This window comes from Raphanus sativus, chromosome 4, assembly GCF_000801105.2.
Source record: "Raphanus sativus cultivar WK10039 chromosome 4, ASM80110v3, whole genome shotgun sequence".
NCBI lineage: Eukaryota > Viridiplantae > Streptophyta > Magnoliopsida > Brassicales > Brassicaceae > Raphanus > Raphanus sativus.
The window spans coordinates 29,047,789-29,184,074 of record NC_079514.1 but is presented as its reverse complement, the minus strand read 5'-3'; the positions used below and the strand labels follow the sequence as shown (position 1 = coordinate 29,184,074).

The following is a 136,286-nucleotide window of genomic DNA, read 5'->3' as shown; positions in this document are numbered from 1 at the left end:
TTACTTATATTTATAACTTAATATTGTTCATCACATTATCTTCTAATATTTGTTGAAAAAATTAACATATAATTTGATAAATATTACCAAAATATATACACATTTAACTAAACGATAAATAAAATAAAATTTGACTTAATCATATAAAAAAATAATTATATTTCAGTTTTCATTTGAAAAAAAAAATGTTTAACTTAGTATACTCACAACATGAGTGGTTTGATTAATCCAACTTATATCTAAAATCATAGATTTAAATACAATAAGATTATATAACTTTATAATAACATTTTATTTATTTTATAAATATAAATTATAGGATAAATCAAAACATATTAACAAGTGAAAATAAAATATTAATCAACTGTCAAAATTTAGTTATTTTGTAGAATTTATATATATGCATGAGACTTCAGAATATTATTGTTATATTAATTTATGTAAGTAGGAATCAGACACTTTAGTTTATTTTTTATTATTTCATTCTAAGAATAATATATCTTAAGTTATACATAGTTTTACTAAAATATATTTAGATATCTAAGACAACAACCAATTTAAATGCATATAAGAAAATTAATCAAAATTTAAATATATTTTGAATAAAAATATTGTAGTTGAATTTATAGAAATATATGTAATCCAATATATCCAAATGATAACTAAATCGACCGTAAAAACAATTAAACTGATAGAAGATAACATATCTAAAATCATATGTCTAAACTAAATTAATGTGGTATTATTGATATAAATTTTACATAAAAATTACAAACTACTTTAAAACTAAAACTAAATATCAATCAATTATTGTAGTATATTCACTTTACAAATATTTATACCCGTGCATGAGCACGGGAAAATCACCTAGTCGTTAAATAAACAATGCTGATGCCCGGGATTTTACAGATAAAAGTATTTATTTATTATATGTTTACTAAAAAATTATTTTGTTATACTGTATTATTTTATTGTTTCATAAAAGGAGAATATGACTATTTTAACATATTTAATAATTTATTAAAAACACATTTAATAATATTATATATTGATAATTACACACATATGTATATTTCGTTTTCTTTTTTTAATGATTAAATTTATAAGCAATATAATATTGATATTTTTCGTTACTAAGAAAATTGTAGCTAAAACTGAGTTTTTGATAATTTTAGTTTAAAATTAAAACAATGTAAGTATTACTTAAAATCTTTTCAGTTCATCATCCTGAAATATTCTTACATATTTGCATACAAAAATACAAAACATACTATAATTTAAGAATGTTAACCTAAATAAAAAATTTAGATTTTATTAAACTTTTTAATTATCAGTTTAAGATAAGATTCTTAATTATACTAATATATATATGAGCATTATTAATTGAGGTAAAATATCTTTGTTTTTGTACTCCAGCAAGTCTTACAAATATTTTCAAAATATCGATAAAATGAGACAAGTGTAGTATTATTTATATGTTAAACTAACTTACTATATATATTGTGGATTAGAATGGTAATTGTTTTAATAAATAACTAAAGTTTGCATGGATGTTTGTTGGATTTGTAATATATAACATATATGGCAGATCAGCAGTTTTCAATTGTCTGTAGTTGATTTCTCATGTTGTGGTAGGATATAAAATCAATAAAAATGATATGTTATATAACATATTCGTCAATTAATTATTTTTTAAACTATAGTTACCATTTTTGATGAACTTATTTAAAAATAAAACACCAGTTATTATGTTTATGTATATTGGTAGATCTATATTTCCAAAATAAAATGTATTTTGTTTTGATAAGAAAAATAGATATGTTTCTAAAGTTCGTATATGCCAAATAAATTGTGCTTCCATGTTTATGTTGAGAAAAATATTAAAATGAAATTTATTTATGTAATCTTATAATTCAAATGTATATGTGAATTATACTAATCATAAAATTATTTAACATCTATTTATAAAATAATTTTATATGTTTTGATAAATTATTAATAGTTTATATTTTCTATGTGAAATAAATAAGAGTATAACATATAACATTTAAAGTTTGTAGCAGGGGGTATCCAATCTGAATATCGATTCCATTTTTGGTGTGTCATTTTATAGAAAATAGCAACCATATTAATACCATATCTACTTTTGTTTGGTTAAGTTTATATACCATCAGTTTTTGGTTTATTTGGTTTTAAACCAAAACCATAAATATATTTATCTTTTATAATATTTTGTAAATTTTACTTTATATGATTAATACTAGCTTAATATGAAGATATTTTGGTTTTTAAATAGAACAGCTTTTTCGTTTACTATTTAAAATAATTAATAAACATATTAAGCTAATACTATTGATAGTTTTTATAGAATAAAAATAATCTGTAATATTATTAAATAACTAAATATTAGCACACATATTTGTCAACAAAAAGGTAAAAGTTATGTTTTGTTTAATTTTATAAAAGTGAAAAAGTAACTTTTAACATAAAATAAAATATTAAATTACTAAATTCAACATTTAAGTATGAAGATCATATCAATAAAATAAATTATGTATATATTATTAATTATATTATATAATGTACATATAATTATACTAATATATTTAGATTGATCGGTTTATTCTGTTTATATACTAAACCATATTTATACATCGCAGTTTCTTAATAATAACATTCATTCGGTATATTCGATATTACCAAATCTAAACTATTTTTGTATTTTGGTTCAGTTTGGTTTTACTAGATTAAAAACCTCTAGTTTGTAGTCACATTTTAAATAAATTTATCGTAACTTATTGTAATTTTTTATTAATTAATAATCCAATTATAGAATCATTTTACAATATTAAAAGTTCTTAATACTCAAGGAGAGTAGGAGAGTATATTCTTAAAATCAACCGATCAGAATTCTCTTTTTTTTTTGACATGTCACTTCGTATTTGACGCACAAAACATTCATTTAGACTATATACAATAGTTTCAACACATAGGGTCTAACTGGTGACCATTAGAAGAATACTAGGAATAAGTAGGGAAAAAATGCAGAGGAATAAATTTATAGGAATAGAAAAGAATATTATTCCTCATTAATTATAGCAAGGAACAAATTTGTTCTATATTCCTCTATAATAAAAGGAATGACATCTATAATAAAAGGAATGACAAGGAATGAAAAAGAAAAATTATTCCTCATAAATGGTAAAAACAATTAGGAATAGCAAGGAATGCATTATTCCCTTCCATTCCTTGGTCACCAGTTAGACCCATAATATCATTCACATCATCTTCTCTTTCTTCTACATCACTTTCTCTCTCTTCCACTTAATAATTCAACATCCACTTATTTTTTATACTTTACAATGGTTTATTTAATAAATTCAACACTCTACCCTACCATTTTTATTTTCATATTTATATTTTTTCTATATCTTTTATTTTGTAATTATATATTAATAATAATTATTAATTAAATAAGAGCTATATAAAAGATTAAATAATTTATGTTTAATTTAATAAAAATATCAATTATTAAAGATGAGAAATGTAAAGAGTTATTATTTAAAAAATATAATTACGAAAACTTAAAATTTAATACAGTACATTAATAAACATACAATACAAATAATAAAACACACATAGCATAATCAGTACAATAAGCTCAACTAACAAACTTATAAATCTCTCATTATCCGTTGAAGTAGAAGAATAAGCGGGTGGTTGAGATGAATATGACATCGACGAACTATAATATGGATGATAGTTGGGAACAGCTGACGGTACGAAGAAACTTGGTGGAAAACTATAATTTAGAATATTTTGGGGTTGATTGGAAGGTTGATTTTGAAATGGATAGTTGTTAGAATTTGGATAGTTGAAAAGGTGGTTTGAAGAGTTTTTGTTGGGATCCATTTTTCAACGAAGATAAAAAAAATATAGGAATGGGAGAGGTTAAAAATGATTTTTCCAATCGGTAACAGCAGTTTCATTCCACCATTCTTTGAAGAGTAAACGATTAGACCAAATATTTTGCAGCGAATCGTTTGCAACTCTTACGTGTAAAATTCCAATCTCTTTCTAACCTTATGAACTTTGAAGTGATTTGCATGCTTGAATCCGATGCCTTCAACTTACAGTACAAAACGCTAGGGGGAAAATATCAAATGAAACATGTGCTTTAACCGTATCACATACCACACTCAAGTTTAGCTATTTTTTTTTTGATCAAAACTCAAGTTTAGCTATTATTCCCCCGAACGGCTGGGGAAAATTTAACAGAACATTCCAAACGTGTACTTTTTAACCATAACACATACCTCATTGCTCACGTTTAGCAATTGTTCCTCCAAGGAACCTAACTTCAACTTTCTCCAAAGTACCTAACAGACCCCATGCACACGTTCTGATTTTTTTATTTATATCAAAATGTGTCCACGTACCAAGACATTATTCTCAATTTCAATTAAAAAACACAGCCCTTTAGCAAAAAAAAATAAATAAATAAAAACACATAAATCATGCCTCGTTGGCAATCTTTTATGTCATTTGAACCACCAAGATGCAGACCACTGCATTCAAAAGAGAGACCACCACCGGGATGTAAGCCATCTTGTCTACCACCATCTGCGCACTGGCCCACAAGTCCACCACCTCTGGACAGTTGGCTGCCACACCCAACACACCCGGGGATCCGGCCACCAAGTCCACCACTCTCGGAGAATTGGCTTCCAGATGTACCACCTACATGGAGTTGGCCTCCAAGCCCACCATCTACGGAGATCTCGCTGCCACATTCACCATTCTCGAAGAGCTGGACACCAGGTCCACCACCCTTTGGGAACTGGCCGCCTTGTCCACCTCCACACCTTGGGAGATGTCCGCCTTGCCCACTACCACCACCCGGACACTGGCCCTCAGGTCCACCACCCTTAGGGATTTGGTCACAATGTCCACCACCCATGGGGAGCTGGCCGGCAGATCCATCATCTCTTGAGAGCTGGCCGCCACGTCCACCATATTCAGGAAGCTGGCAACTATGTCCACCAAGCATTGGGAGCACGCTACCAAGTTCACCAACACCTGGGAGCTGGTTGCCTTGTCCACCACCTCCAGAGAATTCGCTGCATGGTGCACCAACACCTAGTCCTATGCCATCAGGTAGTTCATCGGGTCCAGCATGTCATGATTTCATGCCATCGGGATGTTCACTTGGCTCTATTCCACTCATCAGGCCACCTGAAACTATACAACCAACACCAAAGTTGGATGAAAAATCAAAACCTTCGACTAAACCTGGTAGCAATGACAAAACAAAACTTTACGACTTAGAAAAAGTGAAATCTACCTCTAAATCGGGTGACTCGAGTAATTCTGGAAAGCAACCAGCCAATACAGATCCTCCAGAACTAACACTAAATCTAGATGACAAAGCAAAATCTTTAAAACATGGAAGCAACGACGGAACAAAACGTGATGCCTTTGATGAGGTGAAACCTCCAACTAAATCTAGGGACTACAGTAATTTAGGAACGCCACTAGCCAACACAAGTCCTCTAAATAATGTACAAAAGCCCGATGTCCAGGAAAATCTTTCAACTACACCCGATGAGAATGTCAAAACAGAATATCCATCTAAACATGGCGTCTCCTTTGAAGTGAAACCTCCAACTACACTTGGTGACTCTAGTTATTCTGGAACATCATCAGCCAGTACAAATCCTCTTGAACCAGAACCAAATCTAGAAGACAAAGGAAAAACTTCGATTAACCATGACGAAACAAAATATCCAGCAAAACGTGACGGTTTTGATGAAGTGAAGCCTATATCTAAACCTGGTAGCTCTAGTACTTCTGGAATGCCCGCAGCCAATATAGATATTTCAAAGCTTGCATCAAACCTGAATGACAAAGAAAAAATTGCGGTTGAACTTGGTGGAAATGACGAAACAAAGCTTGGTGGATCTGATGAAGTGAAACCTCCAACTATAACCGGTGGCTATGATAATTTTGGAATGCTACCAAACAATACAGATCCTTCAAAACTGGCACCAAAACCACATGATAAAGAGAATTCTTTGACTATTCTTGATGGCATTGACAAAACAAAATCTTCCACTATGCATGGGGGATCCAGTGAATTGAAATCTCCGACTAACATTGGTAGCAAGGATGAAACGAAACCTCCGCCTAGACTTGGTGGCAGTGACGAAAAGAAACCGTTACATTGGTTTTTGATCCGCAAGTCTACTCAGGGAAAGCAGTAATGGGATCAACGTTCATAAAGTTTAAAACAAAGATTGAAAATGCCGTTACATTGTTGGTTAACAAAAAAATGCTGTTACATTGTATTAAGTATCCTAATGGTTGGCCTTGTACAAAAAAAAAAGCTAATGTTTAATACTACTACAAGCTTGATTTACTTGAAAAACATTGTTTGTATGTGTATAAAATTACAGTGGGATAACTGAAAACGAGATAATTAACATTACGGGTTATAACATGATGAGTGTGGAAGACCATTCTCTAGACCATCAACAATGGTTTCAACACCTTCTTCACTTTCAACAACCTCATTTTCTCCTTTTAACATTTCATATCATCTTCTCTTTCTTCCACCTCATTTATTTAACACCTACTTTATTTTAAACCTCTACAATGGTTTGTTTAAAAAATTTCAACACTCTACCCCATAACTTTTAATTCATATTATTTATTTTTCTTACAATATAATAACTACATATTAATAATTAACTTAAAATTAAAATAACATAAATCTTAATAATATTTACTTTTAATTATTATAATTAACTTACTTTTTGAATAATACGATAAATAAATATTAATAAAACAATAAAAATTAAAAATATATTCATTTTTAAATTAGATATTTACTTAATTTAATTTTTAAAATACGAAAAATTAATATTATTAATACAACTAAAATTAGATAATTGTTGGGATTTTGGAAGTTAAACGGAATATTAGAAGATTTTTGAGTGTTAAAATAATTATTATTTGAATCCATTTAGCCAAAAACAAAGATTAAAACACTAAAATAGTTGATTATAATGAAAATGACATTTTTCTGTAACCAAACGAAATGAGAGTAGTCTCTATTAGATAAAAAAAAATCTTGAATTTTGATATAATTCTTATTTTTGTTAAAATAGTTTTATTATAAAATAAATGGGTTTGAATTATTGGGTGAGGATAAAATAAAAGGAAATATGCATCAGCCAATCAGAAGACATATCTTAAATCCATTAAAAAAAAGAATACAGCGTGTCATCCCATGCGCGTGTACTCACGCAGCCACCAATTCCAGCTACCAATTCCAGTCACTCATGTTGCGACATATGACCGTTCAGGCCCACAAATATTTTTTTCAACAGCTTAAACTTTCTAACACCCGTTGAATACACGTAGATAAACTTAAAAATTCAACACCCTCACTGCATGATATTCAACAGTTGAATGTGGGTTTCAACACCCTCATTGCTCATGGTCTTACGAGGAACTTTTGAGTACATTAAAGTCACTGACTATTTCTTGAAAACCACTAGCCGGAAAAGGAATTTCACCAAACATGATCCAAAGGTAAAAACATGTAATGTACTCAAACTTTACATTTAAGATACCGCCCTTGAATAACACGCATATATCGAGATTCAAACTTTCCATGTTAAGATAATGCAACGATATAACACCTTTTGGTCAAGGAGGTTCCAAGAACCTAAATCAAGAAATTCATGAATCAAATTCTAATTTTCTGTTATTTAAATATACGGATTTAAAAATTTATTTGATTTTCTGATGGATTTGAATGGATTTCTTTTAAAGGATTTGAATAGATTTGAAATGAGTGACTCAAATATCAAAGAAAATCTCATAATTTTTAATACTAATTAAAATGGACATTTTAGATTTTCAAATTATTAAATTTTATTTGTATGTATAAATTATACATATTTTCAATCTATTAAAATTCACCAACGAATAACAATTTTACAAAATCCATTTTATATATTTCATAGAGGCTTTGTTGGAGATTGGTTTATCACCATCCATAGCTCTTTTTACATTCAGATCTTCCCACTAAAGAAATGGGAAGTCAGCAAGGGAAAAAAATCTGACGGAATTCCTCGAGACAAACCATCACTCCCTCCTCGCGAGCCCTAACCAATAATGTCAAGAAGTGCCTGAAAAAACTTGGGCACAATTGAGAGAACACCAAACCCAGCTCTGTAAATATCTCGAGTACTGGTTCCGAAATCGGGAAGGAAAGACCACAATCCTCGAAATATTTGGTGTAGGTCCCGCATTATCATTTCCTAACATTTTCAGGAGCCTCGTTACCCGATACGAGATCGGTTTCAACAGCTCGATCAACCTTGCAGTTCTTGTAAAGGTTGTCAAGATCAGAACTCTAGGTGATAGGGACATGGAAGGAGACGAATCTTGCCATCAAGGATAGTCCTTCAAATAGGAAGATATATCAAGCAAGAGTTCCGAAAAGAAAGAAACGAGAAAGAAATCAAATGTACTCCCTCTGTTTCATTATAAGTGTCATTTTAGACTTGTGCACACGGATTAAGAAAACATTTAATTTTGCATATTTTCAATATAAAAACATCGTTACCGATACAATTCAACCAATAGAAAAATAGAATGGAGAATAAAGTTAATAAATTTTGCATTGAAACTCTAAAACGACACTTATTTTGCAACCAAAAAAATTCTCTAAAACGACACTTAATATGAAACGGAGGGAGTATATAATAAAGGAAGGACACCCCCCCCCCCCCCCCGGGTATTTATAATGAGAAACCGAGGCGGCGCCTCCGCAATTATCGAGAAAAGTAATGATAAACGCTATCCCCTAGAATCAATTTTAGCCGCACGATGAAGAAGTAATTGTTATAGTGAGTTAAGTCATGGACGGCAGATTTTGATACCTGTCAAAGAACCACAGCTGGCGGATTTTACCTCGATTGAAATAAACATGCCGAGTAGGAATCAAGACCGAGATGCTTGCACTTTTTTTCTTCTGGTCCTTCACTAAAAATGCTGGGGGGAAATTATTGGGCCTGATTAACACAACCATTGGCATGAGTAACTAAAGGTGAATATCGGCCTAGAACAACCACGAGAGCAAAGACTGAGCCCACCAGCATTTAGCAAAGAAGATAGACCCAATATCAAGAGAGGAGAGCTCGGCTTAGTCAAGAGATCTCCTCCGATATTTAGGGACTGTTAGATAGCCAATGAAGGAGATTATAAAAGAAGAGGGACACACAATCTTAACCCTAACACACTATACGCACGACCTCGACCACGATCTCACACACAATAATTTTTCTTAGATCTTAGTCATTGTCATTTCATTCATTCATTGTAATCCAATCAATCTTCATTAATAAAATCTATTTTTGTCAAGCGGAATCTGATTACATCGTCATGTTCTGAGAATATCGTCGTTTATGTTATTTTCTTCCCTAATCTTTACAAACAATCATTGGATTTCAGGATCTATATATTATCTAATATCTTTTCTTTGTTAAATAGTTTGTAGGAACCGACCACTCACCCTGTCGCCAGCAACCTATCCCCTATATATTATTTTAGAAGCACTAAAAAAAATAACCTTCACTTCATGTGCTATTTACACCAATGCTATTTCCTAGGTGGTATGCTCACATTCATTCTCACAACCATCTTAAAAAAAACCCTTACATTACTAGAAAAATTACATGTATATGCCATTGATAAATCAGTCCAAAGTTTAGTATTATTAAGAGTATACACATAATCAATCCCTTACTTATTATTTCAATCAATCATGATCGTAATTTTTTTTCCATATATAACATACCGATATAGTTTCCATAGTTAACATTTTCGTACAATATATAGTTAAGACCAAATTTTATTAAATATTCATTGAACTGCGGTTTTCATTCGGTAATAAAGAAAATAAAATCACAAATATAAGTTGATGAAACTTTATAGGTAAAGGAACTAATAGTTACCCGTTCTCACCTGGCAACACTTTATATGGTATTTTAGTAATACAAAATTTCTTTATAATGAATAAAAAGTTCTGAAAAATGATTTTAAATAAATAAGAATAGAAAAGAAAAGGTTTAATAAATTTTTTAAAAAGTATTAATGAATATAAAGTGTTGTGTCCTCCTTTAGCGTTTTTTCTGTATGATTGAAAATACATTATATACATTATTATGTATACCGTGAATGAATTACGTTTCCATATTCATTAGCATCCATAATTATCGTTTTCATTTTATTTCCATAATGAACATTCCGATAAATTTTACATACTTAACATTTCAATTGCGTTATTTGTTTTGTTAATGAATAACCCGTTTGATACTCAACCATTTCATATCCCATTATCAAATTCTGATACAATGAATAATGATCATAACTCATATATATTTGTTAACAATGTCTATAAAACTAATATGGACCAAATAATTAAGTTCATGTGTTTTAAAATCAGCCTAATTAAGTTCATGTTTTTTGGTTAGGCCAATATATTGTATAAACATATGTCTAAACATATATATAATATTAACATTAGTTGAATTTTTGGCCAAGATAATATTGTATATATATATATTTGTCTAAACATATATATACATAAGTTTTACGTTAGTTGGCTTATAACTGATTGTACAATACTTTCAAAAAGAAGTCCATAAATTTCATGCAATCACTTAAATTAAGCACATTGACTTTTTAATTAAGGAATCAACATAACTGTTGACACTGCAAAATAATATTGGATGGAGTGAAAGTATCATTAAATAATATCCTATATTTTATTCCCTTTCATATAATACTTTTCAAAATCATATATTAATTAATTTTGTCTCCATAAATATTCGATCAGGTTAACTATATAGTCAAATATAATAGTCAATGTTTTCTAAATTTTCCCCCCTGCATATAATACTTTTCAAAATAATATAAACTAAACTTTATGAATTTTTGGGGTTGTATTTTCGCGAATATTCGTTTGACACAAAACTTTATGAATTTTTGGGGTTGACACTAAACTTTATCCCTATGTGACTATATATATCATACTAAACTAATGTCTTTTGTTATTTTTCTTAATAGCATTCTGAACACACTATGTTTATATATATTTTTCTTAATAGCATTATGAAGACACTATGTTTTATATATATATATAGAATGAACATTCCGATAAATTTTGGAATTAATGGTTTGAATTTATTGTTACAAAAATATACATATGTTAATAAAAATCATATGATAATAAATATTTATCTTGAAATATACTATATATCTATATCAATGTCATTGAAATTTAATTATATACCATATAAAATAATATAATAATTATTTTGATTTATTTACCATAAAAATATTGTAAATAAACAAGAAGTATTGTTTGATTTATGTGATTACTCTAATCCCATACATATATATATATATATATATATATATAATTGAGAAACAATTGATTACTCTAGCATGTGTAAGATTTTATTAATTAATATTTTTAAAAAATCTTAAAAGAGATCGATACATTGAATATATATTTAGAAGCTATTAAATCATCTAGCGAGAATATGGAGCGAGAATATGGATTGCAGAAAAAGACTTATTTCCTAATCCTAATCCCTGTTTCTTCGTCACAACACCGATTGAGAGTAATTTGAACTTTAAAGTGTCGATTTTCATAATCTGAAATGGCAACGTTTTTATTTCAGCACACTGGTTTCCTTAAATGAGCGTAGAACATTTTTTAATGTTTAACCAAATGGGCTACATACATAGTAGAATGTGTTTTGGTTTAATAATTGTTGCATACCCAAAATCAGTGCAAACCATCATCACTTTAAATTAAAATTTTGTTACAATAAAAATATAGAATTGGGCAAAAAATCTGAATCCAAAATACGGAACCAAATGCAATCCGAAAAATTAGTACTTAACTTTAACTAAAATTGGTTAGATATCCGAATGAGTTTAAAATTTTGGTATCTGGAGAATCAAACCAAATTCGATTCGAACCAAAAAATTTCGGATATCGTGTATATTCGAAGAAGATTTATATACTTAAATATATTATTTATTTTTAAATTTAATATCTAGAAGAATATACAAAATATATAAGATATTTTTAAGTTGTCCACAATTCTTGGAAATATATAAAATTAGTTTAAAATACATATTTTAAAATAGCTAAACGGTACTCAAGACATCAGAAGTATTTAAAATATCTATTGATTTCCTATTCAAATATTTAAGCTAAACCAATTTTATGTTAATATTATGTATTTGGCATACATTATTGAAATTTATATGTTATATATTATTTTATTTTTATATTTTGAAAATTTAAAGTATGTATGAACTTTAATATTTTTAAATGATTTTAATGGGTTACCCAAACCAAATCTAAACCGAATCGGCAAAGATTTCAACCCAACAGAACAAAACCGAAGTAAATGGTACCCGAATGTCCATCACTAGTCAAATGTAAAAATGGTTATTGATAATAAAATATGTGTTATTTATAATATTTAAATACAACATTTTTGAGAAAACTCATCCCGCGCAGGGCGCGGGTTATCATCTAGTACATAGTAAAACCAGATAAATTATACTTCTTCTGTTTCTATATATATAAGTAGTTTTAGAGGTTTTTCTTTGTTTCACAATGTAAGTTTTTTTTCAAAGTCCAATGCAAAAAATAATTAATAAAATAATATTTAAATAAAAAGTTGAAAACAAAGTTAGAAATGTGATTTTTATTGGTTCTTTTTTTTTCTTTAATTAAATGATAGAGTTATAAATGGATTTTTCTAAATACTTGTGTTTTTAGGCAAAACTACTTAGAATAAAAAATAGAGGAAGTATATCTTTTTTTTTTCTATTCCTAGCGGGTAACACAAAATTACCAAATATTTATTTTCTTTTTTCTTTTTCCATTGTCTGTGGGTATTAATTCCAAAACCATTAGTAATTTTGGAATTAATTCCAAAACCATTAGTGGGTATTAATGTCTGTGGGTATTATTTCCAAAACCATTAGTAATTTTTATTTTTGCTTTATTTGTAAATTGTTTACTGAAAAAGTATATACTTTTCATGAACTTTTATAACCGTGAAATTTTGAAGTTGGTGAGAAATAAATTTTAAAACCTTTCAAAATATGTATCTAATTATAAATTGATAAAATCATAAATAATTAATATATAAAATTATAGCATTAGTATTCAGAAGGTTCCCTTCTGCAGGTTCTTCATTCCTCTCCTTAGGTTACTGCTTGGCAGGTTCCTCAGACTTTTCAGGTTCAACCACATTTATTCCTTCATCCAACTTATCATGATGTGTGTTTTTTTTTTGCAGATTGATAAGGCATTTGAAGGACTTGGATACAGATCAGTGTAGGGTACACTGAAAGCTACTGCTGTAAAGTGTAAATTATAGGAAGTTATGACTTTGGCAAGACTACACGTTGCTCATTTCTCGTCATTTGAAATTCGTTTGGACTTGATTTTTTTGCTCTGATTTCATATTTAGAATCTGTTCAAGAAACGGGAATTTGTAAACATAACTTTTCCAGATTTTCTAATGCGGAAGATATTCTCGTAATTTCACGTACACGATTTAGAACTTAGATTATGCATAATTTAATTGTAATATGTTCAGTCTGCTTGAACTGAGAGGTTTGGATTATGCGTTATTATAGTAATATTATGTTTTTTCTCTTAAAGTAGAAATAGGGAATTAGAAGATTCAATATTATTCGCTTCATGTGTTAAATGTAGGAGGATATATAATAAGAAACTAGATTTTGACCCGCGCTTTCAAAGCGCGGGATTATGTTTGGTGAAAATTTTATATAATCACATTTATATAATCCGTCTTGTATATGCATTTATATAACCCGTCTCATATATGTGTTTTATATCCGGGTTTATGTTCGGTTAAAACTATATTGTACATGTATTTTTAGGTTTTTAATTTTGAATCAGATATTTTAAATATAAATCAATATAACAGTTTTATAGTTTTGATCGGTGTTTTGAAACCCGACTCGGACCTGCGGTTGAACGAATTACCGGTTTGTAACCCGGTATTTTTAATATTGTGATTTTTTCTAATGATAAGACAAATTCGGTGATCATAAGTTGAAAATTTGTTTAAAATATATTTATATTTTTCAAAATCGTTCTAAATGATAATGATTGTTGTCAAAATTAATAATTTTAGAATTAGAAAACCGGTGGTTAATAACAGTATCAAACATGGAAATAATCGATGAAGTATCAAACAAAGAAATAATCGCAGGCCGAAATTAAATTAGGAAATCGGTGATTAATGACAAACCAAAAAATAATTAAGAAGAAACTGGCGCAGAATGTCCAGAATACCTTTAATAAATACAAATTTAAGATTCTTCGGTGGGGTAAAAAAAGTAAAAATTCAAAACATGCTTGTACTTTAATAGTATAGATGTAATTGGAAAATGAGACGAGTTTGATTGTTGGTCAGCTTAGTCGACCTGTTGAGCCATAGCAAATGTTGTCGATAAAGCATCTTCTAGTGGTGTGTGGGGGCACTAGTCCCATATGTGAATCTTACGTAGAGGATGACCTCTATTGGGGATGTGCGAGGACTAATTTCGTAACTAAGATCCTTGCTTATTCTTTGGGCGTTTTAGGAGATGTGTTTGTTTAATGTTAGGATTAAATTATTTAAATTCGGAATGCTATGTTCAGGTTTATCCAAAGCATCACATACTTCACTAACCGTGTGACTCTCTTGTTATTCACTTTTCTTTGTTTTTTTTTTTGCAGGTGAGACTGACGAATAATCTAATGATCATATAGATGAAGTATTTTAAGGATTTTATTTGGAATTCATTAATTAAAATAAACCGAAATTAAAATAAACGTAATAAAAATTAGATTACTTGTTGGAATGAAGTTATGTGGAATGATCAATTTTACTAATTTCATAATTTTTGTAAACTATTTAATATGAATAGAAAAGAATAATCATTATATCAACTCTACGGGAAAAAAACCTAAACAAAATACAAAGTAAAACATTTCATAATAAATGGAATAAATATATTCCACTTTTACTACATTCCATTCATCTTATTTCATTTGTCTTAATTTTATTTATTGATTTTAACCTTAGTAATTAATTTACTTGAGCTTCCGTTGAGCATTTTGCCTCTACATGAACATTGTTGTCCTCGTGAAAACTGGTCCTGAAGAGAGACGAAAGAGAAAAAAACAATCTGAAGAGCACTTACCAGTTTGAATTATGCAAAATAAGTTGATCAACAATCTATGCCGTCCAGTGGAGTTAACAAGATCATATCAGAGGTGGGGTTAACACATGGAGTGCTTCCAGTGAGGTATTTAGGAGTTCCCTTATGCACTAAGAAATTATCCTTGTCTAATTGTGATCCTCTGATCCAACAAGTGAAGAAAAAGGTCAATTCGTGGAGTGCAAGGTCACTTTCTTTTGCAGGGAGACTGCTACTGATCAATACAGTCATCTCTGGAATCTCTAATTTTTGGTGCTCTACGTTTACCATCCCAAAGAAATGTATTAAACTGATAAACTCGATCTGTGGGGCTTACCTGTGGAAAGGCACTACAGAGGGCCACCACTCTGCTCGGGTCTCTTGGGAAACAGTGACACTGGCGAAGAATGAGGGAGGACTTGGGATCAGAGATCTCCTGCAATGGAATGTAGCGTGCAACATCAAGCTAGTATGGCTCCTCTTCTTTCGCGCAGGGTCTATTTGGGTTGCTTGGATCACAAAGAGCATCCTACAAGATAACAAGAGCAATTTCTGGACTATTAAGGAAAAGCAATCCCATTCTTATGCGATCAAAAAACTCTTGAGAGTGAGACAACAAACTTACAATTTCATCAAGGTAAAGGTTGGTGATGGTAGATCAACAAGGTTTTGGACTGACAACTGGAGCCCTTTTGGGAACCTCAGAGAGTACCTAAATGCCTCAACCACTACGGCTCTGGGAATCAGACACGATGCTATCCTATCTACCATCTACCGTAATGGGAATTGGCAGCTCCCCTCTCCTCGATCAGAACCTCAACTAAACCTACAAGTCTATCTCACTACCATTGCTTTGACGCTAGAGGAGGACAAATTTGTATGGGCTCCAGACGGGAAAGAACTCTCCACTTACTCCACAGGTCAAGTGTACAACCTCATCAAGACTCATCAGCCGGTGGTTCCTTGGGCAGCCTGCGTTTGGTCGCCAAGAGGTATACCTAAGCACAATTTTCTCACTTGGTTAGTGGTATTAAATCGATGTCCTACAAAGGATCGTATTCTCGGATGGGGACTTACAACTAGCCCTCTTTGCCTTCTCTGCAACTCTGCAAATGAGTCAAGAGATCACCTCTACTTCACATGTTCCTTCTCGGCTTCAATATGGGGATCACTAGCCATGCGAGCTCGAAGCACTCCTATTACTTCCTGGCCCCAGGTTATCAACCATATGCAGCAGCTAACTGGACCGAAACACCTCCGTATCTTAGCATTATTGGCTTGGCAATCGGCAATTTACTTCATCTGGATGGAGCGAAACAGCCGCCTTCACCGTCAGCAATTCCGTTCCTCAGATTTGATTGTCTCTGCCGCTACATCACTGATCAAGAACAGGATCTCCAGCCTACGATTATCGTCTCCTTCATTATCTTCCAAGATGATGCAGGTGTGGTTAAGCCCATAGCATATCTCGCCACTGATACCATTTACTCTGCTCTAACTGAAGAAGACGCTTCGTGATCATCGATATTTTCCAATTGCCTTTTGGGCTTCTTTTTAAATTGGGTCTTCCCCTTTTTAATTGTAAGGTTATTATTTGGCTACTGCCAACCAAACTGCCCATTGGGCTTCCTGTAGTTTCATATATATATATATATATATATATATATATATAAAAAGCCCTTTCTCAAAAAAAAAAAAAAATCTATGCCGTCCATGTTGTCAAAAACAAAAAAAAAGCTTATCCGCTCCAAAATAACTAGCCTTACCTTTTTCATTGCATCTAATAGTCCCCACACGTTATGATGATCTTTATTTATAAAGAAATCTGTCCACAAACTGGAGCAACACATCGTTTCACTTTGAGTTCAGAGAATAAACCATGCCTCGCTGGCCGCCTTTTCCACCACCGCCACCAGGGTGCGGACCACCGCCACCAGGGTGCTGGCCGCCAGGCCCACCACCACCAGGCTCCATGCCACCTGGCTGGCCACCTGGTCTACCACCTTCTGGCTCTATTGTAAAAACTTTATTTTACTACAACGGGAGACAACTAATATTTATGAAAATAATAAAAACAAAAATCAAAATTATCATATCGCTCACCCCAACTATAAAAGTTTTTATACATATCATATATAAACCGGTCTTTACGTATCTTATTAGTGAAACTGAATACTTGAAATTCAACAGATCTCTTAATGAATAAAGAAAAAATTGCAGAGTCTAGATGATTAATCTCTTTTCTTAAATCTTTAAACGTTCTATAGTGTGACGATTTTATAGTGCTCAGATTCTCAGGATACAACTGCATCATTATTTTTATTTACCATCACCGAAAACAAAATCTATGAAATCTAATTTTTTTTTGTACTCGTAGACACAAAAATAAAATAAAAAATAAAAAAATAAAACATCACTATTCGACAAAGGAGAATTGTATTTTGTTGTTGGTTTTCACGTGTGTCTATACTCCTCCTTCCTAAATGACTCACAAGAATTTATATAGAAAATACAAACATCACATTATGCTTTTCAAAAGTCATAACATAAAAGAGAGCAATGGAGTCATTCAAGTCAAAAAAACCAATGATGTCATTAAGAAAAAAATAATTTCTTTCGATTCAATTTTAATGACTTAGCAATAAAAATATATTATATATTTGACCAAATCAAACATAAATAATATTTCTTTTAATTTGGGTTTGCATTTTATGTTTATACAAACATAAAGATAGTTATGAATAAAATTTATATGAATAAGTAATGGACATAGTATCCAATTAATAAAATTCAAATTCAAACCCAAATGTCTAATATCTGACATTTGCTAATATTTTTATATTCAGCCAAACTCATATTAGAATTCTATTTTTCATTCAAAACCAACTCCGATTTTGACATATGAGTACACTATTTTAAAGTGTCAAATATCCGGTTATTCCGACGAACTTTTTCGCCTGAAAAACTTGCCAAAAAATGGTCTTAAATCATTTCGTCAAAAACGAGTTCCAAAAATCCACCACATGAATAGAAATGACTCTAAACACTAGACGATTCGACAGACTTGAATTTCTAGACAAGATTCAACAAGACTCAACTAAGGACTTTTGAGAGTACAAACGAGAAATTCACTGCATGAAGAGTTGGTAGCAATTTTCAGCCTTGAACCAATCATTGTTAGTAGCTATCGGATTTACTCGGCCAGTAGGTGGCCATGATGTGTTGAACCTCGGTGTAAACTAGACAATAGCTATAACACAGTTTCATTCTCTCATAGAACTTCATTCTCTCACAGAACTATGTTCTCTATTGTGTTCGTTTTGGCTGTGAACAGTCCTGGTTAACCATGAGTTACAATATAATAGTTATATAAATAGAAATATGTACTACTTAAGCAAAACAATTTTTAATTACCCAGTTTCAAAATAAAATATTTCTTATTCTATGCGAATATAACTTTAAAATATGTAAATATACGATAAATAATTTGATATATATCTAAACTATTAAAACTGAAGTACAAATAAAATTTGAACCTGAGTTTTCCTAAATAATTACAATGGCATGCCACTGGAATAATTAATTAACTTACTTTAATTAATCTTTGTATTTAATTGATTTATAAATGTATTTCCTAATTCGAATTTTAACTAAAACATTTCCTATATTTGTGCTAACTAATTTATTCTATACACAGAATATATAGTGAATTAAATTTACGATATCTTATAGAATCAATATCTTACACATAAATCTATTTATATGACTATTGGATTAATATATGATATTTAGGTGGTACAATAAACGGGAAAACACAAAAAATAAAATTACTCTGTAATCTAAATTATAACAATTATGTAATACGACTAATATTTAGTACAAACAAAAATTAAAAATTAAAAATGAATTCTCACACGGTTGTAATGCCACTGAAGTCATTAGAAAGTCTATTTTAAATATTCTTTTTAAATATATATATAAGAAAAATACAAATAGCCCAGTTTCATATACCAATTTAAATTATGGTTTTATCACATGAAATTTTTAAAATATAATATATATGAAATTATATGATTACTTATATGATAGAACATATAAAATATGATTAATTATATGATGGCATATATGATATATAATAATGACCAGAGGTGAGTGTTCAGATACCCATTCGAGTTTCTTTCGGATCTTTTTGGGTTTCCGGGTTCAAAGATTTCAGTCTCATTCAGATATTTCTAAATTTTGGTTCAATTCAGATTTTTGCGGGTTCTGTTCTGGTTTGAATAACCCATTTAAATTATTTTAAAATTTTAAAAATTCATTATATACTTTAATTTTATCAAAATCTACAAACAAAATAATATATTACATATAAATTTGAATAACATATGTCAGAATATCTAAACTTAATATATAAATTGGTTTGATTTAAATATTTGGATAGAAAATTAATAAATATTTTAAGTATTTTTGATGTTTTGAGTATACTTTAACTATTTTAGATATTTACTTTTAACTATTGTATATATTTTCAAGTATTTAAACCAACTTAAAAGTATCATATATATTATAGATGTTTTCATATACATTAAATCTAAAAATAATTAATTTATATAAGTATATAAATCTATTTCAAATACATCCGGATACCCGAAACACTTTGGTTTGGAACAGTTTTGGTTATCTAAATACCAAAATTTTGAATAATTCAGATATTTAATCTATTTCTGTTTGAGTTTAATACTATTTTTTGCGTCGGGTTCGGTTCGATTCTTTGGATTCAGATTTTTCGCTCATCTCTAATACTGACATAAAAAATAAATAGCAATATTTTGGAAAATACACCCGCACGGGCGTGCGGGTCAAAATCTAGTACTTAATTACATAAATAGCGCGGATTATCATCTAGTATTCTGTTATTTTATATGAACTAATGATAAAAGTGTCCCAAGGATCATATGTTATATCTTCCACGAATTAAGAATCAGACCTACAATATGCCAAAACCATTTTCTTCCAATATTTTTGCTTTAAAATTGAAGTAAATCAGAACCATTTTTGAATTTGGTTATGTTTTATATTTTATAAAAAAGCTTACATGAACCCAGCATTAATTATTCGAACCGATCTGTTCAAAAAATAGTTGGTCCTAAAGGTGTACTAAACATCCCAATCCGAATAACATGATCCGATCCGAACCCTATACTATAAAAGTCCAACACTAATTTAATCAACAATGATGATCGATTTGATAAATTGATCTGCATTTGTTCTGTAAATTTACTTGATCTGCATTTATTCTATTTGATCTGCATATTTTGAAGTGTATCATACATTCGAAGTCTAAACAAGATGTAGAACTAAAAGTGCAGAACTATTCTAGTTATTTACAAATCACCAGAGGTGAAAAAGATTTTTCATGTGAGCTTCAAATCCGAAAAGAGAACGTCGTGTTGATCCCTAGAAGTTTATTGCAAGGTGAATTGTTGGAATTGAAAAATTTGGATTAATGAGTTGAGCTAAGTGAAATGAAAATGCTTTGTTGACTAATAGATGTTTACTTGGTCTGTTTATCTTTTTTTTTTGTTTCTTTTTCTAAGAATCTACATAGCTCCATCCACTCGCTGCAAGCCATCTTTGATCTTACCATTCATGTTTTGTGTCTCAGTTATATTCTGTTATTTTATACGAACTAGTGATAAAACTGTAAGGATCAAATGCCACGAGTCAAGAACTCAGACCTACAATATGCCCAAACCATTTTCTTCCAATATTTTTTCCTTCAAACAAAACACTAAAAACAAGCACCATCTTACAAATTCTTGAATAAAGAAGTAAGAGTAATAATAAAAAAAAAAAATTAGGAAACAATGATTTGAGGCTCTCAAATAATGTCTACACCCTTCTCACCGTTCTATCTTGGTAACCGATACAGCCATTGTGGGAGAACGAATGAGTGAAAAAAAGATCCTTGCGGCAAGTGAACAGAACTCAGAATGCGCCCACCGCTGGTACGTTCCAACTCACTGTGGAGCAAACACTCACCGTTTCGTAAGTTAATAGCTATCAAACATTGGTGCTTCTGGCTAAGAAAGTAGGCTGTTGTAGCATCAAAAGAGTTAATTCTCAACGGAATATAATCGAAGTTGGTCTCAGTCAAAGACGTAGAGACTTCAGATATGAGTTGCCATTCCCAGCTCTTGAGCCGCCATAGACATAACTTATGGTCTACACTCCGATCATCATTGACTTGGGAGACTATATTCATATACATGAGACTTCCTTGATAAGTTGTGCAAGCTCTTCTGAATTTGACATGTTTATCTAAATCAGGGAAAGCCGTGTAACGGAATGGACTAGATGCCTTGGTAGTGGCGTTGAAATCCATGGATAGAAGTTCATCATTATTGCGAGATAGCCAGTGAAGATTCCCGTTCAAGCTAATGGTATAGTGACACCTCTCAAACTTAGAAGGGAGAGGAAATATGCGGCTCCACAAACCTGTCTCAGATGAATATATCATCAAATCTAACTTCTCAGTGTAGCTCTTAGCTGAAGACGCAACAATTTTATAACTTACAACGACGCCGTTATCAGTTCGTGTGGCTATTCCAAAAGGCAAGAAAATTCCACTATTTTCAAACGCTTTAGGAGCATCAATTTCAATGCATTCCTGTGAAACTGGATTAGCCACCAACAAGGATAGCTTCTCGAAATTCCACCCACCATCGGTGTAAGATGATACATCAATCAAAATAAACCCTGCATCGCTGTAAGCCACGACGCTGCCTCGTCGGTAATTGTCTTTCTGGTTCTCGAACTTGCATGCAATGAAAGACGAGATGTACGAGTCTAGAGACCGCTGAAGTCCCCAAGTGTTGCATTTGTAGTGAGCCAAGAACTCTGTCCTATTAGCAGCACCCATGATGAGCGACCATGAAGAAGATTGAGTGTTTTGGTGTTGAGCTATGAAAAGATCGCGGAAAATCAGAGACTCAACAACTGAGTTCCATTGCTTGCAAACTAGTTTAAAACTTGTGAAGGTTTTTATGGGTAGTCTCGATAATATTGTTGCACAGAGATCATCTGGCAAGAAAACCATCTTCCTCTTTCTCTGTTTCAATGGGATTAGGGTTTCACTTTTTGAGTTTTTTCTCCCGGATATGTGGGTTTGCTCATTTATAACAGAACACAAAAGCCTTTAAACGACGTAGTCACAATCAATTTTTAAGGCAACTTATAATGGACGGGCCCAATTCAAATAAGTGAATTTCTTTCTAATAAATGTGAGATTGCTATTCTTCAAAAATTTACATAAGATAGATAAGACATGTGTTTTTCGCAGGATAAATTTATATGATAAAAATTAAAAATATATAATATTAAAAAATTAAATATGTATATGTGTTTGAATTTTTTTAATATACACACAATTATGTTTTCTTTATATAATCATATATATATTGGGCTGAGCGTTTGTAATTGTGGATAGAAATCTATTTTGAATTTATGATGAATTTCATCGATTTGAGCTTAAAATTTTTCACCCTATTTATACCTATAAAACTGTAATATGGTCATCAAGTGAATTTTTATTACAAAAACAGATTCTACAATTTTTTTAATACTTTACTTTAACATCACTGAGAACTATTTTTTGAGTAATTCTTGGGTTCACTCTCTATGGTGAACCCCACCAATAGGAGTTCACCATTTATATTAAATATCTTTTAAAAATGGAAACAAAATATTGTCATATTTTAAAAATTAAAAGATAAGAATAAATAAAAAATAATATTAGTTGGAAACAAAAAAAACTTAAAAAAAAATAATTTTAATGCCATCGACAAAACACTAAACCCTAAATACTAAACCCTAAACCTTAAATGCTATATCCTAAACCCTTGGGTAAATCTTAAACCCTTGGATAAATCTTAAATTCTAGGGTTTATGATTTATCCAAGGGTTTAAGATTTACCTAGGGGTTTAGGGTATAGTATTTAGGGTTTAGGGTTTAGCTTTTTGCTGATGGTATTAAAAGTTTTTTTTAATATTTTTTTCAACTACTATTATTTTTTATTTTTATTATTGAGTTTTTATCTTTTAATTTTTAAAAAACATAATATAACTTGACAATATTTTATTTCTTTTTTTAAAGATATTAAATATAAACTGGTTAAATAAAAATTCATATTGATACAATTTTATGATCATTTATATCTTGTTATAACAAGACAAATTAAGTCACTGATCAAAAAAAATTCAAAGTGGTATTTTAAAATTTACAATAATTTATAGTCGTTTAAAAAATTAAAAATATAAGAAAAAATCTAAATTTATAATTATATGATTAATGTGATTGTTTAATATATTTTAATAATATAAAATCAAACAAAAGAGCTAATAAGATACAAAAAATGTTATCAAATATTTATTATTCATAATCATTAATTTTCATATATACGTTAATCATATTAGGTAACTCCGTAGATTTTATTAAATTAAAATGCAATAATTATCTTTTGTACACCATTTATCAATTTGATAGTTAGTTTAATAAAAAGTATAATATAATTAAGATGTATTAACCTATATTTCTAAGAATTCTGAATTTTATTCTCATGGTGACACGTAGCTACAAAATAATGTTGTAATGTTTTTCAATTAATATATAAGGAACTAGGATAAGATCCGCGCCTTGCGCGGGATGAAGTTGTTATTTTTATTATGTTTTAGAGAATAAAATAATAGTTCGGTTTCATTTGGATTAGGGGTGTTCAATCCGAGTATCGGGTTGGTTTCAGTTTGGTTCAATTTTTTCGATATTTCGATTTGTAAAATATAACTAATATTCTAAATCCATATTTACTTAGGTTCGATTTGGTTTATATGCCGTCGGTTTTCAGTTTATTCGGTTTATACCAAAAACATAATTATTTAGTTTGAAATCATATTATATATTATACAAATTTTGGAATCGTGTTGTCAAAATTTCATTTATTAAAAAATATTATATATTTAAATAAAAGAATAAAAAACAAAAAATCTTATATCATCTAATAAAATAATTAAATCTAGAATTAATATCAAAGTTCCAAATTTTAAAAATAAAAATAAAAAACAAAACAGAAGCATGAAAGAAAAGTTTTTCTATTCTTCCATATTTAGTGTTCATCAAATTAATATGTCTTCGACTGAACACTACTTTGTTTGTTCAAAGATAAAAAAAGATTGTAAAGAATTTCAACTAATTGTGATCCATCAAATTTATAATTTTTACTTCAATTTAGTTACTGTTAAAATAAAGAAAAAAATCAAAAAAATAAAGATTATAAAAATAAGAAGCCTCAGTTGCGGGTAAATTGTTAATTAATTATAATTAGAGTGACTAAATTGATTTAATATATAGTGGATATGTTCAGCTGAACATTTATAATTGTAATTGTGGACTAAAATCTATTTTGAATTTATGATGAGCCAGATCGATTTGGGCTTAAAAAAGTTGTACAGAATTTTACCTAATTGTTATCCATCAAATTTGAATATTTATTAAATAAAAATTCATATTAATACAATTTATGACCATTTGTATCTTATTATAACAAAAAATTAAGTTATTGATCACAAAATTTTCAAAATGGTATCTTCAAATTTCTAATAATTTATAGACGTTTGTAAAATTAAAAATATAGCATATAAGAAAGAAAAATAAATGTTTTTATTATATAGTTAATGTGATTGTTTAATATCTTTTAATAATAGAAAAGAAATAAAAAAAAACTAAGATACAAAATTTGTGATCAAATATTTATTATTCATAATAATTAATTTTCATATATACGTTAATCATATTAGGTAATTTTGTAGCTTTTATTTAAGGAAAGTGGGAGATTGTTTTTTTGTACATTATTTATCAATTCGATAGTTAGTTTAATAAAAAGTGTAATATAAGTTAAGATGGACCAACCTATTTTTCTAAGAATAATATATTTTATATAGTTATTTATTAAATGAGACTTCATAATCATATCGTTTGATAACAATATATTTAAATCATTGATAACAAAATTTTCAATGTGAGAAATTAATAAGTTTATAATTTATAAATGTTCTTGAAAATTCATTGAAAGTTTTAATATTAAAATATTTATGTAATATTATATTGTATATATATATATGTATATATATTTGTTTTATTATTTTTATAACATATATTTGTTTTATTATTAAATAATAATTTTTACTCATATGATTTTAAAATTATGTGTATCTTTTTATAATAAAAATGTTAAACCTTTGATCATTAATTTTAACATAATAATTTTAATAGTTTAGTCATTTATTGTCATTTTTTAAATCCAAAATATAACATATTCGAAAAATCTATTGTAGCTAATTTGATTGTGTAATTTATTTTAATAATAAAAATTAAACAAAAAATGATGGAAGAGATAAAACTTTTTATCAAATCTTTATTATTAGAATCATTAATTGTCATATATATATTAGTCATTTAAGGTAATTCCATAGGTTTTATTTAAGTAAAGAAAAGGAATAAATTAAATTGGATCATTCACTTTTTCAATTTTAATCTAAGCATGACACATATGATAAATTAGCATTCTAATAGAGTGATACGTGGACAATAAGGCTTTTTTAAAATAATATAAAACTGAGGTAATTATTTTCAAAATACTTCTCCTTTAATATATAGGGGATAATTGTTAGAGTGAAAATTAAATAAATTATATTTTTATTTGGAAAATTAATATTGGAGAAAGGAAAGAAAAGAAATGAAAAGAAAAATAAAATATAATTGTAGGCAGAAAAATAAATGAATAAGCGAACGGTGATTAAAAATGTAGAAACAAATTAAAAAAACATAAACACTTTGGGGATTCGATAAACAGAGAGGGTGGAGAGCAACTTAACCTTTTGAACCATTAGAGCTAAACAATAATATACATTTGATAACATCACAAGAAACTTATAATCTTTAGTATGTGGCATGTGCCACATTCTTTCCACACCTGAGTCTACTCTTGGGTGTTACCTTGTTTAATAAATGGTGAAAAAGGAGAAAATGGTTTGAGTGTTTGATATCTCTATATTTTAGCTTATTATGATCATTTTAGGTTGCATTTATGTTTTTATGTTGCATTTTCATACTGATATGCATATCATAGGGGTTGGAGTGCACCATTGGAAGTTTGAGATAAATTTGATAGGTTATTTTTGTAAATTACAAAGTTGGGGGCAGAAATGAAAGACCACGAGAATTCAGGGACCAAGGCTGAATTTGGAATACTCGCTGGGGTTAGACGCATAATTGAAACTTTGGGTTTGATTTGCGGGGCATTTCTGCACATATAAAAGTATGGGTCAGAGTTGAAAAAAAATCCAAAGGTCAGGGACTGGTTTTGAAAATACGAAAAAACCCACCATTGGAGTTATTGGTTCTTCTCTCTCGACGTTATCTGGTTGATTCCAACGACAGCCACGGCTAGAGGCAACGACTTCAGAGCTTCTGAATTTGGCTTGCCATAATTGGGATAATTGCAGATTCACAAAGGAGGAAGCTTTCTTGCGATTTGGAGTTTGAAGGAGACGTTCATGGTGGTTCCAGTTTAGTCGACGGAATCATATAAAGTTAATACCATCGGTGTAGATATGTAAATACAAATTTGACTCAAGAACATCTTCGATGCCTGGAAACTTGTTTACTGTTATAAATAAAAACTTGTCTTCTGTCGATCGATTATAAACTTGGGTCACATGTTAACGATCATCTAAAGTTTACTGTAAATTCGAGATTTTGAGTTTTGAGGTTTCATTTTGTTTTTTGTTGAAAGCTTCGTACACATCCCCTTAGTATTAAAATGGAAGCAAAAAATAAGAGGAACCTTAAAAGAGTACTATATTAACGAGTATGTCATTTTGACGACGTGGCAGCACGAGGTTCCTTCTCAGACGCTTTATGAAGAAAGGCTTACTCACCTTAGGATATTACGGCTATTGCCATTGGACAGACTTACATATTCGTATATCCCTTATACATAGTTTCATGTCGCTCTATAAATCGCCATACCAATATTTGTATAAAAGGAAAGTAGTCAACTTCGGGATTTGACTAAATAAATCTTAAATTTTATACATGGTCCACGTGATTATTCTCTTCGTTTCCACTTTCTATATTTTGAAATGATCTTTACGAAGATTTTGCAAATTTGTTTTGCATATGGAAATCAAATTTTGACTCATATTAAGATTGATATGTTTATCCGACTCATATTAAGATTGGCTATATATGCATATATGCATAATTTTTCTTGATACGAGATCCGACTGGAAGAATAATGATTTATCAAATCAGTATAGTCTATGTTTTAGAAATTTATATATACCTTGAATATAATCTATTGTCTACGTTCGTATTATGTATAATACATAATTTATATATACCGGAATTAAATTATATCTTATAATATATAAAATATTGAGCAAAAGGTGTCAAGCACGATAAATAATTATTCTCCAAAATTAAGCATATATGGCAAAAACTGATTCAGTGGTCAATCACATTAATAAATTTAGGAGATTAACACAATTATTTTCAAAATTTGTGCTTTGCAAGGCTGGTTACTATTTATTCCAGCATATAATACGAAGTGATTAATGGGATATTAATTCGAAAAATCAGCAAATCAATTACATTCCAATTTCGTAAACATTACTTTTTTGAAAAAAAATCGTAAACATTACTTACCATATAATAGTACTCCTATTAATTGTATTTGACCGCGATATTTAATATTTGCCTAAGTTATGAGATGAGGATATACGAATTTAAAACCTACGGAATTTGTGATGCGTTAACAATGGTAATTGGACTAATATATAGTATCTTACACCATTTATAGAAATATCAAAGTTATAACATAGACCATCGTCAACCTAAAATACAATAAGTTATGTTTTTATTATTTGGGAGTTTTATTGCCTAAGTTATGTTTTTATATTATTCAGCAATTATATTATGAAAACAATAATTTAATAGACTATATTTCTCTTCTCATATCTTCGCAACTAATTTTATATAAATTTTGGCTAACAGTTAACAAACAAATTATTAGAATTCATGATAAAACGTTTATAACATCTTAACTTTTCAACATAAAACATGATGTCAGTTTTTTGTATTCTTTAATAATATCGTCTACATACTATATATAATATTTGAATGTTAATTTTCATAATTTTATATTAAGACCTCTCTATTTTTACGTATATATTTTATTATATATTAAATATACATTGTTCATAAAAATATTTATTTTTCCTCTCACTCTGCGCAAGGCGCGGATCATATCTTTATCGAATTCGTTCATCCGAAGTTCTCTATTGGTATGTTTATAAATTTATAATTACTTTATACGCGAATCTCCCATTATTTGAGTATTTTCAATTACTTAAGCAATATGTCCGTTTTAACATGTACCTTATATTATGGAATTCTACAGAACAGTATGGAGCAATGGTAGCAGTAGGAGATATCGACGGAGCTGAGATAGATAACCATAGCATCCACTTCTCATTAGTCAATATGGAGTATGTTTTATTTATTAGTTATTTTCATAATTATGTGAAACGGAGATATGTTCAAAATAAAATGGTATTACTTTACTTCAACTAACAGGTATGAACACATGCACTGTGTAGCACACAGATAAGTTACTCAGTTTTTACATTTTTACTCGAACTCAAACAATGCCCCTGTTGTCCTATGTGTGTTACAGTTCTGGCAAATTGTTTGGGGTGTTGGTAACTTATATTATAATCCTATCCACCCTGAAATTGTTTAATATCTTAAATGTTCATTATGATGTTCACTTTTTGATCATGATCAGGTGGGCTCAACCAAGTGAGAACAATTGATGGATTTTCGAGAATTTTATTCGAGTCTGACAATGTTCCAGAGATCCAGTCTTTCAAAAAGAGGTAATATTATTTGATAGTGAGATAGACATTACATAATATACTAACTTAAATTATATTGTTTTAATAGGATTCCCTTTTATGACTGCTAAGGAATTTGGCATGGATGTGCTGCTTACGATCTTGAATTTTATTATGTGGTTTAAATCTGTTTTGTTGTTTCCAATTATGAGTTCGTACTTTCCTATGTTTGTGTTTTTCATTCTGTTATTTTTTAGTTTTAAATTTTAATTTATAATATCTTTTTCCCATAATTACTTTTTAAATCAAATAAACCTGAAATTATATATGTATATATTTAAATGACATTTATAATTGACCAAACAAGTATAATATTAAACATAAAAACAGTGTACGTATACCGTGCTATATTCGTGGCCATTATCCTTTTAAGTGTAACATCTTTTTTTTTTACATTTAAAAACAATATTTATTCATAATTTTAGACAATTGTAAATTAAGACACAACAAAATATAATTATTATATAGACCAAATTTTTCGAAGTATAAACTAATATATACAAGAATGACAATATTTTCAATGACGCCAAATATATCATGTATATAGATTATATTCCATTTTTTAAAAAAATATGTACTTCTAAATTCTAGATAATTCCCTATAATCTATTGAGAACAGGAAAACAATATTTCATATTTCCAAAAAAAGAATTCAATATATTATGTACTGACCGATTATATTACATTTATTAAAATTTAATACTTCTACATTCTATTTAATTAAATTTATAAAATACATAATATAGGAAAATAAAATTTCAAACCTTAATATTTTTTTAAAAAGGCTTATCTCATTCCGCGCAGGGTGCGGATCTCACTCTAGTGATGATATAAAAGACATATATGTAGATCATCGTTTAAAGAGACTAACAGTCATACGGTCATACGGTCTGGAGAATATCATATCGCTTGTCTTTTTTCTGAAGAAATATCATATTGCTTGTTTAGACATTTCTTTAGTTAATTAAATAATACGATATCATATCATCATCCCCTATAGTTTCTATATTCAATTGTATCTAGCGAGATATACAAATTTAATTGGACCAACTCCTTTTTCAATTTTAATGTGACGATGCCACGTAGGATTAATTAATAATCTAACTGAATGAGACGTAGGATAGTGAATTTTTTTAACTAATACAAAACTAAAGTTCTAATTTCCGAAATGTTTCTCAAATAATATATAGGGGATTTGAATGTACACAAAAATTCTTGCTTATTTTTGTTTTAGTTTGGACATATCAGTCATTGAAACTCTACGTGATTGACATATCAATTTGAAGAAAATCCAGTTTTTAATTTTATTTATCATTCAAATCTAAAGATTAGATCTTTTCTTTTCTAATTGAAATAAATTTTGGTGTTTTAATTGGTTGATAAATCTGAATAGATTTTAAATCAAAAAACAATCTATTGTTATCCAATTTTGTTTTTATTTTATACTTCCTTTGTTGAATATGGTCTTTTATCATTCGTTTTAAATATTATTAAACTATTGTTTTTATTTTATAATTCTCTTTTTGTTCATGATTTAAGAAAAAGGAAAATTAAAATTTCTTGAAAAGAAAAATTATTTTCATAAAGCTTTTACAATTTTAATTTTGGATTTAAAAAAAAGAAATTTACTATTAATTTCTATTTGAATGGAAATGTTTTTATTTACAATAATTGTTTTTCTAAAAAATGAAAAATTACTATTATACAATGTTTATATGAAAATTTTATATAACACAAAAACGAAAATTATAATTTCTTGTAAAGAAAAATTATTTTTATATAACTTTAACAATTTTCATTTTGGATTTAAAAGGGAAAATTACTATTAATTTACTATTTGTATGGAAATTTTTTTATTTACAATACTTCTTCTAAAAATGAAAATTACTATTAATTTACTATTTATATGAAAAATTTTATTTAACACATGTCATAATCGTAAATATAAAATTGTCATGTGTCACAATCATGGTAATTACTAAGTTTGAAGAACCAAGCTTTCTATAATAAAATGTCTACTTATAATCAGAATGTCATTTTAGACGACTAAGGCCTTTATTGGCATAGCAGGTAATAAAACATTAATAGTATGTTGTAGAAGTAGAATGCTGAAAAAGTTGTATACTCCCTTTAAACTATTTAATAAGACGATTGGTGGGGAAGTAGGAAAATGCTAATTAAAATTATTATAAAATCAATATATAATATATTTATTTATTGAATATATTTTAATATATACAAAAATATATAACAAAAATAATATATAATTTATTTATTTTATTTAATAATATAAAGAATTATTGTAATTTCCAAAAATATTTTTTTTTATTTTAAAAACAAATGTTTGCAGTTTTTTATTAAGAAAATAAATTTACAATTTAAAAAATAAATTTAAATTAAATGTTATCTTTTAAATATGAAATATTATTTTTAAAATAATATTTTAATTGTAAATATATTTTAAAATTAGAAATTTTAATTTTTGGATATAAACATAATTTCATGATATTATTAAATAAAAAATTAATTATATATATTTTTTAATTTTATAAATCGTAAATGCAAATGATCTATTAAAATTTTCATATGAAAGTATTGAGTAAAGAGCATTTGAAAAGCATAAACATTTGGTAAATGTATTTCCAAATGAGTAAAGAGCATTTGAAAAGCATAAACATTTGGTAAATGTATTTCCAAATGTTTTTATAACAAATGTTGTTTGGATATATAATAAGGAGCATAATGTTTATGCTAATACAAAAGGCCTGAGTCAACGGTTGTTTTAAGACGACTAGGTCAATAATCTAACAAAAAATAATCTTGTTTATTCTTGTTAAGTTTAAAATGTGAAAATGTGTGTAGGAGCTTCCTACATTTAGATCCAAAACCTATATCATTAAACTCAATATTTGATGATGGTGTAGAAACGTGAATCTTTCTTAGCATCAAAGAGTGAAAGATCGTAGAAATCTTAATGAACTCTTGTAATTCTTCTGTTCATTCTGGAAGAACTCCAAGGAAAGATAAGAAAATGTTTTTTTTCTTTGGAAAAGAGCATTTAGATAAATAAAAAATGTTACACATGCAGTTGCTGCATTCTTTCATACAACACTCATTTTATGAAAATATGTGTTAAGAGGAAGGAAGATTCTCTAAACTCATACAAACGCTCAGAAGCACTGATTCAAATTTTGTAGCATTTGAGAGATTCAGATTCTTTCCAGTAAAAGGAAGAACTGAAATCCATCTTCTATTTAGCTTTGATTATTATATAGTATATACTGCTATTCAGATTTTATCAGCAAATATACTTTCACATTGAAACTCCAATAGAAAAAAACACCATTAAAGAAACAGAAATATAAAAAATAGCAAGAGAAAACACATGCATACACCTACCAACACCATCATCATCTTCGAACCATAATGGAAGTCTTGTCTTCTTCTGCTTCATCATCTTCTTCTCCAGACCAAAGCCTCTTAAGCCAACTCCAACAACATGTATATTCACCGCCTTTAGTGTTTCTAATTAGAGAGACCTGAACGGCCTCAGGTTTATAATCTTCATCTCCATCTGCATGGTAGTAGTTGCTGCTGCCTCCAGTTTCAAAGCAGCCAACACTACCACCACTAGTACTTTTTTCTTCCTCATTCACGATCCTTACACCGCACGCAGTAATCTCGTGGTTATCCCTGCAGCTGAACTCAAAAACAATCTCCCTTGTAGTCACATCCACCTCATGTGTTTCTCCAATTAAGCTACCACCACAGAAAAACAGATGTTTCGTTTGATAATGAAAATAGTCCATTGAATTCCACTTAACTTCCTTAATGATGACACCTGATTTGGTTTTTATACGGCAATGTATATCAAGTAATACATAGTTGTTGGTTGGCGGAAGGACGAGGCATGCCTTAAATCTAGAGTACGCTGAGAAAGTTCCATCACCATCCAGAACCATAGGGATTATTATAGATTTTCCTGTAGCTTTGTGAGTGAACTCCGCAGGAACCTCTTTACCTGGTGCTGGTAACCATACATTATTGTAGCCTCTTTGTTGTATGATTACTCTTCTTGATTCTTCATCCAGGTTAAAACAGTTCCGAAACATGAAGTGTGTGATTATATGATTGAAAGAGAAGCATACTCTCTCGAGTGATCTACAATTGCTTGCATCTATGTACTTGAGCCTAGGGGGAAGACCTTGCAGTGACACGAGCTGTCTGCACTTGTTGAGGAAAAGACTTTCTAGATGAGGGAGACTTAAAACACAATCCGGAATCATGTCTATATCACTATTGCTTAGGTGTAGATGCTTAACGCTTTCTGGAACACCTGTTATTCTTTTGACGTTCCGGCCACCTAAACAAAGCCACTTAAGATAAGGCAAACGTTGGACAATTGATGGATGAACTTCTTCCAATAATGTGTTTCCAACATTGAGATACTTGATATTCATAGAAACCCTTGGAGCACTCTTAAAATGTGAGATACTATTATTTTCAACTTCCTCGAAAGATTCTAAGTTGTTCTTGATTGGAACAAGTCGTAGCTTTCTGCAGTCACGCATCCTCAACTTCCTCAGTTTTTGTAGATTCCAAATAGATGAAGGAAGCTCCACCAAACTTGTGCAATACGTTAGTGTCAGTGTCTCTAGATTAATGGCTTTGGAAAGATTTGGGATTTCTTTCAAATTTTTTGAGTATCCCAAATTCATCTTCTTGAGATTCGGAAGGGGCTGCATATCAAACACATCAAATACTTAAATACCTTATTTAGATCAATCATCATAATTATTAACTAGATTTCAACCCGCGCAACCGCAAAGATGTTTGTTTTCATTTATATTTACATAAATTTTTTTTTGTGTTTACATAGTGATATATAATATAAGTATTAAGTATATTTTTAAAAGTGTATATGACTTATTTAAATACAATAGTTTTATATTTTAGTTGCTTGTCATCCAAATGATTGTTTTAAACCATCAATAATTGTATTTGTAATATTTATTATATTTTGTTTTGTTAGATTTTTCTTTTGATGATTAGACGTTATAATATAGTAAAAATTCATAAACATGAAAACTATTTTCATTTCCAATGATTTTTGTTGTAAACTGAATGATAATGTGTTTTTGTGTATTAGTTTCCATTCATAATTTGATAAAGTGTGAAATGAAATGGGCCATAAATTATAGTAAACGTAGTTTGTTACATAAAATGGCTAATTGTGTTTATAATATATAAATTAGATTTTGACCCGCCCTTTTAAAGGGCGGGATTATTTCATAAAAAGTTTTAATTAAAAAAAAAAATATATATATATATTTATATATTTTTTTTGTTTTTAAGTTTTTATTATATTAAACATGATACATGTTAGTTGTTTTAAAAATATAACATGTTCTGTTTGTTAGAATCAGACATATATGAAAATTATATCTATACTATCTTCTGTTCTACTATATCATTTTGTATTTGTTATTTATTTATAGTAAATATATATTGTATCTAATACATCACCTTTTTAATTTCCAACCCGTTTTACAAATTTTTTCTTTGTTTGATGCATTTTATATAATATTGTAGTTATTTTAATATTACATATATGATATATCATAGTATAATAGAATGAATTGATAAATAGGTAATATTAAATTTACATCCCGTTTTATTTGTCATCATGAATTGCTAATAAAATTTCTATAATATATTTGTAGAAATAGGTAATTTTTAGTCTATCTTAGTGATATATAATTTCTTTGTGTTAATGTTATAACTTATTTGAGGATTTATGTGATACATATTTTTGATAAACATTCAATTATAGATTTATTTAAAGGTTTTTGTTCTTTATTACACAGTGATGTTGAAGCATTGGCAAAGTTCAAAGCTACGATAAACATAGATTGAGCACTTGAGAACTAATAAAGTAAATTATTTTTCTGTAATATGTTTGTTGGTTAGGAAAGGGAGCTGATATTTAGATAGTTTCGGGAAATAGGATATGAAAATCACGTTTAGAATATATAACTTCCTCTTGATTACAACCAAATATCATCAATTGTTTTCTGTTAAACAATATAACGATATCATCAGAACATCTTAAGCCATGGTCACATAAAAGTATAGAATATATAAGAGCTATATGTTTCCATTTTGTCACTTTCATATAATATTTTATATGCTTCAAAGTTTCCCTAAAACTTACCGTGAATTGATTGTATGAATGGATTTTTTTTAAAGCTCAATATCTTTCAAAACATCATTTTTTCACGCTTTTGCTATGGAGAAATATTTAGATGAAAGGTCTATTTAAAAGACCAGACTATTAAAATATTTAGATATAAATAAATTAGGCAAGATCTCTTAAATAGGGGTGGTTACCTAATGCGTGTCTACATACGTTAAACAATGTAGATACAATTTTTTTTAAAATAAACTCTTGTAAATATATAACACTTAATAAAAAATGATATGTTAGATTTTAATTACTTTCTTTATTTGGGTGAATATCTCCTTAACAATTTAAATTCAAAATATAAAATCTATTTTTGGTCAAAATCCTTGTTGTATATACTTCTATTTAATAGATAGCTTATCTTTGAAATTTATTGTTTCCTTAATAAGTGGGAATAGTGTTATATAAAGGATGTTAAATACAATATTCTCTTGAATAACAATAAATATACGGCGGCATATTGTAAATTTAAAGCAAATTAAATGGATGTTTAAAAGGAATTACTGTTTTAATTGTATTAATTACCTCAGTGGCATTTGATGTAATTAAATAGGTAAATTAAAGGTTAATTTATTTTTGTACTTCAGTTTTAATAGATTAGATAATTTTTCAATATATAGGATTCTATAATATATAAATCTGAAATAATAATATATTTGAATATAAATAAACTAAAAGTTTGTTGGGTATTGAAACCTAATATTATGGGTTGGGTATTGAAAACTTTTGAAATATTTGTTTACTTATTATTATAATATAACAAACAATATCTTTAAAAAATATCTTGAGGTTTCATAATTTAAATAAATAATTGGCTAAGTTCAAAATTACGAAACTTGTAGTAGAATATATTGCAACATATGTTAAACATATAATATGTTCGATAGGTAGTGAATTAATTATATGTTGCCAAAATATATATTTAAAGTATAATCACACATGTTAAATTATCTAAAGAAATGGAAAAGATTACATAGATTTAGGATATTGTTATATAGAATTAACTAAAAAACAAAAGTATTTAATTAAAAGCATAAATCAAAAATATCTCAGTAGCAGAGAATGGTAATTATTTTAAGGTGACCTCAAAAAATCCCCTTGTATTTTAATAGTATTGATCTTTAGATTGCTAAATATAAGCTTGTATATTTATAATAAGTGTATGCCACAAAATTTAGAAGGTCAAAATATATTCCTTATAATATTCATTTGAAAAATATGGAAGTGTTAGAAAAGTGATCGAGTGTATTTGTTTGCATAAGCATAATCATAGCTTTGTGACAAAGACCATTGACACTGAAGCACTGCAATATGGAACATGTGCGGTTAAAATGCATATCAAACAACAATGAGTTTATCAACAAAAGAGCAAATTGTACATACAATAAATTCCAAGTTTCAAAGAAAGAAAAATTCTATTTTTTAAGCATGAAATACATACACAGAGAAAGAGAATTACCAGGGATGGATCAGAATTACCGGGTAACGGCAGAGACTGCAGGTTCTGGACAGGAATGCAATTTTCTCTGCAAGGGAGTTATCAGACCATTCCCCTGGTTGCATCTCCACGAACTGTGACGCCCCCATCTCAGGCTCTGTTCCCTTTACCAGGGAGAATAAAAGGTGGAAAAGGACCTCTGCAGAAGTTCTTCTCCTCAAGGCCCGTGTCAGAAAACAGGTCGAAGCACCAATGTGATGGAAACCTTTTCAGGTTTTCAAGACTCAAATTAGATTAAACTGAGCCAAATCCCACACATACAGATAAAATGGTTAACACTTGGTTTCCTTAAAAGATTTGAGTCAAAAAGGTATGCATGCAGTACTAACGTTTCATCAACATAACAATTTGGGAAGACAAAAAAACAATTGAATGTGAAGCCATTGTTGAAACATAAAAACCTTACACTTTGAGATCTTTAAAGAAGGGTGAAGATACCAATTCACTGAGAATGAAATAGGGTAGTTGAAAGCACACCGGCATAAGTACGAACGAACCCATTAAGCAAGAAGAAATACATCGACTGGAATCAAGAACAAAACCATAAAATGAAAGAAATTAGTATTCTTAGCAAAATCAAATCTAGGGTTGTCCAAGCAAAAATTAATTTGAGGTAAGAAGCATATACCAAGTCGCTGGCTTTCTTAGTATCATCGATCTTCTCCATCTCGATTGGGATCCTTGATTGATTTGCCTTCTCTCTTAGCACGAGAATAAGCAGCGGCAATGACACCTTAGAAGAAAAAGGCGGGTGTGGTTGTTCCTCCTTACGCAGGCTTCACCATCTGTCAGACTTCTTTCTAAAACCCATCGAACTGAAACCCAGATAAAAAAAAAAAATCAATCACCCACACTGCTTAGCGGATGAGCACAAAAGAATCTCATCAAAAAAATAAAACACACATATGTTGTTAGGGGAAGATCAGAGGAGGGCACGATAAATAAACCATCAAGCATATTGTTGCTAGAGCCAAAGCCAATTGTAGACATGGATGTCTCGAAAACAATTGAATCAAGCTTCATCTTTGAACCATATAAAAGCTTTGAAATCTCACAATTAAAAGGGATATAAAATTTAACTAAATGAATGTTGTTCAGTATTATTAGGGATTTAGGGTATATTCGTTTGATTCATGAGATTAATATCTGCGATTTTTTTAAAAAAAATAAAAACATTTAATTAAAAGCATAGTTTAAAATGATCGAGTGGCAAATAGTTGTAAATACTGTTGAAACAAAAAGGTACCTCAAAAAATGTCTTCTGTTTTAATAGTATTGATTAATATATTGTTTTGGCATAGGTTATGCTTTAGGAAATTTATTAAATCTTAGTGACACAAATTATGTATATTTTCAATAATGACTGTTTAAGGATAGTCCATTTTTTAAAAATCACACATGAAAAGAAGTTGCGACTTCTATTTTAATATATAAAGATTAGTATAAACCTGGATTCCTCCCCAAAGCTTCTCCAGATTGCTAAATTGCATACGAAGCTCGATGAGACATTCAGGTCGAAATGTTAGAGGAAGATGTTTTCTCGGGTATGAATCCCAATGTAGTAACCTTAGACTAGGTAGATATTTCATGTCTTCCGATATCTTCAATGCATTAAAAAATCTCCCATAGATTCTTAAGAACCGGAGATTACGCATTCCTTCAAAAGCTCGTCCACTTATAGAGCACTCGCTCATCTTAGACGACGTATCAAATGATATACCCAAGACAGATCCAGTACCCTGACACATATTCAAAGAAAAATGTTGATGAACCTGTTCTCACAAAAACCAAACCTTTTTTTATAGAAGCTTTTGTTATATATAGATAAGAACTTACTGTATTATTTTTCAGCACATCAAGAATCTCGTTCGCATTTTCTAGAAACTGACGTTTCCCGGGCTCTTCAGACTGTTTATAAACTATTTCTCTCCCCAATCGTTGCAGTAAACAATGCATCGTTATCCATCCATTGGTTGATACATAGACGAGAGATTTATCGGCAAGGATCTTCAATCCCATACTCACATCCAAGTTACTATCAGCTAACATGGTCGTCACATGATCAACAGCTCTATCATTGAAGAAAAATGCAATGTGGAGAAACAGAGATCGATGCTTATATGATAGTTTGTCATATCCCACTTTTAGTACGTCTTCAAGTTTTCTATCAAGACTAGATTCGATCCTAGATAATTGACATTCCCACTCTTGCTTACTCTCCCCACGTAAAGATGAGCCTACAACACAAAGGCCTAATGGAAGATAACCGCATAGCTTTGCTACTTTCTTTGCAACCTTTTCAAAACCAACTTGTACATAACTTTGTTTGAAAGCAGATAGGCACAAGATCTCAGGAGCTTCTTCTTCGGATGGATAACCAACATGGTAGATATTTTTTATCCCATGTGCCTTCAATATCTTGCTATCTTTCGTGGTAACAATAATTCGGCTTCCTCTGCCAAACCAAGATGGTTTTTCTGCCAAGGCATCTAGTTGTTCAAGATCATCAACATCATCAAGAACAATAAGGACTTTTTGGTGTTGTAGCCATTCCTTTATTGCACCTAGATCATCGACGCTCATATCCTTTTGGTTCAAAATCTTGGACAGAAGTTGGCTTTGTAGACAGAACTTCGAATCCTGGACACCAGAGCTTCCATAACTTCCCTTGAGGTTCCCCAAAAAGCATTTAAGTTTAAAAGCAGCAGAGAGCTGCTTGAATAAAGCTTTAGCAATGGTTGTCTTACCAATTCCCGCAGGACCCTGAATTCCAATCATCTTCACATCATCACACGCCATAACTAGACAAGAGTTTATTTTTCTCAAGTGAGCTTCCATTCCCACCACCCCTTCAAAATCATTTGATGGTGTAACACTCAGTTTGTTTGAAACATCAGCAGCAATCTTTTCGATCATCTTAGCTTCATCCTCCCTAAAAAAAATAGCGAGTCTAAATTTTAAAGAGACACCACCACTGAAGTAAAGTATACTTAAGAAATATAAAAGCAATGTTTGATTCAAATATAATATATATATAAATAAAAACTACAAACCAATTTGAAGAGTGTTCTCCTGCAATGGTTGCAACATCAGCCAAAGCTTTGATCCATATTTTCTTCTCCCCTTCACCTTTCCCTTCGCAAGTTTTCTGGAATGCACTGCCGAACTCTCCCCTCTGTTTCCGTACATCAGACGGGTCAACTTCGTAAAATATCGGCATCACCATCCCATGCTCTTTTTTGCATTTCAAAATTTCAACCAACTCATCTAAACACCAGCTTGAAGTAGCGTACTTCTTGGAGAGCACCACGAGTGAGAGCCTCGATTCTCTAATGGCTTGCACGAGTTCAGGTCCAATCGTATATCCTCTCTTGATCTCTTGATCCTTGAAAGTTGTGATTCCTTTCCTTTCAAAGAGGTTGAGTAAATGACTGAGAAATCCTTTACGAACATCTGGACCGTGGAAACTAGGGAAAACATGGTATCTCCTGATGTGAGACGAAGAAGAAAAAGCCATGAGAGATTAGGTAAAGAAAAGTTTAAAGAATATATCAGAGAGTTTTTTTTTTTGATTAACCTGGGATATCTCGGGCCTATGGAAAGGCCCAGACTAATCCCCAAGGGGAGGTGCAGCCCACGGATAGACCCTCTCTCCGGGTATGCAAATGGGCCCTAAAGCATTGGCTCATATCCGTGTTGGTATCCAGAAATCATGACTTAGTTCCCTCTAAAAGGGTTCGAACTCAGGGTGCAGGAAGGAGCCCGTCCTTACCATTGGGCCATGATGTTCTGGACAAATATATCAGAGAGTTGCATTGATTTTATAAGTAGGAGAAGAGAGTTTTAGTTTACTTATGTAAACAACAAAGAGACAGCCGAGAAACTTTCATATAGAATTGATGTTGATTGATTGAATTAATCTTTCCGTGATGACGAGTTCTTCTTAAGAAACTTTCTCATGATCGTGGCCTCGACTACATGTATTGAAACACACAACTAACGTTAGAATTTGCATTTCCAAATAACCAGAACCAGCTATATAGAAATAATAAAACTATGAGGAAGATTTTTCTTCTTGTGAGACTTGTCCACACATAAGGAAGACTTTTCTCTTCTTGTGTGATAACTTAGAAAAGCAGTACATATAGAATTCATGGAATAATTAATTATTCGTGCTTAATTGTTAATCTTGCACAAGAGTTTTCTAAAGAAAATTTAACCATACACTTACGGAATCAGTTTACTTGTTTTTTTCCCTTCTATTTGCACTTGCATAACAAGAACTAAACACAATGATGGTCTATCGCCAATAACCATAAAAATATTATGTATGCCCACACAACTAAGGGATGTTTATTTGTACATTTTTTTTTCATTTGACATCTTTTTCATTCAAATGATATATTTAGATGTTACTTTTAAAATCTATTTAGATGCTGCTAAATATTCCCTCTGTTTAACATTAAGTTCCGTTTTAGCTTTTAAATTTTATTTTATTATAAGTATCATTTACCTTTTCAAAACAAATATTAAATGGCTTTTCCAATTTTATCTTTACTCTTCGGTTCTTAGCTCATTAATACATAAAATCAAATAAAATATGTATTAGATAGAAGTAATATAGAAAATCTAATTATTTTTTTAATTCATGTGCAAAAACATTAAATGCCACTTAACGAAACAGAAGTATTATTTATTTAGACGGTTCATCTCAATGTAAGTTCTAAATAAACTTCCATTTGTTTGCACATTTTTATTTTCATTTATATGAGTTAAATAAAAAAAGGACTTTTGACTACTCTTATTTTGATTAATCATATTTTTTTAATCTTAAATTTAAATATATTCCCTCCGTTTCAAATGTTGAATGTTTTGGTTTTTCACACATATTAATAAAACATATTAAATGTAAATATTAAATTGCACAATTTTCTGTGTTATCTATTTCCCATTATTTTAAACCAATAAAAATTCAATAAAAGCAATTAATTTTCTTATCTAATACTCTCTCTCTCAAATTACTTGATGTTTTACTCGAATATACAAATATTAAGGAAAAATATTTTTTATTTAAAATATTACTAAATTATTATTTAAAACTAATTTATTTAATTATAAATAGAAATAATAAAAATTCAGTTGGTTATACAGTTTTTGATAAAGTTAAAGTTACATAGATTTGTGCAAAAATCATCTATTATGAAACAAAACAATTCTCTAAAATATCAAGTATATTGAAACAGAGGGACTAACATAATAAAAGTACCTAAGAAAATCTGAATTTTTATGTTTAAGATGATTTAAAATAATTTGCATTTTTCCTTTTATAAATCTAAGGTATAAAATTTACTTAGAATTTACAATTATTTTAATTGTTATAAATATTGATATTCGTTCACGAGTTATTAAAAAAATATTTACTTATCTAAGAAAACAACTAATTTAAATGTAAATAACAGAATTAATCAAAATTTAAAACTATTTAGAACAAAATAATATTAAAGTTAAATTAGGGGAAGTAATGCAATATAATATACTCAAATGATCACTAAACCAACTAGATATTATATATCCAAAATGAAATTTTTGACTAAGGGTTCAATTGCTTCTACACCTGGAGGTCTGGGGTTCAAACCCCATAAAATAACAAATTATGCAGATTATGGAGAAACAGATTACAGGAGATCTTCAGTTTGGTGCAGGGCGTACCATCGAACATGAATCTCATAGGACGGCTCAGAGTGGTGCAGTCAGGCGTGTATTCTCACAGAATGGTAGAATTGTCAGCTGTAAAATTGTCTTTGTAATATTCTCATCATTGTAATAACATAATTAATCAATAATAATCGATCTAGACGTTAAAAAAAAGATTATAAAATTTTTAATTAAATAAAACAATATATTAATATGAATTATAAAATGATTTGAAATTAAAATTAAAATATTAATTAACTATTATAATATATTTTCTTTATAAATATTTATACATATGAACTATCATGGAAAAGTAACCTTTAAAAAAGGATATCCGGACCTAAAAATTAAGATATCCGGATCCGGTTTCAATTGTGACAGAGCTGCAATTTTATTATTTGGATCCAGATTCATGCATTCCGGATATCCTATTTTCTGATCGGATCAGGAGTGGATCTCGAATCTCGGATTATAAATCCAAGGCCTAGTTAATCCAGAAAAAAAAAAGGAAAACTAAAGAGCAGGACAATGAAAAAAAGGAATAATGACAATTACTCGTATTTCTTATTAAATAAGGAAATTGGAAATCTCAATTCAAATATATGTGTGTTCGAAAGCTGATTGTGAGTTTGACGGCCGACTATAAAGACAAAACCACGTTCCTATCCAAGAAACCTAACCGAAACCTATCGTCATGGAGTGTGTCTCAAGCACAGAGGACAAACCACGCACGGGAATACTGAATCTTGATGTTCTCAGTTGCCCTATTTGCGTCGAGCCATTCACTATTCCCATCTTCCAGGTTACTCTTCGAATTTTGCGTTACTGATTCATGGGGTTTCTGATGATATTTGATTTTGTGCTTATCTACTAGAAGGCCATAGGTATTAAACATATTTTGTTTAGGTTTCGTTTCTTGGATGCTTCTTTGATTGTAATTCGATAATTTTTGTATTTCAGTGTGATAATGGGCACTTAGCTTGCTCCTCTTGCTGTCCCAAACTGCGTAATAAATGCCCTTCCTGTGCTTTGCCTGTTGGGCACAGTCGCTGCAGAGCAATGGAGACTGTTCTTGAATCGACCTCTATCCCATGCCAAAACGCCGAGTTTGGATGCACCCAAAAATTGACTTATGGGGAAGAATCAACTCATGAAAAGACATGCACTTTCTCGCCATGCTACTGCCCTGTCAAAGATTGCAATTACACTGGCTCATGCGAGGATGTCTACCTTCACTATAAAAAGCTTATCCACCAGAAACCCCAGTCAACATCACAGCGCTGTAGGGTCCGTTGTGGCTCCTCCTTTTTTGTCAAGATGAACATCAGTGATAAGTTAGTAATCGGTACGTTGTATGAGAAGAGGCTATTGTTTACAGTGCAGAGTTTCTGGAAGCCTTATGGTGTGTATGTTACTGTAAGCTGCATTGCACCACCATCTTCTCCAAAAGTAGAAAAGCTCTCATATTGTATATCTTATACTATGGATGGACACACTATAACTTACAAATCCCCAGAGTTGAAGATGATTCAGAGAGTGAGCTTTCATAAACCTGAAGAGAATTATATGTGGATTCCTAACAGTTTAGTGCATGGTAAATCGTTGGAGACGAGGATTTGCATCAAGAAAAGAGAAAAAGATAAATCAAACGATACAGAAGGTCCTCATCAGTTTGTTCAAAAAAAAGTTTTTGTTCAAAAAAAAAAGGTCCTCTTCAGAAAGTGAAGAGTATTCTTGAAGTAAGAAGCACTTAAATCTCTAAGTCTGAACAGAGTTTCATGTTTGTTCCTACCATACTTTTTGTTTGGTAAGTCGTTGAAGATTAATTATCAAATAGTCGATTTCTCACACACTCACATACTGTTTCTCTCTTGTAATCTGATATACAAGATTGGTCTTTTTATTTTTGCTTTTGATATTCTTTATGATATCTCTATCTATTTCGTCTTGTTTGATTTAATACACCCGTTTTCATTAACTATGATGTAACTTTGACATGATGAACTAAGATCAAATTTAATTATGACGAGCTTGATAGTTTCATATATGGATATTCCTATGATGCGAACATGAGTGACGATAGCACATCGCCTGCTTTTCGTCTGGTTAGTTGTTCTCTGGAAACTCTATCAATCTCGTCATTTTTGTTTGAACCGCCCATTGTCTTAGTTTTATGAGAATATAGTTTGGCCAAAGTGTTGTAGGGAGCGAGATGGTACTATTAGACACACTGCACATTCTACTACAGGATTAAGGAAGCTCTCATATCGTCCTTCCCACAGTGTTGATGGTCAGATACTTATGTGATGACCATAACGGAAAAGACTTCTTGATGTGAGCATGTCATATGCAACCTCAATACTATATATATTATATATACATGAATTCTGCTGTGAATCGACAGTAGGCTAAAGAGCAAAAATTTGCGTTATCGAAAAGATGAGAGATAAAAGGAAAGGAATAATGATTTGATATAGCTACATGAAAACACACCACCGCATGGAGACAATGTATTGAAAACTACACAAACCATTCATCACATGATAACATCAACGGAAACTGGGTCTTCCCTGCAGCAAGATCATAGGTAGCCCAAAACATAGCTTTCTGACTTGGTTATTTGTGCTAAAAAGATGCTCTACAAGGGACCGCCTACTCTCATGGGGAGTGAATACCCCTGCGACATGTCTGCTCTGCAACTCAGATGTGGAAAGCCGGTCGCGAACCTGCAACTTCAATCGGAACCAAGGCATGCAAAACTCCTGTGTCTCTTCGCCTGGCAGAGCACGATCTACAACATATGGACAGAATCACCAGACTCTATCACCGCTGTCAATCATTGAAGCTTACATCAAAACAAAATTGCAGCCATCAGAGCTTCATCACCTCGTCTCTCTCTCCCTTGCGTTTCCAACTTTGGCATCAACGCAACTTATGACTGAATCGTCTCTTTTTTTTTTACAATCGGTGTGCTGTGGTTCAATTATGTGAAACAATGGGATTTGGGTTTGTATTAATGGGCAAGCTGTTGTCTAGGCTGAAGCCTTTTGTATTTTTTTTTTTTTTAAATGGAATGCCCTTTCCAAAAAAAAATCAATGAACTAATATGGATAGGTTACTTACACCACAAATATATTTTTGATACTGGAAAACATCAATAAACAAATGATCAAATCGTATGAATATAAAATCACATTAATAGATATTTATCTTATATATCATTTAAATTAAATTATCTACTATATGAAAATATATAAATATATGAATTTAAAATTTTGATTTGAAAAATTATTGACATCTTAATATTTTAATTTTGAAATTTTTATTGAAAATTTTCACATTTAAATTTTTGTGATTAGCCGTTAAAATATTTGTTACAAATAATATACAAATATTAATCAAATCATATGAGTAGGAAATGTCAATAATAAATATTTATATTAAAATGTACACACACACACATATATATATATGTGTACAACTAAAGTTTAATTATATACCATGTAAAGTAAATAAAAGGATTGTTTTGGTTTATTTACCAAAACCATAATTGTAAATAAACAAAAGGTATTCGTCTTGATTTATGTGCTTACTCTAATGAATAAGTGTATTTATTAAATAGATAGATTATTTTTTGTATACAAATTATTTTTTAAATAGATAGACAAAATTATTTTTTGTAAATTTGTATCAAATCACTTTTATGTATACAAATTGTTTTTTTAATAGATAGATTCTAATATGTTATTGATTCTAACAATTCCATAAATACACTTTTTCAAACTGAAGTGATTTTTTAAATAATTTAGTCTTGATTTTTATTGTATAAAGTTTTTAATAAAATATCATAACAATATTCCAATTACCTCTTTTAGAGTTTGTTCGAAGAATGAGAGATTTGATCATTCCTCTAATATTTGTTTTTCTCTAATATACTATCTAGCTATTATAATTGTAAGAATGAGGGATTTGAGCTATTTGTTATAAATTTTATAGTTTATCATTTAATAAATCAAACAGTTTTTAGTTCATACAATAATTTTATATTAGAATAATAAAGTATTATATATATTTTTATGGGTATACTTTTAAGTAACTAAAACTCATAAGTGTATGTCAATAAAATAAGTAGTTTGTTTTGTTGTTCTGGAATTATATGATTTTCAGACCGAACTAGTGAACATATACTAGACATACATTTATATTTCGAGTCTAGACTTATATTCTATAACATCTTGATATATTAGATTTGAATACTGACTTGTGAATAATACATCTTGTCAGTGATTTTCTTTAAAATTTTGATTTTCAGATATGTATCTGGAGTGAAACTAATTTTTACAGATGTCCATCTTTTTAAATTTACACTTATGTAATTTATCAGATTCACGGAATAAGTTTAAAAAAACTCATATTAGTGAACCAGAAACAATAACGAAAGCATAATATTATAGAGGTAGAAAATGAAATCACTTATAGAAAATCAATAGTAAACAAATTAAGAGCAGAAACCCTAATTCTTTTTGTCATTTTACAATTCATGTTGTCTACCTAGTTTTAGTGATTTATATCACCTGTAAAACTTAATTTATTGTGCATATGAAATCTTTAAAGTAATTAAAATAAATTGTAATACGTTAGTTTTTTCAACAACGATGATACATTTGAAAAATCAATATTTGTATTCGTTATTTTGTAATCGATAAATATTGTAGTGTTACAAAATGTTAAAGCTATTTAATGAACAAACATTAGTATAAAAAGCTCACCATATACAATCATATAGTTTATCTTTAAACCTGAAATACACTAAAAAGTGCCCCGAACCAAAGCACCGAACGCCATGCCTAATATATGGTAACATTGCAAACCAGTCAATATGCAAATTTATAGTTTGGCCAAAGTGTTGTAGGGAGCGAGATGGTACTATTAGACACACTGCACATTCTACTACAGGATTAAGGAAGCTCTCATATCGTCCTTCCCACAGTGTTGATGGACAGATACTTATGTGATGACCATAACGGAAGAGACTTCTTGATGTGAGAATGTCATATGCACCATATCCTTAATTAACGTGCAAGTTATTCGTAAAACTGGGATTAGGTCCTAATCCTATAACACAAACAAATCCTCAACACATTAGGATTCAACACATTAGGATTAGGTCTTTATTACTTGCACACTAAGTTAGCTTTATGTTTAAGCTTAAGTCAACATTCTCCCCCTTAAGCTTAAACCTTTCTTCACTCACATCTTGAACTCCGATCAGTTCTCTCATCTCTTTAAACTTGGTTCTTCCAAGCGCCTTTGTAAGAATTTCTACCTTTTGTTCTGTTCCCGGTATATGCTCGACTTCAACCAACTCATTTTCAACACACTCTCGAATGAAGTGAAACCGTCTATGTATATGTTTACTCCGACCATGAAAAACAGGATTTTTAGTCAGAGCAATAGCAGACTTGTTATCCACTCGAATGACCACTCGTTCGCAAGCCTTACCTGTAACTTCACTTAGCTATTTTTGTAACCAAATTGCCTGTTCCGCAGCCTCCGTAGTGGCCATAAACTCCGCCTCACAACTAGATAGAGCTACCACGTCTTGTTTTGTCGAACACCAAGTAGAATATATGGCCCGTCGTACTCTTCCCATCATCAGCATCAACGTTGTGAGAACTATCACTGAAACCTTCTAGTTTTAGTCCTCTTCCACGCTTAAACCAAAGACCAAGAGTGCAGGTTCCTCGTAGATATCTTAATATCTGTTTCAAAGCGGCTCCGTGAGACTCTCTCGGATCTTGCATATAACGACTGAGTACTCCTACACTGTACGACAAGTCAGGTCGTGTGTGCAACAGGTATCAGAGACAGCCTATGCTGCGTCGGTACTGCCCTGCATCTATCTTGTTTTCTTTATTAGCTTTAGAGAAAGCTGCATTTATCTCCATCGGAACAAGTGTTGCATTACACGAGCTAATTCCACACTCTTCAAGTATCTTGCGCGCATATCGGTCTTGTTTCAAGATAATACCATTGTTGCTTTGATGAACCTCTATACCTAAATAGTAGGTTAGCTTGCCAAGATCACTCATCTAAAATTTCCTCGACATCTCTTCTTTAAACTCCAATATGAGCTTGAGTGATGATCCAGTCACAAGTAGATCATCTACATATACCACTACGACAAGAAGATCTCCATTCTTCTACTTTCGATACAACGAGGGCTCCTTAGAGCATCTCTGAAACTTCAGTTCTCGTAGTACCTGATTTAGTTTGATGCTCCAGGCTCTAGGAGCCTGACGTAAACCATAGAGAGCTCTCTTTAGTCGGTACACTTTGTGTTCTTGTCCCTTCACAACAAAACCTTCTGGCTGTTCTACGAACACTTCTTCTTTTAACTCACCATGTAGAAAAGCCGTTTTGACGTCTAAATGGTGAACTTCCCATCCATTAGATGCAGCAATAGAGATGATCAACCGTATCGTCTCAATGCGCGCCACCGGAGCAAATACTTCATCATAATCAACGCCATGTCTTTGAACATAACCCTTTGCTACTAATCTTGCTTTATACTTGCTGATGCTGCCATCGGCGTTACACTTAATCTTGAATATCCATTTAAGCCCAATCGGCTTCACTCCTTTTGGCAACTCAACAAGCACCCATGTATTGTTCTTTTCTATAGAGAAAAGCTCATCTTCACACGCATCAACCCATACTTTCAAATTCTTGGCTTCTCCAAAGTCGTATGGTTCATCGTTCACGAGCATCAGTAGTCGTTCACACTCTATCTCTGCGAGAATAACGTAGTCATCTAGATACGACGGTTTAGTAGTTATTCTTTGTGATCTCCTCACTTGTGGTTGTATGTTTCCTTCGTTTTCATCATCAAGTTCGTCTTCGTCTTCACCATCAAGTTCTTCTTCGTCTTCACCAATATCATAGATGTCATTGTTCACAGTTTCTTCTTGCTCATTTGTTTCATTCACTCGCTTAGTTCTAACGATTAACTCTCATCCATGCTCTGTTTCCTCTGTTTTATTTACTCTGTTCCAGTTCCATGCTCTGTTTTCGCGAACCAAACATCTCTGCTCACTACGATTCTCCTAGTTGTAGGATCAAGTAGACGATAAGCTTTGGAACCAGGTTCCGTTCCCAAGTGTACGAGTTCTCTTGATCTGTCGTCTAGCTTTTTCCTTCCTGCAGCTTCAGTTCTTGCGTAACATACGCAGCCAAATACATGTAGATGACTCAGGTTTGGTTTTCGTCCTCGTAGAGCCTCATATGGAGTTGTTCCATCAAGTGATCTCGTTGTAACTCTATTAATAAGATATGTGGAATGTCTCACCGCTTCTCCCCAGAACTCGTTTGGTATAGTCATATGCTTTAAGATGCTTCTTGTCATCTCCAAAAGTGTTCGATTGCGTCGTTCTACCACTCCGTTTTGCTGCGGAGTGTAAGGAGCTGTGAGATGACGCTTGATTCCACTCCTATCACAATAAGCTTTAAACTCGTTAGACAGGAATTCACCGCCTCTATCTGTTCGAAAAGTTTTAATCTTTCTTTGAGTTTCTTGTTCCACCAGCTTCTTGAAAATTTTAAACTTCTCAAACGCTTCAGATTTTTCTCTCATCAAAATTGTCCACATGTATCTAGTATGGTCATCAATGAGTACAAATACGTATCGTTTCTGAGCTGGTGTCATCGGTGATATGGGTCCACATAGGTCACCATGGACTAGCTCAAGTACCTCAGATGCTCTATACGAAGTTGATTTTGGAAACGATCTCCTCGTTTGCTTTCCGCGTAGACACGACACACATGTTTCATCTTCAACTGTGATATTAGGTAATCCACCAACTATATCTTTGTTGATCATCATCTTCATCTTCTCCTTATTGATATGGCCCAAACGAGCATGCCACATCGTCGATGTACCTGCTGAAGATGTGTGTAAGCAGAGGGTTTGATCGGACTGTAACACGACTTTGTATAGTCTGTTCTTGGATCGAGTTGTCTTCACCATCACGTCACCGTTGCGATCAAACAGAGTCAACGTCTCAGCTTTCATCTGTACTTCGCATCCAACCTCAGTAGCTTGCCCCAAACTCACTATATTGCTCTTCAAACCCGGAATATAGTAAACATTATTCAGCACTTTCTTCACACCACCTTTGAATATAAACCTAATCGAGCCTCTTCCTTTTATGTCAATTCGAGAGTCATCTCCGAAACGGACCATACCAGTGATGGTCTCATCAAGATCACAGAAGAACACACGAGTTCCACTCATGTGGTTGCTGGCGCCGTTGTCTAGGTACCACACATTCATCTCATCAGAGTCAGCTTCAAAGGTTGTTGGGTTCACTTTGTTCTCATTAAGATAAACCACTTCGTTCATCATCAGTTCATCTGCTTCTTGAGTATCCTCGTCCTTCTTCTCAGTCGTTTCTTGAAGCTTAAGTTGCTTATCTGGACAGTCAGATGCATAGTGACCAAGTTTATCACACCGGAAACAAGTAATGTGAGAGATATCTCCACTTGCTCGTTGTCGGTAAGCTTCTCTTTGAGATTGAAACGCACTTTGACGACCACGACCTCTTCCTCTCCATGATCCTCTACTGTTCCGTCCACGTCCACGTCCATTATTGTTGTATCCACCATAGTTCTCATGCGGAGTATCAGCATACATGAGTTTAGTCTGGTCGTCGTTTGCTTCATCATCTTCCTCGCTAATTCTTTCTTCGTATACTTTCAATCTTCCCACGATATCCTCAAATGTTGTAGTTTTTAGGTCTAGCATCTGCTCAATGGAAGCTACTATCTGAATGTATCTCTTCCTAGGTAGAGACTTAAGGAATTTCTTAACAATCTTCGGTTCCTCAATTATTTCTCCTAGTGCAGATGCTTTAGATGAAATCTCAGATAACTTTCCAACAAAGGCATCAATAGTATCTCCATCTTTCATCTTTAACTTATCAAACTCAGACATAAGGGTGCATAATCTTGCTTCTTTAACCCTTTCAGCACCTAGATGTCTAGCTTTTATTGCATCCCATACTCCTTTAGCTGTTTCCAAATCTCCAACTTGCAGGACAAGTGCTTCTGGTATAGATTGGAAGAGAAAAGCTATTGCCATGTTGTTTTTCTTCTCGTCCTTGATCCCTGGATCAATTGTTTCCCAGACTTCACTTACCTTCAACGCAATCTTCATCTTCATGCACCAAACTGTGTAGTTAGTTGTAGTCAACATCGGAAACTTCACGGAGGTTGGTCCTGTTTCCTTGTTAGAGGTGGATTCCTCTTTTACTTCCGCCATAGTTATGTATTAGCAAGCTTTGAAAGATTCTTGTATTGGCTCTGATACCAAATATAAAATCACAAGCAAACTAATGTAAAGACTCAAGCAAAATAATAAGAATTCCTTCTCTTATTCAATCACTCAAACACAATGTATCAATCACACAAAAGCTATATGAAAGTCACAACTTGACTCCTCATCGACATCATCATATATATAGCTTATAGATAAGTCTATCCTAATCCTATAACACAAACAAATCCTCAACACATTAGGATTAGGTCTTTATTACTTGCACACTAAGTTAGCTTTATGTTTAAGCTTAAGTCAACAGAAAGCCGGTCGCGAAACTGAAACTTCAATCGGAACCAAGGCATGCAAAACTCCCCTGTCTCTTCGCCTGGCAGAGCACGATCTAAAACATATGGACATAACACAATGCTCGCCAGACTCTATCACCGCTGTTGATCATTGAAGCTTACATCAAAACAAAAATTGTAGCCATCAGAGCTTCATCACCAAGTCTCTCTCTTCTTTGCATTTCCAACTTTGGCATCAACGCAACTGATGACTGAATCGTCTCTCTTCTTTTTTACAATTTGTCTGCTGTGGTTCAATTATGTAAAACAATGGGCAAGGCCCACAAAACTGCCTGTCTAGGCTGAAGCCTTTTGTATTTTTTTTTAAATAGAATGCCTTTTTCCGGAAAAAAAACATCACTAAACTAGTATGAGCTAGCTAGGTTACTTACACCACAAATATATACTTTTTTTGAACGTCTGAATCGATTATTATCAATTAATTATGCTATTACAATGATGAGAATATTATAAAGACGATTTTACAGCCGACAATTCTACCACCCAGTGAGAATACACGTCTGACTGCACCATTCTGAGCCGTCCTATGAGATTCATGTTCGATGGTACGCCCTACACCAAGCCGAAGATCTCCTGTAACCCGTTTCTCCATAATCTGCATAATTTGGTATTTTCTGGGTTTGAACCCTAGACTTCTGGGTGTAGAAGCAATTGAACCCTTAGTCAAACCACTGGACCAAAGGAGCTTCCACATCACAAATATATTTTGATACTGGAATGGGTCGGATTGAAATTTGGTCTCCCTTGGCACAAACTAATATGGTTAGTTTACCAAAAAAAAAAACTAATTTGGGTTAGGTTGCTCTAACTCGATTCAGAGCAAGATCGTTTTTAACATTGGGACGTATCCCTGTTCATTGATAGTAATTACATTCGGTTTATATTATTAAAAATTCAACAATCACATTAAAAATATAATAAAAAAATAAATTTTTTGTTATGTATTATATTTTGAATTTTTTTAAAACAACTATAAATTATTAAAGATGGTAAAAAATATAATAAAAGAATAATTTGTGATCGATAGTTTATTTGTTTTTTGTCCAAACAAAATACAAATGATCATAAATCGTCGGAATATAAAGTCACATTAATAGATATTCGTTTAATATATATCATCTAAATTAAAAAAAATATATAAATATGTGAATTTAAAAATTTGAATTGAAAAATTATTGACATCTTAATATTTTAATTTTAAAATTTGTATTGAAAAATCTCACATTTAAATTTTTGTGATTAGCGGTTCAGATTTTTGTAACAACAAATACACAAATATTAATCAAATCATATGAGTAGAAAATGTCAATAATAAATATTTATATTAAAATATACATACATATATATATCATGTAAAATAAATAAAATGATTGTTTTGTTTTATTTACCAAAAACATGATTGTAAATAAACAAAAGGTATTCGTCTTGATTTATGTGCTTACTCTAATGAATATACTTTTATGTATATAAATTATTTTTTAAACAGATAGATTCTAATATGTTATTGATCCTTATAATCCCATAAATACACTTCATCAAATTGAAGTGATTTTTTATATTGGAAGCACTATACATAAATATATATATATATATATATATATATATATATATATATAATATTTCATTAAGATTAAATAATTTAATCTTGATTTTTATTCTATAAAGTTTTTAATGAAATATCATAACAATATTTCAATTAGCTCCTTTTGAGTTTGTTCAAAAAATGAGAGATTTGATCATTCTTCTAATATTTTTTTCTCTCTGATGTACTAGCTAGCTATTATAATCTATTACACTACTAAAATGAGAATATGAAGCTCTATGGGACTTTCTACGTGTGCAGAAAAAATTACCCAATCAGCTCATTTTATTTCTCCACATCAGACTGTGGCTCTAATATCTGGGCTTCAGGTTTATCTATTATTTAGACTGTGGGCTTTATTTGTAATTCAATTGCATGTGGACTTCATTTTTCATTATTTTTTTTATTTTCTGAAATCTAGAAAACAAAAGGAAATGGACGACCGATCACGAGGATCTTCCCCTCTCCCTCTTCATCTTCTCCGCTTCAAACCCTAGAGACTGAGCTCTGATCGATCCACTTCTACGCAAACGAAACTCCTCTTTTATTTCATAAATAAATTTCGTCTTTATGTTTTCGTTTCATCTCCCTAGCTATTTTCCTTTCCTTTATATACTGATCCTCTTATCTTTGTACAAACACAAACCCTAGAAATTGCTCAAATCTCAACCATGGCGACGAAACCGAATGGGAAGTCCCCTGTCTCATCCGCCTCTGATGAAAAGGTGATGTTCTTCAGAGATATCTCTCTGGGTCCCCACGAAATTAGCTAATGCTCAAATTTCATTATCTTATTTCTCTTCTTGGACTCCATCTTTGAGCTTGCTTGATTGATCATGATAAACTATTGTTTCGTTAATTTGTTTTTACATTGTATCTGAGCGGCAGAGAGTATGTGAGAGCAATAGATAGTGAGAGAGGACAGAATAAATGGTGGTGATGAGATCAGAGATTCGTCATTTTAGATCGGAGATTCTCTCAGGTTTGAAGGCAATTCAGGCGAAGAAGTTCAAGAAGGTATCTTCTCATAGATTCACTTTCCTGTACTGCTTACAATCAAGGGACTGGACGAGGAACGTCTGTGTTAGAATTGGTTGCTGCTTTTAAAAAAGCTTCTGGCAAGGTAAACATAGCGCTGAGTGAAATTAAAATGTCTCTTGAATGTTTCTGTGGTATAAAGTTGGTTGAAACAAATAGCATATTTTGCAGAAAATACCTATCAAGCTTTGTCCGAGAAGGCCAGGAGATGCAACTGCAGTTTATGCTTCAACAGAGAGAACTGAGAAAGAACTTGGCTGGAAGTAAGTTAAACTCTTTCACTATTGACACAGGTTGTGTTCATCAGTTCACATATAGATTATTTTGTTCATGATACAGATTGTGTTCTCAATGAACGTATACAGATGAAGAAATGTAGATCAGTAACTATTTTAAAATCTCAGAAGAGTTTGGAGCATCCTAGGATGAAAAGAGAAGCAACACCAAGATACAGATAGAAATTTGATCGTTGTGCTAAAAGATGCTTACATATCTTTGTTTCTTTTTGCTTCGTTTGTTTTCCATGTTATCTTCATTCTATTTAATAAAAAAATTAAATTTCAGAGAACTCATAGTGTCTTCAATCAATTCTAACTTTGTAAGTTATTCAGCTGATTCTCATGCTTCATTGTCTGGTTTAGCGAAACCTGTGGCACACCAAGCATCCGGTAGTTTAGTTGAAACCATTTTTTGCTGGCTTCTATTTATTTTTCCCAGGAACACAAGGACTTTCCGAAGCCAACATCTGATAATGTGCCTTCTTGGTTTATACAAACAGAGAGAACTGTTTTACAACTCTCAGTAAAACATAAAAAATGTGGAGATAATCTTAACTACTTTAACGTTATGTTCCATTTTTGTTATTGCGAAATAAATATTCAAATATAATGTGCAGTTGAATGGTGGGCATAAGTATCAAAGATAATATATAAGGTGTAGATAAACAGGAAGATAGAACATCACACCTTAAAGAGTAACTATTTCATTCAAAATTTTGTAAGTGTTTTAAAGCGGCAAATATAATGTGGATTTAAGCTGTAAACATGTTGTGCACAGAGAGAAAGAATAGATCTACATGAAACAAAGTGATATACAAAATAAAAGCGCATGGGACAAGAAAAGAGAAGAACTCTAGGAACTCCATAATTAGTCATTCACACTTGAGTTTCTTACAAGACTTCATTATATTTTGTAGCAAGAACATAACTGTGTTAGAAAAGAGGAATGATACTAAAAGGAGAAGAATTAAAACGTCGGCTAAATTGTAACAGCAAATTGGAAGCATCAAACTCATAGAAGCTAAAAACTTTCATTTCCTGTGCATCCATGTCAGTAATTCACTGTTGTTATCCCAATGCTAGCTTACTGAAAATAACAAATGTCATGTAAGGCTCAAAAGTCAATATAGACCATGCAAGTGAAAAAAAAAATGACAGAAGTGCTCACTCCTAATGCGTTCTGGTTTCTTTGTCCATTATACGATTATATCTAATGCATTGAACCCAATCTATGACCTGTCAATAGTCTCAGGTATGATCGTGTTGTTTGAGCATAGTTATTTATATTTTCTCAGTAAGCACCCACTTGAAAAAATATTTAAAAATAAATTTCCTAATATCCTTGAAGTTATAAATTAAATGGTTCTAAAACCAAAATAAAACTCAAACAAAATGTACATGTAATATTTATTGTACATAAACTTATATAAGTAGGATAAAATATTCAGATTAAACTAAGCTTGAATTATTTTATATATTTTTCATTACGAGATACATAATTTTCAATAATAGAAAATAACAAATTTTGAGTGGCAAAGATTCAAATCTGTTAGACAAAAAATATTTAAACCTACATTTTTCGAAAATTGTCTAATGATTTGTGTTGTAATAATACTAATATGTATATGTATATATAATACTGAAATAAATAGAAATTAGAATTTAAAATAAATATTATAGAAAAATCCAACCCTAGAGAGAAACAGTATCATAAAAAATTAGATAATAAAATATGCATCCGATTCCATGTACATTTTATATAGATTTTTATTTTTTTAAAATAAATTTCTACAAAATTTCAGGGTTTCTTCTGAAAAAATACGTTCGTTAGTCGTAGAAACATGTTTTGGCAGCTAACAAAAGCTCATAAAAAGAGGAAAATGGAATCTAATGGAATTTTATTATATTTTCTTAATCTTTTCTATCGAATATGTTTTGCTACATGTTAACAAAAGTATTTGACATAAGAACATATTCATATACAAATTTTATAACCAAATAATAAATTATCGAAAGTTAAAAATGCATGTTGATTGATTTTAAAATTAAAACAAAGTTTGAACTATATATTAATTTAACTATATTTTCATATAAAACTCAAGTAAAAAAGAAAAGAATAACAGAGCTTTAAATGAGAATAAATTTCTGTATTTTATAAACTTGCTTACCAGTTTATATGTCTTTTTATTTTGAAAAGAAAAACTGTGAATTTTAATAATTTCCAATTTGTAGTCACCAAAAACAAGACAAAAATACAATAATATCTAATAATTTATATAGTATTATCAGTCCAAGTATAAAATATATAAACTCAAATACAAATTCAAAACTAACTTAAATTCAATTAAAGTATATAGGAAAATATACGGGCGTAGTCAAATAATCTTATATATTAACAATACATCAAATTCTTCATAAATAATTTTTATAACTAACAATACATCAAATAGTTATGGCTTTCTGTTATTTTTTCGGGGTTAGAAAAATAGTTGGGAATTCATTTTTTTATATTTTGTTGATATGGATTTAAAGAAACATAAAAACAACATAAATTTATTTGTCTCAAATATAATAACACATCTATATAACCTAACATGTTATTTATAAATATTAAACAGTAACAATTAATATCATACTTTATGCTACTTGCTTTTTATAAGATAATAAATTGGCTTTTCTTTTTTGAATTATTTAAGTTATAAAATATAAGAGAAATGTATTAAATCTATTAAATTTAATAATTTTTAAAAATAATAATTATATTCTTTTACGAATTTTTAATATAGTAACAAATATCTAATTTCTAAAAAGGATTTGTAGTACAAATAGCAAACATTATAATTAAAAATAAATAAAAAAATTGATTTAAACTTTAAACATATTTGTATTATTTTGTGCATTTGATTACCCGCCCGTAAGACGGGTTGTAAACATGTATTGGGCCTTATAAAGTATAAATATTATTCGTTGTTTATGTATTTTTTATTTGCACAAACCCTTACGATTATAATTTTTTAGAAAGACACAGCTCATAAAGTTTTTTAAATAGAGTTCCACCGAATAACATGAAATGGAGAGTTTTTTTTTTTGTGCTTTCTCCTTCTGAAAAATTGTAGTAGAAATATGATGAGGTGAGTGAGAAAGAAAGAGCGTTAAGTCAATATATGGTGGAAACAAAGCCAATGAATTAGAGCGAAGTGGTCATTGGCTTTGGTATTAATATTTGGAGGTTGTGCTTACGATTGTTGAAAAAATAAAACCATAGCTTTTATAGTATATAGGTGTCGCGTTTGTATTAGTATTCACAAAGATTAATCCAGCTAGAATAGGTATTGTTCGCATTTGTATGTTGTTCTAATTAAAAAAAAATGTGTGTATCTAAATTTATGTTCATATATTTATGTGTGTATTTTACCCGACTGATTTTGGTTGTGTGTAGAGTCAGAATGTTGTTAAACTTTATAATTTGTTAAGTATTCTAATAACATAAAATATATTGTTCAAAAATAAAGAAAAGCTTTAAATAAATTTTAAATAATATATAATTACTTATGGATACAAAAAAATTTCCATGTAAAATTAGTTTTTTTCTTGATTCATCCATTAAAAAATTAGTTAAACTGACCAAAAATTATATTTTCACTATTTTTCATCGTAAACCATTAAACATCGAACATTTTCCGCGCGTAGCGCGGACATCGCATCTAGTTGTAAGAATGAGGGATTTGAATTGTTTGTTATAAGTTTTATGGTTTATCATTTAATAAATCAAATAGTTCTTAGTGTATACAATAAGTTACATATACTAGAATGGTAAAGTATTATATATATTTTTATGGGTATACTTTTAAGTAACTAAAACTCAAAAGCGTATGTCAATAAAATAAGTAGTTTGTTTTGTTTTTCTGGAATTATATGATTTTTAGACCAAACTGGTGAACATATACTAAATATAAATTTATATTTCGAGTCTACACTTATATTCTATAACACCTTAATATTTGAATTTGAATACTAACTTGTGAATAGAGTTTGTCGTATTTTTCTTTAAAAGTTTGATTATTAGATATATATCTGGAGTGGAACTAATTTTTACAGATGTCCATCTTTTTAAATTGACACTTATGTAATTCATCGGATTCACAGAATAAGTTAAAAAACTCATATTAGTGAACCAGAAACAATAACGAAAACACAATTTTATAGAGGTAGAAAATAAAATCACTTATGGAGAATCAATAGTAAACAAATTAAAAGCAAAAAACCTTTTTTGGTATTTTACAATTAATGTTGTCTACCTAGTTTTAGTGATTTATATCACCCGCAAAGTTTAATTTTCTTTTAGGCATATGAAGTTTTTAAAATAATTAAAATAAATTGTAATACGTTAATTCTTCAGCAACGATGATATATTTAAGAAACTAATATTTGTATTCGTTATTTTGTAATCGATAAAGATTATAACGTTGCAAAATGTTAAAGCCATTTAGTGGCAAACATTAGTATAAAAACTCACCATATCCAATCATATAGTTTATCTTTAAACCTGAAATACACTAAAAAGTGCCCCGAACCAAAGTACCGAACGAATACAAATTTACCTATATGGTAACACTGCAAACCAGTCAACTTGCAAATTTTTTTTTGTGAACCGGTGTCGACATTTAATCCAATTTACCGATTCCAGCAAATTTATTCATTTATAACGGTTAAACTAGAGTTCAAAACTTGATGCAAACCGGACATGCCAGAGACTTTTTAACGGTAATACCACTCTTGACAACATTGAAAAAGACAAAAACTGAAGATGGTACGACTACCTACACTAGAGTTCATAGGCATTAACCAAAGCTATGCTGCTTGATCAAGAAGTAATAACCGCTTATTTCATTTAATTAAGCTTTGCAGTACCAGTTTCTCAGAAGTGGTCCTTCACTCCTTATTCCAATTCTTTTGTATTTTCATTTTTCCCAACTCTTATATTCGAACATGATATTTGACACTTAAAGATTATGATCGTTGACCAACAGAAACTCTCTCTTCATCACAAGAAAGTGGTGTGTTGTCCTCTGGAACTCGCCTGTTAGAAAGCTGACTAATTCAATATTTTCTCTGTCCGCCAGAATCTTTGTCCCTCTCTCCATATCTTTTACGTACATCTCTCTTTACTCCTCTTCTTATACCACACTTTCTTTGTTATTAGTTCAAACGCACAAAGAATAATAAGCTAAAGAAAGGTCCAATGGAGAGATCAAGAATGCCAAGAAACGTTTATGAACCTTTAAAGGTACAAAAATCCATCTTCTCTTTTTGCTTTAAGGTCCAACATGTAGAGAAAAACGTTTTTTTTTTTAATAATGGTTTTCATGTAACAGACATATTTTCTCAAGGTTAATATCAACTGTCATGGATGTAATAGGAAGGTGAAGAAAACACTGAGAAAAGTTGAAGGTGAGAGTGTCTCTTCTCTGTAACTTAAGATTTGATCAGATGCAGATCTTTGTAATGTATTGTTCTTGTATGTTGGTCCCAAGCATTGTTTCTTATGGATCTTGGTTTCAGGTGTTTACTCTGTTGATATAGACACAGATCAGCAAGCAGTGATTGTTAGAGGTAACTTAGATCCAGATATTTTGGTCAAGAAGTTGAACAGAAGAGGAAAGTATGCAGAGCTTTTGTTCATGAGTCCTATCCATATGGACCAGTTTGGTAATCATCAAGCTGGTCTTAATTATGGCAACAGAAGCTTGAGGAACGCACAATACAACTTTGGAAACAATCACTTTAACAATGTCCTAAGTTACGAAAGGCAGAGTGATGGAGAGATGATGATGGCGAACAACATGAAACCTGTGATGATGAACGATGCAGACTACTTTCAGATGAGTGATTCTTCTGAAGATTTCCAGGAGCTGTTTGGAGAAACAGCGCAAAGACACAACTATGATGAAGAGGTGCGTGCAAATATGATGAGGGACATGGAGCTAGGATATTCTAATGCATACCCTGCAGCAGAAGCAATGAACATGCATATTCCAGGAAGATCTAATAATATGATGATGAATGAGAGAGCTTTCCACGGTCAGGTGATGAACGGTCCATCTCTAGTTCCACAGTTTATGAATCAGGAACAGTTCAACTCAAGGCAACTTAATGGATTCTACTACTGACTGAATAAGTTAGTGACTAAAATAGTTTTTAAGCTATGTGCGTTTGTTTCACCTCTTTATTTCAAGCACAAAAGACTTGTAGTATAGTGTTTTTATATTGTTTCAATGTTGGTCAAGTGTATGTTTGTCACCACATTAGCTATTAACAAGAACCTAGTAGTATCAATCTTAAATCTATCATCACATTTCCTATTATCTCAATCTCCATGTAATGGCCAATGGGTTGGTATGTTGGTCAAGTGGTCAAATGTACCTTATCTGATATTTGGTTATGCAAATTTTAACCAGATGCAGTGTCCGGGAATCACAAAAATTCTCTTGCCATCACAAGCTATGATTTGTCAAGCAAATCTAAGTTTAAGTGAAAGCAGGACAGAGTAGAAGCTTGCGGAGATAGATGATTACGCTATTATGTTTATAACTAAGATTCAAACACCAAGAAAAGCACAAGGGCACAGTTGTCTGAAACTGCAAACAAGATTACTACGAGACATACGGACGACTGAAACAGAAGAAAACTCAGGAATGGCTAATGAATGAAGTCTACAAGAGCGTTAGATGGTGATGGCATCGTTCAGAGCAGATTGAGAAAACGCAAAAAAAAAAACGAGACAGAGGAACTTGTGGTTCATGGTGATGAAAGATAAGAAAAAACATGCATGCAAATGAGCAAGCATCAAATCGAAACCAAACAGACTAAACAAGGATGCGTTTAATGGTTGATTTAAATGCATAATATGAGCTCTTTCAAATCCTCTTACTCTGAAGTCTGAACTGTATTATATTGTATAAAAGAATTGTACAGTTGTATCCCCAACAAGGAGATCTCAACTAACTTACCCTCGTAAACATATCTATGTTTTCTTATTTTAAGATTACATTTTTTCACCTGCTTCAGCTGTATCTCTCAGCTTTCAGTTCAACATTTGGGCTTCGAATTTCGTTCTGGCTCTGTATCAATCTAATCTCCAAGCTACTTGAGGTGGGATCATACCCAGCTCGTTGGTAGTCATCAAGCGTCCTTCGCAGAAGTGCCTGCTCACAATAACAGAGATTGATTCATAAGTTTCTAGTTATTCCACCACCTAATAATATTTTCAGCAGAGCTCCATGAACTTTGTGAATAGTAGTGACATTGTAAGAGAAGTTAGTAACTTAGAAGATTACCTGCAACGTTGAAACTGCAAGCTCGGCAGCCTTGTCAAGACTGTCAGGGTATTTCTGGATATTATAATTATTAACAAGAAACGTTAATATAAGGAAAAAACGATAGATAATATTTTTCTTTTCACATGGAAATAAAAGAGGCATTATTACATTACTCCAACCAAGTAGAAGAGCAGTCATGAGATCTCCTGTTCCCTGCAGTTGGGTGTTTAAGAAAGTGCATCAACTTTAGCATTTCACAGGTACTCTATTAGCATCTTTTTTAGCCTTAAGGTGTTTGTACCACTGGAACCAAATGATTCTATTTGCCAGCACTAGCAAACCTATTAAGATGGAATGTACCTTCTTTACATAACCTAAGCTAGTTTTATGATAATATTTGAATGTTTTCCTCAAGTAATGAAGTGAATACCGTAAAATACGCAGGGATTTTGTCTATCAAAATCTTGAATTGCTCAGGCTTCTGGCCCTGAAGTTGTAACACTGAGATCAGTTCACTAGAAATGCCATTCTTCTATTTGAATTACAATGATACAAAGGCTGATAAAGGTTTGGAATAGATTGATGTTGTTCCAGTAAAATACCTTTTCTTTCTGATGGCTTCCAATAAGCAATAGAAGGCCACCTATAGTAATGCTAGTGATCACCACCTGCGAAACATCAGAGCCATTGAATTTATGTAGAAACAGATAACATATGCCAAGAAGATTCTCAACCTTTAAAAGATAGATATAACCAACAATAAATTATATATCTATATGAAAACACATTTAAGGAAAGGTTTCTCACGAATGTAATCAGTAGAGAAGAGATTGCAAGGTTGATGAAACAAACCTTTGAAGGACCAGCTGCATGAAGAATAGCACAAGCTTCTCTGCCATCTTCCTCAGAATTTATCCTGTAATATTTTAGAAATGTGTGATGTTTGGAGCCATAACAAGACAAGAGAGCGTCAACTTCATAAAATGCAAAAGATATAAACTCTGGTGCATAAACTAGGGATCAAGGACAACCACTTCAAAGGAAATTCCATTTCTGATATCTAAAGAATGCAAGTTTTGGTTTTGGCGATAAACAAGTACCTTAGTCCTGTTAATTTCTCTGCCTCAAACTGGTTAGGAGTCAACATAGAAGCCAGGGGAACTACCTAACAACAAAATAATACCATCAGGAGAGTCCACATCAACTCTACTACTGTTATATCTAAAGATGTCATTGCCAATTTTGAAAATATATATTAGTAGATTATCAAAAAATCAAATCGAAAGTACACGACACTTAGTTTCTTGAGGTTTCGTTTTACCTTCTCACGATAAACATGCACCAATTCTTCAGGTACATACAACTTTCCTTCATCACCCATCACCGGATCACATACTAAACAAGAGCAGACTATAATTAGCATAATCATTCCCTCAATAAAAAAAATACAAGGGAGATGTCAAATTATATATTTGTTCCAAGAATACCACAAAGCACTCACCATATGTAAGATTCGGGTTTACAGAGCGAAGCTTATTGATAACTTGCAAAATTGTATTCAGAAAAGATACAGATCCAATATAGCCTGCATTTCATTAAAAAAATAAATAAAGAACTAAGAGCTAAATACAAAAAAAAAGTCTGCTGCTGTGAAAATAAAAATCTTAATAAATTGCTACCTGTTAATAAGTGAGTGTAGAACAATAAATCATTTGCTTCAAGGCCTTCAATCAACTCCCACAATTGTTCACCATTCAAAACTTGTCCTTTGAATGTAGGATACCCTGCAATATTCTCATACACCAAATATTAAAAGTTTTGAAACAGCTTCCTCAACATTACTGTGACTGAATATTTACCTGTATGGTTGGAGAACTGTACCGAGTTGATAGGATCCACATCATACCCCAACAATTGAAGAGGAAACACAGCTGACTTGTTACCAACATATCCCTGTGTAAATGGCATCCATCACATATATGGCAACAAACAAATCAAATCGTTACTACACATCCAATTAAAATAAAGTCTGGAGCTTTTCTAAATTATCCAATAACTAAATTAGAAATCTTCAATCTTGTAATAATCATAAACCCAAATTCAGATTCAAAAAGCAGAATGAAGTAACATGCGCTCTGTTTTGTAATGATAAGAGTAAGACCAAGTGATAGCTTACAAAAAACACACACAAACTTTAAACAGAAATTTCACTTTAAGTAGCGAACCTGTACAGTGTGAGATTGGATACTAAGAACACGACCAGTGTCTGAAGGCAGAGCAAGCGAGAGAACAGGAGGCGTCGACATTCTCGATCTTTTACGGATCGTAAATCAAATCCAGATCAAATTAGTCACAATTAAATTGGAATTGAAAAAAAAAATAAAAGAAATTGAATAAGGGGTGGAGATTAGACCTAGAGTTTCGAATAGGAGATCTGAGACGGAGAGTGGTGGTTGTCGACAGAGAGAATGGCATCAAGAGCTGACCTTTAAGATAGCGTCTTGTTGACCAGCGGGAATTATATGACTCTGCTTTTTAACCCCATTGGTCTGGACCGGTTAAAATCTTACAGACAGTTCACTGTTTTATAATCCGGACAGAAACCCGCTGGGTAGATCGGTTTGACCATGAACCGGAGGATTATACGATTTGGATTATCACAAATTTATATCACTTCAATCGGACTAGGGTTTCTTAAAAAAGATCATATTTTCTTTATTTTATTTTTAGCTATGATCAGTACGTGAGTTGTGTCTCTGAATTGTAATTTCTTTGGTTTTTCTTTTGTCAACAAGTGGTTATCTTAATTCAACTAAAAATAAAACTTATAATAGCAACTATACTGTTAGATGAAAACAAAACCATATTGTTAACTTATAAGCAACTTTTAGCTTATTGATTAGGCGACATGTAAGGTTAAATAATTATAATAAGAGTAGGCTACACCATGTTATAAACATTTTTTTCTTGAATGGGAACATCAAAATCGTGTCAAACTAATTAACTCTTTGATCAATATGTAAGCACTTGTTTCGTACTAGAAACAAGTGATTGTTAGTTTACAAAAAAAAAAAAAAAAACAAGTGATTGTTGCCGGATAGGTAAATATAACGTGGTCCTAAGTCCTAACTTTACGTAGTTATAGTAGGTTCAATCCATACTTCGGTTAGGTTTCAGATTTTTTTGATTTTATGAAATAAAAAATATTTATCATATTAAAATTATATTTACTTTGATTTAGTTTGATTTATATTCCATGATTTTTGGATTGTATACTAAAACCCATAAATATATTTTTAATGATTTTTTGTGAATTCTACTTTATATGATTAGATCAGCTTTGATAAAATATAAAGATATTTTTGTACTCTAACTTTTAAACAAAATACTGTATTTTACTATTGGAATAATTAGTAAACATATTAAATTAATAGTACTAATAATATTTATAAAATAAAAATAAGAAAAATTAGTAATACCACAATGTTATTAAATAACTAAATATTAATACAAATATTTGTCAAGAAAACAATTATAAATTATCTTTTATTTAATTTGATAAAAAATAAAAAAAAATAACTTTTAACTTAAAAATATAAATTATTAAAATAAAAGATTTAGATATGACGATCATATCGATAAAATAAACTATGAATAGTATTATATAATTTATATATAATTATACTATTATATTTTAGTTAATCCTTTTATTAAGTTTGATCGGTTTATCTACCAAACTATATTCATACACCGCAATTTCTTAAAAATAACATCCATTCAGTATTACCAAATCAAAAACCATTTTTTTCTATTCAGTTCGGTTTAGGCCATGTTCTTTATGCAACAATATCCAGTGATCAAAATTTAAACGCAAAAGGGAGATGGTTTAACCGTTGGAAAATGAAAAAGTATCGCTGCGACTATTTTGTATAGCTGTTTCTGTTGGTGTTAGTATCACCAGAAAAAAACAGCGATAACTAAACTGATGCTGCGACTAATTTTGTGGTTTTTCCGATTACCTTGGCGGTATTTTCCGGTGGATTCTCCACAGATGTGAGGAAAAAAAATTAACTCATAATTTGGTCGTTAACGCTGCGGCTTTGACAAGAACAGGGGATTAGTTTTAATTGGTTCGGTTTTGCTAGATTAAACATCCCTTCTAGTACGATATAATAGATTCAAATTAGACAAAATAAATGTGTTACCTAGTTTATGAAATATCAAAGTCGTTGAACCGCATCACACCAAAAATATTTGTTAATCTTAATTATTAACTATATTTTCACCCATCTTGAAATTCGGGTTATGTTTCTTTTTTGTTTTATTTACAAAATCGATAAATAAATTTTAGTGAATAAACCATTAGATTAGATATTCAGTTATTCGGATTTGTGTTACTAATGTAGTGATTAGTTATTATATGATTTTATTACTTGTGTAATAAATGTGAAACTATAAGATACCAATATTTAATAGAATTTCATTTATATGGGAAGAAATAAGTGCATTTTAGTTAGGCATGGGCATTTTAGTGAGATCCGAAGACCCGAACCAGAACTGATCCGAAAATACTGCAGGTTTGGGTCCGGGTCCGGGTCCATGCTAAATACCTATTCAGTTCCTTTTTTGGATCTACGGGTCTCGGTTCGGTCCGGTTCCTACACGATCGGGTACCCGAAGGTTATTTTATATATTAGGTATATTTTTGCTATTCGGATTTTTTTTTAAGTTTCGGGTTTGAGTATTCGAGTATAATTTCAAGTTTTGGGTAAAATTTTGGATTTCCAGAAAATATAATTCGGGTATTCGGGTAAAATTTCGGGTATCTTTTGGGTTTTTGGGTCTGATTTTGGGTAAATTTTTGGTATTTTCGGGTATATGAATATTTTTCCGGATATTTTTTTTGTTTTTTGAGTATTTTTTGTGTTTTTGGTATTTTTCGAGTTTCCGGGTCCAACTTGGGTACTTCAGGTCCTTTTCGGGTTCTAAATATCCGAACCTGACCCGAACTCGAAATACACACGGATACTTTACGGGTATTGGAATTATAGATTCAAACCGATCCGGACCGACCCAAACCTGACCCGAAAATTTTTAAGTACCTATATGTGTCTAAATTTTTAGGACCCGAAAGATCTGGACCCGACAAGATCTAACCCGAACCCGACCCGAGGACCCGGATGCCCAGGCTTAATTTTAGTAGTTACATAGATTATTTCTCAAACTCATACATTATTTAGTTGTTAAGATCTGATTCTTAATGTGGTTTACCTATTTAAGTCTACATAAATATGATGGCAAGATTTTTAAAATATTTGATCATTTTAATATGAGAAAAATCCTGTTATTTTTTTATATATACGTCATATTTTCAATATTAGCACAATTTCAAAATTGTTTACTTTTCATTACCTTTTAATATTGATGTATATATACAGTATATATTTTTAGGATTTGTTTGCTTACAAAAATTATAATAAACAATTTTGTTATTTTTACCTTGGTAAATTGCCTAAACTACTATTTCTTTAGTATCATTTTTCATATTTATCTTAACCATTTTTACTATTAAAATCTAAAGAGGAAAAGACCATTGTATCCCTACATAGTTAAACATATACCTAATATATTCTCTTTCACGAGCTCTCCAAATTCATATCCGACAAGCTTCCAATTGGTTTACGGCAACAAAATATGACGAGACCGAACGAAATACAAATACGCTCCAGTGAACATGATCTACAAACTCTGAGATAGTTTGTGTCAGTGGATTTGAATTCTTAGTTCAAGAGCGTAAATTCGTTCAATTGAATCTATGTAAAGGCCCAAATCTAATTGCTGTGTTTGAACTTTGAATTTAAAAATTTTCGAGTTAAATTACCGTGAATCTTGTTTTTGGAAGTGAGTACTGATGCGTAGGAGCAATATGTGACAGGCATGCGTTCAGATTTTCAAGATCAACGAGGTTGGTGAGCTGTTTGAAGAAGTAAGAGGGACTTTGAACAAGAATATGACCTCGAAAAAAATATTACAGATTTATAAAAGTTTCAGAGTTGACTTCTTAAAACCATCTTTTCTCTCATCTTCTTCAGACATCTCTTATATTAATACAATCGTATATCTCTCATATGACTTGCAAAGTTGAAGACGTTAGTTGAACATCTAGATGAATTTGGCTGTAGTCGTTTGTTTACGGAGGAGTGCGATGTGGAGAAGCTTTGATGTCCTCATATTATGTTTGTTGAGAACAAGGAATTATTTCTAACGTTTAGACGAGGGCCATATATAGTCGATCTCAACTCATAGTCTTGCTCTTTCCATGAAATGGCCTTTGTTTTGCGTTTAAGTAATTGAGACTCTATTTTACCACATTTTGTTTCTTGTAAATTGTAATAGAAATCAAGCTTGGTTAGAGTTGAATGGTCTAGATTTTGTGCCAATACTCATGTGACCAAAAGGATTATATGAAGGAAAAATTATATGAAAAAGAGAACAATAAGGGAAATAGTACACTGTATCCAGAATTCAAACAAAGAAACATGTTGTTCTAATGTTCTCATTGTGCTTTCAGTGTCTAAATTATGAAGGTAAATAACGAGTCTCAATTCGTTGGTGCTAGGATTGGTAAAATCTTATATCGTGCTTTTATGTATTGAACTATATTTAGTTAAAAATAAATTTCTGAAATTTTATAGTGATCATTATAAAATTACGAACTCTGGACCATCAATTCTTGTTCATTTGTTTTTTGTATACGTTGTTTCTTTGTTTCAATTTATTAAACTAACAAGAACTGAGTTTACCAAATCCAAACTCTGTTGGAGCTAGATTCAAATGATTTACAAAGCTTTATAAATCAGTTTATAAATATTTATAATTAACTTCTAGTCCAATAGATATTTTATTATCAATCAATTTATAAGCCTTATAAATCAATTTATACACTCTTGTAAATCAAAACATAATCTCTTATAAATCAGTTAATGAACTCTTATAAACCTTTATAAATGATATATAATCTTTTATAAATCCTTATAGCTGATTTATATACTCTTATAAATTGATTTATAAACTCTTATAATAGATTTGTAGACATACATATACAGTTATGAATAGTGTTTTTCTAACTAGTTATATATTAACAATAACTAACTAAATAACACTTTTCTGATTCTTTTCCTCTAACTAAATTTTTGTAAATTATTTTATAAAAGTTTATAAAAATAGTATAGTTATAAATGATTTATAACAATTAGCCTTTATAATTCATTTACAAACATTTATAAATATTTAATAAGCCCTTATAAAACTTTCTAAATCAGCTTATAATTTTTTTTGTGAATTAACTTACAATGCATATGATAGGATGAAGTGGGATTTCATTGAAGCAGTAATGGAGAAAATGAGATTTTACAGATGTGGATCATTGGATTATAATATGTACTAAGTATGTTAAGTAACAGTGCTTTTAAATGGTCTACTCAGACGGAATATTACACTAAAACAAGGATTATTTCAAGAAGAGCTCATTAGCCTTCTAAATCATACAGAAGTTTAAGGAAAGATAACATAGATGCCTATTGCACACACTAGTCTTCCAATGTCTCACCTACTTTTATTAGATGATAGTTTTCTTTTGTGAGGCAGAGTCCCTAAAATGTGATGAACTTATAAAAGTTATCCAAAGTTGTGGCAAAGCATTGAGTCTGGCACACATTTTGACAAATCATATTTTCTCTTCAGTAAATAAGTTCATGGACAATGAAGTAGTTGATAACAGTTGTTTTGGGTATTTATAATGAAGGGGGAATGGGCTCATATCTCAGCTACCTGAGGATATCAGTTGTTCAAAATGTAAGCTCTTTGCTTTCATTTAGGAAAGACAACATAATAGAGTCAATAGGTGGTCATGGCTGTGTAAGGGTGGAAAAGAAATCCTAATAAAATCAATTTCTTTAGCTTTATCCACTTATGTTATGTCATGTTTTCTTTTTCTTTAGAGATTTTTGAGAAACTAACTAGCGCCACTGTATGGTTCAGGTGGAGTTCGAAAGAAAAATGTGGAATGGGATTTAGAGCAATTCATGAATTTATTCTAGCTTTTTTGGCTAAGCAACTTTGAAAATTACTTCAATTTCTAGATGCGCTCTTGACAAGGATATTGAGAGGAAAATACTTAATATTCAGGTCGCCTTTATGAGCTAAGTCATGATGCAATAACCTTTTTTATGTTTGGGCTAGTATTGTAGCATTCAAGGCCTACCTCTCATTTTGTATTAGGAAGAACGTTCACTCTAGTTGTGAGATAATATCATAGGAGGATCCATGGATACCAATGATATCAGCTAGAATCACTTGTGGTCTCATACTATATTCCCCTAATCAAGAGTTTACCGATAACTCATGATAGAAAACATGATGGATACTGCTAAATTTATACCAGCCGTGGTTGCTATACAGTAAAATCAAAGTATTGCATTTCTCGCAATATGATGGTAGAAGGAGAGTCAGATATATGCAACATATCCGAACATACATGTGCTTCAGTCTTATACTTGGTAAATTAGAGCGCCCCACAAAATGTGTCATCTTATTTGGATGTTGATGATTGGTCACATGGTAGTTACAAAGAATTTAACACGCGGAAATATGAGATGTGATAATCACTGTTGCAAATGTGAGGAAGAGGATGTGTCGATAACCGAGAATTTTTACTTTTGAGAAATAGGATTCACATTCTTACATTGAGAAGAAATTGGTTTCAACTATTTAATTGATGGAATTACAAAATATGAGTTAATTTGTGTAGATACATGCTATATGTGACAATTTCAAGAGGACGATAAGCTCATACCCCAAATTTATATGGATAAATATTATTGTATAGTAGTATAATATTGGTATGATGACCTATTATAATTTGGATAACCGCCTACCAAATTGAATATATTGTACCATAGGGAGGTTAGTTAAGTATATATATATTCTTTAAATAAACCTTGACAACTAGTGGTGACTACGTTTTAAAATGCTATGATATAACCCACAAGTCTGAGAAATGTATTGCCGTCGACCGACCTTTTCAAGAATAAGTTATACAAATTCGACGGTAGACTTTATTAAGAAAAAATAATGTCCCGAGTATTTCAAAGTTTCACACACTAATCAAATCTTTAACCTATTATATATTAAGTTAATCTTTACTATTCCTCAACGTATATAAATAGCGCTGCATGCTTCACGGGATTCATCCAGTTAAAAAGAGAAAAGACAATGGGGAACATTATCATGGTGAGAAAAAAGAAGGCGAAAGTAATGAAGATCGACGGCGATACTTTCCGGCTCCAAACTCCAGCCCGAGTGAGCGACGCCACCAAAGAATATCCTGGCTTCGTGCTGTTTGACTCCGACTCCGTGAAAAGATATGGAGTTCGCGTCAAGCCGCTTGAGCCGAACCACATCTTAGTGCCTAATAAAACTTATTTTCTAGTGGAGCTGCCTAACCTTCCGACGGATGTGGTGGCAGAGGAAGGACATATGAGCAATAAGCTTCCCTTCCGAAGAGTTATGTCCGGTATACATGTTAGCGCCAAGGAGCGTCTTGAAATGCTAATGCTTTCCCGGAGGGCCGTTTCTGATGTGGCTTTAGCAAGATCTGACGGCGGAAATGAGATTGGGCCTGGACAGACGAGGGTGAGACTGAAGCTGCCTCGGTCTCAGATCATGAAGTTAATGGGAGAGAGCCAAGATGCACCTGAAGTCACGGAGAGGATCATTGCTCTCTACCGAGAGAGTTCCCGCGAGATACAAGGCGGCCGAGATAGCAATGATTTTCGTTGGGAACTTGGGGCTGAAGATTTGAAGAACAACTACAAGGCCAGAGAGGTAATGTCTGAAATATATTTGTTGATGATATTTTTATTATACTGAAACAATCCTTTTAGTTAAAATTTGCATTGCCTTGATGGTTTAAAAGCTGCAGTTTGGTAACCAGAAGAAGTACTGATTAAATTTTGTTGATGTTTCAAATAATATGTAGAAGCATGTGAGCTTCGCGGAGAACGGAGGAAGAGGTGAGATCTATCTTATTAAAACAGAAACATTCTGTTGGACCTAACATTTATTTTGTAAGTTTTTAAATTAAATACTTTATAGTTAAACCTATATTAAATCACCAATGTTCCTTTCTTTATACTACTATCCATGTTTCCAAACAATATACTTATTTCTTTATACTACTATCAATGTTTCCAAACAATATATTTTATATACTACTATCAATGTTTCCAAACAATACAATAATTAATCTTAGTTATTTTATATCCATCATTTTCTCTTTAAAATTTTGTAGAAACGTCATAATTTCATAAATTACAAAATAATAAACTTTAAAATTTGGATTATAAGATTACAAATTATGAAAATATTACAACTTCAATCAAATTAGATTACATATCAGTCATCCATGAGTTCAAACGGTTAGTCTCGGGTTTTAGTGACTTTTTAATATGAATATTTTAAAAAACTAAATTGAATTGTTCGATCTCCGGATTAATCGGTATAATCACAATCGGGTTGAATTTAAAAACACTGATTTAAATACAAAAATATTTTAAATACACACTCTTTAAAAGTTAACAAAATATTTGTTAAGTTATTAGTGAAATTTTTCATCGTAAAATATTCCGCGCTTCCAAAGCGCGGATCAAGATCTAGTTGTTGTTTTATAGAGGAAAACGCAAAGAGAAGCCCATCCATTATTATCAAGATTTTATATTTTTTTACTTACATGCATTTGTTAGCGCACACATTTGTTTTCCAATGTTAGGAGTTTTATGTGTAGTTGTAGCTATCATCTCTAAACTATACAAGCACTACCAGACAAATAAAAAAGTTGACAATAATATTTTCTTCCATCATCGTTTCCTTCAAATGGGATCATGCTAGACATACAATTTCGGGACTTTAGTTTGACTACCATTGCGTTAATTCACACTGCAACGATTTTGGGTCATGAGTACCATTACTATGGCAAACTCTTCATGTAGACACATTATGGAAGAGTTCGGTGTGTTCTGCTACAAACGCCATACTATATACGTATGGAGACGGTAAATTATGCAAAATACTGCAACAAATTGCGAAGACTTCAAAGTGATATTTATTTTGGTTGCGTGAACTAGGTCTGCTAATTAAATGATAATATAACTTAGCTTTACTCTTGTTCAATATTGTATGACTGATCAGTGGTTCACTTAAAGAAGGAGAAGCCTTCTTCGACTTTACACTGGAACGCGCAGTTACTGTATATAGAGTTGAACTTGAAAGTCATGAAGATAGGAATCATCAAAACATAAGTCTTATTTTAGTTCCTAAGGTTAAATAAAACTTGCATGTTAATAACAATGACAAAAGATAACATACAAGATAGATAGATAGAGCTTCCATAGGAACATTAAAAGTGCCCATCTTATACATCACCAATGACCTTATTTCTCTTGGTTCAACTCATTGATGCAAATCTCCATCTTCAACAAATTGTTGGGTTCCTTCTAGATGGAGGAAACCCATTGGGTTTGGTTGGTGATAACCAAACTTGGAAGTTGGGCCATTGGTATTAGTCCATGAGATTAGTATTGGGCCTTGGAGGTTATTAGGGTTAGTGAGACACCATATAAAGTCTCTTAACCTAATTTGTGCTAAGCACAGCAGACATAACATAAGAAAAAAAAGAAGAGTACTCAAGAAGACTCTTAAGACAAAAGAGAAAAAAAGAGAGAAGAAGGCAGATTCGTCTGGGTTTGTCAAGACAGAGTTTGGAGGGTCGAACGGATCCTGATCGGGCTGATATTTTGTGGGAAGCTTCTTCAGTCAGTAGGTTAAAGGTTCACCGAAGGGATTTGGATTCTAACGGTTGGATCTTCTGTTGTCTGGGTTTTGGTGAAGCTGGTCGTCACAGTTCTTCAGCAGTGCTGTCTTGAGTGTTTGGTAAATCCGACGGTGAGATCTTCTCTGATTGAGCTGAGATTTGGCAGAGGTGTTGTTGACTTGTTCATCTTGGATTTGTACGGTGGGATTAGTCTCTGGTTGCCGGAATCCTTGTGAGCTGAGGTCGTCTTGTTGCTGCCGGTTTTGAAGCTTTGTGTTCCTCTCTTGTTGTTGTTGTTCTTGTGTTGGAGATAGCTCTTTGTAGCTAGAGTCTCTGTTCTGTTCAGGTTGTTGAACAGGGAGGACGTGGTTGTACTCACATACATTTATATAGTGGATTGTTGAGTGGACTACGGTCCCGTGGTTTTTCCTTCTCACATCGAGGAGGTTTTCCACGTAAAAAGTCCTTGTCTCATTTAGTTTCTGCTTATACTATATTCTGCTATTATCGAAGTATTTTCCTCACAGGTTCACACAAGGTCAGGGGAAACACGACCGTTAAGTTCCGCTGCGCCGTGTGCTCATATTTCCCCAACAGAGTGGTATCAGAGCTAGCGTGATTTGCTTGTCTGATCCCAACAGAGTGGTATCAGAGCTTCTGGTTTTAGGGCTTTGGGTTTGATAACTTCGGTTATTGTTGCTTGTGTGAATGATGGAGAATATGGGCAGGATGGAAAATATGGGCAGGATGATAAGCTTGAATGGTGCCAACTATCATCTATGGAAGGGCAAGATGGAGGATTTGCTCTTTGTTAAAGAATTCCATGTTCCTGTCTTCGAGGAGAAGAAACCTGAGAAGAAGACAGATGAAGAGTGGAAGCTGCAGCATCGCCAAGTGTGTGGGTTGATAAGGCAGTGGGTAGATGATAATGTGTTGCATCATATTGAGACTGAGACGGATGCTCGTTCTTTGTGGAAGAAGCTGGAGCAGTTATATGCTAGGAAGACCGGAAATAACAAGATGTACATGATCAAGAAGTTGATTGAGCTGAGGTATCAGGAGGGGACTCCGATGACAGATCACTTGAATGCGTTTCAGGGATTACTCAACAAGCTGTCTGATATGGGCATCAAGTTTGATGATGAGATTCACGGTCTGTGGCTTCTCGGTACTTTACCGGATTCTTGGGAGGTTTTCAGGATGTCTCTTTGTAACTCCGCGTCGGAAGGTGTTATTTCGATGGATTCAGTGAAGAACAGTGTTCTTAATGAGGAAGCAAGAAGGCAGTCGAATGCTAGCAGTTCGCGTTCAGATGTCTTTGTTACTGAGTCAAGGGGGAGGAGTTCAAGTAGAGATCCCAAGAGGGACAAGAACAGGAGCAGGAGCAAGTCTAATAGATTTGCAAATATGGAGTGCTATTTCTGTCATAAGAAAGGGCACATGAAGAAGGATTGCTGGAAGTTGAAAAACAAGCAGCAAGGAAATCAAGAAGAAAAGGTGGATCGGGTGACCGTCACCGAAGATGAGTTTCTCATTCTTCTTGAGGGTGATGCCATTAATGTCGCATGCCAGGACACCAGTTGGGTGATTGATAGTGGAGCTACTACTCATGCCACATCACAGCGGAATTTGTTTTCTACCTATACTACGGGTAATTATGGTTCTGTGAAGATGGGGAATGATGCGATGGCTCAGGTTGCTGGCATTGGTGATGTTTGCTTGGAGACTAGTCTTGGTACTAGGCTGGTGCTTAAGGATGTTAAGCATGTTCCTGATATTCGGATGAATCTGATATCAACGGGAAGACTTGATGATGAGGGTTATTTCAGTTTGCACGGTGGTGGTAAATGGAAGCTCTCTCGTGGTTCTTTGATTGTGGCTCGAGGTGAGAAGTCTTCATCTTTCTATTGGATGCAGGCTAAGGTCTCCAAGGATGCTGTTAATGCGATGGAGAATGATAATGCCATGGAGCTTTGGCATAAGAGACTCGGTCACATGAGTGAGAAGGGAATGGCTGTGTTGTCTAAGAATGAGGTGATTCCAGGAATCTCTGGTTTGCACCTGCAGAAGTGTTCGCATTGCTTTGCGGGAAAACAACACAGGGTATCTTTCAAATCTTCTGCGCCTTCTAGGAAACCCGAGGTACTGGATTTGGTACACTCAGATGTGTGTGGTCCAATGAAGACAAGATCTCTTGGCGGTGCATCATATTTTGTGACTTTCATTGATGATCATTCAAGGAAGTTGTGGGTATTTCCTATGAGGACGAAAAATCAGGTGCTGGAATATTTCAAGCATTTTGTGGCGTTGGTTGAGAGACAAACGGGGAAGAAGCTGAAGTGTATCCGCAGTGGTAATGGTGGAGAGTACATCGGACCATTTGATGCTTATTGCAAAGAGCATGGAATAAGGCATCAATTCACGCTGCCTTATACTCCACAGTTGAACGGGTTGGCTGAAAGGATGAACAGGACGATTGTCGAGAGGATGAGATGTTTGATCTCACAGTCAGGCTTATCGATGACTTTCTGGGCAGAAGCTTTGAACACGGTGGTTCATGTGCTGAATCTGTCACCAAGTGCTCCATTGGAGGGTGATATTCCAGAAAGAGTTTGGACTGGTAAGGATGTTTCTTACAGTCACTTGAGGGTCTTTGGGTGTAAGGCATTTGTTCATATTCCCAAGGTTGATAGATCGAAGCTTGAGATGAAGTCGCGGCAGTGTGTGTTCATCGGTTATGGTCTGGATGAGTTCGGGTACAGATTTTATGATCCCGTTGAGAGGAAGCTCGTAAGGAGCAGATATGTTGTGTTCATGGAAGATCAAACGATTAAGGACATTGAAAAGTCCAAAATTCCAACTCAGGTTTATGAAGGTTTGATCGATATAGAGGCTACTCCTTCTACATCAGTCCACGGTGAAGTTGAGGTTGAGGTTCAGGATGGTACACCCAGTGCAGATGCTCCCGCACATGAAGATGGCAATGGTGATCATGGTGACGATCATGGTGAGACACCAGCTGCTGAGAACCAACCTACTGTTGTGAGAAGATCCGAGAGGGGTCTTAAGCCGTCGACAAGGTATGATCCTAGTGAGTATGTGCTACTTACTGATGGGGGAGAGCCTGAAAGCTATTATGAAGCTTTGGAGGATGAGCACAAGGATCTGTGGTTTGGAGCCATGGATGAGGAGATGGATTCTTTTGAAGAGAATCACACTTTTGAGTTGGTGGAATTGCCTAAGGGCAAGAAGGTTTTGCTTAATATGTGGGTGTACAGAATTAAGCATGAGGATGGAAAGCCACCTCGATACAAGGCTAGATTGGTTGTGAAAGGTTACAGCCAAAAGAAGGGGATTGATTATGATGAGATCTTTTCTCCTGTTGTGAAGATGTCATCCATTCGGGTTGTGCTTGGATTGGCAGCGAGCCTTGATCTAGAGGTTGAGCAAATGGATGTGAAGACTGATTTCCTTCATGGTGATTTGGAGGAAGAGATTTACATGGAACAACCGGAAGGCTATGTTAAAGAGGGCAAAGAAAATTTGGTTTGCCGCTTGAAGAAAAGCCTTTATGGACTGAAGCAAGCACCGAGGCAGTGGTACATGAAGTTCAAGTCTGTTATGGGGGAGCATGGTTATGCAGAGACTGATTCAGACCAGTGCGTATTTGTGAAGGTGTTTGGTGAGGATAATTTTATCATCTTGTTGCTGTATGTCGATGATATGTTGATTGTGGGCAGGAACATGGACAGAATTAAGGAGTTGAAAGAGCAGCTCGGGATGTCCTTTGCCATGAAAGATATGGGTCCAGCGAAACAGATTCTCGGTATGAGAATTGTTAGAGATAGAAGTGAGAAGCTGATTCACTTGTCTCAGAAGAGGTACATTGAAAAGGTACTTAAAAGGTTTCACATGGACAAGTCTAAAGTGTTGAGTACTCCGCTTGCACCACACTTAAGACTGAGCAGTCAACAGAGTCCGAAGACATATGAGGAGAAGGAAGATATGGCGAAAGTTCCATATGCTTCTGCAGTTGGTAGTTTGATGTATGCCATGGTCTGTACAAGACCGGATTTAGCCTACGCCGTTGGAGTTGTCAGCAGGTTTATCTCCAATCCGGGGAGAGAACATTGGAATGCTGTGAAGTGGATCTTGAGATATCTCCGAGGGACTTCTGATCTGAAGATTACATTTGGGAGTAGGAAGCCTTTGCTGGTTAGTTTCACTGATTCTGACATGTCTGGAGATGTTGATTCTAGCAAGTCTACTTCGGGTTACTTAGTAACATTTGCGGGCGGGGCTGTGGCATGGCAGTCAAGGCTGCAAAAGTGCGTTGCACTATCTACCACTGAGGCAGAGTTCATTGCTGCAACTGAAGCTTGTAAAGAGTTGTTGTGGATGAAGAACTTCTGTGAAGAGATCGGTTTCAAGCAAGAAAAGTATGAGTTGCTTTGTGATAGTCAAAGCGCCATTTGTCTCGGGAAGAATTCTACATTTCATTCGAAGTCGAAACACATTCAGAGGAGGTATCATTGGATACGGGATGTGGTTGCTTCTAAGGAAGTGGAACTTGCAAAAGTTCATACGGATGATAATGGAGCTGATATGATGACAAAGTCTTTGCCGAGGGGAAAGCTTGAAGTATGCCGAGGGATAGCCGGAATGGCTGTTTCCTCCACCTAGTCGGAGGGGGAGTTTGTTGGGTTCCTTCTAGATGGAGGAAACCCATTGGGTTTGGTTGGTGATAACCAAACTTGGAAGTTGGGCCATTGGTATTAGTCCATGAGATTAGTATTGGGCCTTGGAGGTTATTAGGGTTAGTGAGACACCATATAAAGTCTCTTAACCTAATTTGTGCTAAGCACAGCAGACATAACATAAGAAAAAAAAGAAGAGTACTCAAGAAGACTCTTAAGACAAAAGAGAAAAAAAGAGAGAAGAAGGCAGATTCGTCTGGGTTTGTCAAGACAGAGTTTGGAGGGTCGAACGGATCCTGATCGGGCTGATATTTTGTGGGAAGCTTCTTCAGTCAGTAGGTTAAAGGTTCACCGAAGGGATTTGGATTCTAACGGTTGGATCTTCTGTTGTCTGGGTTTTGGTGAAGCTGGTCGTCACAGTTCTTCAGCAGTGCTGTCTTGAGTGTTTGGTAAATCCGACGGTGAGATCTTCTCTGATTGAGCTGAGATTTGGCAGAGGTGTTGTTGACTTGTTCATCTTGGATTTGTACGGTGGGATTAGTCTCTGGTTGCCGGAATCCTTGTGAGCTGAGGTCGTCTTGTTGCTGCCGGTTTTGAAGCTTTGTGTTGCTCTCTTGTTGTTGTTGTTCTTGTGTTGGAGATAGCTCTTTGTAGCTAGAGTCTCTGTTCTGTTCAGGTTGTTGAACAGGGAGGACGTGGTTGTACTCACATACATTTATATAGTGGATTGTTGAGTGGACTACGGTCCCGTGGTTTTTCCTTCTCACATCGAGGAGGTTTTCCACGTAAAAAGTCCTTGTCTCATTTAGTTTCTGCTTATACTATATTCTGCTATTATCGAAGTATTTTCCTCACAGGTTCACACAAGGTCAGGGGAAACACGACCATTAAGTTCCGCTGCGCCGTGTGCCTTATTTCCCCAACAGAGAGTGGTATCAGAGCTAGCGTGATTTGCTTATCTGATCCCAACACAAATCACCATGGAGCAAACTGTGAGGGATCAACATGAAATTGTCTTGAGGGGTTTCAAAGCTAACTTTAAGAATTCTCTTTACCGTTGGTGATTTGTAAATCATAGTGTATCCATCCTCAGTAGTGTAGGTGATATCATACGAGAACTCTCTAACTTTTGGAGAAGGTGGTGCAAAGCAGCTTACAGTAACGTAAACACCACACGGTTCACTGAAACACTGCACTGCAATCAATATAATCAACGTACACCCTCTTTTGATTAATATCTTATCACTGATGTTCATCTGGGCAGTAAAGGGTTGGCCGCAAAGGAACCAGTTGAATCTCTCGTGGTGGTGTGTAGTGGAATCATAGTGACGGTAGAGATCTTTGTATGGTCCAGTGTAATCGCAGTCCTGTTCAGGGCAGGAGCAAGGGGAGAAGTCGCATTCCTTCTCGTGGGTCAATTGTTTCCCATAACTAGGAGAGATTCTCGGGACATCCAAATTTGGCGTTTGGGCATGGGAGACAAACTGATTCAACAACACTCTCCATCGCTCTGCAGCGAATGCGACCAGTAGGCAAAGCACACGTAGGGCATTTGTTACTCAGTTTGGGACAGCAAGAAGAACAAATTAAATGTCCATTCTCACACTGAAATACAAAACCCAATGTGTGTTTGAAAAAAAAAACCAAATTAATTATAGTTTCAAGAAACTACTACAACTAGTTTCTTTAACCCTCAAATCATTAAAAGCTATGGATATTGCAAAGCGTCTTCTGTGAGAGAATGCTGCTCGCTCTATCTTTTCTCCCGAATGAGGAACAGAGGCTCCCACCATGCTCTGGGGCTTAACTCTTAATCGGAGAAGTCTTAATCCTCCCCTTCACTGTTTTCCTCTCTCTTCTTTTGCCTGAAGAGATTTTGTTGGCTGCTTTTTTTTTGGCAGCAAGTGGACCTCTTTTTTTTGGGGACCATGTGTATTCACCTTTTTTTATCTTAAATATATTCTAAAATATAGAAGTGTTTTTCTCCACTGTATTCCTTTATATTTATTTCTGAAAATGAATATTCTCAAAAATTCTAATTTTGTTTTACAACAAGTATCCTTTATTTATGAAAATTAAAAAATAACCCAATTTAATTTTAACTTTTACAGGATTTTGCATAAAATTATCATTTTGTTTAAAATAAAATTTGTTAGAGATTATTAGGTAAATAAAAAGTGCGATTATATTTTTACAAAAAAAACTGTATTTCCCTATAAGATAATTATTTTGCTACAATTATAAAAATTTGAAAGTAAAAGACTATTTTGAAAAAAGTGTGATTCTATAAGAGCATTTCGTACTCACCTCTATTTTTTTTTATATTTTTCTATAAAACAAAAAAAAAACTATATTATAGAGGTAGATTTTATTTTACAGAAATAACACCCAATAGCTAAGAAAAAAATGAAATTTACAAAGTAATCAAAATCTCATTCTCTCTCCCTTTTTTCTTCCTATCTCTCTTTAATTTTATAGACCATCTCCAATGGTTTACTCTATTTTCTCCTTTAAAATAGAGTAGCTATATATTAGAGTTGAATTATACTACAATAATACTCTATTTAAAAAAAATAGAGTGATAAAGACACTATATTATATCTATAGAGTAAACTCATTTTTCACTCTGTTATAGAGTATGAATAGAGTACCATTAGAGCATTTTTCATAAAAAATAAATATGCTCTAATTTATTATAAAGTCTATTTTATCGTAAAAAATAGAGTATCATTGGAGATTCTCTAGTGTATACCTCTATAATTGATTTCCTCTACTATAGAAAAAAATATAGGTGAATGATATTCTTTTACCCTAAAAATAGAGGCAAACAATAGTCTTCCTTTATGTATTCTCCTCTAATGCAGTGACATGATTTGTAAATACTTTCAAAATATAAGGAGACTTCAATAAAGAATTTTCTATTTTAATAGTATAGATTGGATATACTCTCTTTGATCAAAAAAAAAGGATATACTCTCTTTATTTTTCATATGTATTAATTAATTCAATCCAACCAATAAAATACAATTAGTCAAAAACACCGAACAACATTAAAAGTTTGCATAAAAGTCTGAAACATCATTTAAACTGAAACAAAAATAAAACTTTAAAACATCAACTAAAATGAAATGGAGAGAATACAAGATAAATGTTTAACATAATTTCTGTGAAACATTTAGCATTTAACACCATAAAAGACATGTAGGTTTTCTTCACCTAATTTTATTTATTGTCACGATATGTCTTATATATATTAGACATAAATAAATCTAATAGATTAGATTAAAAGGATAAAAATTAATGAAATAACACAGACGTAGTTCATGACAGTCCCTAGTATATTTAATTTTGTTCTTAATTTCCTAAAGATAAAACCGGTAGGGTTTATAAAGACTAATTTTGTTATTATTTCCCTAAAAATATTTGTGTGTTGCCTATCTTATTTCCAAATCCGTATTATGGTTATAGATACCGGTAGCAATCTCAACTAAATATTTTAAAAGTTATAAAAATAAATTGTTAATAGTAATTGAAAGAGTAAATACTTTTAGTTTTGTTCTTATTTTTGGTTTAGATTCCTCTTTTAGGGATTAGATATCAGCAAATTTTAATCAGGAAAACTTATGTATGAAAATTGTAAATAACGTCAGAAAACTATATTGTATATTCATTATGTTGCACTGTTTTCTTGATGATTAGCTAGGAGAGATTCAATAACATAAAAATGTGTATGTGTATGTTTAGTGTAACAAACATTAGTGCTGTTGAAAATATACACACTTTGATGATATAGAAACGTGTATGTGTAATGTTATAGATACGTGTATGTGTAAACGTGTATATGCTCTTAGCCTGATCTGGAGACTTTTTACGAAGTCTGGCTCTCTCTGGGTAGCTTGGACGCGCACATACCTACGGCATCTACAGTCTTTTTGGGATGTTAGTGATAAACATGCAGGTTCATGGATCTGGAGCAAATTGCTAAAGCTTCGGGATGTCGTGGCTCGCTTCATTTGTTGGAAGATTGGAGATGGTAAGACAAATTTATTTTGGTATGACGACTGGCTGAACATGGGAAAAATTCTTGACATTGCAGGTGAATCAGGTACGAGAGTTCTTGGCATTCACTGTTACGCAACAGTAGCTGAAGCAGCATCGTCTGGAAGGTGGAACATTTGTCGATTTCGTGGCTATCACCTATGGGCGATGATAATATATTTAGGCAAAATTAATTAAAAAAATCAAAATAAAGATATGGTATTCTCTTGTAAATAATTTTAAAATCAAGAGCATAATTTTAGTAGGAATTCTACTTTCGTAGTATAGATTTTCTCAAGCGGTTGATCAGACTGGTGTAAAAAGAAGTCATTAACGAAAAATATTTCTTCGGTTCAACCCCTAAGGTGAATTCCTATCAATAGTATTTAGTGATTTCAAATTTGAAATCTTTTTAAAAGGAAATAAAATAAGAAAAATAATTTTCAAGTTATTTTATATTTTTAAAAATAAATAAAAATAGTATTAATTAAAAAAAAAGATTTTTTAAAATATTGTTAGCACCGTTAACAAAATACTAAACCCTAAACTCTTTTATAAACCCTAAAATTTTGGATAAATCCTAAACCTTAAATCATAAACATTAAATGTTAAAAATACCAAATCCTAAATCCTTAACCCTAAGTCATAAACCCTAAATCCTAAACATTGAACTCTAAGCCCTTTGGTAAATTATAAACCTTAGGATTTCGGATTTATCTAAAGGTTTAGGATTTAGAATTTTATTTTTCAATATGTAACGTTTAATGTTTATGATTTAGGATTTATGATTTACCCAATGTTTAGGGTTTATCAATAGTTTACAGTTTAGGATTTAGGGTTATGATTTAGTGTTTTGGATTTAGGATTTAGTGTTTTGGTGACGGTGTAACAATATTAAAAATATTTTTTGGTAATTACTATTATTTTTTGTTTATTTTAAAAACATAATATAATTAAAAAAATTATTATTCTGTTTTTTTAAAGATTTTGAATCTGAAATAATTAAATACTATTGGTTGGTGGTTGCCAACCCAAGAAAAACTCATTAACAAATAAGAAAAAAATTAATTATGTATAAAGGGAATTCATATTCGGCGATATTTACAAAGGAGGCTTAAGATCAAGTATCTATGGAGAAGGTTTCAATCGACGGTTTATTCGGTGAAGTGGTATGAAAAAAAAAATTAAGGACATTGAGATAGATAGTGTTCAAAGTCTGCAAAAATGTCAAGTACTCGTTGTGGAAGATGATTGAACAATGATTGTTGATGTAAAATCAACCCTGAAGTAGTCGCTGACGTAGTTGTTGAAGGAGATGTCTTGTTGAGTGGTGAAGACCATGTGGAGTCGAGATGCTGAGCTGGAGTCGTATGAAAAAAAAAATATAAGGACATTGAGATTGATAGTGTTCAAAGTCTGCAAAAATGTCAAGTACTCGTTGTGGAAGATGATTGAACAATGATTGTTGATGTAAAATGTAAACCCTGAAGTAGTCGCTGATGTAGTTGTTGAAGGAGACGTCTTGTTGAGTGGTGAAGACCATGTGGAGTCGAGATGCTGAGCTGGAGTCGTATAGACTTGGAGAGCAAAAGAGTATCTTGGAGATATGAAAAGAGAAATAAACTTCAGAAGCAAGTTTATGACTTAAAGGAAGAGGAATAAGTGCATTACAAGAAAAGGAAAGTTGCACTTATTGTTATGGAAGATGTCCATATTCATGTTGCCTTGGAAACTAGGTTTCGGGAACGTGGAGAATAATATAAAATAGCTATGAAGTTGTCTGTAAGAAGACAGAGACACAGAGGCTGAGTTTATAGAGAGAGAGAAGCTCTTGGAAGTGTTCCGAGTTGTGCTGAAGCAGTGGCTGAAGTACTTGACGGATGAGAGATATAAGCGGTGTAGCTTAGGAATCTTTCTGTGACAACCCGTCCCGTGGAACACCTGCCCATGGACCCCAGGCTCACAGCGCTGCAGCGCACCGACCCCAACCCCTCCATTATGAGATCTCACTATCTCCATAATTAGGTTGTTGGTGAGACTCGAACCCAGGTCCTCACCCTTTAACAGCATTCCCATAGGACAAGCTGTCACCAATTGACCTGCAGATCAATTGGTGACAGCTTGTCCTGTGGGAATGCTGTTAAAGGGTGAGGACCTGGGTTCGAGTCTCACCAACAACCTAATTATGGAGATAGTGAGATCTCATAATGGAGGGGTTGGGGTCGGTGCGCTGCAGCGCTGTGAGCCTGGGGTCCATGGGCAGGTGTTCCACGGGACGGGTTGTCACAAAAAAAGTCGATTGGTGACAGCTTGTGACAACCCGTCCCGTGGAACACCTGGGGTCCATGGGCAGGTGTTCCACGGGACGGGTTGTCACACTTTCAGTAGCGTGTGTTAGGGTGTTAACACTAGACGTGTAAAAGCTGAATTAAGAAGATCTTGTAATAGATGGTTTAAAGAAGATTCTAATAAAATATAGTGGTTGCTTGTTTTGTTGTGTCTCTCGGTTTACTTTCTGCAGTATTATTGGGGTACCCCTTTTGTTCCAACAATGATTTTTGTGTAACATATTCTATTATATATATTAGTTTACAGAAAAAAAATTTTCTATTATATATCTCGGCTTCATAACAAATAGAATAGAAAACAAAATTTATGGTAATATAAAACTGTCAAGAATTTTTTTTTGGGAAATTGCCAATAGAAAACAAAAAAAACAAAGGTGTTGTTTTTTTGGTATAAATCATTTTTTGTCCAATTTTTCTCCTTTTTACCCTTTGTATTTCTGAAACTAATGAAATAAATACTTTTGTGAATCAAAAAAATATATTAAAAATATAAAGAATTAATAAAACACCTATATACACATGCTGGTATTTTTTTTTTCAAAAAGTTGATAAATAAAAATTTGAAAATATGTTCTTCTAAAGGTAGAATGTGCCTTCTACGGAAAATGATATAGTAGAAAGCGATTTCTAAAATAAACACGTTCATCTACTATTTTTAGAACGTACATTCTACTATTTACTAATTTTCTAAAAAGTGGAATGCACATTCTACTAATCCTAAAGCTTCTACTTTTCGTCCGGAAGCATTTTCTACTTTTAATAAGTATTCTAAATTTCGCGGAATGCGTTTTCTAAAATGTACTCTTCCGTCTACTAAAAGTAGAAAGCGTGTTCTGGATTTTTGTCAATGTTCTAAACTTTTAGAAGGCGCCTTCTACGGATAAAATTACCTGATTTTTGCGAAAATTAATGAAAATTTCAGTTAATGAAATATTCTAAAAATCTCTTAAAAATATTCTAACTTCCTAAAACGTATTATTTTCGATTTTACTTGTCAATTTTTTTTTAAAAATGATTCTCCCTTGTCTTCTTCATTAATCAATGGTTTTTCCATAGTTTTTCTTTTGATTTTTTTTCACAAACTTTTATTCTCTATGATACATATTTATACAACATGTGGTGTTTTGAAATTAGGTGCAATTTTTTGTAAAGTTTAATTTTTATTTTTATAAAGTTTACAAATTTTATTTTTATTAAAAGTTTTATTAAAAATATTTTTAAAAGTTTTATTTTTATTAAAAAGTTCAATAAAATTCAAAAGGTTACAAACATTTTAAAATTTTTATAAAAATAAAACTTTGTAAAATGTTTTTTTATAAAGTTAGTTAAAAGGTTTATTAAATTTTTTTGTAAAGTTTTATTTTTATTTTATAAAGTTTAATTTTTTTATTTAATTAAAGTTTTATTAAAAACGTTTTAAACTTTTTTATAAAAATAAAACTTTGTAAAATGTTTTTAATAAGTTTATTTAACGTTTTATTAAAAAAATTGTAAATTATTTTTATTTTACAAAGTATATTTTTATTAAAAAAATTTAAAAGTTTTATTTTAGTTTCCCTTTTTAAAACGTTTTTAATTAATTTTTAAAAAATTATTTTAGTTTAATGTGTTCAATAAAAACTTTAAACAAAATTTATAAAATTTGTAAACTTTATAAAAATAAAAATAAAACTTTACAAAAAGCTTTTGATAAAATTTTCAACAAACTTTAGAAAAAAATACATTCTAATTTTGTTTTATTTTTATTAAAAATTTTGATAAAATTAAAATTTTTACAAAAATTTTAAACTTTTTATAAAAAATAAAACTTTGTAAACTGTTTTTTATTAAAAAATTGTAAATTATCTTTATTTCTTTATTAAGTGTTACAAAGTTTATTTTTATTAAAAAATCTAAAAGTTTTTATTTTTATTAAAAAATTTAAAAGTTTTTATTTTTATTTTTCCTTTTAAAACGTTTTTAATTATTATTATTTTAAATTCTATTAATTTAATGTGTTTAATTAGATTAATCAAGGGTTAGTTTTGAGATTATGAAAGAAATTATACTAAAGGGATAACTAAATGATGGTTTTATATTATAGGGACAACCATGCTGAATTTTTGTTCCGTTTTAGCAATTTTCTCTTTTTTTTTTCTGAGATGAATCAGAGTTATCTAAGAACAAAATTTGACAACACGTGCAAACACATTTCTTTCATATTTTCTGTTAGTTCTATACCAAAACAATTATGTAAACTTTTATAAAATACACTTAACATATATGTACTACTCTATGTTATTGCCATAGTGTTGTATGTTAGTGTATTTTATAGAAGTTTACATAATTATTTTTGGTATACTACTCTATTTTACTATTCTATAAAAGTTTACATAATTTTTTTGGTATATTATTCTATGTTTAATAAATATAATATATTATAATATGTAAATTGTGCTTTATCGCGTATTCACTCTTCACTCTCACCCTCCTCTCCACTCTTCAGTTCTCAGTGTTCCTCGCTCCTCTTCCTGCTCCTTAATACTCCTCAGCTGCTCCTCTTTTTAATTCTTCACTCTCCACTTTCTTTTTCCTTCCTCACTCTTCATTTTCTATTCCTCCCTTACTCCTCGTCCTTTACTTCGCACTCCTTCTTAGTTCTTACTATCTCAGCTCCTCCTTTTCTTTTCTTTTAATCTCCATTTTTCTTTTCAATCCATACTCCTCATTTTCAATATTGATTGTTCACTTTTCACTATTCCTCTCTCCTCCTTCTCCTCACTACCCTCAGCTCTTCCTCTTTTTTACTCTTCATTCTCCATTATTCTTTTCACTTGTTTACTCTTCATTCTTTACTCCTCCACAGTGGCGAACCTTTAGGTTCACCCAACCAATAAAATTTCGTTATTTAATATTTAATATTTTTTTTAAAAAAGAAACAAAATATTGTCTAATTTTATTATGTTTTTAAAATAAAAAATAAATAGAAAATAATATTATTCACAAAAAAAGTTTTTATGTTTAAAATTTCGTCAACAAAACACTAAATCCTAAACCCAAGTATTCCTCTTTATTTATCATCTAAAACCAAAAATTAACATACTTAACAAAATAACTAAAATAAATAATATTTAAACCAATACGAAATTTTAATCACCAATAGTTTTTCCGCGCTTTTAAAATCTAGTAAGAGAATAAAGTATGTATACAACCAGGGCGGAAGCCACCTTATGCACTTTAGGTGCACATGAACCCTCAATTATATTTATGTTTCAATTTTGTAAGGTAAATCAGTGAAAATTTGGTAGAGCAGATGGTAAAATTAAGTTTGTGCGCCCCCCCCCCCCCCCATTAACTCAGGTTGCCCCCCCCCATTAACTCAGGTTCAAGTCTTTTGTATGTCTTCTTTCTTTTATAATTAGTAGTGCACCCACTAGACAAAAATCCTAGCTTCGCCCCTGTATACAACTATCCAAGACGAAAAGTTTTGACAAAATGAGATATTACCAAGAGAGCACAAAAGATTAGCTTTTAGAAGTAGAAGCTTTGTGTTTTGGAGAAGGAGAATGGAAAAAAAAGACTGTTCCTAGTAAGCTCTTTATGTTGCTTATCCGTAAATCTTATAAAGTTATAAACAAAACCTACGGCCATAATTCCGACAAGAGGACCAACAATGTAAATCCAACTTATAAAAGAAGGATATTTCATAATCCAACATAATTCCGACATAAAGACCAACAATTTCATAAAAAGAAGGATATTTCCGGTTTATGATTTACTTCCTTTTTAAAAACTAAGGTCGTAACTTTTTCTATAAATATAATTAATTAGGAATTCATTTCTTTCTTAGATTAGATGAAAGTAAATTCAACTTATATAAGAATAAAGTATGTATCCAAGAGGAAAATTTTGACAAAATAAGATATGACTAAGAGAGTACAAAAGATTAGCTTTTAGAAGTAGCAGCTTTGTGTTTTGGAGAAGCAGAACGGAGAAAAGAAGCGTTCCTAGTAAGCTCTTTAAGTGGCTTATCCGTAAATCTTATAAGGTTATAAACAAAACCTCCGGCCATAATTCCGACAAGAGGACCAACAATGTAAATCCAAAGTCCATCATACACTCCCATCACTATCGCTGGTCCTAGACTTCTTGCTGGATTCATCGATGCTCCCGAAACCGGTCTAACATTTTTGCATATTGAAATAGTAATAATAAAAACCCAAATCATGATTTCTAGTCATATATGATTCTTCTTGCTTGACAATTGAAAAAGAAACAGAAAATGTTTACCCAGCCACGAAGACGTTCAGCATTATAGTCATCCCCACCGCAATCCCAGCTAATTCTCCGACCTATAAAAGAAATTGAAGAAGAATCTAACAACATAACCACGTAAGAATGTATATGCATATTGTTTTCCTTACGATTTCTTTCTATGGAAATATGTTTAAATATCACTAGTGACTTCAAATGAGACAACTTGTTCTTAATTATAGAACAAATTGCTATAAAATAATACTGATGATCATAGGCTATTAAGAAAATATACAATGATTAGTGCTAATATCCAACTGTTTATGATGATACGAAAAATACTAACCGCACGATTATCAGTGGCAACGCCTGAGATAACAAACATTAGGAGGAATGAGATAATGATCTCAGCAGCAAGCGCTTGTGCCGCTGAATCAGACGGAGTTGTACCGAAGTAAGCTTCTGGTGTCACATGGAACATTAGTCTGAGTGTCAGACTCCCTAGTAACGATCCAGTAAGTTGTGCACCTATATACAATGGTACCTGTCCAAAACATTATACAATCGTTTTCATGATTCAAATACCAAATATAGTATTTACTAGGAACTATAATTGTTTGCATTTGTTTGAACATGTAATGTGTTTATGTTTGATTAACTAAAAAAACAACCAAAAAATATTTAAAAAAGAGATGGAGAGTATATACCTGATACCAGGGAAACCGCCGGAAGACAGCAAAAGTGAGGGTGACGGCAGGATTAAAATGGGCACCGGAAATGTGACCTGTAGAGTAAATCATGACCATAACAATGAGACCCCAAGTCACACATATCCCTGGAAATGTCACTGTTCCACCGTACAACACATTCACTACCACCACCCCACATCCAGCGAATATTAAGAAATACGTCCCAATCATCTCTGCGATCAACTGTAATCAGTAATGAAAAAACAAAAAATAATTTGTTAAAAATATTATTATAATCATAACTATGAAAAAGAATAAAATTTTGTTGGTTTATGTATTTACCTTCTGAGTGAGGCAAACAGTGGTGGGAGAAGTACAAATAACCGTTTCGATTCCTCGATGGCAATCTTTGCCTTTTCCTTTCTCAATTTTTGATATTTCCTCTTCTTCAATTTCTTCAACATGCGAAGTCATTTTTAATAAAGTTCAAATTAAATGTTGTAGATTTTGTTTGTTTTGTTTTGACTTTTGAGTGGGTATTTTTTATTTTGGGATAATGGAACGAATGTCTCGTGGTTAAGATAATTTGATGTAGCAGATGAAAGATAGGATCAGACTTTAACGTTACGTAGAGATAGGTAAACAATTGACTTTTTTATTTATCAACAGGTAAAAATTGACTATGATTAGTACTCTAATTAACGAGTCACACATTTTGAGTTCCAAATTTGTAGGCGTCATTGTCATTCTACAATGGCTACTTGCACCGTTCGATGCTTTCAAACGTCTACTTTGACGGAAAGCATTATATATAAACAAAATATAATCTTTTTGTTTTGGTTCAACGTCGTACTTTCATTCACCAATACGTGTCACACATGATTTTAACCTCAAACGAGATTGAACAACGAAACAAAATACTAGATTCAACTACTAGTACCGCCCATGATCACTATTTGGATTCTATACTACCCAGCTGAAACTTCATTGCACTTTTTTTCACCAAAGTGAGGGCAATCCACTCTACGGCTCCGAATGGTTGTTTCTTAGACCACCTAAATCGACCAACGATACAACGATACAAGGACATATCAACTAAACCAAAATACCAAATCAAGACTAATTTCCATACAGTGCTGCTGGTTGCTGCTATATTGGAGTGTTACTCATGTACCAACTGCTTCTACACCGAGGGTGCATTTCCGGATTTGGCTCGTAACCTCAAGAGAGTAATGCTTGATCCTTAGCCAGACACGGAACTTGAGAGTCTGTAATGAAAGTAAAAGGCAGGCATTGAAGACAACAAACAAACCGGGTAAGCTAATCCCAAGCTTTCATGGGTGTGGAACACATAGTGCCAAACAGACCAGAAGATCCCAAAGTCCCTGGGATGTATAGCTCCACCATGCAACTCTGAAAAGATTCACACTCCGGTAGCCCACTCCGTCATTGTGATGGTCCTTTCAGCGTATTGTCTCTGAGAACCATAGAAACAAACAGGCCATTAATCCTCTCCTGAGTCTCCTCCCCGTAGAGGAGGTTAGATCCAAAATGGAGGAAGCGTCTCTCCATATTACTTGTCGTCACCGAGAAGCTATCATCATATATCTACAAAATAGAATATCAGTGTAACATCCTGGTTTGTGGTATTTGAAAAGGCTTAAGAGAATTGATTTTGCTATCTATGTCATCAAAGTTGACTTACTTTTTCCATCACACATCCGTTTAGAACTCCAAAGTTAAGCGTGCTTGGGCTGGAATAGTAAAAGGATGGGTGACCTATCAGAAAGTGAATCGCGATGCCGTGCGAGTGAGGCCAAAACACAAGGAAATGTTGGGTTGTGATTGCAGGGTCTGTAAACAATGATTTTGAGCCTTTGGAAAATTAACGCATGACCGTCAGATGGGATGGGGCCCACGGGCCGAGAGACGGAGAGAGCAGGCGTGGATGGTCCATTAGTCGTGGACGGTTGGGGCATTACGATCAGATACGAAGGCTACAATCATAAAAGCGGACTCCCCACGTGTCAGCCCGACTGTAAGTCTTGCAGCAACTCAAACGGACACCTATATATGTCACTGTTGTCTGCAAAAGATAAGTTTCAGTTGAAATACCGACAAACTCTTACGTACATACATATCAAAATTGTGAGAGCATAGAAAAAAAGAGGAGCAAAGGAGGAGAAGAATATGGAAGGAGGAGGGGTGCTCACGGCACTGTCAAACACCGGGCCAGAGCTAAGGTTTTTGTCAACAGTGTTTTTATGAAAGCAATGAGAGGAGAGAGAAGGTAAGAGTTTCTGTGCTCCATTATAAATAAAAAATCGCGGATTAATATGTGTAGGAGAAGTTGATTTCAAAAACTATATTTAATAACATATAATTAAAAAAAACAGTTGTGTAGGAGAAGTTGATTTCCGGTTATGAATACTGGCACAATTAATATGTGTAGAGATTAAGATTGCTTTAATGATAAACTAGATTTTGATCCGTGCTTTGAAATCGCGGATTAATTTTGAGTTCATATTTTAATGCAATAACTTTATTTGGTTTTTCAAAGTGTGAGACTAAATTTAAACTTAAATGTTTGCGGTTTGATGACTAAACTTGAGAGTTTAGATAACTTCTATAGAAAATATCAAATACAAAGGTGGTTCACAAGAAAACTCAGTAGAGACAAAACCCTAGCCGTCAAGAGAAAAAAGAGAGATTTTTTTTATAGTTTCAAGCCGATGGCAGGAGGTTTTTATAGCTCCGTCATCGGCTTGTTTGATTCGTTTTGCTTCTCTTTCTTTGATTTGATTTACTTTTGGTTATTTATTCTATTCGATTGCCGATTTATTTTAAATCTAGGAAAGTTTTTTATTGTTCATTTGTATGTTTCTTCCAATAGATTTGGAAAGACAAAGGTTTCGGTTCAATTGAACCATTTAGAAAAAGTAATTGACAGATCTACTGCGGATGGTGGCGACGGGTTTTACCGGTTTCAATCGTTGATGGTTCTTCATGTGATGGTGATGGAGTTCTTACTGCAAATTATGGTTACTTCAAAAAGCAGTATCAAATTCTATGGAACGGTAATCTCTTTGACTTTATTATCAGCAATGGAGCAATATAAAGAGTTGTCTTGTGTTAGTGGCTCCTACTGGAGTATTAAAAAGAGAGTGACAATCGTTCTCAATTCAGTCTGAAGCATGGTGTTTTTGGATTAATATGAAGATAATCTCCCTTGAGATTCACTTATTCCAAAAACAAATATGAATTTTTTATTTGAAAATCTTTAGTCATCCGTACGCAAGATCGGTGTTATTTTACTTTGGATCCCTATTGGTGTATCTTTTTTTTATGATAGTTCTTATTGTTTATAACTATTTGCCTTAAATGCTTAATAATAAAATACAACATTAAAAGCAAAAGATAACTTCTATAATGTGTGATTAAAATTTAAAAGCGAAGTTTTGAATCAGGATTTAAACTTAACATATGAGGTTTGATTTCTACATTTGAGAGTGTATATAAATACAGCGTATTTTATTACAAATTAATCTATACTATTAAAACACAAGACCCTTTTTTGAGGTGCCCTTAGTTTTTGAAAGTATTTACAAAAGAATGCCACTGCATTATCTTTTAATCTAAGCTTTTTATTAATGTGTTTTAAAAAAAATGTAATTCATTTTATTGGGGATTACGATTTGATCACGCATCTCCTATATTTCGTGTAACTGATGAAAATCGCAGAACTAAATAAACTGATACAAAATCTAAAACATTTAAATCACAACTATATTGATTTACAGATGTATCAGATATTATATCTACTAACGATAAACTATATGTTGTTGTAACTAAAAAGATATCCAATAATATTTATCCCATGAATATTCTTCTATCCACGATTCGTTTGGAGCAGAATATAAACAAAAAATATTATAACACTGTTTTAAAATTTAGGATGTATTTAAAAAAAATTAAATTAACTACTTTTAAACATTTAAAAGAATTATAAAATCTAAACAAAACATTGTTATACAATCGCAAGATTCGCAACTATACTAACATATATCCCAAGAATATTCCATAAATTAAACGATTTTATTTTCTTGAATTTAATTAGCTTCGGAAATCAAATGTATATAAGTAACACAATCAACACACATCAGTTAGACCATTCTAAACTTTTAAATAAGAACAATTTGGTGTGCCTTTTCAGTCTTCAATCGAATTTGTTTGTCAAGTTTCTTATTTCGATTGAGATTGAAATGAATAAAGTCTTTATAAATCAAAGCCTTTCACTCTGTTTTCATTTTAATCCCGTTTGATTACACTCAGATATTTTTCTTCACTGTCCACTTGAATATCTTTCTTAGAGAATCAGACTCTGCCTTATTATTAGGCTCTCATGGCGTTTTGGTAAAGCATCTCGATGAAAAAAAGATTATGTTTGATGGATTTATTGAGTCATATTTGAAGCGGATTCATGAGAGTTGGCGCCTTTGAAGCAGTACAAAAAGTCCTTTACTATGACTTATGTTTCCTATGGAATACTTCACGGTGAAGCAAAACCTCTCTGTTCATGTAGTCGTGGCTATGGTGAAAAGAAATCTCGATCAGGGAGTACAAGATTCAAGTGCTTTCAAGTTCTCCAGTGGTTTGGCTGAAGAGACTTGCCGGTGATTTGCTTTCTCCATGGCGGTGGAATCAAAGTGGGTTGCGTGAGAAGAAAACCTGTGTGCTGCCACGTTGCAGAAACTGTATTAAGGGCTTCTACGTTTTATTTGTTCTGTATTATTTAGTTATGGACTGGGTATCAATACCATTAAAACAGGATCATTCCTGAAGTATACCCTTAATGAATGTTTTAAATTTTCCAAAAATATCCTTAATGACATGAACAAACAAAAAAAAAATCATTAATGGCATTAGTGTCTTTTGATTTTCTGGACCTATTTCAACATTTAGATGGACTTACTAACTAATTAAATGGGTCACTAGATTCTGACCCGCCCTTTAAAGTGCGGGTATTTTTTCTGTTGTTTTTTCAATATAAAAGATTGATAATTCTTCGTTTTAATTATATAAACTGTGACATGATCAAGTTTCAATTATGCGGGTTTGTTATAGTGTGTAAAGTATGACGAAATTTAAAATGCGCCACAGCCGTTTTATGTTTGTAAATACGTTAAACAATAGTTTTATCCAGTATTTTGAAATCTGATCCGGACCCGCAGTTGAACCGGAAAACCCGGTGACCCAAAATAAATTTGGGTACAAAACCCAAAATTTAAAAACCTGCAAAAACCCGCTCAAACCCACTAAAACCCAAAACCGGTACCAGTTGAACTATTGGTTGAACCAGTAGAATATTCTTTTAGTTGTATATCAAATGAAAATAAAAATATAAAAAGTTAAGTTAAGTATTCTAAATGTTTATTAAACATAAAATATATACATATCCAAACTATTATTTTATGTTTTAAATATATTTAGAAAGTAGTAACTTTAGTTTTATATATTTATATTTTTTTATTTTATTAGTTAATATATTATTATATAATAAAATTAATTCATTTATTAATCTGCGGTTCACCGGCGGTTTACCTGCAGTCGACTCAATGACCCAGTAACCCGGTAAATTGTCCGGTTCAGTGTTCGGGTCAGTTTTCAAAATATTGTTATCCGAAATTTTTATTTGGGCTATTATATAATTTTAAAGATTTATAATTTATATAAAATATTGCTAAACATATAAACTGACCAATAATATTTTTGAAGTCTTATCCCGTGTAGTTACAAAATTTCAATCTCTAATATCAACTTACTAAAATTATTGCAGACTTTAATTTGTGGTATCAATACCATTAAAACAGGATCATTCCTGAATTATATCCTTAATAAATATTTTAAATTTTCCAAAAAATATCCTTAATGATATGAACAAACTAAAAAATTCATTAATGGCATTATGGTCTTTCGATTTTGTAGGCCTATTTCAACATTTAGATGGGCTTGCTAACTAATTAAATGGGTTATATTTTTATATAATCAAATTCAAATTCCATAAACTTTTTAATATCAATACCACAAATTAAAGTCTGCAATAATTTTAATAAGTTGATATTAGAGATTGAAATTCTACATGAGGATGAGACTTAATCAAAAATATTAGGGGAACAAGATTAGGTTTCAAGTATGATTAATTTGTGTAATCTTTTTTTTTTCTGATTTAACATGAAGTTTGTGATTGTATTAAAAAGCAGAATAAAGCAGCTCTACAAAGGTTTTCTGTAGAGGTATACAAGTATAAGAGCATCTCCATTAGTGAATCCCCTTTGGGGTTCACATGGATTTTTTAATATTTTTTTGGTGGGACCGTAAATAATGAAGAACCTGTATTTATTTAGCGGTTCCATTAGTGATCCTGAAAATGAGGTTTTTAAGAATAAAATAATATATTTTTTATTTTTTTAAAAAGTTTTAATTTAATAAAAATTTTAATTTATTACAATGAAAATTCATACAAAGATTATTCATCTAGATTACCAAATTTTTGCCATATATTTTCAACTAAATCGGCTTTCAAACGATCATGTTTGTTTTCATTCCGAATTTGATTACGAATGCCAAGCCTATTAACGAAGGTGGAAGGGGTGGCCGTAGGTTGCAAGACTTCAACCTGTGAACTTCTGCTTGACTCTCCAGTTTCGAATTCAGATGTATCAGACAGATGATATGTGTTTCGTTCGTTCTCTACTATCATATTGTGCAGTATGACACAAGTTCTCATAATCTTTCTAATCTTTTCCTTGTCCCATAGTAGAGCCGGGTTTTTGACTATTGCAAACCTCGATTGCAAAACTCCGAAAGCACGTTCGACATCTTTTCTGGCGGATTCTTAATGTTAAGCAAAAAGCTCGGCTTTACGACTTTGAGGTTGTGAGATGGATTGGATAAATGTTGACCATTTCGGATAGATTCCGTCTGTAAGGTAGTACGCCATACGATAATTGTGGCCGTTGACCGTGAAATTAACTTTAGGAGCTCGACCGTCTAAAATATCAGAAAAAACTTGTGACTGTTGGAGAACATTAATATCGTTGAGGGTACCTGGTAAACCGAAAAATGCGTGCCATATCCAAAGATCATGTGATGCCACAGCCTCTAAGACAATTGTCGGCTTTCCGTGACCTCGTGCGTACTGCCCTCTCCAAGACCTTGGGCAGTTTTTCCACTCCCAATGCATACAGTCGATGCTGCCTATCATTCCTGGAAATCCGCGAACCTCTCCAATATCGAGTAATCGTTGAAGATCATTTGCTGTAGGTTTTCGTAGATACTCATCTCCAAACAATTTTATTATCCCTTCGTTGAATTTTTCCAAACATAAAAGTGCAGTTGTCTCACCAAGTCAGAGATATTCGTCATACGTATCTGCTGCTTGACCATGTGCGAGCATACGTATAGCTGCAATACACTTTTGAAGTGCAGATAACCCGTATGCAAGAGAAGTTGCAAGTGAATTATGAAACAAGTGCAAAATAACTTAATTTATAGAGATTCTTATCCATAACCCATGAGGGGAAAATAGACAAGTACAAGAGTTTGTTAATACATAACCCGTGAGGGGAAAATAGACAAGTCGAAAATATTACAAATTTGACAAGTGCAGAGACAAACAAAATACTGCACTAGTCAAGTACACTGAAACAACTACACTACAACATCCCGTGAAAGCAGCAAAGCAGTAGAGCAAGCAAACAAGTAGAACCAGTACAACCCGTGAAGCAGCAAAGCAGTAGAGCAAGCAAACAAGTAGAACCCGTGACCTGCAAAAGAAAACAGAACAAAGTTAGTAAACCAGAAGTTAATATCCAACGAAGCAAGCAAGCATTGAAAGCAATCAATCAAGTTAATATCCAACGAAGTAAGCAAGCATTCAAAGCAATCAATCAAGTTAATAAAACTATCAGAAACCAACCAACCAACCAGTCAAACCAATTCAGAAACGAGTTTGTCCTTGAGAACCATTTCTGTATCAGAAAGTGGATCTTTGCGGGCAAGGAGACGCTCAAGGAGTCTCCGTTTCGAAATGGCATCTTTCACCCCTAGCATGGTCTGTAACTGATCATAAGCTTCATTGCCACGCTTCTTGCATTTGGCTGCTTTAACACCAAGAGGCCTGACCTCTTCGAACTCAGGTTCCACATCCACAGCTTCCTTCCTTTTGTCCTTTGCACCATCTTTCGCGTTTGATTTCCACTTCTGATCATACCGAAGTTCCCTCCACGCATGCTCAAGCCCGAACTTTGACCCGTAGTCATTTAAGTAGATGTCATGAGCAGCCTTCATGACATCATTCTTGTTTTGGCCACTTGCTTGCTCCTTCAACGCGGCCTCATAGCTTCCCACAAACCTGCAGACATGCTCGTTCAATCTTCCCCACCTCTGCTTACACTGACCTAACTCTCTGTGCGCAAAGCCAGAGAGTTGTGGGCTACCATTGTAATACTCTTCAATTCTCTTCCAAAATGCTCCTGCTTTCTGGTCGGTGCTGACAATCGGATCCTTGCTGGTGTTCAACCAGGCACTGATCAGCACGATGTCTTCTTTTGGTGACCACTTTCTCCTTTCAGCAGCTTTAGGGACGGGGGCAGCTTTAGGGACGGGGGGAGACTCTCTGTGGGTGTTTTCACTGGTTTGGGAAGCTAGTAGGTTAACATACCCGCCAGGGGTTATGGGAAAAGGAAGCATTTTGGTTTCGGTTTGGTGTTTTTTAAATGCGTTTCTGTTTGTGTTTTTAAGCTACTGTGTTTGTGATTTTAAAGTAGTGTGTTTGTGTTTTTAAACTAGTTTTCGCATTGATTATTTTCCTAACACTCCAACTACCAAAATTAAATATTTTCCTATGCTAACAGCTATTTAACATTGATTAGGCATCAAATCACAGCAACCACACAAACACAAAGTTAATGACTACTTAAAGACAATATTAAAGACTAGTTGCACTTCATCATTCAAATCGCAGCTACCAAGCACAGACTTAAAAACTAGTTCTAGTTCAACACTCTAATCACAGCAACCAACAAATTCTATTTCATCATTCACACGTTTACAACTATGTGTAGTTCTAGTTCATCATTAACACGGTTACAACTATGTGTAGTTCTAGTTCATCATTCACACGGTTACAAAAAGAAAAAACATTATCAGTTCGAGTCTGACCTTTGATTTTTATTCGAAGCAAAGCTTCTCCAGGTGAGCTACCTGCACGGTGAGGTTATAAACATCTCCCTGGATCAAACGCATAAAACATAATTCCTAATTAGAGTTGTACTTTAAAAATGTATGAAAAAAAATTATGTATGGAACACTACCTCCAGTCTATCAATCTGTTGATTGAGCTCCGGGACGACTTTGATCACCTGCTCCGCCTCCTCCAGACGCCTAGTCAGGCGTTGTATCTCCTCCTGGACACCTGCGACCCAAGGCTGACGATAATGGAGGCCATCAGCCTTGTTTAAAACAGAAACAAAAATCATCAACTGTGCATTTATCAACTAAAAGAAATAACAGAAATAACAAATACTTGCCTGGTACTTAGCGCAGCTGAAGAAGCGCTTCCCCGGAAGAGAGTCGTACTCCTCCTTACCCCTAACCTCATCAATGATCCTCCCACCACACGGACACCTTCTCGGTATACCGTATTCGGAATCCGCAACAAAACTGAGCATGTTGATGTGCTCCAATCGCAACTTGGAGTCTCTTATCTCGTCTGCGGGTTCCATCTGCACAAGAAAACGAAAGAAAAATCTCAAATTGGATATCAAACCCTAAATCAGATTGAAAAAAAAACCAAAATCAAACCATAAATCAAACCATAAATCAAAACCCTCTAGACGATTTTGAACTCAATTTAAAACCCTAACCCGAAACCCCCAAATCGAATTGGAAATCAAACCCTAAATCGGATTGAAAAAAAAACCTAAATCGAAATGGAAATCAAACCATAAATCAAACCATAAATCAAACCCCTCTAGACGATTTTGAACTCAATTTAAAACCCTAACCCGAAACCCCAAAATAGATTTCAACTTTAGGAGATCGGTTTCGATCCCAAAAATAGATGCTACGTTCGGTGAATCTACGCGAGGGTTACCTTAGATCGTGGAGGGGACACTACGTCGTCGATTTGATGGAGAAGATGACCGGATTTTCACTTTCGCACGAGAAATCGCTCTATCGCCTCTCTCCCCGACAAACCCTAGTTTTTCTAGACAAAACAGAAAATGAATCCTCTCTCTCTCCAAACCCGTGTTTCTTCGTCGTGTGACGCGATCTTGCGTGTCCTATCCGTGCGTGACACGTCGCTTGATCCCGTCTCATACGGGCTCACTCGTAAGAGCCCGTCTCGTCGAAATAAACCAATTATTCCTTTTTTTAATTTCGGGCCTAAGAAACTGAGCCCATAAACCCATCATGATACTCTAATGGAGATGCTCTAAGGGTGTATAGGAGGAATAAGATTGGAGCTGCGTTTGGTCACAGTCATGGTACCTTTCATGCTAACCTTCTCTTGGGGCTTGAGGTCGTTATCTTTGAAATATATATGGAAGGACCTGAAATAGTGATCTTTTAATTTGTTAGTGTGTAGGTATCAACTACCTGTTGATCCAACACTACAAAACGTTGATGCCTGCTTTCTAACTTTACACTCTCTCTCAACAACACCTACTCAAGGTAAGTATTAACCTATGCTTTTGATGTTATCAAGATAATATGTATGTCTGATTGTCACTACCTAGCTGGATCTCTTACTCTGTGTTGTCTATTTGTTCAAGAAGGTTTTGTGGGTCGTAGTGAGACGGAACGATCCCTAAAGCTACTATTGCTTACTTTGAACTCGCATCTTATAAGCTCAAAGTATCTGTTTGGAACCAAAACAGAGCTCAAGAGTGCCAAAAAAATATCTTCTTTGCAACAAGCTGAAATAAATGGCTTGAGTCTGTGCAACTCGATCAGCCTGACTACAGTTTCTATTCACCTTTAACAGCCCACCAATGAGGCGAAAACGTAAGATACTTTTATGGCCATCGTTTTTGCTTTGCCTCTCTGCGACTCTGGTCTGAACAAAAGACACTTTATATGATATTATACTTAACATATTGCTTACACTGAAGAGTATGTTGTTTCATGCTTTATGAATTGTAATCTAATCTTCCCTTTTTATTATACTGAAAGTCTGAAACTAGCCTTTTGCTTTTCCCTAAACGAGGATTTGAGGAGCTCACATTGTGAAGTTTGCGTCTGGTATTGTGATGTTGAGATGCAGCACTTGTTGGGGTACAATTAGATTACTGAACTGAAACACCAGCTTGGCTTTTATATCAATTTGTAACAATCTTTTATAGTAGCAGTCCATTAGAGAATTAAATTTATATTCTAGACCAAAGCATGCACGTGTATAACATTAGTATAAAAAGATTCAAGTCTAACGACACGAATCAAACTTTCTTTTGACATTATCGTTTGGGCAGCATAAGTGAAAAACACATTCAAAAGCTTCGTAGCGATGGACTTTTGAGTTTATTTGATTACGAATCACAAGAAACATGTGAATCTTGTCTGTTGGGTAAAATGACTAAAGCTTCTTTTGTTGGACACGGTGAAAGAGCTAAAACTTTCTGAAACTTATACATATTGATGTATGTGGACCAATGAGTATAAATGTCAAAAGAAACTATCAGTACTTCATGATTATGTTTATCTAGAAACATAAGTCTGAAATTTTGGAAAAGTTCAAAGATTTCAGAATGAAGTACAAAATAAACTTGACAAGAAAATTAAAGCTCTTCGATCCGATCGAGGAGGAGAATATTTGAGTCAATCGTTATATGATCATCTGAGAAAAATGTGGAATTGTTTCACAGCTCACTCCTCCGGAAACACTACAGTTGACTGGTGTATGTGAACTTTATTAGATATGGTTCGGTCAATGATGAGTAGTACAGATCTTCCATTATCCTTTTAAGGATACACTCTAGAAAAAAATTGTGTTTACTTTTACGATCCCACCGAAAACAAAGTGTTTGTTGATCATTGTGGTGTTTTTCTAGAAAGAGAATATCTTTCTAAGAAGAACAGTGGGAGTAAAGTACAGCTCGAAGAAGTTCGAGAAACGCATGAGGTTGTTTCTAAATGAAAAACATGGGACTAGCTGCACATATTTTGGAATAAGATCTATAGAGATAGATTAAATCAGACTATTAGATTATGTCAAGATACTTATATCGATAAGGTCTTGTAGTTTCAAAATGCATGATTCCAAGAAAGGCTTATTACCAGTGTCTAATGGCCTAACTCTGAGAAAGACTCAGTTTCTCTCAACACATGATGAGCGAAAGCGGATGAGTAGAATCCCATATACGTTGGCTATAGGATTTATCATGTATGACATGATCTGCACTCGTCCGGAGCATGACGAGTCGATACCAATCTGATCCATGTGAAAGTCACTGTATATCTGTAAAGACTATCATCAAGTATTTGAGAAATACTAAGAATAAGTTCTTGGTCTATGAAGTAAGTGATGAGTTTGTTGTGTGTGATTACATTGATGCCAGATTTAAGGCAGACAAAGATTATCTCCGATCACAATCTGGTTTCATTTTTTGTCTTAATAGAGGAACGGTGAGTTGGAAGAGTTTCAAACAAAGCACCATAGCAGGGTTTCAATGGATGCAAATGTTGTTCATCCATTGACCAAGCCTCTTCCATGGCCTAAGTATGAGAGTCATACTGCAGCCATGGGTATTAGGTATCTTAAGATGTGATCTTGATTTTAGTGGGAGGCTTTATGTTTATGATATGATGTTCATATTGACATACATTTAATTATGTATTCAAACTAATGAAATTTTTTCAGACTTATTTGATTATTGGATAATTAAATAAAAGTCCCAATATAATTTATATCATTCTTATAGGTCATCAAGTGCGTGACTTGATCATGGAACCCTATTAGTGAAAATGACATAAATTACTATTGAGGTCCCTGGTCACGGCTGTTAACGTGGGACATCAATAACCCTGAATGGCTAGTATGTGAGGTGATTGATGACTAAGTTTCATGGAGTCATTCAATATGTGGTATTGAAGTCAATCACATGGATATGTGTTAGAGAACACATGATCGGACTGACCCGCTATGAGAACTCTACAAGATTGTTATATGAGTGTCATAAGAGTTTCTCATCACTACTATAGAGTATAGTCCTTAGACCTGAGTTCGTCATGATTCTTTACTTGTGGATTAATTCACTTTGACCTTGTCAAACGTCAGTCGTAACTGCTGATTATAAAGGCATTGATTAGGTGTTCTATGAAGTTTGTAAGGAACATGGATGGAATAGGGATGGAACAAGATGGGATTTGTCCCTCCCATATAACGGGAGATAAATATCTCTTGGCCTATCGTAGATTTGATACTGAGAAATTCATGGCCATGCTCAAACGAGTTGAATGTCAGTCGTTTGTTTTATCAGTATAAATTAAAGTTCGATAAACGTGATCTAGATTACTGAAGATGACACTAGCTCTTGTTTTAGGCTGAGATTGAGATATAGAGACAAAGAGATTATGAGAATATTTAATTCTAGTACATGTGGGAGATTGTTGAGAATGTACTAAAATCATTTGTATTTATTCTTGTTAAAGTCGTAGTGTCGAGGTTAAACAATCATATAAAATTAGGTGGTTATGATATTTTGCTAAAAACCGCTTATAATATATGGATTGAAAATCCATTATTAATTTTATATGATCCTATAGGGTTACACTCCTAAACAAACTAGATCAATAATATTTTGAGTTCAGAGATAATGATATAAGCTTGTTATATCTGTGTGGTATTATTAAATTAATAATGTGTTACATATGATGTAACCATACACGTTTTGTTGGTTAATTGATTATTGGGCTTAAACCATAAATTATATTAACTAAACCTAATTGTCTTATGGTTTTGCAAACTCATATATAATGAGCACGTGAGACATAAGGGCACGAGGATTAGCCGCATAACTCAATACCAATAAGACAAATAGTTTGTCTTGGGATTTGATCTCGACGGCACTAGCATCTCGTTGTGATCTAGTTTGTGTGTGTGTGAATACCGGTAGAGGTACGACGTTTGGAGTGCTAAAATTTTTGACTTGGTTTATTCAATTTCCGCTTCAGAATAATCAGGTATATTCGAAACTCTAAGATCTAGATTTATTTTAGTATTTGCATGAGATCTAGGCATATGAACTCATAAGTTGATTTATAAATTGTTATAAACTGGTATGAATTCCTACAAACATATCTGTAGAATCTCTACCCTCTCCAATTATGTCGTAAAGTTTGGCCAAGCACGGAACTCCTTTATCATGGCAATCAAATTCTTGTAGTCTATTCCAAAATTCTGGCATGTTAAATGTTGCATCATATTTTTCATCGCTCATCTTAGTGCTTCAATATCTGAATGCAGGATAGACTCTCGTCAAATATAATTCTTTGTCCCCATAAGTTAAATCTTTCCTAAGCTGTCCATCCAAGTCCATCTACATCCGCTGAATTGTGCTGAAGATGTCCATGACCCGTCTATCATGAAGATATTTCCCAAGCTTAGGACTTGAAGTTCGTCAATATCTTGGTCTTGTTGATTTTCTGGCACCGTCTCATTTGCGTTGAAATAGGTTTGGCACTCACTCTATGTATAGAGAACTAACTCCAAAAGATCTCGGTCTATTCCCCTAAAAAGTTTGGCATTCATGACCTTTCAAATATACCAGATTATCCAAGGATAAGAATCTCTATCTAGATCTGGTTCAACAATGTTATTCTTCCTCCAGAAGAGATAATCCATATTGTCATAACTACTCGAGAGATGAAAGATATTTGGATTCGTTGGCGTAGATGAGAATGCCCAAATTTATAGTGCTGGTATGCATTCAAAAATTGCATGAGTAACAGATTTTCCTGATTCTTTACATCGTGGACAATAGTTATCGTATCCTATATTACGCCTTATCAAGGTTTTTACTGCCTCATGACATATTGTTAAATGACCTATTATTAAATGCCATATTAAATGACTTTATGATTCTGTCAAAATCATAATGCCATTAGCTGAATTGATTCTTTGTATGTTACAACATTGAATTCAAAATCAATTTTATTATTAGTCAAAGCACTTTCAATTTTTTTTTTTGACAACTCAAAGCAGTTTCAAATACGTGAGAAAAAAGACCATGTGCTTTGATTATTTGAATAATCATTTAGCAAAAGTATTTGGGGTAAAGAATATAAATTTTATTTGTCTAGTCCACAATATTTGGATCCAGCCCAAATATCTTTTTTTCTCATACACCAAAATGTCTGCAATTTTTCTATTTTATACACGAGAATTTTCACTTAATATTTTTAACCAGGTGATTTCTCGTGTACATGCACGGATATAGATATTTATAAAGTAAATATACAATAATTGATTGTTATTTACTTTTAATTTTAAATTAATGTATAATTTGTATGTATAATGTATATTAAAAATACTATATTACTTTAATAAGACATGATTTTAGTTATGTTATATCTACTCGATTTTGTTATTTTTACAGTTGATTTAGTTATGATTTGAGTATATTGGAGTGCATATATTTATTTGAATTCAACTATAATACTATTTATTTTAAATTTATTAAAACTATGATTAATTTTCTTATTTGCATTTACGTTGGTCATTGTCTTAGATGTATAAATAGATTTGAGGAAGATTATGTGTGACTTAAGATATATTGTGCTTAAAATGACATTAAAATAAACTAAAGTGTTTAATTCCAAATTACATAAATTAATATAATGATAATATTCTATAGTATCATGCACATATATAAACTTTACAAAAGAACTAAATTTTAACAGTTGGTTAATATGTTTTAAGTCATCATATAATTTACATTTATAACATAAATTATTATTATAAAATTATATATTCATATTATATTTAAATCTATGATATTATATATAAGTTGGATGAGTCGAGTCACTCATATTGTGAATATATTGAGTTAGATATGTTCTTTCAAATTCAAACTGAAGTATAATTATTTTATTATAATTAAGTAAAATAGAATTAATTTTATTTATCGTTTAAATGTGCATGTATTTTCATAATATTTATCAAATTATATGTTGATTTCTTAGAAAAATATATATTAGAAAATAAAGCGGTGATCACTAATACATTTTTGGAAGCTTATGAACACATATCACTAATTACAATAATTAAATTATTTTAGAATTTCTAAATAATTTTATGTCTTAGATTTATTAAATGATAAATTGAAAAATTATTTTAAATAATTTTAAAAATGAGAATTCGGATTTGCTTTGGTATTTTGATTATGGTTATATTAAGTTACACAAACATAAAATTTTAAAGCAAATTATATTTTATGCTATTTAAAAATACTTTTAGTGGAAGATTTTTATTTTGTGAACTTTCTTTTTTAATAAAATCATATTATATATACATATATTTTCGTTATTATTTTTTGTTAACTTTATAAATTTTTTCTTTTTATTTTATATGTTATGTGGAAAATTTTAAAAAAGAAACTAAATAATAAATTCAATAATATTATATAAATATAATATTTTTAATTCATTAAGGGTATCATTGTAATCAACCATCCTGACAGTTAATTTGATCGCGACACATAGGAAATTTACTTGTCAAATAATATTATAGAAACATTTTATAACTTCTAAATAATTTTATGCCTTATATTTATTAAATGATAAACTGAAAATTATTTTAAATAATTCTAAAAATGAGAATTCGGATTTGATTTGGTATTTTTATTATGATTATATTAAGTTCCACAAACATAAAATTTTAAGCAAATTATATTTTATGCTATTTAAAAATAATTTTAGTGGAATATTTTTATTTTGTGAACTTTCTTTTTTAATAAAATAATATTATATATATATATATATATTCGTTATTTTTTTAACTTTATAAATGTTTTCTTTTTATTATATATGTTATTTGTAAAATTTTAAAAAGGAAAATAAATAATAAATTCAATAATAGTATATAAATGTAATATTTTAATTCATTAAAAGTATCACTGTAATCACTTATCCTGAGAGTTAACGTGAGCACGACATATAAGAAACTGACTTATCAAATAATATTATATATATTTTTCGTTTTTAATTTTTTTTTCTTCAAATTTATAATTGTTTCATTTTTATTATATATGTTATTTGGAAATTTTTAAAAAATAAACTAAATAAAAATTCAATAATAGAATTTAAATGTAATATTTTTAATTCATTAAAATTATTAGTGTACTTAACCATCATGAAATTAACGTTAAGTACAACATATAAGAAACTGACTTCTCAAATAATATTATAGAGATATAGACTTTTAATAAATAATCCACTTAAGATTTTCATTTATCATTTAAACAAACTTCGTTTGTAGACATATGATTACATTAATTACTCACAACAAGGAATCAAACGATTCAAGATCTTGTTACTCAAAAAAACTGTTCTAACAATCTTTGCCATCTCAACAGTTGCACGAAATATCCAAGTGTATAGTAAACAATAAGATCGAAAAAGTCCAACAGAGATAAAGTAAAAAACCTTTGAAACTCTTACCTCTGGTTTAAGACACCGTTAAATTTCTCTGTGAAATGTTAAACAAAGTCTCCTGTTGAGAGATTAGATAAAAAGTATCTAATGTATAAAAAGAAATTTAATTCTATTAGTACGAGATCTTTTGGAAATGAATCACAAAATAAATCTATTCGGATCAATCTCTTATGCTTAAAATAGACAATATCGTATTAATCAGATAACTAGATTTTGATCCGCGCTTAAGAAACGAGGGTTTGTTTTCGATTATTTTAATAATTGTAAAATTTGGTTTTGAGAACATTTTTTATTTTTTCTTAATGTTTTATATACTAAAAGTGTTTTGTATGGAAGAATTTATAAGGGAAAATTATATCTATGTTTAATAAATTGTGTTCTTGTTTAATTTTAAACCAATTAGATAATTAAAAAAAATGACAACCGAAGCCCAATTAAACCATCCAATCTCGTATCAATTACAAATATAAAATATGGGCTACAATTATCTAAGGTTTTATTTAATCTATGGGCTAAAATTATGGGTTTCACACAATCTTATTATAATTGGGCTTGAGTTGCTTTTTCTAACATCTATCTTATTAAAGCTGAAGTATAATTTTGGTGTGTTTAGATACTTGGATAAAAAAATTTAAAAAAAATTAGTGTGTTTGGAAATATGAATTGTAGTCTTTTAAAAAAATTAATTTTGTTTGGAAACAAAGATAGTAGTATTAAACAGAAAAATTAATGGGCTTAAATTATTAAGTCCATTATAAAAGAATGTCGTCAATATATATAAGAAAAATATAATATAAAGCCCAATTTGAAATACCAATTCAAATTATGGTTTTTATATTTCATATTAAGTTTTTAAAATATAATATATGTAATTATTTATATGATGATACATATTAAATACTATTAATTATATGATTACTTATATGATGGTACATATAAAATACGATTAATTATATGATGAAATTATACGATATATAATAATGACTAAGGATGGGTTTTCAGACATCCATACGGGTTTGGTTCTGATCGGTTTGCGTTTCGGGTTTCGAGGTCAAAGATTTCAGTCCTATTAGGATGTTTCTAAATTTTTGTTTGAGTTTGATTCGGATCTTTGCGGGTTTGGTTTGGGTTTGAATAACCTATTTAAATTATTTTTAAAGTTTTAAATCACTATATACTTTAAAATTCTCAAAATCTATATATATATATTACCTATAAATTTAAATAACATATGTCAGAATACCTAAGCTTAACATATCAATTGGTTTGATTTAAAATTTTTGGATACGAAATCAATAATTATTTTAAGTATTTTTGGTGATTTGAGTATACTTTAATTATTTCAGGTATTTGTTTTTGACTATCTATATATATTTTCAAGTATTTTAAACCAATTTAAAAGTATCATTCTTGATGTTTTATATACGTTAAATATAAAAATAATTAATATATAAGTATATAAATCTAATTTTAGATAAATTCAGGTACACGAATACTTCGGTTCGGATCCGATTCGGTTCTCTAACTAACAAAATTTTGAATAATTCGAATATTTAATCAATTTATGTTCAGGTTTGATACTATATTTACGGATTAGTATCAGTTCTGTTCCTCGGATTCATTTTGCCAAACCCTAATAATTACATGAAAAACAAATATCGTCATATTTTTTAAAATATACATCCACAGAGGTGAAGAGATCAAAGTCGATAATCGTTTATATAAACAACAAGCCAAATAAATATGTTGATTGAAGAGCGAATAAAACAAAACTAGAGAAATACATAGTTTATCAGAAACACTCTATGTGTCGAATTTATTATAAAGAAAATTTTCTTAAAATAAATAAATTCAATAATTACAAACAAATAATATATTTTATAAAGTGAAAAATAATATCCGCGCTTTCGAAGCGCGGGTCAAAATCTAGTATAGATTAAATAAACAAACAAATAATAAGTGGTCTGAAGCAAATATGTTATCGGTATCGAAAGAAAAAAATTCATAAAGCTGTCTTAAAGAAAAAAAAGCACCGACAGTTTCCTCGAGACTGTTTACTCTTCACATCTCCACATCTAATTAAGCAAGACGAATCGTTTTCAAACCCTTTTCTATTTCTGATGTTAAAAACAATGGATGAACATGTAATAGATCAGAGATAACAATCGTCTTACCGTAAGTTTCCTCTTTTCTCTCAAATATTCCTTTTTGTTTAATTTCTTATTTCAAGCCTTTTAAGCGATTTGACATGCAAGAGTTTGGTTTGGTTTGTTTTTGCAGGATATTGAAAGGATTGTAAGATCAGAGTTCATCGTGTATAAAATTTCCCGATTCAAATCATGTTAAGTGAGATTATATAAAGCAACGTTATAGATAAGGTAAATATTTGCTTCTGTTTTTTTTTTGTTTTCCTAAACTTTATAGATTGTTATTTTTTATTTATTTGAAGCTTTTAAGCGAATTATATTTTAACAGATCTTAGGATTATACGATCAGAGTTACTGTGATAGTGTGATAAAAAATTTCCAGATTCAAATCATGTTAAGACCCATTCGATAAGGTAAATATTTTTTTCGTTTTTTTTCTAAACATATAAGATTGTCTGGTTTTAGTTTTCTAGCAATGATGGTCTTGTTTAAAATGTATTAGGATATTAATATTGTTGTATTCACTAACAAAACAGACACATAGTAATAAAAGATTTAATTTACGTTTTACTCTAATTTTTTTTTGCATAAAGGATAATGAGTTGAGGCCTTATGTATATTTGAAACAGAGTTCTTTTCCAACTCGAAATCAAAGATATACATCTCCAGATCCATGAAAGGAAGCACGATCTACTGATTTGCAAATGAGGACGACGTGTTGCATCTAAATAAAAAGTGAGTTGTTTTGGTTAATTAAAAGATAAAGATAGAAGAATTAATATGTGACTGTTTGGTATGTACAGATATGTAGCATAGTAATAAGAATAGCCAACAAAGCATTGAGGCAATTGGAAGCAATTGATATACCATTTCGCAAGTATACGAAATATAAAGCAGGTAAGTGACCGGTGATTCTATTAGTCTTGTAATGGTTGGTTCAAGTAACTAACTTGTGATGAATCATTGATTATATTCTTATGGTTATGGTTCTTTGGTTTGCTTTGTAGGATCTTATAAAGCACAAGTGAGATTTTTTTTTCATTGGAATGACAGTTTGATGGCGCTGCAAAAGTGTATTTATACTGTACACCATGTTTCACAGTCAACAAAAAGCAGATAAGTCACTTTTTTATTGTCTATGCTCTTCATATTGGTTCTTAGTTATGTTTGTAGGATATTAAAAAGCATAGAAGAATCATCGTATATATAAATACAACCGGAATGCAACCTCTATTTGGAAATGGACAGAACATATTTGCTCATTGTTAACAGTAAGTTTTCTATTTACTTTATAGTATAGATACAACAGGAATGGAACCTTATCGGTAGTTAGGAATCAAACTGGAGCTTGCTTGATGTCTTGTAATGAATGAATCCTTTTATTGTGTGCAAAAACTTGCAAAGCATTATTTAAAATGTATGAAAAAAACTTGTAGAGTAAGTAACTTGGTAGGTAATAAAAAGGAGCTTGCTTTATGTGTTTCAATGTTTAGACTTGTTTGAGGTATAGCGTAGAAACAGATGTGGGAAAGAGATGTTATTTATATTAGGAGAGGATACAGAGGAAGTAGGTTAGCTAATTTAGGGTAAATATTATGGAGATATAATTAGATAGTTTTTTAAGGAATATACTGCTAGTATTTAGAGAATTATGGTGATTGTATAAGGAAAATCGAAATTAATCTATATATTAAATAAACTTGTAGACCAAGTAAAAGATTATTTCTGGAATATTGCTATTGAATATCATATCTAAATTATATTTTGTTTTAGAAATAGGGAAAATCGAATTCAATCATTTTTCAAAAAAAAACTTGTTCACGAAGTAATGATATACTTTCGGAAATAAAGTATTCAATTTCGTGTCAAAAATTTCGGAATATTACTGTTGGCCGTGATTAATTTTATATTTCTAAATAACAGATTCACAATATATTGTATTATTCTTTAGGTAATATCTTTACTAAGAATATCTTTAGGTAATATTCCTTAGGTAGTTACAAACCAGAAATTCATTTAAACGTTTTGAAAATTTAGTTCGTAAACAGTTTGAATTTAATAATGTAGATGAAATGTGAGGACATGTGTAATTGTTTAGAAGTCATATGTGGTATAATGGAAAAAATTTAAGCTAAGATATAAAATTTCTATGATGTGGTAATGGTTTTGAGTAATTGACATCTTGTATTTTTGATATAGGACTTTCATATTGGAGCCGAGGACATGTAATTGGCTAATATTGCTGCATTCTCCATTATTCTCTATTAAACATTGTTGAACATATGTAAAAAAAAGACATTGTATACAGTATGGTGCATAAAGTGTGATATAATCGATTAAAAAAACATAGATAGGTATAATGGGCCTGATATTATATAAAGCAAATATTGTGGGGCTTATAAATCTTGGTAATCGACATTTGTGGGTTATTTAAAAAATCATCGACATACAGGTTGAGTAATTTATTGTAACAACATGATAAATATGAGGTGTAACATTTAAATGAAAGGGTCCAAACAACTTGTATAAGTTTTCTTTTCAAGACTACTTCCTTTTTAATAGTATAGATAAAGAGTTGGACATGATCTTTTACAAAAAGCCCAACAACTAATATCAGAATGGATGAAGAGAAATCTGTAAAAATACCTTTCAAAATATGAATATGACCCTTTGAGTTATGAATGGAAGATATGTGTTGCAAAGATCAAGTCAGAAAATTTTGAAAAGTTCAATTGTGGGATACGAGATGAATATGGTCATTAGTTTAAGGATGGAAATGTGAGATGTCAAACAAAGTTTCACATTGGAAGATTGGACAAAGAGTGTCAAACACATAAAGAGAAGTCCAACTCTAATTAGTATGAGGTCTTTCGAGAAGAAGTTCAAAATTAAATCCATCGGGCCAGCCTTTTGGGCTCAAAATCGACAAATGTCACATTAATCGGATAATAAGGAGTTGGATATGCCTTTCACAACTCCAATATCCTTGAGATAATATATTTCCCTTTGTAAAAAATGTAGGAGCTTTCTCTCCATGATCTTTAAACTATATTCGCTGAAGACAAAGCAGTTTTATTGTTTCTTAACGCCACGATTGAAAATTCACGAAACTAAGGTAGGGATGAATGTTCGGGTACCCATTCAGATTTGTTTCGGGTCTATTCGGATTTCAAATTTCGAGTTTTCGCGATTAAAAATATCAGCTTCATTCGGGTAATTATTATCTTCAGTTCGGGTTCGATTAGGATCTTTGCAGGTTCGGATAACTGTTTAAATTATTTTTAAAATTTTAAAATTCACACACACACACATATATATATATATATATATATATCATATTTATCAAAATCCAAAAATTAAAGTAATATATAACATATACATTTGAATAATATACAGTAGAAACTCTATAAATTAATAATTTCTCCAGTCACAAATTTGACCGATTCAAAATATGACACAAATTGATAAAATAATAACTTAATAAAATTTAGAAAATCCTATGTAAATATATGGTCCCATTAAAATTATAAATTAATAATTTTTGTATATACAATTTATATATGTAAAAAACTATTATATTGTCTTTTTACATTCACAACAGAATTATTTTTATTATTCTCTTGACACTTAATATGTTTTGATGAGATTTAGTAAAATTATATCTAAAACCACATTTAAGTCTATGAAACATACTTTACATACACCAGTTAATATAATAAAAACACTATGAATGTTGAATTGAAAAATTTAATTAATGTACATAAACAAAATCAAATATTTTTTCTTATTTTTGAAAATTTACAAATCTAAATATAAAATATAAAAAGGATTTTTAATAAATTAATAACTCTTTAAATTAATAAAATATCATACTCCCAATATTATTAATTTATAGAATTTTTACTGTATGCCAAAATGCATAAACTTAACATAAAAGATTACTTGAATATTTGGATTGAATATAACTTTAATTATTTGGTGTTTTGAGTATTTTTAGTTATTATAGATATTTGATTTTGATTACTGTATATATTTTCAAGTAATTTAGACAACTTCAAAATATCATATATATTTTGGCTATTTTTGGATATTAAATATAAAAAACTAATATATTTAAATATATAATTCTGATTCGAATATAGTAAGATATTCCTAATATTTTAGTTCAGATCAAAGTTAGTTTTTGTTCTTTAGATACTAAATTTTTGAAACGGTTCGAATTTTTAAGATTTAGGTTTGGTATTACTATTCAGATTCGGGGTTTTTTCGGATTAAGGTTTTTTGCTAAGTCCTAGGCCAGGTGAAGGCGTGATTTTTCGGATCACCCATATGGCCTGCTTGACCAAATAGCACATCCCCTTCAAGGCGCAACTCCGCAGTGGTATATCCCGCAAAGCCCGCTTGTAAATGGGACGGGATTTAGCTGACCAATCCAGCCCGGCTGCCCCACACTGGGTCTAGCCCACGGGTCTTAATTCAGATTGACATATCTACTTGTCTATTTGTGAAGGATCTAGTCATTAGATCAAAGGAAGAGTTCAAGGCATGAAGACTCTAAGAGAAGAAGAAGGTCCCGGTTCAGCTTGACGCGTTACGGTTTGGTACGAGTTAAGTTGTATCTGGTTATTTCTTGTAATCACTGATTGTTTGTGGTTTAGGGTCGGTTCTGTTTCTCACTTGATCACACGTGAGATGCACGAGTGTTATCAGCTGAGTATAAAGCTGAGTGGTCAAGGTCTCGAGTTAGTTAGTGAGTTTGTTACTAACCGAGAACAGAGAGAGAGAGAGTCGAGTCCTTGCCGTTGTAACGGAGCTCGCTTGTGAGCAGTATAGTGATTGCTGGTTCGATCCCAGCTCCGGAGAGATATAGCGGCTCTTCCTCGTTAACGGAAGAGTGCGGTGAACTCCGGGTCAACATCCGCCGTGTCTTGATACTTCTTGAAGTTACAGTAATCGGAGAAGAGGAAGTAACCTGATCGAAGCAAATCCTCACAATTTGGTACTGCTACCGTCGTCAATCGTCATGGCTGTTTACCCACCCCTAAAGTACTACTTTAGCACTTCTATTAAAAGAAACTTCTTATCCATTTCTATTACTTCATATTATACGAGCCGTCCGGACTGTTATCTTTCTTTTTCAACTCCCAAACTGTGATAAGTAATATTTTCCAAGCACAATTGGATTTTATTTCTCTTTAGAAACATTAAAATGGGGTGGGAAATTATGTCTATGTTGGTTAAGTAGTTGTTATCATGAATTAAATTCATAGATTGTGAAGTGTGAACAGATTGGAAGGTCACTAATTTTGTGGTTCTCAGCATTACAATGGGTTTTTGTCAACGAATGAAAGGCTGAAGGCACAGCCACCAATCAACATAACAATAGGCTCCGTTTAATGATATTGGAAAGATCATGAGCCTTTAAACTGCAAGAGACAAAACATCACATCTGTTATAATTTAGCTAGTACATTGATTATTAATTTTTTTGGTTGAATTGATTATGATAATTAAGTAATTCATATACGTAGCGTAGTTGTTTTGTTTTATTTAATTTAAAATGTACTTTGATGTAATTTCCCCCACATTTACAAATTTTGATGTAATTTCCCCGCATTTTATTGCATAATAACCTCTTCATGAGTACAACCCAAGAACTAAACACTCCATCTTTTCTCTAAGTTTCGTTTAGACTGAAATCATGTCTGGCGGCCGGTGGGCATTTCGCCAGATGGTCGCTACACTTTTTGTTTTTTTTTCTAATCCAACTTTGTTTAGACTTCTTTTCGGATTTATTATAGATTCTGATATTGGACTTTTTCTTCCACTATGTTCTATTTCGTTGAAACTTTTATTTTAGATTAATCTTTTTGATTTTAATCATTTTTTCGTTTCATCCAAGGCACATTAGCATGGCGTACTCCTTCTGTTCGAACCGGAATTTGAAACCAAACTTAAAGATTTAAAACCCTGTGAATATTATTTGTTTTATATGGTCATTCTTGAGAAAGATATGGACAGAATATCTATTATAGGATTATCTTTTCAAGGTTATTAAGTAAACCTTGGAGATTCTGACAGTTTCAGTAGAGTTGAAGCTCCCCACTTAGAGATGTGTTTCAACGAATTCACTCTCCGCAAATTTCTGAAACTTTCTCGCTGCTTTTAACATCGGAGAATGGCATGATATGTCAATCGGTGTTGACGGAGGCGGCTTATATGGAGGAAGGGACATGCAAGGGGATTAATCCGGAGAATCCTTCCCAACCTAAATGATTTTGCTTCATGTTTATTCTAATGTACACTTCTATATTTTTTCAAAAATAAAGATCTATATTATAGAGATGAAGTTGCTCTAATGTATGTCTGTATAATATGATTTTTAGAGATATTCTATTTTTTGTCTTTATATATAGAGATAAAAATAACAATTTTCTATTTTTTTCTAAATAGAAGAGATCTATTATAGAAGTATATATTTGAGTAAAATCATTTCTATAATATAATTTTTTTTATTTTAGAAAAAAATATAGAGGTCAAAATAGAAGTAAGCTGGAAATTGTGTAAAAGGTGGCTTACTTCTCAACAAAGCTTACAGAAAACATGTCGAAGTAGAAGACTAGGATTTTGATACGTGTTTCGTCAAGATTATCTCTATATTGTTTGGCTACGGTGGGCTTCTTGTATTGGGTTGTTTATCTAATTTTCTTGTACTAAACTTCGGCCATCGGCCTTTCAATATATATGGTTGACAAAAAAAAGTAAACCTCTTCGTAACAGCAGTTTCTATTTTCGGATTAATTGTTACACTCGAAATATTATTATTCCTGGAAGAAGGAACAAGAAGTTATTCACAAACCTCTTTGTCTTTTGGCTCCCTTAAAATTGGATTTCTCACTTTTCAAATGTTTTTTATATAGTGTTTCCTTCTTCTTTTTTTTTTGTCTTGGATGCATTGACTCTATGATATTGTTTTTGTAAACTCATCTTTTCGTTTGTAGTTATAGTAACGTTCATAGCAAAAAAAAATGTCAAACAGTTCAAATTTTTTTATTACATATATAACTTTACTGGACTAGAGACAAAAGCATGCCAATAAATCTTTTTCATATTCTTACAACAAACTGATATATATTTGCTTCCATACTCAATGGACGTATTCTTTTGTACCAAAACCACAAATATTTTTGCTTAATGGACGTATTATTCATTTGTACCAGAAGAATCATTTTGTAACTCAGTTGACTAAGACATGCATAAACTGGTTATTGATTAATGTACAAGATCTGATGATAATCATAGAATGCTCTTTGCAAAATTGACTCAAAACTTAAAGTCAAACACAAACTAACATATGAATTTTTTTTGGAAATTTCATTTGCCATATTCATCCAATAAATTTAGATTATTCACGAGAATGCCATTAATTTTTTTCGAAAATTGTTTTTTTTACTCTCTCAACCTCATCATTTTCAAGTATTTACAAGATTGTCATTGCGTTTAATACACCAACCACCATGAACAACCAATTTGAAGTTTTTAATGCACCTCAAATCTATTTACACTCATTCTTTCTCAATTTTTGTGAACTAAAAACAACACATCTTTCACTTTCTCTCCATATTCATCCAAAAAATCCAAGATTTTGATTCTAATTTTTTGTGGTTAATAGAGCCATTGAAGATTACGATTATAGGTGGGTCACTTTTGTTTGAGATTTTGGATGCTTGGAGAAGACTCATGTGAGCTAAATAAGTTATCTCATTGGTTGAAACTATGAAATCAGTTTTTTTTCCAGATCTGTTCATCTAGAATACTTACACGGAAGCCTTCTGATCAATGCAGAGATTAGTTTTGCAATTGACTTTTATATGTGTTTTTAGAGACGACTTCTATGGAAGTCTTCCACTTTCCTGTGTTAACAAAAAAAATTTCGAAAATACTAAAGAAGACTTCCCGGTAAGTCGTCTAGGATAAACATGTTAGTTTTGCATTTGACCATATTGTGTCAGAAATTTAACTTTTCCTGGATGACTTACTTGTAAGTCGTCCGAAAGAAAAATAAAACTTCAATATTTTATTATAATTAGACGACTTCCATGAAAATCGTTTCAGGTTACTTTTGCAGTTGAAAAATAAAATTTAAATATTTACTTTATCTGGACGATTTACTTTTATCTTGGACGATTTACAGGGAAGTCTTCCAAGATTTATTCTGAGATTCTGGTCAAACCTTGATTATTACAGAAGATTTACGTGTAAGTCGTCTACCAAATGACTTCCTGGTAGACGGCTTCCATGTAAGTCGTCCACATAAAATTAAATATTTAAGACGACTTGGTAGGAAGTCTTCTCTGGTATTTTTGAGATTTTTTGTTAACAAAAAGTAAGTCAATATTTACAGAGGAAGACTTCCAAAGAAGTCAGCTTTAGAGTAGACTTCTCTGGAAGTCTTCTTTTGAAAATTTTCAGTTGCAAAAATGACCTAAATAGACGACTTCTTAGATGTCTTCCAGAAGACTTACGTGGAAGTCTTCTGCGTTAATGTTTAATAAACTTTCATTTTCTTTAGAATTATAAAGAGTTTTTAACATTGTCTTGTTAATTCATGTATATTAATTAATATTGGGACTATTAAATGAAATTTTTAACTTAACTAGTGATATTTATGAGGTTACCAACATTTATGTTTATTAAAGTTTCTAGCTGATCCGAGAAGACTTCCACGGAAGTCTTCTATGTGAACTTTTAAACTAACTTTAAGATATTTTTTTTAACTTTCAAAAGTGTTAAGTAACTTCAAAAATATCAGGTCATATGGTTTAATGTGTTTTCTTAGATGATAGGATATACTTTTTAACTTTCATGAAATTTGAAATTTCAATTTTCACTTAAATTTTGAATTTCGCCGCTTGAATTTTAATTTCCCACCTAAATTTCCAGCTTATATTTCAATATTCCGCTTTAAATTTAAGTCTTCCGAGAAGTTTTCTGATAATTAGTCTTCTGAGAAGTCTTCTAAGAATAAGTCTTCCGGAAAACTTCTCACAAGACTTTTAGTGAAACTGTTATATGTTTGAACTAATGTAATTTTTGATCTTTTGCGAATTTGACTAAATTTTCTTGTGAAGTTTTCTTTTGCGGAGAAGACTCCGCCAGATGTCTACCGGAAGACTTACAGGAAGTCTTTCAGAAGACTTACAGAAAGTCTTTTAAAAGACTTACATGAAATCTTCTAGTGCGTTAAATGTTAAAAGACTTTTGGGAAGTCTTCCAATTCTGTCTTAGATATGAAACATCTGCATATCCAAAAGCATTAAAATGGCTTCAAAACATAGAAAAACTTCAAAAATAAAGTAAGAGCTTAAAACAACCAAGAGAGTTTTCAAAAGTTAAGAGCTTTAAGCAACAAGAGGTTAATATGATTTATAGATCTACCTTTAAAGCAGTGGAAGATGAAAACCATGTAATGAAAACTTACAAAACCTACAAAAACAAAATAAACGAGTGATAATACATGAAATAATAATAAATTGATATAAAGTTTGGTGACTTTTAAGTTGAAAGAGATTAGAGAGAGGTTGGAGAGTTTTAGAATGAGGAACATTACATTTTTGTGTAAATTTTCTTTATATAGGGAGATAAAAATTCCAATAAGGTTAAATATTTTCGATTTATAAGACTTTCAAGTAAGTCTTATAGAAATTTACTATTCAATATTTTTAGCGGAAAACTAAAATATTTCTAGTGGAAGTTAGAAAACTTTCAAAGAATAAACTTAAATAGTGTTTACTATACACATGAATAAACACATATAGGTAAAAAAAAATATTTTTCAAAAAAACATTTAAGGTTTCTAAAATCTAACCCTAAAAATACATACAGTATTACAACATATTTTGCCAAACTCTAAACAAAAAATATCATGATTCGCTACTTTCACTCATCTATGTTGAAAACAATTCAATTTTATTATATCTTAATTTATATCACTTAAAATTGTTTATAATTACATGATTTCAATTTTGACTTATCAAAATATTTTTACAAAATTTATAAATTATTTTAAAATCAACTATATCAGAAGACTTCAATGAAAGTCGTCTAAACGACTTATAGTATCTCAAAAGACTCAAAAAAAAATTGGGGCTTTATTCGTAAAAATGAGTTCTGTTTTTTTTTGTTTCACAACGGACTAACTGTAATTTCACAAGACTTTTAGATTAGTTTTGCATTTGATTCAAGTTTGAGTATAATTTGTTATTTAAAATCAAATTTTGAGTTATATTTGGCAAATTCCCTATTAAAAAAACTTATAATTGAGAGAGAGATTTACTTTGCGCTATTATCTGTTAAAATCATTTTACCATGTGAACACTAGTGTTGTTACCTGGCACAATGGTCTAGTTTACAAAATTTTGATAATATCAAAATTCAGTTAACATGCTGAAATATTGATTTCTACAAATCCATTTGGTCGAGGAGCCTCCTTTCACCGAATCTTCGTTGAAAATAATAATTAGACAATTAATGCACCATGTGCTGTTGCTCTGCCTACAGTTGTGCTAACCGAATATTATAACTACCCTAAGGACAAGAATATCCTTATCGACTAGACCTTAAGTCTTCCACTTTGTATATTTATGTAACCTTGAATATAAAACTCGTACATGTAGTTACAAAAAAAAAAAAAAAAAACTCGTACATGTAGGATTATTCATATACATACCTGAAAAAGATAGTTCCGCTCACTATAATTTTTTTCTTTTGGTTGTTTCTTGTTCTTTTATCAGTTACCAACTTACTAGTTACCACCATTTAAAATGGTAAGTATATATCTCCCTCGTAGATGAAATCTCTAACTTCTTTTAATAAAAGAAACTTTACTTTCTTCGTTTAAAAAATAATATATTGGATTTTGTAATGTTTTGGATTGTAAGGAATCTAATACAAATCATTGATTTAGTTTTTTTTCTATCAAACTTTTTAGCAATTACTAGTTCAAAATTAGAAGCATTTGTCACAAAACTAGATTATGGAAATCTTTTTAAAAATTGAACATAAAAGTTCAGCCAGGGTTTTAAAGATACGATTGGCTATACGTAAACTCTACCACATGTTCCTCCGTGCATAGTGCTTCCGGTCTATAATATTCCGATTTGCCGAGGTGTTATGAGATATTTCACCAATAATTTTGTTATATTTAATATTTTTCATGACTAAATTTATATATTTGTTTATGTAAAAGCCTACTAAACTTGGCATTGTATAGGTACTTTTCTTATTTTATTTTGGTCAATCTCACTTAACTGGCATATATAGTTTTTTTTTTTTGTAAAAAAAGAGTTAAACATGGATTTATTAAAGATACAAAGCTAACTTCCAGGTGGAAGGTGTAGTCCATGGATAGACCATTTTTCGGATATTCAAATGAACCGTAAACAAGGACACATATCTGTGTAACCACATGTGGAACTAATAATCTCGAACTAGAGGGGAGTCGATCCCTGGCCTGGACCAACATGACAACTCCTCCTCTAATGGAAACCACTAGACCACCACGATGTGGTTTACTGGCATAGTTGGGAATCAGAAGAAACAGCTTGCTTTCATGATTTTATTTAAAAGTTATATAAGCAACTTAGTTGAAATAAAAAGTGCAATCTGAAACATGGTGATTTTTTTCAACTTTTATGCGATTAATTTGCAGTGTGGATATTTTTGTATTCATGACCAGACTGAAGAACAATATCATCCGATGGTTTCAAATATTCAGTAGAATCTCTATAAATTAATAAAGTTGAGACTTTAAAATTTTATTAATTTATAGAGATATTAATTTTAAAAATAATTTTTATTTAGATTTCTTATTTTAAAATATATTTATTCTAAAATAAGAAATATTTGATTTTAGCGTATAGATATTAATTGTTATTTTTGAAATTTGACATTCATATCAATTTTATTATATTATTTAGTGTATATAATATATATTGCATAGAACTTAAATATGGTTTTAGATATAATATTACTAAATCTCATCAAAAATATATTAAATGTTAGGTAAATATATTTATAATTCCATTATGAATATAAAATAAATAATATAATAATAGGTTCTTACTTATATAAAATATGTATACATCTAAATTATTAATTTATAATTTTAGTGGAACCATATATTTACAGGATTTTCTACAAATGTATTTTTTATTATTTTATTGATTTGTGTTAAATTTTGAATAGACTTAAATTTGGACCGACGAAATTTATTAATTATTAAAAATTGTTAATTTATCTAGTATTAATTTATAGAGATTCTACTGTTGTATAATGAAAAAACTGGGAGATATTAGAATGGTTTATTAGTGGCTTTCTAACAGTATATAACAAAACTGATATATTTCATAGTGATTTATTCAGTGTTCTAAAAAGCGGTCTAGGCGGCCGTCTAGGCGTTAGGCGTTATAGGACCATGGCGATTACTCTTTAAACCACCTAGATAATTATAACATTATAATAATAAATAATATATAATGTTATTCATAAATTACAATAATTAATATATTTTAGTATATATTCTTATGAAAATAATTTTTATCATATATAAATAATAGTTTTTACTATTATTAAGTATAAAACATTATATATATTTAATATATTGCTATAATTTATAAACACCTAAACCGCTTAACTAATAATCTATGCGTCCGCTTAGTCGTTCTAGGCGTTAGGCATCAGGTCGCCGCCCGCTTAGAGCCTAGCGCTTTCTTGAACACTGGATCTATTCCAGCGTTCAGGTCAGAAATTTTTATGATATTTTAATGGGATATATAATTTTTCAAATACCCTATTTATAATTTAAGTTTAAAATTTACACCTTTTTGAAAACTACATTTTGTTAGATGTGAAGCCATTTTTATCCAAATTACATATTTTAATAAGTACATATAATTCAAAACAAAAAATTATATATTTTTGTTTAAGATAAATATATTTTGAAATAAATGAATTATTTTACTATTTAAATTTTTAATTTGACCGTTATTATGAAAAAAAAATTAATTATGATGTGTGTTGTGACTTTATCACGAAGTTTATTATAATCCATTTATATATACATAACCAAGTTGTCTTGGCCTAGTGGTAAAGAGGCTCCGGTTGGAGTTTCTGCCCTGGGTTCGATTCCACTTGGCCATCGGGGCTAGCGTTAAATCGCAAGAATACGTGGATTGCCGTCGGTCTCAGGGAGATTAGTCTTGGGCCTAGAAAGCCTTTAGATCACCCCCTGGTTAATCAAAAAAAAATATATATATACATGCTACCAGAACATTATGTTGCGTTCGTCACCGAATCTCATGAATTATGAATTGGAAATAGACAATACGTGAATGTTGTTTAGTAACACATAAGTTCGGGGACCAATATTCCAGAATGATTTAAAACCGGAAACGCAAGTGTTATTACTGAATTTCGAATCGGCTGTATTATTTTATTTTAATTTTTAAATCAATCTTAATTTGATTGTATTCAGCTGTTTAATTAAAACTAGATCTCATGTTGCTGCTCCATATCGAAACCGTAACTGACAAATTGATGAAATTAGAGAACACAAAAGTGTTTATGGAAGAATTATATTAGACTTTCATGAAAATAATGTTACAAGATGCATAGTTTATATAGAGAATAAATCAACATAATTTCCTAAACTAATATAGAATAGTATATAATAGATAATGATAAGTTTTCTATTCTAATATATTGATGTATATCCTAATATTGACCATTGGATTAGGTCGTTCTTCTAGATCTTCCAATACCCTCCCTCAAGCTCATACATGGTAACACGTATGAGATTGGACAACTTTTAGAATATAGTAGTAGAAATAATTCAAAGGTTTGTGAAACATAGTTCATGTTGCAGAAGCTTGATGAATGTTTCGTAACTTTTTACGAGTTGAGATAGATGATCGCATTTTGATTTGATTATTTCTTTTATCCATCCTGCAATGAGATGATTTTTTTTCTGTCCAAACTTCATAGTAGGCTGAATCGGCTGCTGGTAGACTGCCGTCAAGAAATATGAATCTTTCGTGAACTAATAGCCATACGAAAATTGATGAATGAATATATGAATCTTTGAATGAATTTCTATGCTTTAAATCGAGAAACAAAGAAAAAGAGAATAGAATAGTTGATCTGCAATTTGCTAGAACAACAAGATTTAATTTCTCTGGAGAGTTTTGTTTAGGCTCTGATACCATGATAAATTGATGAAAGTAGAGAACACAAAAGTGTTTATGGAAGAATTATATTAGACTTTCATGAAAATAATGTTACAAGATGCATAGTTTATATAGAGAATAAACCAACATAATTTCCAAACTAATATAGAATAGTATATAATAGATAATGATAAGTTTTCTATTCTAATATATTGATGTATATCCTAATATTGACCATTGGATTAGGTCGATTTTCTAGATCTTCCAATAGTAACCATGGAAAAATTCATCATTTGTTGTTCAAGAACAAAGAGTACAACGCCTAACACAGTAACACATCATTCTCAGAGTAACTATCTCATTGAAGAACAAAGGACTAATAGGTAAATCATGGAAGTGTTTTGTACGGAGTCTACGATTTGTTGTTGTATATTTACAGAACACAAACCGAAGCAACCAACCAAAAGACTACGATCAAAAACTTGCTTTTGTCCCTGTTTCAAATTTAGGGCTTATAGAACTTTTCAGAATGACAGCTTCTGATTCACAGCTTTACCTTTGGCATCATCACATCAATATACAGAGCTATTCTATTTTTTTGTGAAAAATAAGACTCCTTACTCCATAAGCTGAGCTGTTTAGGCATTCATTTCCCTAATGTAGAACTGCACTTATTCAAGTCATTTATGCATGAACAAAAGCATAGTATCCTCAAAAAACGTAATCATTTTCAAAAAATCCATCGTATAACATTATATATTTAAGGAAAAATCGTACATATATAATTTTCAAAAAAAAATCGTACATATATAACGGAAAATAATTAAATTTTTTATATGCATACAAATATTCAAATTGGATAATTTTGTCAATTCACATATATAAATTGCAGTTTTCCAAAACTTTAAATAATATCGTAATTTTCAAATTAAAATCACATATAAATTTATATTTCTCTAAATTTACTCTATTTTAAGAGAAATATAAATTTATATGTGATTAATTTTAATTTTTAAATTACGATATTATTTAAAGTTTTTTCAATTTGAAAATAATATCGTAATTTTCAAATTAAAATCACATATAATTTTGTCAATTCACATATATAAAAGTGCAGTTTTCCAAAACTTTAAATAATATCGTAATTTTCAAATTAAAATCACTTATTAACTTTATATTTCGAACCTGACATAGAAGGAGACCTCACTTGGTCCACCATCGTACATCGATTGATCTTCTGCCTGAAAGAGACCGATCCACATCTATGAATGGAAATGTCCAAACGATCAACTTTGCAATCAGTTGTTAGAATCAATAATTACATAATTAACTTTTTAAAAGAAATATTCATATGCATCAGATCTAAAATCTTCATTGGTCAAAAAATGTAGATAATCAACTACGTTTCAAACAACAAAACCAAGTCGGAAGATATGTCGTAGCTGGAGCAACAGCTCATGTAATCAACTCATCCAAGAATTTGCAGTACTACATACATACCTTGGATATGAATTAGGGTGTGTGTTAAGGAAAGAAAAATAACAACGAGGGCGTAATAGTTTATACTTTTCAAAGCATCAACAACAAATAAAGGTCTTCCATTTCTCTAGACAACAATCTGCAAGTGATGAAGTTTAGCATATAAGACTGGCCATATGCATTCTCAGATTGTTGAGTTACTTTCTACTAATAAGAAAATTTCAATAAGCAAGGCTACCAACAAGATGTGTTCTTCATGCTAACTTGAGAAAGCAGTAGACTACCTTTTATATCTTCATCTTTTCTACAACAAGACCTCTTGAAAGGGTTACTTCAATTTTGGAAATCTGCACCAACTTTTTATGGTCAGAGCTTTTGGTTTTATGTAATACTTATAGATAAGTGGTCTTGACACTCATAGTTTTATACACTCAAATACAAGTCTGATTTCTACTCTACGTTTTGCAAATTTCAAAGACAGTATAAATAGAATTGGTTGCAAAAAGTACATTTGCTTGTGGTTTACAAGGTCAGTGTTCTTTCTCATCTGCAAAAATATGACATTCAGCAACATATATATTTTCCTCATATAACACATCACCGAGTCTGGTCTTTCTATGATGTTTGATATTAAGTTGCCTCTTAAAGTTTGGGTGGATGCATTCTTTACTGCAAACATTCTTGGAAATCTCATGCAAACAACAAGTCTAGAAGATTAAGAAAGTCCATATCAAAAGATGTTCAAAGGATACTATTGTTATTATCGTTATTTTCAATGACTTATTTTACTTAAAAAGACCTAAGTATTTTTTCTATTTATTTTTAATAACCTATTTCATCATGCCACAAAATATAAATTTCATATATTTAGTTTATATAACTAGATAAAATTTAGTTATACTAATTGAAATATTTTTTTTTGTTATTGGAAAGACTAATGTAATTATAAAAAAATTATATGTCACAATAAAAATTCAATCTAAAGCACTTTAAAAAGTTGCACATATAAAAAAAGTCACAATATATTTTTTGCAATATTAAGAACTAAAATATTTATAGTTAACTTTTATCATGTAATGGTTTTAAGAGATTAATATGTGTCCTCGATTCAAAAAAATTTTGGATTCGCCATTGATATGTGGTGTATCAAAAACGTTAAGAAAGTATATTCAGTAAAATACATACTTTCTTCAATTTTTGAGCTCTATTTCCATATACGAATTTATTCCATAGATACCTTAAACCATACAAGTATGGTCGAGTGGTACGGCGGATTTGGAAAGGTGCTATTCCGGGTTCGAAACCTACCAAACTCAGATTTATCCGTTTGTGTGGTCAGGTAACATTAATATCTAGTTTTCATCGCGAGCAACCAGATCTATCTGGCCCGGTAGACACGTCAAGAAAAAATTAGTCGGTTGGAGCTCGATCCGCCAAACACTCCGAGTTATCGAAAAAAGCCTCAAGACATAAAGGTAAAAGATTTTGAAAATATCAGAAGAGAATAAGCGCAAGACAATAAATGGATTAGTCAGAAATTTAGGTTGACCTACACCATTGAAGAACTAAGTGATGAAATCTTTTTCTTTTTTTTGATTAACCTAGGGGTATCCCGGGCCTATGGAAGGGCCCAGACTAATCTCCAAGGGGAGGTGCAGCCTACGGATAGACCCTCTCTCCGGATATGCAAATGGGCCCTAAAACATAAGTCCATATCCGTGTTGGTGTCCAGAAATCATGACTTAGTTTCCTCTAACAGAGTTCGAACTCACAATCTGGGTGCAGGAAGGAGCCCGTCCTTACCATTGGGCCACGATGTTCTGGACAAGTGATGGAACTTTCCTAGAAGATTTCTCTATTCTCGTAGCCATCACCTAGTTTGATTTTTTTTTTTTTGCGAGGGCAAAGAATGGATTAGGTGTTTATATAAGGCGATAAGTAGAGGGAATCACAACAGTTCGATGGCTCACAATTCTTGTAGTTAATAAAGTGTTTTATTAGAAAGATTGGTCGGAGTCCAACATTACCAATAATAATCAGGAAAGATGGCAACCGCCAATGCTTTTACAATGAAACCAAAACGTGAAGTTGACTAGTCGGCTAAGTAGCTGATTTAGGTTGATATGGGCTTCTCAAAATCATGGCTGGAAACAATTAAAAATGGTTCATGTTAAAGTACGGATGCGATCTTATATTTTTTAACAGAGAGAGTTATTGGGGGCGGGACGTGTTGAACCCGTTTAAAAGTCTTACTCAATTTATCTTATATATTAGAATTATATTATAGTCGTTAAATTAATTATATAGAAAAAATATTTGAAAATCGAACTATTTATTACTTTAGAAAGACAACGTATATTTTAAAATTAATTATGTTTTCTATTTAAATGGAAAGGGACATATCAACGCATTCAAAATAATGTATATGTAAGTTAGCACCAAACAGAAGACATACATATTAATAGACTTTGATGAGTTTCTTCTCCCCCGGTGTCAAGTTCATGCATGCCTGCTTCGAATTATTGCAACCTACAATATAATAATTCCACATTAATAAATATATATTTTTTCATTCACATGTATATAAAATATACGTGTATTTATTCTTACATGTACCCTAAAGTATAAGATTATGAAAAAATAATAATACAAGATTAGGTTAGGAATGGAAGATCGATGATACCAATGTAGATAGTTTTTTTTTTTTTTTTTTTTAAACGTTGATAGGTTTTCTACCCATAAAAACTTGGGGAAATTTCATAACTACACTTTGTGTGGTACCACAATTCAACAATACCACCAATAGAGTGATATTTTCACAAATACACTTTTCATTAATGTGTAAAAGACAAAACTGACCATACCTTATCTTCTTCTCCATCAGATTCTTCTTCTCTCGTTTCTGTCATCGTCGACGTCTTTTCAGCCTCGCGTCGTCTTCATCCAGTCTCGCCGTCGTCGATGTCGTCAAATCCGTCGAGATCCACAGTCATCAAGATCCATCGTCATCTCTGTCGAGATCCATCGTCGTCTCCGTTGCGATCCGTCGTTGTCTCTGTCGAGATCCGTCGTTGTCTCTGTCGAGATCCGTCGTCGTCTCTGTCGAGATCCATCGTCACTCTCCCACACAACCAGCGACCAAAGATTACAAGAATCACGATTAAAACCTCAAAGATGTTGACTCCTCACCACGATTCACACATGTATGTTTCTAATTTGTATTTTTTTGTTTGATTCAAGTAATTTTTTGGATTTATTCTTTCTGATATAAAACAATCGTTTAGAACATGTCGATCTAAGGGAAATAGTTTCAATAGTAAACATTGAGTTTTCAAAAAATTATAAACCTTTATAAATCTGGGTTCAAGTGATTTTATGATTTTTGTTTCTCTGCTATCCGAAACACAAATAAGGTTGATTTAATTTAGACTTGTCATTTGAATAATTATGGTTAGAAGAAAGGTTTTCGAATAGTGAACATTGCATTTTAAAGAATTATATCCTCTTATAAATCTGGGGTTTAGGGTAGATAGTACAACTCAATGCTTTACATGGTTTTATAAAGAAGTTTGTAAACAAGAGTTGCTCATATGTCTATAAAAACATATAAATGTGTGAATTTGAGAAGTCTTGTCTTTTATTATTTTATATTCTTTGTAAAACTGTTACCGAAATACATGAATATTACGCTTGGATAAGGTATCTTTAGACTATGATTAAAAGTTAACATCATATTTGTATTTCATCTTGCAGTTAGATAGCAATGAATTCTGCACATCTATGAGATTGCTTCTGAGGATTTATGAAGCTGGAACAGAACCACTTGACAATCCAAAAGTGATTACCCGGTGTCTTGGTCAATAATGTGAAGCGTTTTATAGAAGATTATAAATGGAGTTTTATAAGAGTTTATAAATTTATATATTAGAGATTTGTAGAGATTTATAAAACGTTGACTAATCTTTTTTACATCTTGTGGTTAATACATTGTTTGGATTTTCTGATGAATACAAACATTTGGTGACCCCAACACATCTGATCTTGATGACATGGATTTTGACAGTTCAACAATGATATAAAACAAAAAAAAAAGCTAATGGGAACAAGGATTTGTGAATTTACTTTTTTGTAACATATGATATAAGACAATAATACATGAAAGAAGAGCAAACGAAAGAAGAAGAACAAATAAGATATTAGAAATCATTTGTAAAAGTTTATAAAACAGTTTGTAAAGTTTATAATCTATTTATAAGAATTTATAAATTATTTGTAAAAGTAAAATCCATTTATAAAGGTTTATAAAATATTTAATAAATTATAAAAGGTATGAAAATTGTTTAGAGGGTCTTCTTGAGCTGTTGAAAAAATATCTATTCTGATAAAAAAAAGAATTTATAAGGATTTACAAAAATAAATTATAAAGTGTGTACACTCTTATAATGGATTATAAAACAATTTATAAAGATATGTAAATTTTTTGAAGCGGTGGAGCCTTACTTGTTGTCCGCATGTGTCTCAGAATCTGCCACGTATCATTATCTCTTTACAAAACCTTATAAGGGTATGTAACATTATTTGTAAGAGTATATAAAACATTAATAAAGGCATATAAAACAAGTTATAAAATCTATAAACCATTTATAAATGTTTATAAAAACGTTATGAAAGTTTAAAAATAATTTATAAGGGGTTATGTATACTATTAATAGGGGCTTATAAAAACTTTATAAAAGCTTATATTAAATTTATAAGGGGTATTTTAAGAGTTGTATAAGTTTATAAATCAACTAAAAGAGTCTATAACCATTTATAAAGCCTTATAAAACAACTTATAATGGTTTGTATAATAATTTATTAATAATTTATGAAGTTTATACGCCATTATAAAAAAATTATTAAACAATTTATAAGGATATGTAAAATTTCTGAAGCGGTGGATCCTTGCTTGCTGTCCACATGTGCCTCAGAATCTGCCACTTATCATCATCTCTTTACAAAGCATGCACGTGTTCTTTAGTTTTATAAGAATATTTAAAGTTATTTATAGCTGGCTCATGTATCTTAGATATTCTAGTTTCATGAAGAAATTATATAACTTATAACCCCTAATAAAGTATCTTATAACTTATTAAAAAATCACTTACAAACCTTTATAAAACTCAGATATACTAGTTTCACGAAGAGATTATATAACTTATAACCCTTTATAAACTTTTATAAAACTCAGATATACTAGTTTATAAAGTATTATGTAGCTTATAACCCCTTATAAACCTTTATAAAACTCAGATTTACTAGTTTCATGAAGAGATTATATAACTTATAACCCCTTATAAACCTTTATAAAACTCAGATATACTAGTTTATAAAGTATTATATAAACTCAGAGATGAAAAGGCTGATAAATAATAACTTATAAATGTTTATAGCTGGCCCATGTATCTCAGATATACTAGTTTCATGAAGAGATTATATAACTTATAACTCCTTACAAAGTATCTTATAACTTATTAAAAAATCACTTATAAACCTTTATAAAACTCAGATATAATAGTTTATAAAGTATTATGTAGCTTATAACCTCTTATAAACCTTTATAAAACTCAGATATAGTAGTTTATAAATTATTACGTAGCTTTTAACCCCTTATAAACCTTTATAAAACTCAGACTTTATGAAAGATTATATTCAATTTATAAGGGGTATTATAAGAGTTGTATAAGTTTATAAATCAACTAAAAGAGTCTATAACCATTTAGAAAGCCTGATAAAAAGATTTATAATGCTTTGTATAATAATTTATAAGGGTTTATAAGGGTATGTGAATAATAATATAAAAGTTAATATATTGTATATAAAAGCTTATATGATTTAACTATAAGATATTTTATTTTGATTTACAAGAATGTATAAATTGACTCATACAAGTTTATAAACTGATTTATAATACTTTATAAAATATCTACTGCAGTCTATAAGTTAATGATAAATATTTATAAACTAATTTATAAAGTTTTTTAAATCATTTGAATCTAGCTCCAATAGAATTTGTATTTGCAAAATTCAACCCAATCCACTACGTACATGCTGAAACAGTGATGTCTTGCATATTTGCATTGTTTTAACCATTCATTCATAAGCATTTTCATCATATAGAATAGGATTTAGACATGTTTAGGTTGCATTTTGCATGCATAAGTCTCTATTAGGTATTGGAGTGCCAAGTGAGGTTATTGGAGACATTTGGATGCACTTGGAGCTCAAAAGATGTGAAAAGGAGGATGATTGGACGAGCAAAGCATCGGAGCGACCTTCTTGAAGCGACCCTACGGAGTCGTTGTGCCCCACCTCTCAGAGCGACCTTCCCAGAGCGACACCTTCAAGTCGCTCGCGTTCTCATCACTCGGAGACACGAAGAAACGAGGTCAGAGCGACCCCTCAGAGCGACCACCCGAGGTCGCTCCCGAAGCCAGAGCGACTCTCGGGGGTCGCTCCGCATCACCAGCTGCACGATTTTATTATTTTTGAAGGACCTTTTTGCAATTTATTGTGCACGTTTTTGCACTGAAAAACCTAATGTTTAAGTATGCTTTGTAGCCACCATTGGCAGATTATCTTTTATCTATTGAATACACAAAACTCTCTCAAAAAGTTCTCTTTTGGATTTGATTGTTCGTGTGTTCTTGTGAGTTTCTCTTCTATTTCTCTATATGATTCATCTGAAATCCACCATGGGTTTAAGAGGAATCATGGAGATTAGTGAGTATCACCTTTTGGATTCATGGGTTAGGGTGATTAAGGGTGATTAGGCTAGTTCTAGGATGTTTTAGGTATAGATCATACTTGTTCCTTGTTAGTAGAGTGATCTTAATGCATCATTTGAGTAGGCCACTCAAAGGGTGATCTCTAGGCATTTCCCACCCAAAAGGTGTTTGATGAAATGCCTGAGTCAACTCTCATAGGCTCTTAGTGTACTTTGCCAAATATATTTGTTGTTAAAGATGCTAAGATAGCTAATAGACTTGTTAGTAATGATTGCTTGCATGTTATTCAACCAAAGACATTTGATGTTTGAGACATGTTAGCAAATGAGCATTCATCTAGACATAGAGCCTGCTTAGAATTGTGTCTAGGCTTAAGGTTAATAGTTTGATTGATTCATTTGTCTCCTTTCCAATAGCTTAAGAGTATCATTTTACTGTTTTGCATTAGCTTTAATCATTAGTTTAGAATTCATCAAATCACTAGTTGCACTTAGATTAGGCAAATACTTGCATTCTCTCTGATTTTAAATCCCTCAGAACTGGTTCGACAATTTACTTCCACTATACTATCATTTGACTTAGGAGCCTCAAAACTCTTAACATCAAACAGACTCAAAATTATCAGTCTTGTGTCTCCTCCACGTCACTCTATTGCTCATAAGGCAGAGCTGAACTATGCCAAACACAACATGTGAAAGATTTACCACTTTTGCCACCATCTCTGAACCATCTTCTTCTACTGTCTTGGACAAAGAGATAGTTGGTACTGCAGCCTGAGACTGAAAACAACTGAATCTCAACATCTCAAGTTATGAGTGCTTTAAAAATCCACCAAACGTCAAGTCTGAAACTCGTTGAAAGTGCTTCAGGATTGACTTCTGCTTCACTTGATCTGTTGTATTCCTAAGAATAAACAGTCTTCAGCACATAAAGTTTGTCCTTGAACATGTAGACTGCAATAAGCCTTCTTTGAACTTGAAACTCCATGACTTTGGCATTTTGCTCAAGAAACTTTACTGATTCTCTTCTCTTCCTCCGATAAGCATTTAATCAAACAACTTGTGTCCACTCTCATGAACAATCTCAGTATGTGTAATTGCTTCGTCTCACTCCACCATCCTCTGAAGCGAGTGCTCTGTTTACTGTAATTCACTGTACTGAACCGGTGCTATTAACTTTGTTTCTCAAGCTGGTACAACATATATATCATCGTCCTCTGCTGTCTTGTTTCTGTGGCCTGAACCGAATCAATTGACACAATCATTATCTTCTCAGGATCATCATTATCAACAATCTTTTGTGTCACTTCATCCTCCATGGTTTCATACCGATTTGATTTAAGAGATACAGATTCTCGTAGCTTCTCCATCTCATCTTCACCAATCTTGTGCATCGCTTCAGCATCAACAGATTCGTCAGATTGCTTTGTTGCTCCGTTTATGTGTCGTGTGAAACAGAGTAACGTAGATTTCATCGGACGTCAGCGTCGTCGGAGTCGTCGAATCGCATCGGAGCCGTCTCGCCGGAGTCGCCGGAGTAGTCGTCGTTCGTGGGAGAATAGATTAGGTATATGTTTTAATAATTAGAGGTATAATAGTATTTTGCCTATTATAATTTTAATGGTAAAATTGGTTAGTGTAAACTTGAAAAGTAGTATCATGAAAATGATATTTTTGGCAATTTCCCTAAAAACTTCTCAACACTTAAAAAAAATGGTTATAATCAGAAGGAACAAAAAATCATCATAAGATACCATGGTTCACTTGTACATTATGCCTATATTTGTCTGCCTTACCTGGTGGGTAGAATGCTTTTTCCGTCTTATTCACCACGAGACTAATGGGATTCACATTTTTTTAACGTCTCCTTATATTATTACAACAATGAGAGAATACGCCATTCTAAACTACCCTATATGATATGTTATAGAAAATTTTGAGATCCATACGAATGGAGATTTTGAGATCCATACGATCTCGTTGCTGATCCGACTACATCTGATCGGCGAGGCTTACCTAGAAGGCACAAGGGAGACTACCACACTCCTTGTCTGTCTTCTCCTTCGGCTGAACCTGTTTGCTCCTCCGGTGACTTGCAAAATAAGTATTAGCAGAAGACAACGATTCTCGTGCCGGTATCACTCATCTCTCGTGCTGATTCTGCATCTCCTTCGGATTGGTTTCAGGCTCTGGATCTGTTGCGGTATTGCTAATATTGGTTTGATCGCTGTTGGTGCACTCTTTGGTGTATCGGTGATCACACCCTGTTATTCGGCTCTCAGTTTTATCCCGGATTTGAACCTCTGTTTTAAAAAAAAAAACTGAATCATCGTTCAGTTCTTTGGATTTGGCTCCGTCTCTTTGGATGAGATGGGATCAATGGATCACTCTCGTTCTGCTCACCACGCGGCTATGAAGGGGAAAGGGATCCTGTATGACGATGATGATGATAGGCCCATAAAGCTGGATGATCGCGAGGGCTCTTTTGTGATAAAGGAGTTCAATTTGACACTGATCGGTAAGGTACTGAACCCGAATAAGCAGATTGTTGAGAAGCTATTACAAACAATGCCCTCTCAATGGGGCTTGTCAGAGAGGATCACGGCGAATGACATAGGCAATGTGAAGTTCTTGTTCAACTTCTTGACAGAGGAAGATCTCAACTCTGTGCTCCGGCAAGGTCCATTTCACTACAATTTCTGCATGTTCGTATTGGTTCGGTGGGAGCCTATTGTTCATGATGACTATCCATGGATCATTCCATTTTGGGTTCAGCTCGTTGGCTTCCCGTTGCATCTATGGACTGATGCCAATCTTCGGAACATAGGAGGACGGCTTGGACATATCGATACTCTTTAACTTACAGAAGGTCGGATGCTAATTGATATTGATTCTCGTAAACCCCTGAAGTTTTCACGGAAGGTGGAGTATAAGGGAGATGAGGTGACGATTGAGATCAAGTATACTTTGCTTTTCAAGCATTGTACGACTTGTGGGATGCTATCCCATGAGAAGAGTTACTGCCCAACGTCTGATGTTCATTCTCGGCTCCAACTTGTGGATCGCCCTGATGTGTTTACGAGAATGCAGCTACCTCAGGAAAGGATTCCTAACCAAAGACTGATTGATCAGGCACCTGCAACTGATCGGAACCTCTCTCAGTCTTCGCTGAAGGGTACGGAGACCTCTGCGCATCGCTACAATACTCGAGTCACACAGTACAAGGGAAGCTCTTACTATAGAGATCATCACGCGGAGATGACAGGTCCTAGACATGACCAGGGGCGCGAATCTCCTAGACATGACCAGGGGCGCGAATCTTACTCACGCACTTGGGAGGAGAACCGATGGAAGAGTAACAACAGACAGAGTAAGCACTCTGATAGGATCACTAGACCCCGTGATGAGCA

At 31.8% G+C, this 136,286-nt stretch overlaps 9 protein-coding genes, 4 long non-coding RNA genes and 1 pseudogene across 15 annotated transcripts; 5 read left to right on the top strand and 9 right to left on the bottom strand.

The window, feature by feature from the left end:
* Positions 1 to 4,317: 4,317 nt before the first annotated feature.
* On the bottom strand, positions 4,318 to 4,960 carry LOC108850610 (glycine-rich cell wall structural protein-like). The gene is made up of 2 exons (XM_018624109.1): positions 4,522 to 4,960; positions 4,318 to 4,379 (listed from the first exon to the last, which is right to left on the bottom strand). The coding sequence occupies exons 1-2, from the start codon at positions 4,958 to 4,960 to the stop codon at positions 4,318 to 4,320; spliced, it is 501 nt and encodes a 166-aa protein (XP_018479611.1).
* A 10,064-nt stretch (positions 4,961 to 15,024) lies between these two features.
* On the bottom strand, positions 15,025 to 16,860 carry LOC108850609 (uncharacterized). 2 transcript variants are annotated; one of them, XM_057008520.1, is made up of 4 exons: positions 16,402 to 16,860; positions 15,950 to 16,322; positions 15,662 to 15,853; positions 15,025 to 15,487 (listed from the first exon to the last, which is right to left on the bottom strand). In XM_057008520.1, exons 2-4 carry the CDS (start codon positions 16,093 to 16,095, stop codon positions 15,355 to 15,357), a joined length of 471 nt encoding a protein of 156 aa, XP_056864500.1. In that variant the 5' UTR covers positions 16,096 to 16,322; positions 16,402 to 16,860; the 3' UTR covers positions 15,025 to 15,354. The 2 variants fall into 2 exon arrangements, with proteins under 2 accessions (XP_056864500.1, XP_056864501.1); XM_057008521.1 differs by having other exon boundaries at positions 15,030 to 15,282; positions 16,402 to 16,857.
* Positions 16,861 to 21,081: 4,221 nt separating this feature from the next.
* On the bottom strand, positions 21,082 to 22,476 carry LOC108853679 (F-box protein At3g28330-like). The gene has a single exon (XM_018627095.2). It carries the CDS (start codon positions 22,421 to 22,423, stop codon positions 21,236 to 21,238), a length of 1,188 nt encoding a protein of 395 aa, XP_018482597.1. The 5' UTR covers positions 22,424 to 22,476; the 3' UTR covers positions 21,082 to 21,235.
* Positions 22,477 to 32,747: 10,271 nt separating this feature from the next.
* LOC108853210 (disease resistance protein RML1A-like) lies at positions 32,748 to 40,596 on the bottom strand. The gene is made up of 4 exons (XM_018626656.2): positions 40,133 to 40,596; positions 38,916 to 40,011; positions 38,528 to 38,818; positions 32,748 to 34,076 (listed from the first exon to the last, which is right to left on the bottom strand). Exons 1-4 carry the CDS (start codon positions 40,594 to 40,596, stop codon positions 32,748 to 32,750), a joined length of 3,180 nt encoding a protein of 1,059 aa, XP_018482158.2.
* A 2,766-nt stretch (positions 40,597 to 43,362) lies between these two features.
* LOC108850608 (E3 ubiquitin-protein ligase SINA-like 7) lies at positions 43,363 to 44,619 on the top strand. Its single transcript, XM_018624107.2, has 2 exons — positions 43,363 to 43,575; positions 43,734 to 44,619. The coding sequence occupies exons 1-2, from the start codon at positions 43,468 to 43,470 to the stop codon at positions 44,496 to 44,498; spliced, it is 873 nt and encodes a 290-aa protein (XP_018479609.2). The 5' UTR covers positions 43,363 to 43,467; the 3' UTR covers positions 44,499 to 44,619.
* Positions 44,620 to 54,432: 9,813 nt separating this feature from the next.
* LOC108826289 (uncharacterized) lies at positions 54,433 to 55,643 on the top strand. Its single transcript, XR_008945379.1, has 3 exons — positions 54,433 to 55,159; positions 55,246 to 55,337; positions 55,414 to 55,643. It is a non-coding gene; the product is annotated as an uncharacterized LOC108826289 (long non-coding RNA).
* Positions 55,644 to 60,496: 4,853 nt separating this feature from the next.
* Positions 60,497 to 61,684, top strand: LOC108850607 (uncharacterized). Its single transcript, XM_018624105.2, has 3 exons — positions 60,497 to 60,639; positions 60,728 to 60,803; positions 60,915 to 61,684. Exons 1-3 carry the CDS (start codon positions 60,595 to 60,597, stop codon positions 61,520 to 61,522), a joined length of 729 nt encoding a protein of 242 aa, XP_018479607.1. The 5' UTR covers positions 60,497 to 60,594; the 3' UTR covers positions 61,523 to 61,684.
* A 576-nt stretch (positions 61,685 to 62,260) lies between these two features.
* On the bottom strand, positions 62,261 to 65,241 carry LOC108849254 (pyridoxal kinase). The gene is made up of 13 exons (XM_018622796.2): positions 65,085 to 65,241; positions 64,897 to 64,984; positions 64,531 to 64,624; positions 64,351 to 64,455; positions 64,173 to 64,256; positions 63,993 to 64,066; positions 63,772 to 63,836; positions 63,524 to 63,587; positions 63,274 to 63,339; positions 63,102 to 63,158; positions 62,840 to 62,884; positions 62,690 to 62,743; positions 62,261 to 62,557 (listed from the first exon to the last, which is right to left on the bottom strand). The coding sequence occupies exons 1-13, from the start codon at positions 65,144 to 65,146 to the stop codon at positions 62,417 to 62,419; spliced, it is 999 nt and encodes a 332-aa protein (XP_018478298.1). The 5' UTR covers positions 65,147 to 65,241; the 3' UTR covers positions 62,261 to 62,416.
* Positions 65,242 to 71,929: 6,688 nt separating this feature from the next.
* On the top strand, positions 71,930 to 73,109 carry LOC108853475 (uncharacterized protein At1g66480). Its single transcript, XM_018626888.2, has 2 exons — positions 71,930 to 72,556; positions 72,711 to 73,109. The coding sequence occupies exons 1-2, from the start codon at positions 71,945 to 71,947 to the stop codon at positions 72,786 to 72,788; spliced, it is 690 nt and encodes a 229-aa protein (XP_018482390.2). The 5' UTR covers positions 71,930 to 71,944; the 3' UTR covers positions 72,789 to 73,109.
* Positions 73,110 to 80,163: 7,054 nt separating this feature from the next.
* LOC108850606 (E3 ubiquitin-protein ligase SINA-like 7) lies at positions 80,164 to 81,062 on the bottom strand (annotated as a pseudogene).
* An 8,447-nt stretch (positions 81,063 to 89,509) lies between these two features.
* Positions 89,510 to 91,022, bottom strand: LOC108852860 (putative aquaporin NIP4-1). The gene is made up of 5 exons (XM_018626337.2): positions 90,888 to 91,022; positions 90,564 to 90,788; positions 90,203 to 90,400; positions 89,893 to 89,954; positions 89,510 to 89,783 (listed from the first exon to the last, which is right to left on the bottom strand). The coding sequence occupies exons 1-5, from the start codon at positions 91,017 to 91,019 to the stop codon at positions 89,549 to 89,551; spliced, it is 852 nt and encodes a 283-aa protein (XP_018481839.1). The 5' UTR covers positions 91,020 to 91,022; the 3' UTR covers positions 89,510 to 89,548.
* A 7,065-nt stretch (positions 91,023 to 98,087) lies between these two features.
* Positions 98,088 to 100,322, bottom strand: LOC108850604 (uncharacterized). The gene is made up of 3 exons (XR_008944877.1): positions 99,920 to 100,322; positions 99,768 to 99,836; positions 98,088 to 98,371 (listed from the first exon to the last, which is right to left on the bottom strand). It is a non-coding gene; the product is annotated as an uncharacterized LOC108850604 (long non-coding RNA).
* A 9,906-nt stretch (positions 100,323 to 110,228) lies between these two features.
* Positions 110,229 to 112,754, top strand: LOC108855828 (uncharacterized). Of its 2 annotated transcripts, XR_001950130.2 has the most exons (7): positions 110,229 to 110,435; positions 110,541 to 110,638; positions 110,736 to 110,820; positions 111,037 to 111,142; positions 111,211 to 111,304; positions 111,415 to 111,678; positions 112,607 to 112,754. It is a non-coding gene; the product is annotated as an uncharacterized LOC108855828 (long non-coding RNA). The 2 variants fall into 2 exon arrangements; XR_008945227.1 differs by having other exon boundaries at positions 110,230 to 110,435; positions 111,415 to 112,754.
* Positions 112,755 to 124,909: 12,155 nt separating this feature from the next.
* LOC130510879 (uncharacterized) lies at positions 124,910 to 126,622 on the bottom strand. The gene is made up of 3 exons (XR_008944680.1): positions 126,395 to 126,622; positions 125,817 to 126,249; positions 124,910 to 125,296 (listed from the first exon to the last, which is right to left on the bottom strand). It is a non-coding gene; the product is annotated as an uncharacterized LOC130510879 (long non-coding RNA).
* Positions 126,623 to 136,286: the final 9,664 nt, after the last annotated feature.

Bases quoted from the DNA above. Each gene is read 5' to 3' on its own strand.
- LOC108850610 (XM_018624109.1), bottom strand. From the start codon at position 4,960: ATGGGTGGTGGACATTGTGACCAAATCCCTAAGGGTGGTGGACCTGAG. The intron at 4,380-4,521 runs GCATGATTTATG...GGGGTCTGTTAG, and splicing joins CATAAAAGATTGCCAACGAG to GTACTTTGGAGAAAGTTGAA.
- LOC108849254 (XM_018622796.2), bottom strand. From the start codon at position 65,146: ATGCCATTCTCTCTGTCGACAACCACCACTCTCCGTCTCAGATCTCCT. The intron at 64,625-64,896 runs GTTCGCTACTTA...CCATTTACACAG, and splicing joins TCCAATCTCACACTGTACAG to GGATATGTTGGTAACAAGTC. The intron at 63,588-63,771 runs GTACTTGTTTAT...AAAATATTACAG, and splicing joins GAGAAATTAACAGGACTAAG to GATAAATTCTGAGGAAGATG.
- LOC108850608 (XM_018624107.2), top strand. From the start codon at position 43,468: ATGGAGTGTGTCTCAAGCACAGAGGACAAACCACGCACGGGAATACTG. The intron at 43,576-43,733 runs GTTACTCTTCGA...TTTGTATTTCAG, and splicing joins TCACTATTCCCATCTTCCAG to TGTGATAATGGGCACTTAGC.
- LOC108853210 (XM_018626656.2), bottom strand. From the start codon at position 40,596: ATGGCTTTTTCTTCTTCGTCTCACATCAGGAGATACCATGTTTTCCCT. The intron at 38,819-38,915 runs GTAAGTTCTTAT...AATATGTGTCAG, and splicing joins ATGTGCTGAAAAATAATACA to GGTACTGGATCTGTCTTGGG. The intron at 34,077-38,527 runs GTTTATACTAAT...TTTGATATGCAG, and splicing joins AGCTTTGGGGAGGAATCCAG to CCCCTTCCGAATCTCAAGAA.
- LOC108853679 (XM_018627095.2), bottom strand. From the start codon at position 22,423: ATGGTTTTCTTGCCAGATGATCTCTGTGCAACAATATTATCGAGACTA.
- LOC108850607 (XM_018624105.2), top strand. From the start codon at position 60,595: ATGGAGAGATCAAGAATGCCAAGAAACGTTTATGAACCTTTAAAG. The intron at 60,640-60,727 runs GTACAAAAATCC...TTCATGTAACAG, and splicing joins ACGTTTATGAACCTTTAAAG to ACATATTTTCTCAAGGTTAA. The intron at 60,804-60,914 runs GTGAGAGTGTCT...TCTTGGTTTCAG, and splicing joins AACACTGAGAAAAGTTGAAG to GTGTTTACTCTGTTGATATA.
- LOC108852860 (XM_018626337.2), bottom strand. From the start codon at position 91,019: ATGACTTCGCATGTTGAAGAAATTGAAGAAGAGGAAATATCAAAAATT. The intron at 90,401-90,563 runs GTATATACTCTC...TGTTTTGGACAG, and splicing joins GGCGGTTTCCCTGGTATCAG to GTACCATTGTATATAGGTGC. The intron at 89,955-90,202 runs GTTAGTATTTTT...TTTCTTTTATAG, and splicing joins TTGCCACTGATAATCGTGCG to GTCGGAGAATTAGCTGGGAT.
- LOC108850609 (XM_057008520.1), bottom strand. From the start codon at position 16,095: ATGGTAGATAGGATAGCATCGTGTCTGATTCCCAGAGCCGTAGTGGTT. The intron at 15,854-15,949 runs GTAAGTTTGTTG...GTTATCTTGTAG, and splicing joins ACCTTTACCTTGATGAAATT to GATGCTCTTTGTGATCCAAG. The intron at 15,488-15,661 runs GTAAGCCCCACA...TTGTTGGATCAG, and splicing joins TCTGTAGTGCCTTTCCACAG to AGGATCACAATTAGACAAGG.
- LOC108853475 (XM_018626888.2), top strand. From the start codon at position 71,945: ATGGGGAACATTATCATGGTGAGAAAAAAGAAGGCGAAAGTAATGAAG. The intron at 72,557-72,710 runs GTAATGTCTGAA...AATAATATGTAG, and splicing joins ACAACTACAAGGCCAGAGAG to AAGCATGTGAGCTTCGCGGA.